General features: G+C 46.0%; 3 protein-coding genes across 3 annotated transcripts; all 3 read left to right on the top strand.

The window, feature by feature from the left end:
* The first annotated feature begins 11,864 nt into the window (after positions 1–11,864).
* Positions 11,865–14,132, top strand: LOC120924671 (E3 ubiquitin/ISG15 ligase TRIM25-like). The gene has a single exon (XM_040335666.1). It carries the CDS (start codon positions 11,965–11,967, stop codon positions 13,801–13,803), a length of 1,839 nt encoding a protein of 612 aa, XP_040191600.1. The 5' UTR covers positions 11,865–11,964; the 3' UTR covers positions 13,804–14,132.
* Positions 14,133–27,462: 13,330 nt separating this feature from the next.
* Positions 27,463–37,964, top strand: LOC120924670 (E3 ubiquitin/ISG15 ligase TRIM25-like). Its single transcript, XM_040335665.1, has 2 exons — positions 27,463–27,547; positions 35,551–37,964. The coding sequence occupies exon 2, from the start codon at positions 35,553–35,555 to the stop codon at positions 37,380–37,382; it is 1,830 nt and encodes a 609-aa protein (XP_040191599.1). The 5' UTR covers positions 27,463–27,547; positions 35,551–35,552; the 3' UTR covers positions 37,383–37,964.
* A 29,789-nt stretch (positions 37,965–67,753) lies between these two features.
* LOC120924669 (NACHT, LRR and PYD domains-containing protein 3-like) lies at positions 67,754–122,340 on the top strand. Its single transcript, XM_040335664.1, has 13 exons — positions 67,754–67,866; positions 73,556–73,634; positions 75,163–75,323; positions 78,012–78,189; positions 82,992–83,057; positions 90,288–91,998; positions 98,829–98,993; positions 104,023–104,184; positions 109,470–109,631; positions 110,053–110,214; positions 112,729–112,890; positions 119,506–119,670; positions 122,107–122,340. The coding sequence occupies exons 2-13, from the start codon at positions 73,601–73,603 to the stop codon at positions 122,189–122,191; spliced, it is 3,213 nt and encodes a 1,070-aa protein (XP_040191598.1). The 5' UTR covers positions 67,754–67,866; positions 73,556–73,600; the 3' UTR covers positions 122,192–122,340.
* Positions 122,341–122,732: the final 392 nt, after the last annotated feature.

Here is a 122,732-nt window from a genome sequence, read left to right as displayed (position 1 = left end):
CCAAATGGATACCTCAATTCCCAGGTCTTAAGTTTTAGCACCTTCCTATCAAGTTCCTTCCACTCCCGCAGAATATCCTTGAGGGTTTGATGAACCGGAAACACCTTAGACTGAGGTCTATCTAGCCCCCTGTACATTTTATCATGGGCTGGGACCTGTGCCGGAGGTTCCGGAATGTCCTTGGAGACATAAACTGCTCTTCAGAGTCCCTCCATGTCCTCTACAGTAAATAGGTGCCTGCCTCACTATCCTGGCTTCCCAGGTCTATATCCTCCCCATCCTCTAAGGAGCTTTGTCCTGAATCCCCTGCCTCTTTATCAGAATTCTGAGAAGAGGGGGATCTATGGGAACCCCACAGGGTGTTTGTTGACATTCCTCCCTGGGAAGAGGAGCCTTCCTTGGCAGAAAGAGTGTCTGCCACCTGTCTAGCCCCCAATGCCATTTTAAAAAACTGAAGGGTGGCCAACATTTCGGTCTGTACTGTCAAAAAATCTTTCATGACAGCCAAGGTTTCTTTGCCAGAAAGTTGTGGATGCATTTTAAACAACAAGGCCTAGTGTGGTCCTGCAGGATTTTATCATTACTGTACTGTTTAGAGCGGGAGGGGGTTTTGGACTTGGGCGGTCTACTGGCGCTCCCGCGAGTTGCTTCACTTTGTTTTGGGGATAAGCATTCAGAAAAAACAGTCCCAGTTAGATGGTCCCGCCTGGCCCCCTGTACCACTTGCAGGGGTGAGGCTTGGGACCCCCCCCCCGCCAGCTGAGTCAACTCGCAACCCTGTGGTCTCCTTCTGAACTGCAGCCACCACTGGCTCGTCCTCTTGTTTTGTCCTGCAAGGGTTCAGTATCGGGCCGAAGCTGGTCCATTTCCTGTGAGGAGAAAGGGACTTGGATCCAACGTGTCGGGCCGTATGTCCTTTCAGGCTGCCTCATGCAAATGCCCGCACCATCTTGCCGGAAGTTTTGCCTCTGTAAGTGACCTCGCTGAAGCGTGAAAACGAGGCTTAATTCGTTCTGCTTTTGGACCTGCGCAGAATCGCTTCCTGGTCCAGCCCCTCTGATGCAGCTGGCTTCCTACCTGGACAAACCACCGCCCTCTGGGCACATCCAACTCCATGTTCTAAAAAAAAAAAAACGGTAACTACTGTAATACAGTAAGTAAATATGGGGACGGTTCTACACAATATGTAGCTCACCACAGTGCAATTCACCATAACCTAAACTCATCAGATTCGACGTGAGATTAGCATACAAAAAAAAAAAAAACGGACGATTATTCGTCTGATAATCGGTTCGTGTGTACCGGGCATTAGTGGGCTGCAGCAACAACCGATTTTCGTGCAGCAATCAAAATTGAGGAATCCGACATGTTGGAAATTTTTTGAAAAACAAACGACTTTCTGATCAATGATGGGAGAATCGTGCGAGAAATGTAATAGAGAAAAAAATGTGCATGTGCAAGAAAAGAATTTTCCCGGAGAGAAAAGAATATTCCAGGAGAGAAACAAATCTTCCCGGCAACATGAAGGTTTGGTCGGCCGAATTTCGAAAATTAATAGTGGCATCATCGGATCACAAATAAAACAAACTTTCTGATTTTGAAAAGAAAATTTGTTTCGAAATTTGACCGTGTATGGCCTGCTTCACACTCTAAAATGCACAGACAAAGGGCCAGATCCAGAGAGAGAGTATGCCGGCGTATCTACTGATACGCCTGCTTACTTTCAAATTACCCGCGTCGTATCTTTAGTTTGAATCCTCAAACCAAGATACGACGGCATCTGGGTTCGATCCGACAGGCGTACGGCTTCGTACGCCTTCGGATCGTAGATGCAATACTTCGGCGTCCGCTGGGTGGAGTTTGCGTCGCTTTCCGCGTCGGTATGCAAATGAGCTTTTTCCGACGATCCACGGACGTACGCGCGGCCGTCGCATTCTCTTACGTCGTCTCTAGTCGGCTTTTTCTAGCGTATAGTTAAAGCTGGTATTTTGCGGCGTACAGATAGACTTGCCATGTTAAGTATGGTCGTCGTTCCCGCGTCGAAATTTGAATTTTTTTTTTGCGTAAGTTGTCCGTGAATAGGGATGTACACATATTCGCCAGCACACCAAGGATCATTGAAAAAACGTCCAAAAATTTAATGCATAATAGCGATCCAAAAAGCAACGTTTCGAGGTCACGCAGGACCTCTTCGTCAGGCAGAAGAGGTCCTGCGTGACCTCGAAACGTTGCTTTTTGGATCGCTATTATGCATTACATTTTTGGACGTTTTTTCAATGATCCTTGGTGTGCTGGCGAATATGTGTACATGATTTGCTTTCCGGTTCCCAGCTGGTGATCGTTTCAGCACCCTTTTACTTATTGGCCATTTTCCTGGAAGGTGTGCAGTTGGAATATTTTGTGACGTGAATAGGGATGGACGTAAGTCACGTCTAAGTTAAAAAAATGACGTCGTTGCGACATCATTTCGCGCAAAGCACGGCGGGAAATTTAGAAACGGAGCATGCGCAGTTTAATCGGCGCAGGGACGCGCTTCATTTAAATGAATCACGCCCCCTAATCGCCGATTTGAATTCCACCGCCAGAAATACACTACGCCGCCGTAACTTACGGCACAAAATCTTCCTGGATTCGACTTAAAGCCAGGTAAGATACTGCGGCGTAGCGTATCTGATACGCTGCGCCTATCCATTTCTATGTGGATCTGGCCCAAAATGTTATATTGTGCACGTAGCTTGATAATTTGATCAAGACTTATTTTTTAATTTAGAATGAATATATTTTTTAAACCCATATCATGATAAAGCCATTGCACAGATGTTGGCCGTAGCTTTTTAGAGACGGACAAAACTGTGTATGTCTCTTAATATTTGGAATATAATTATTTCATACTGCAGTTAAAAATAATACAACTTCAATTTGTGCTGCCATATATTTAAATGGTTTTAGTCATGTATATGCAAAAACAATTCAATTACCAAAAAGGTACACACGAAAAAATTGAATATAAAAGATTAATACTTTACCGATGGTCTATGAAACTTTTGGTTTTGAGAAGTATCAGGTTATGAGTCCCCACGGACTACCTCCAACCTCCTACAACTGAGTTATAAATAACAGAGAAAGGTCTACATTGGACCCCTAGTTATCTGATGCACTTTACAGTTTTAAAATAGAGAATAAGTGCAGCACAAAATTAGATGAGTCCAAAATGTAAATAAAATATCAAACAATATGGAGATATAATAAAAGTCCAGAGAGACGGTGAGCATCAAGTTCCTCAGAGAATTCCACCAGTGCTAAAACAGATCCCCAAATCGGTGACAATCCCTCGACCTCTGATGTGACTAAATACTCTCACCTCACAGCATGGACCCCTGAACGAACAGGAGGTCATGCAAGCAGAAAGACACCAGGTTAGCAAATAACTTCCTTCACTTCTCCTTATTTCTCAGCACGAGCACCGGATCATAAGTATAAATGAAAGAGAAGATCTAAGTGCTCACTGCTTAAAAAAGTTTATTAAAAGTATACACACAAACTATTCGCATTACAACGGTTTGGATATAGCATGTAACGTGGGTCAACTTCACTTCGGAAGGACAGCAGCGGGTGACGTCATACGCAGCTCCTCCCCCGTACGCGTTACGTTCATTAGAACTTCCTCAGCGATGTGGGGGAAGAGCTAATGAACGTAGCACGTACGGGGGAGGAGCTGCGTATGACGTCACCCGCTGCTGTCCTTCGGAAGTGATGTTGACCCATGTTACATACTATATCCAAACCGTTGTTATGCGAGTAGTTTGTGTGTGAACACACTAAACTTTTTAAGCAGTGAGCACTTAGATCTTCTCTTTCATTTATACTTATGATCTGGTGCTCGTGCTGAGAAAGTGAAGGAAGTTATTTGCTAACCTGGTGTCTTTCTGCTTGCATGACTTCCTGTTCTTTCAGGGGTCCATGCTGTGAGGCAAGAGTATTTAGTCACATCAGAGGTGGAGGGATTGTCACCGATTTGTGGATCTGTTTTAGCACTGGTGGAATTCTCTGTGGAACTTGATGCTCACCGTCTCTCAGAACTTTTATTCTATCTTCACATTGTTTGATATTTTATTTACATTTGGGACTGATCTAATTTTGCGCTGCACTTATTCTCTATTTTAAAACTTGACATTTGGATTTTTGTGAAAATTCTTCATAGGTAGATTCAGGTAGAGTTAGGCCGGCTTATCAGTAGATACGCCGACCTAACTCAGAATCTGCGCCGACCTATGTTTAAGTGTATTCTCAAACAGAGATACGCTTAAACATATCTAAGATACGACGGCTTGCGCCGTCCTATCTTGGGTTGCAATATTTCAGCTGGCCGCTAGGTGGCGCTTCCATTGCGGTCGGCGTAGAATATGTAAATCAGTAGATACGCCTATTCACGAACGTCCGCCCGTCCGCCGCAGTACATTTACGCCGTTTACGTAAGAGATAGGCCGCCTAAAGTTAAAGCTGCCCCCTAGGTGGCGTAGACATTGTTAAAGTATGGCCGCCGTTCCCGCTTCGAAATTCAAAAATTTTACGTCGTTTGCGTAAGTCGTCCGTGAATAGGGATTTACGTTGTTTACGTCCACGTCGAAATCAATAGGCCCGTGCGGCGGACATAGCCGCAATGCACACTGGGATATGTAGGCGCCCGGCGCATGCGCAGTTCATAAAAAACGTCAATCACGTCGGGTCAAGCCTCATTACCATAAAACACGCCCCCAGGATGGGGGCGTGGTCTAGCCGAGCTCAGGTATGGCAGCTTGAACGGAAAGCTCCCGCCGCCACGGACGAAGCTTTGAACATATAGGCGCCGGTAAGAGGACCGATCATCCCATATTGGCCACTTGACATCCCGTAACCCCAGGGAATCTTTTGATACCATTTTTACCCGAAACGGAGGACTCTTGGGGCAATTACCACTACTTGATCTGTTCAGCCCTATACCGCAATGGCGGAATCACAGAATCTCCCCCTTGGGAACAACGGAGCTCATTTACTGGGAATTAATCAAATTCCCACATACGGTGATCGAGTACCGGCAACCAAGAGCGAGGTACAACGAAATCTAAACCTGGATGATTTAAACTTGGTTGCGGCAGACATAAAAACCACGCTGACAGCTGTCATTACAAAACTGAGTGTGGAGATCCGCGCAGTTACAGCGCGAGTACAAGAGGTGGAATTACATACTGCGCAACAAGGAGCAGCGCTGCGTCATGTAAATTCTAAAGTTAATGCCAATACCCTACACCTTAGGGAATTGAATCGCCAAGTAGAGGAATTGGAAAATCGCAGCAGGAGGCATAATGTGAGAGTGAGGGGACTCCCAGAATCGGTGGAGGCAGATCAAATTACTCCAATAATAACTGGAATTTTTAACAACTTATTAGGACGTCCTCCGCAGACTACCATCAATATGGAGCGCATCCATAGAGCGCTTCGACCGAGAGGCAAACCATCTGATCCCCCCAGAGACATAATCTGTCACATAGACGATTTCTTACTTAAGGAAAACATACTCAGAAATGCTAGACTAAGAGCTAAATACGTGTATGAAGGAAACGTCATCTCCTTTTATCAAGACTTGTCTCATATTACCCTGCAGAATAGGAGGGATGTGAAACCACTCCTAGACAAATTGCGTGACAAGGGGATCATATACAAATGGAAGTTCCCATTCGGTCTACAAGCCAATAATCAGGGTCACATTGCGGTTCTGAGAGTACCGGAGGACCTACGGTCATTCTGCAAAACGATGGATATAGAGTATATGGATTTGCCAAATTGGTATGCAGACTTTAGAGCTAAGACTCCCGCAAAAGACGAAGCTAGAGATGATCTGATGGAAACATCCTCCTCCAGGGTCCGGAGACGACGTTCCCAATCATCGGACGACAGACAGCCACCCGGCGCAGATTCGGTGAACGATCCTCGAGCTACAACTACACCTAAGCCCAGGAGGGCGAGGAAAGAATATTAATAATTTGAATTGTTTTGTTTTACTTAAGCCTAGAACTGTTTTCCGTTCTCCCTTTTCTCCTAATTTTCACATTAATTCTAGGTATAATATCTGAAGGGTTATTGAAAAGTAACTTCGTTTATACTGGCAGGGCACTTTTCAAATAATATGTCTTATTTCTTGACGTATTAGGTTTAAAGCGCCCTTTTATATCCACATTTTCTAGACTACCAGTTATACCAGTCTTGTGCATTATTTTCCTTTAGTGAACCCAATTTGCATTATAGCAATGAATTCCCTGCATTGGCAATGTGTTTGTTTACACACAAGCTGATGGTCGGCATGACTACCAGTTATGTGATAATCAAACTGAGTGAGATGACCTGTACATGTACGCATCACTCGTGGTTCTTGTTCAATATATGTTTATCTATTTTTCAGTAGGGTGAATGGTTAACTTTTGTAATATATATGTCTTATTTCTTGACATATTAGGTTTAAAGCACCCTTTTAAATCCACACTTTCTGGACTACTAGTTATACCAGTCTTGTGCATTATTTTCCTTTAGTGAACCCAATTTGCATTATAGCAATGAATTCCCTGCATTGGCAATGTGTTTGTTTACACAGAAGCTGATGGTCGGCATGACTACCAGTTATGTGATAATCAAACTGAGTGAGATGACCTGTACATGTACGCATCACTCGTGTTTCTTGTTCAATATATGTTTATCTATTTTTCAGTAGGGTGAATGGTTAACTTTTGTAATATATATGTCTTATTTCTTGACATATTAGGTTTAAAGCACCCTTTTATATCCACACTTTCTGGACTACTAGTTATACCAGTCTTGTGCATTATTTTCCTTTAGTGAACCCAATTTGCATTATAGCAATGAATTCCCTGCATTGGCAATGTGTTTGTTTACACACAAGCTGATGGTCGGCATGACTACCAGTTATGTGATAATCAAACTGAGTGAGATGACCTGTACATGTACGCAACACTTGTGGTTCTTGTTCAATATATGTTTATCTATTTTTCAGTAGGGTGAATGGCTAACTTTTGTAATATATATGTGCCTCTTACGGTAAATATTTATTATATACACAGTTGTGGCGGCGGGTAGTGATTTAGTCCTGTTGTTGATTTTGGACTTAGTTAGATTTCAACCCCCAAGTAGCAACAATCTTTGCCTATCTCACCTTTTAGGTATAGGGCATAGAGACATTGTTACATATTATATTTTGGTTTCTATCCTCCTTCAGGAGGTTTCAAAGATACAGTAGATTATCTCTTTTTATTATTTCATTTTTGTTATTTTTCTTCCCCCCCTTTTTTTTTTTTTTTTTTCTTTCCCCTTCTTCCAGATCTGATCATTCAATTCTATTCTATTTACTGAAATGTCCTTTTCCGCTAATAATATGAATGCTGCGAAAAGGAGGATCAAATTATACTCCTTGAACACCAAAGGGCTCAATATACCAGAAAAAAGGTCAAAACTTCTGCTACTTCTAAAGAAATCGGGCTCTGACATAATTTTCCTGCAAGAAACACACTTTAAGACTGATAACTATACCATCTTTACCGATAAATACTTTCCCCACATCTTACATGCCACTAACTCCGATTCCAAGAGCAAAGGGGTTTCTATTTTGATATCTAAACACTGTCCCATACAAATTTTGGATACTAAGGTTGATAGGGAGGGTAGATTCTTGTTCATAAAAGGTACACTATACAACCAATCGGTAACCCTGGCTAACATATACGCCCCAAATAGACTTCACGCCCCGTTCTTTACAGACATAATAGAATCACTAGAACTCTTTGCTTCGGGTCTAGTGATACTAGGTGGAGACTTTAATTTAACAATGAACCCCCTTTTAGACACCTCATCGGGCTCCTCCAAGACCCCATACAGAACATTGAATTTAATTAAAAAATTGCTACACCGTCTATCGTTGCACGACTCCTGGCGCACCATGAACCCCTCTTCTAAAGACTATACCTTCTACTCCCCCCCACATAATTCCTACTCTAGGTTAGACTATTTTTATATTTCGCAAAACGGCCTGGAATTACTAGACAACACTTCTATTGATCCCATGATCCTATCCGATCATAATCCCATTACGATGTGTTTGTCCATTGAAGACAAACCCCTTTCCCGGAAACCTTGGAGACTGGATAATTCATTATTAAATGACAAAAACATAATCCGAAAATTAGATTCTGCAATTTCTTATTACTTCAAGGAAAACTCAACGTCTGACGTGCATCCTCCCACATTATGGCTAGCCCACAAATGTGTGTTAAGAGGCGAGCTGATTTCCTTGTTGGCAAAAAGGAATAAAGATAGGCGGGAACGTATAAAACTACTTACTGACCGAATAGAGATGTTAGAAAGAAGTCATAAACGCTCACTCGCATCAGATGTACTAGCTGAATTAACTACTGCCAGGAATGAATTACTTCAAATATTGGAGGAAAAAATTAAACGTAACAAAGTTTACTCGCAGAAATTCTTTTATGAATTTGGTAACAAAACGGGCAGACTTCTAGCTAACTCCCTGAATGCTTCAAACAAAAAATTTGACAACATCCACTCTATCAATGATCCAACAGGTAAAAAATTAACCTGTACTTCTGATATTACCAGACAGTTCCAAAAATTCTACTCTAATTTATATAATTTACGTGACACAACGCCGAAATTCGACTCAAGTTCAAGGAGATCCATGATCACTGATTTTCTAAGTTCATACTGTCCCAAACCGATTGACCCAAAGATAGCCAAAGACTTGGATAAGCCCTTGGAAACAGGTGAAGCTCTTGGAGCTCTCAAACAACTTAATGTCGGGAAAAGCCCGGGCCCTGACGGTTTCTCGGTTGATTATTTTAAAACCTTTAAAGAACTCCTAATCCCCCATTTTATAAAAGCATTTAATTCGGATCCAACCCAATGGACATCGACCAAAGATCTGCTTGAAGCACATATAGTGATGGTCCCAAAACCGAACAAAGACAAAAATCTAGTTTCCAACTACAGACCCATTTCACTGCTGAACGTGGATGTGAAGCTGTATGCGAAAATATTAGCGAACCGCCTATTACCCCTCCTGAATAACCTAATCTTTTTGGATCAAGTGGGATTCACTCCTGGGAGGGAGGCCAGGGATAATACCATCAAGGTCCTTAACATTCAAAATTGGTTACTGGTATCGAAGTTCCCGGGATTTGTACTTTCATTGGACGCAGAGAAGGCCTTCGATAGGATAGCTTGGGATTATATGCACGCAGCATTGGGATTTATGGGACTAAACGAACGTATGCTACAATATATCAACCTTCTCTACTCCTCCCCAACAGCAAGGATCAAAATAAATGGCAGCCTGTCGGAGGCTTTCTCTGTGTCCAATGGAACTCGACAGGGATGCCCATTATCACCGATCATTTTCGTTCTAATATTGGAACCCCTCCTATGTAGGCTCCGAGCCAATCAAGACATTGTGGGGATAACCATTGGAGATAAACAATATAAATTAGCTGCATTCGCTGACGATGTGCTATTATTTCTGACTAATCCTATCATTACACTCCCCAATCTGTTAAAAGACTTTTCCATCTTCCAAGACATGTCCAACCTGAAAATTAATTTAGCAAAATCCAGAGCCCTCAATATCTCCCTACCTCCAGACCAGGTTAATCTATGCAAAAAGAACTTCCCATTTGTTTGGGAAGATAGAGTATTGTCCTACTTAGGCGTTAATTTGTCCCCCCATTTAGATGACATATACTCTAATAATTTTGTTCCATTATTGAATGTGGTTAGATCCGATTTAACAAGATGGGATAAGGGACTATTCTCATGGTTTGGTCGTGCGAATATAATTAAGATGAACATCCTACCGAGATTTTTATACCTATTTCAGACACTGCCTATTTGTATCCCCAGCTCTTTTTTCACGTCCTTTCGTAAGATTTGTGTAAACTTTATATGGGGTGGGAAACAACCTCGAATTAAATGGGACAAATTGGTGGAACCCAAGCATCTGGGAGGTATCGGAGTTCCGGATTTGCGCAAGTACTATTGGGCCTGCCACCTATCCAAGATAATTGACTGGCAAGTGCATGCTCGATCCAAAGATTGGATAGCATTGGAGGAACTTTCCTGTTTTTCAAGTGCACCTATAAGACACCTACCATGGATCAACCCCAAAAAGATCCCTCGTATAACTAAAACACATCCCATGGTAGGAGCGTCCCTGAAGATATTCAGGAATTTATGTAAGACGAAGAAGGTGTCTTCCATGTATGGACCAGTTACCCCAATCACAATAAATCCTGAAATTTATCTTCCTGACAGTAACGCATCGACATCCGATACTCTTCCAGTAACGTTATACAGAGCTACAGATTTCTTTAAGAATACTATCCTTTTGTCTCTTGAATCCTTCCAAACTACTGACCCTAATTGTAAAATCTCCAATATCAATTATGTTAAAATCACTAGATTTCTTGAAAGGCTAGAACCAATGAGTGGATGGTATAGGCCAAAGACACCATTTGAAACAATTTGCCTTAGGGAATCCCCTCAGAGCCACCTCATTTCCTTCACTTATAACCTTCTAAATTCTGACGTAGACCCTCAATTGGACAACACAAACCTTCACTGGGAAAAGGACCTTCAAGTTTCTGTGACGAATGATCAATGGGCGAATGTATTTAAACGATTGCACAAAGGCACATTGAACATCTGTACACAAGAAAACGGATACAAAATCTATTCAAGATGGTACAAGACCCCGTTGGTCATTCACAAATTTAACCCCGACACATCGCCCCTTTGCTGGCGATGTATGGTCGCGCCGGGAAGTTTGATACACATTTGGTGGGAATGCAATGTATTGGCTGAATTTTGGACGGGAGTACATAAATTGATAGTACAAATAACTACTTACTCTCCCGATTTCACGGCGGGACAATACTTACTACACTTGTCTAGCCTCTCTCACTCCGTTTACAAAGACACCATTATAATACACCTCATCAACGCAGCGAGGCTTTGCATACCAGCAAAGTGGAAACAAAATCTCCCACCTACCATTCCGGAATGGATACGTAAGGTAAACCATATTTCCAAAATGGAAGAATTAATTCATCAATCTAGGGACTCTTCAAGATCGTATCTTGATAAATGGTCCTGTTGGACACACTTTGTGAATTCCGCTGAATGTCATGCCTTACTGGAGTCCTGATGGATTGTTCTAGATAAAATTGACCTTTATTCTGGACGTTTTTAGTCAACACATAACAAAATGAAATTATAGAATATGCCTATTGATACGTAATATTATTTACTCATTTCAGTAAACAGAAAAACCTTTCTCTCCTCTCTCTTATCATTTCCCCTCCCCATTTACTTAAGTCCTGCTTTAAATATATATACTTATTAAAGTTTATAATATGTCAGTTCATTTAAACTTATGTAAGACAAGAAGTTGGCGTTTCTCAACGCAAAAGTTTGATGTGTAATGCTTTATTGAAAATGCTTGTACACTAATATTTTGAAAAATTCAATAAACATAATTTAAAAAAAAAAAAAAAAAAAACACGCCCCCAAATTTGAATTAGGCGCCCTTACGCCCGCCCGCTTTAGGCTACGCCGCCGTAACTTAGCAGGCAAGTACTTTGAGAATCAAGTACTTGCCTCGCTAACTTACGGCGGCATAGCCTAAACACGCTAAGCTATGCCGCTGCAAAGTTGCGGCAATCTCTCTGAATCTACCTATCAGTGTTCAGCTTGCATACGGGGGGTTTTATTTATTAATTTAATTGTATTTTTTTGCGCTGATTGCACCTTTCTGCTTTTATACACTTTAAAAAGTGGCTGAATTCTTGCAGCTTAACTTTTTTAATAAATATCGTAGAATTTAAATATCTTTTCTCTCTTCTGCTTTCAGTCATGGCGTCTGGTGATCTGAGGAAGGAGCTGGAATGTTCCATCTGTCTGGACATTTATACAGATCCTGTAACCCTGAAATGTGGACACAACTTTTGCCGGGACTGTATTGGTCGTGTGTTGGATACACTGGAGGGGTCTGGAGGTTTTCCCTGTCCTGAATGTAGAGAAGAGTTCCAGGATCGGCCTGCACTGCGGAGGAACATAACACTGCGTAACATTGTGGAGAATTTCCTGTCTGCTCAACCAGATCAGAAATCTGAGTTCTTCTGTACTTACTGTATTCACACTCCTGTACCTGCTGTCATATCCTGTCTGCTGTGTGACGCTTCTCTGTGTGACGATCACCTGAGAGTCCACAGCAAGTCACCAGAACACGTCTTATGTGAGCTCACCTCTTCACCGGAGAACAGGAAATGCTCCGTCCATAACGAACTACTGAAGTATTACTGCACGGAGGACTCCACTTGTATCTGTGCATATTGCAGATTGGCCCTAGAACATCAGGGACACCAGGTGGAGACTCTGGATGTGGCCTCTGAGATGAAGAAGAAGAAACTGAGAAATGTTCTTCAGGAACTGGGGATAGGAAGAGAGGAGACGGAGAAAAGAGTCCAGAGTCTGCAGGAACACAGGAGGAAAGTACAAGGAAAAGCAGATGATGAAACAGAGAAAGCCACTGTCCTGTTCAGAGACCTCAGGAGACGTCTGGAAGACCTGGAGAAGAGAGTCCTGAATGAGATCTCCAGACAGGCAGAGCGGGTCTCTCTATCACTGTCTGATATGATCCAACAGCTGGAAATAAAGGAGGAGGAGCTGTCCAGGAAGATGGAGGACATTGAGGAGCTGTGTAACATGACGGATCCACTGACTTTTCTACAGGAATCAGACAGAGGTGACTTTTGTGATATGGAGGTTAGAGATAAGGAGAAAGAGAGACATGATAGACTCCTCCATGATGGAGGGGATCTGGATGTGGCGAGAATCTCGCACACATTACACACAGGTTTATCTGATATCATGTCTGGGGTAAATGTACAGAAATGTACAGACACAGAGGTTTATCCACATTCTTCTACAAAGGAAATGGTCCCCTCCGTTGCTAAACAACGTAGGAAACGTCCCCAACCCACTTACACCATACAACCCTCCTCCACCATACAACACTCACACCGCCAGGCTGGAGGACCAAATATTGGGGCTGTACAGCAAACATCGGTGTTTGCAGACATATTACTGGATGCGCAGACAGCTGGTAATCATCTACAAGTCTCAGGTGATAGGAAAACAGTGTCCAGGACCGCAAATCCGATGCCTCCAAATAGCCCGGGGAGCTTTCGGTGTTCTCAGGTGATGAGCAGTCAGAGGTTTTCCTCAGGGAGACATTACTGGGAAGTGGATTTTGGGGGGTCAGAGATCTGGAGAATTGGAATGTGTTACCCCAGTATAGCTAGGATCGGATATCATTCACAGATTGGCTATAATGAGAAGTCCTGGTGTTTGGAGCGGAGGAAGAATAATCAGTACTCAGTGATACATGACTTCAAGCCGGTCCCATTACCCGGCTATCTTTTCAGTTGCAGAGTCAGGATAGAGCTGGATTATGAGGCCGGGCAGATCTCATTTTATGATCTGTGTGACCCGATCCGACACCTCCACACCTTTATCACCACCTTCACTGAGCCCCTCCATGCTGTGTTACGTGTAGGGAATGGTTCCTGTTTAAATATATCTGGGGGGAAATTAGATGTGAGAAAGCTGCCTATATCTGGGGGGAAATCGGATGTGAGAAAGCCGCCTAGATACTGGGGGGGAGCAGCGGGCAAAAACCACTACTACTGATTTATCTATGAAGTTGTATGCTCGGGGGGCCGTCATCCTTATCCTAAACCTCACTTTACTACCTAGTGTGTTACTGACCAGGAACAAGCATGCAGGAGGTCACATTATTTTGGCTTCATTGGCTGCATGCTTGTTCTGGGTCAGTGAAACTCGAGGTAGTTTAGTGAGGATTGGGGTTAGTCCAAGATCTTTCACCTTTACAGTGTATCTAAAGCCAACTTGTGTTTTCAGTTTTAGGTGGAGTAGAGTTGTATTACAACCTTTTTTTTATTTTTAATATGTTCTACTCTCTGTAAATATATCCAATAAAAAAAAAAGTTCTTTATAAATTTAGGCCAAAATATATACTGCTACATGTTGGTAGAAGAAATATATTAGAAATATAAATATATATATATATATTTTTACGAACAGTCACCAGAGCAGTACATGTATCATCATATGACTGGTGTGGTGGTGATTAGAGACACTGACTTTTGCTTGCTTGAATTACTTTTTCAGTCTGATGTTATTAGAACTTCCGTAATTATCGGGGTATTGCGCGTACCGGCGTATAGCGCGCACCCCTAATTTTGACCTCTTTTTCCTGTAAAAAAAAATGTTATTACATTTTAATACTTACAGTTTTGGTGTCTTGCCCGGCGGCCTCGTCCGGTCCGGCGTCCGTCTGCGGCCTTGGCGGTGTCCTCCTGGCTTCTCCCGCTCTGTCTTCATGGCGAATCCCCGCTTCCCGCACTCAGTTTGAAGCCTCCGCCGACGTATACCGAGCGCAGTACACTCGCGTATATTCGGCCAGGCTCGGCTTCTCACGCATAAACGTCACAGAGTGTGACTACGAGTGAAGCCGAGCCTGGCCGAATGTACCCAAGTGTACTGCGCTCGGTATATTGCGGCGCAGGCATTCAAACTAGAAGCGGGTATCGGCGTATATCGCAATCCCACGATTTTGCCCTGATTTTCAGGGCAAAAAAGTGCGCGATATACGCCGATAAATACAGTAATTTTTTTTCTCCCGATCCTTGGAATGTCTTGTTGTGGAACATAGAGACAGTTGGTCTCCTTGTCCTACAATCTATTTGGAAGTCTGAACATAGTTTAGGCTAATGTGTTCAGAGATAACAGAAATTAATGTCTCTTGTAGTTAAAGTGGAGGTTCACCCGAAAACTTAATTTTTAACATTAGATTCATGCTCATTTTGTCAAGGGGAATCAGGTAGTTTTTTTTTAAATCGAAGCAGTACTTACCGTTTTAGAGAGCGATCTTCTCTGCCGCTTCCGGGTATGGGCTGCGGGACTGGGCGTTCCTATTTGATTGACAGGCTTCCGACGGTCGCATACATCGTGTCACAATTTTCCGAAAGTGGCCGAACGTCGGTGCGCAGGCGCCGTATAGAGCCGCACCGACGTTCGGCTTCTTTTGGCTACTCGTGACGCGATGTATGCGACCGTCGGAAGCCTGTCAATCAAATAGGAACGCCCAGTCCCGAAAACCATACCCAGAAGCAGCGGAGAAGATCGCTCTCTAAAACGGTAAGTATTGCTTTGATTAAAAAAAAACTACCCTATTCCCCTTGACAAAATGAGCATCAATCTAATGTTAAAAAAAAATTTGCGGGTGAACTCCCGCTTTAATGATATGCTCCTTAAAGTGGATGTAAACCCAAAAAATGATTTATTTATTTTTGATGTCACAATGTACAGTATAATATTTCCTATCAGTCTTGCCACACAGAGTTAATCCAGCTCTGAGCAATCCTCCTTTATTGTTCAGTGAAATACAACAGACTTCCAGATAAAAACCAAAGTCCTTGCTTCTGAAAAAAAGTGCACAATTCACATCCCCTCCCTTGTGTTTTGATTAAATGTTTTCAAAATATGGGGTGAGTCACAGTTCAGTGCCATGAGAAAATGCAACAGCCATCAGAATATACATAGAGCTGGAGGGAAGAGGGGAGAGGGGATGTGAATTGAGCACTTTACAGAAGCTGTGCATGTCTGCAAGCTAGTGCACGAGATATGTAAATAACCTGTCACTCAAGCAAGGACTTTGGTTTTTATCTGGAAGTCTGTTTTATTTCCCTGAACAATAAAAAGAGGATTGCTCAGAGCTGGATTAACTCTGTGTGGCAAGACTGGGCACCGATGATAGGAAATCTTATACTCTACATTGTGACATCAAAAAAATAAATAACATTTTTTGGGGTTTACATCCAATTTAAAGCAGAGGTTCACCCAAATAACATTTATATCAGACCAGCTTCTTTATACTTCTAACATGTATAGTCCGCATTTTTTTTTTTTTACGCTGTACATACCGTATAATCTATATTTGCAATCCGGCTTCCGGGTACTTCTCCCCGCGGGAGTAGGCGTTTCTATGCTGAGGAGGAATGTCATCTGGGAGGTCGCCCAGATGATTGACATCCTTTCAGAAAAAGTTCACCCGGCGAATAAGGCCCCGCCCCCTCGTGTTGCGTAGGCGCGTCACGAGTCACAGCGTTTCCAAAAAGAAGCCGAACATGCAGAGCTGCCAGTCGGCTCTATACGGCGCCTGCGCACCGACTAGGAGCCGTATAGAGCTTCTTCATGTTCGGCTTCTTTCGGAAACGCCGTGACTCGTGATGTGCCTACGCAATACGGGGGGCGGGGCCTTATCCGCCGGGGGAACTTTTTCTGAAAGGACGTCAATCATCTGGGCGACCTCCCGGAGGACATTCCTCCTCCACATAGAAACGCCTACTCCCGCGGGGAGAAGCATCCGGAAGCCGGATTGCAAATGTAGATTATACGATATGTACAGCGTAAAAAAAAAAAAAATGCGGACTGTACATGTTAGACGTATAAAGAAGTTGGTCTGATATAGAGAAGTTGGTCTGATATGGATGTTTTTTGGGTGAACCTCCGCTTTAAGTTTCTTAAGTGAATGATTTCATATGTAAAATGTTGATGCCTGGGGCAGTTTTATATGGAACTATCCAGGATTAGAGCTTAAAGTTGATTTTTTGATCAAATGGTCAGATCCTGCCATATCTAATGGTCTCCTCAGTCAACCTCTCTACTTTTCTAATCTTTACTTTAACTGTTTAAACTTTCTTTTAAATAAACTTTAAAAACCTTCAACTTGAGCAGAGGCTGGTGATTTCCTTATCAATAGAAATGAGCTTCGTGTTTGATCTGAGCATAAGTTCTATGGCCGGTGTGTGTGTGTGTGTGTTAATAGAGCTCTATGGGCCAGGCGGTGTGTGTGTGTGTGTATAGAGCTCTATGGGCCAGGAGGTGTGTGTGTTTATAGACCTCTATGGGCCAGGCGGTGTGTGTGTGTGTGTGTATAGAGCTCTATGGGCCAGGCGGTGTGTGTGTATAGAGCTCTATGGGCCAGGCGGTGTGTGTGTGTGTGTATAGAGCTCTATGGGCCAGGCGGTGTGTGTGTATAGAGCTCTATGGGCCAGGCGGTGTGTGTGTGTATAGAGCTCTATGGGCCAGGCGGTGTGTGTGTGTGTATAGAGCTCTATGGGCCAGGCGGTGTGTGTGTGTATAGAGCTCTATGGGCCAGGCTGTGTGTGTGTGTGTATAGAGCTCTATGGGCCAGGCTGTGTGTGTGTATAGAGCTCTATGGGCCAGGCTGTGTGTGTGTGTATAGAGCTCTATGGGCCAGGCTGTGTGTGTGTATAGAGCTCTATGGGCCAGGCGGTGTGTGTGTGTGTATAGAGCTCTATGGGCCAGGCGGTGTGTGTGTGTGTGTATAGAGCTCTATGGGCCAGGCGGTGTGTGTGTGTGCGTATAGAGCTCTATGGGCCAGGCGGTGTGTGTATAGAGCTCTATAGGCCAGGCAGTGTGTGTATAGAGCTCTATGGGCCAGGCAGTGTGTGTATAGAGATCTATGGGCCAGGCGGTGTGTGTGTGTGTATATAGAGCTCTATGGACCGGGCGGTGTGTGTATAGAGCTCTATGGGCCAGGCGGTGTGTGTGTGTGTGTGTATAGAGCTCTATGGGCCAGGCGGTGTGTGTATAGAGCTCTATGGGCCAGGCGGTGTGTGTATAGAGCTCTATGGGCCAGGCGGTGTGTGTATAGAGCTCTATGGGCCGGGCAGAGTCCTTGCTGGGTAAGGTTCTGGTCTCAAATGGAAGTCCATGAGGTTGGGAATAGAAGATTTTTCTTTTCCCCCCTCTCGTATTTTGGAATAAAAATGTAGCAATACCTTTTAGTATAAAATTACGCTCACATTTGGGTCAATATTTAATATATATTTTTTTTTAAATTAAGACATAATGGTGTCTGGTCTCTGAATCCCCTATGGCGATTGTTAGACTGACAACATCCAGCACCCCATAATGACCCCCTACGGAGATAGTCAATAATTCTCTATGGAGATTGTTAGACTGACAACATCCAGCACCCCATAATGACCCCCTACGGAGATAGTCAATAATCCTCTATGGAGATTGTTGTAGACTGACAACATCCAGCACCCCATAATGATCCACTATGGAGATTCTTGTAGACTGAGAACATCCAGCACCCCATAATCACCCCCTACGGAGATAGTCTATAACAATGTCCAGGGAGAGTAATTTATAACAATCTTCAACAGGGATTATTATGGGATGCTGGATGTTCTCCATCTATAACATTCTCCATAGGGGCCAAAATGGGGGTGCTAGATGTTCTTGGTCTATAACAATCTCCATGGGGGAGTCATTTATAACAAGGAACATCCAGAACCCCTATAATGGTCCCCTATGAAAATTGTTATAAATGACCCCCTATGGAGATTGTTATAGACTGACAACATCCAGAACCCCCCATAGAGATTGCTATAGACTGACAACATCCAGAACCCCCCATAGAGATTTTTATAGACTGACAACATCCAGCACCCCATAATACCCAAGGAGATTGTTGTAGATGGAGAACATCCAGCACCCCATAATGATCCCCTACGGAGATAGTCAATAATCCTCTATGGAGATTGTTGTAGACTGACAACATCCAGCACCCCATAATGATCCACTATGGAGATTCTTGTAGACTGAGAACATCCAGCACCCCATAATCACCCCCTACGGAGATAGTCTATAACAATGTCCAGGGAGAGTAATTTATAACAATCTTCAACAGGGATTATTATGGGATGCTGGATGTTCTCCATCTATAACATTCTCCATAGGGGCCAAAATGGGGGTGCTAGATGTTCTTGGTCTATAACAATCTCCATGGGGGAGTCATTTATAACAAGGAACATCCAGAACCCCTATAATGGTCCCCTATGAAAATTGTTATAAATGACCCCCTATGGAGATTGTTATAGACTGACAACATCCAGAACCCCCCATAGAGATTGCTATAGACTGACAACATCCAGAACCCCCCATAGAGATTTTTATAGACTGACAACATCCAGCACCCCATAATACCCAAGGAGATTGTTGTAGATGGAGAACATCCAGCACCCCATAATGATCCCCTATGGAGATTGTTATAGACTGACAACATCCAGAACACCTAGAATGACCCCATGTGGAGATTGTTATGGGGTGTTGGGTGTTCTCAGTCTATAATGATCCCCTATAGTGGGGATCAGAAACCTGTAGATGATGGCCAGGTGACCGGTAGATCGTAGTCTGGGCTTGCTCACCCCGCCATCCCAGAGCATCAGAGTACAATACAGAGGGACTAGTAAAGTTGGAGCAGTAGTAGGCAGGAGCCGCATAAGTCGACGCCGGCTCCTGTCCCATGCCGAGTGATACCAGCTGCACTCCACATCTTATCCCTGCCAGCGGTCTCCAGAGTGGTGCCAGCAGAAGGAAAGAAGAGATCATTAGGTCAGTGTAAAGCAATACACTGGGCATAATAGTATAAGGCTGCTTTCACAGTAATGTGCTACGATTTACCCACACGGCTGGTGCAACGCAGTGTACCTGCAGCTTTCCTGTGGGTTTGCTGTGCTTCGCTATAGACTTCTATTATATCCTGCAGGTTTGGTGCACTGTCTGAATTTATGAGTTTTGGTGTGCTTTCAGAAAGTGCACCACACCTGCAGGATATAATAGAAGTTTATGGAAAAGAAAGTCGCAGATGCGGTGCAGGGTAAACCGCAGCACACCAGTGTGAAAGCAGCTCAGAACAGAAATAGAAAACATAAGGGGAATACAAAGATGCTGAATTTCAAAAGAGCCAACTTCCCTAAACTATGATCCTTAAATAAGGGCATTAGCCAGTGCATCACAATGGAAAATAAATTAAAAAGACCTAATAAAAGTCCAGGGTGGCTTAAATCCAACGTAAATATGCATATAAGAGCAAAGGCGAAGGCCTTCAAAAAAGGCTAATGCCGCATACACACCATCACTTTATGTGATAAAAAAAAACGACACTTTCTGTGAAGTAAAAAATGACGTTTTTGAAACTTCAATTTTCAAAGACGAAGTTGCCTACACACCATCGTTTTCTCACAATGTTCTAGCAAAGTGAGGTTACGTTCCACCACGTTTTACCATTGAAGCTCGCTTCATAAGTAGCTTCTGGGCATGCGTGGATGAAAAAACGTCTTAGAAAACAAAGTTTTTTGCTACACACGGTCAATTTCTGTGAAGTAAAAAGTGCACTTTTGAAAAACGACACATAAAATTGAAGCATGCTTCAATTTTTTTTGGTCGTTTTTTACAAGACATAAAACAACGTTTTCCCCCACACACAGTCAATTAAAGTGACGTTTTTAAAAACGTCATTTTTTTTCATCACATAAAGTGATGGTGTGTACGCGGCATAAGGGATCATCATCAGCATTCCAACTTTACAAAGAATGCAACAAGAAATGTAAGGGTGCAGTCAGGGGAAGGCTAAGATAGAACATGAAAGGCACATAGCGGAGGAGAGTAAAAAAAAATCCCATGAAATTCTTTAAGGAAATAAACAGTAAGAAAGGGAGGTCAGATCATATTGGTCCCATAAAGAATGATGAAGGGAATCTGGCTACTAAGGATGGAGAGATGGCGAAGGTATTGAGTGTATTATTCTCCTCAATAGGGTTGTCCCGATACCACTTTTTTGAGACCGAGTACAAATACCGATACTTTTTTTCAAGTACTCGCCAATACCTAATATCGATACTTTTTTTTAATGTCATGTGACAGTGGCGGTATTTTTTTTATATTTTTTTACGATTTTTTTTTTACAGTGATTCTTTTTGTTGTTTTTTTTGGGGGGGGGGGGGGGTGAATAGTCAGTGTGTTTGTTTTTTTGTTTTTTTTTTTATTTACATTTTATTTTTATTTATTTTTTTAAATATTTATTGCAATTTTTTTTTTTTTTTATCAGCCCTGTTGGGGGTCTTTGGTGAGATATCAGGGGTCTTAAAATACCTCTGAAATCTCCCCTTTAAGACAGAGAAAGGGACTAAGGACACAGATTCCCAAGTCCCTTTCTCTGCAGCCTCAGCTGAAATGAATGGAGGGAAGCTGTCTATTCGGAAAAGGTAGGAGCCGGGTTTAGCGGCTCCTACCTCCGCTCTCCATCCTCACAAATTGAGGGGGGAGATCGGCACAGACGGGGGGGAGAGAAGAGCAGCACGGATTGGGGGGGGAGAATAGCAACACGGACGGGGGGGGAGAGAAGAGCGGCACGGACGGGGGGGGAGAAGAGGGGCACGGACGGGGAGAGAGAAGAGCGACACGGACGGGGGGAGAATAGGGGCACGGACAGGGAGAGAGAAGAGCGACACGGACGGGGGGAGAGAAGAGCGACACGGACGGGGGGAGAGAAGAGCGACACGGACGGGGGGAGAGAAGAGTGACACGGACGGGGGGGGAGAGAAGAGCGACACGGACAGGGGGGGGAGAGAAGAGCGACATGGACGGGGGGAGAGAAGAGCGACACGGACGGGGGGAGAGAAGAGCGACACGGACGGGGGGAGAGAAGAGCGACAGGGACGGGGGGAGAGAAGAGCGACAGGGACGGGGGGAGAGAAGAGCGACACGGACGGGGGGAGAGAAGAGCGACACGGACGGGGGGAGAGAAGAGCGACACGGACGGGGGGGGGGAGAAGAGCGACACGGACGGGGGGGGGAGAAGAGCGACACGGACGGGGGGAGAGAAGAGCGACACGGACGGGGGGGGGGGAGAAGAGCGGCACGGACGGGGGGAGAGAAGAGCGACACGGATGGGGGGGGGGAGAAGAGCGACACGGACGGGGGGAGAGAAGAGCGACACGGACGGGGGGGGGGGGGGAGAAGAGCGGCACGGACGGGGGGAGAGAAGAGCGACACGGACGGGGGGGGGGAGAAGAGCGACACGGACGGGGGGAGAGAAGAGCGGGGGGGGAGAGAAGAGCGGCACGGACGGGGGGGGGGGGAAGAGCGGCACGGACGGGGGGGGGAAGAGAAGAGCGTCACTGACAGGGGGAGGAGAGAAGAGCGGCACGGGGGGAGGAAAGACTGCACGGAGCAGAAGACTTGCAACTCCCCTGACTTCCCAGGTATCGGCTGAGGCATCGGAGCATTTCCCCCCGAGTACAAGTACTCGGGGAAATGCTCGGTATCGGTACCGATACTAGTATCGGTATCGGGACATCCCTACTCAGTCTTCACAAGGGAATCATGGGGGCTTCAGTAACCAAAACTGCAATGTTTATCCTCCTGACACATCACAGGAAGCACCTTCATGGCTAACCGAGGGCAGAATTAGAAATAGACTTGAAAAACGTCACAATAACCGCTTAAGGACTGGCGCACTAACTTATACGTCGACGGCATGGCTGGGCAAATGGGCGTATATATACGTCTATAACAAAGGAAAAAAAGTGCGCACTTTTTTTCCTTTGTTATATATGTTGTTTGGAGCCCAATATTAGGCTTCTTTTGTTTTGAGGTGCAGCACTGTCACATTTTAATTTTTCACCACGTATTTACGTATTCTTCATTATCACCCTCTAGGGGTATAGCGTGGATTGTCTTTTGCTTTCCGTATATATATATATATATATATATATATAATATATATGTCCCCTTTAATTTGCCGGCCGTGTGGTCAAGCACACGTGACCCTGTCGCAAGCTCCGTGACCGCACCCGTGGGACCCGCATACTCGATGTGGATGCAGGAGAAGAGACTATAAATGTTAGGGGTGCATCAATTCTTCATGGCTCAACCTGTTTTTGTTCTAATTCCTAAATATGATGGCAAAGCATCTTCTTGTTCTATGGGCATCCCGTATCCCTTCCCCCAACCAGGTTATATCCCCCAGTAAACAAAACAACGCAAATGACTGTTCATTGTCCCTGAGAGTGATCGATGGAGGTCTGGCAGCAGGGTGATATGGTGGATGTTAGTAACTAGTAGCAACCATCCGCTACAGGAACTTAAAAAGACACGCGGCCACTCAATAAAATTAGAAGAAAAGCGGTTTAACCTTAAACTACATAGAGGGTTCTTTACTGTAAGAGCGGCAAGGATGTGGAAATCCCTTCCACAGGCGGTGGGGGGGGGGGGCATCGATAGTATCAAAAAACTATTAGATTAGCAACTGAACGGCCACAACATACAGGGATATACAATGTAATACTGACATATAATCAAACATTGTTAGGACCTGGGACCTCTGGTGTCCACCTGGAATGCTGGACAGCTCCTTGGACAATTCCTTGAATGATCTTGTCTTGAATCTTGTTTGCCTTGAACCTTGAACCCTTTGCTCCTCCCATGAACTTCCTGATTTAAGCCATGTCCCTGCACTTCCTGGTTGCCAGAATATTGTGCCTTCACCAGCCAATATCTTGCTCCTGTCTCTCTTGCTGCTGACCGTATCTTTGCTACCATTCGCTACCGACATTTGGCTCGCCCCCCGACTACGCTTCTGCTGAATCCCAACCTGCAACTATTTGTTACCAACTTTTGGCTTGTTCCCCGACTACACTTCTGCTTGATCCCTACCTGTTATATCTGCTTCCAGACCACGGCTTGCTCACCTCCTGGTGGGGCTATCCTGAGGACCGCGACCTGGCCTTGACACGCAGCAAAGCCTATCTCCACCATCAGGAGCTCTGGTGAATACCGGTTAGTGCTTAGACCCCCGCACCTCAGGTGAACCCGTGTCATCAGCCAGGGTGACCTGTTTGAATATCTGCTCTGCTGCTATAGCTACTGGCCTCTGAGCCTGACTCCAGACCATGACACACATATAGGTTGGACTTGATGGATCCTGATGCAAACCTGACCTGATCCTGATGTAATCCTGACCTGATCCTGACTTGATCCTGACCTGATCCTGACTTGATCCTGACCTGATCCTGATGTAATCCTGACCTGATCCTGATGTAATCCTGACCTGATCCTGATGCAAACCTGACCTGATCCTGACTTGATCCTGATGTAATCCTGACCTGATCCTGATGTAATCCTGATCCTGATGCAAACCTGACCTGATCCTGACTTTATCCTGATGTAATCCTGACCTGATCCTGATGCAAACCTGACCTGATCCTGACTTGATCCTGACGTAATCCTGACCTGATCCTGATGTAATCCTGACTTGATCCTGATGTAATCCTGACTTGATCCTGATGTAATCCTGACTTGATCCTGATGTAATCCTGACCTGATCCTGATGTAATCCTGACCTGATCCTGATGTAATCCTGACCTGATCCTGATGTAATCCTGACCTGATCCTGATGTAATCCTGACCTAATCCTGATGCAAACCTGATCCTGATGTAATCCTGACCTGATCCTGATGCAAACCTGACCTGATCCTGATGTAATCCTGACCTGATCCTGACTTGATCTTGATGTAATCCTGACTTGATCCTGATGTAATCCTGACCTGATCCTGATGTAATCCTGACCTGATCCTGATATAATCCTGACCTGATCCTGATGTAATCCTGACCTAATCCTGATGCAAACCTGATCCTGATGTAATCCTGACCTGATCCTGATGCAAACCTGACCTGATCCTGATGTAATCCTGACCTGATCCTGACTTGATCTTGATGTAATCCTGACTTGATCCTGATGTAATCCTGACCTGATCCTGATGTAATCCTGACCTGATCCTGATGTAATCCTGACCTGATCCTGATGCAAACCTGACCTGATCCTGATGTAATCCTGACTTGATCCTGATCTAATCCTGACCTGATCCTGACTTGATCCTGATGTAATCCTGACCTGATCCTGATGTAATCCTGACCTCATCCTGATGCAAACGTGACCTGATCCTGTTCAAACACTGACCTGAAATGCTTAACAACTACTTTGTCAATTAGCTGTGAAAACAGAGCTTCACGCTGGGTTCCCACCTCCGACGGATGCGGCTCCCAGCTGGGGTCCGGTGCGTCCCTCTTCTTATCCCTTTCAGGGACGAATCAGGGTAAACTTTTTGCCTAAATTCAGCCCTGAAACGGAGCCAAAGACGCACCGGACTCTGGAGCCACAACGGAAATATATGAACCGGCTCCATAGAGAGCAGGTCACAATCTCCTGTTATGCGAATTGGATGTGGTGAAACCCCCTCATCCAATTCGCATAGGTGTGAAGCCAGACTTAATTCACACCACACATACTGTATGTCAACCCAGCCTCAGATTACATATTATTGTAAATTAATTGCGTTTAACAAAACTCCAGCCCAAAACAAATCTGATAAAAATGAATAGCCCATTACATATAAAATAACAAAACAGCTGCCGCATTCACCTTCAATCCAGAGATTTCTCCTCCATGTCCTCAGTTTCATCATCATTCAACCCACTTCCTCTGACCTGGGATTGGACAGTGACATGAGAAGCGGAACAGTGATGAGTTAATCTCTCTGGGCCAGATTATCTAAGAAACGGCGTAGGCGCGTAATTCAAAGGGGGCGGCTTGTATTCAAATTAAGTGCGCCCCCCCCGACGATCGAACTGCGCATGCGCCGGGCGGAAAAAGAGCCCAGTGCGCATGCTCCAGCTCACGACGAAAAACGTCAATGACGCCGACGTGAGCATAAAGTCGTATTCAAGAACGACTTAGGAAAACTACGTAACCGACGAAAAAAGACGACGTGGACCCGACGCCATATTTAACATGGCATACGGCGGACTGGCGTAAGGTTACCCCTCATATAGCAAGGGTAACCTTACGCTTACGTAAGCGACGCAAATTCGTTCGGGAATCGGCGTATCAGGCTCATTTGCATAGTCAAATGAGAACTGAACGTAAATGTCACCTAGCGGCCGGCGTCGCATTACATCTAAGATCCGACGGTGTAAGTGACTTACACCTGTCGGATCTTGGCCATATCTATGCGAAAATGATTCTAGGAATCACTCGCATAGATACCCGGGCTCAGAAACAGAGATATGACGGTGTTTCCTGAGATACTCCGTCGTAACTCTTCTGAGAATCTGTCACTCTTCTCTCTCCACCTATCAGCATGCTTCTTGTCAGCACATGAACTGATTGGCTCCTTGTTCTGCTTCTCCCTCTCACACTCCAGCTCTGCTGTACAGAGACTATGAGAGGCTGATACGGGGGTCACGCTTTGCTACTTACACGGCTTGTATTTAAAAAAAAATACATTTATTGATGTAATTATTAAGAGCTGCATTCATTTGTATCTTTATTATTTGCCATAGTCCGTTAATATTTATTCATTACCTTACATATACCAACAATACATTCATTTATTAAATATTCTATCATTTCCTAATTTTAGTACATAGTTCATTTCATTAAAGTGTTAATAATACTAATATTACTCTGAGGATCATATTCTATATACAACTAGCTGAATACCCGGCGTTGCCTGGTCTTCCTATCTTAACCTTTTGGGGAGGAAAATCATAGTAATATAAATATACCCATCTTTTATATAAGGGTGTAGGTAAGGGTTAATGTAACTGTCATATATTTTTATTTGGCATATAAGTAATATGTGTACCAGGTATTAGTGAAATATCTCCAGGCGTACAGACGTTATGTGGGAACATACATTTCCCATTGATTTGCATGGGACTTTAAACAAAAACCCCGACCCTCACAAATGGGGGTAGTTAAGGGATAAATTAACTATCCTATAGTTTAAGTGGACATATAAGTAACATGTGACCAAGTGTTATCGAAATATCTACAGCCGTTTGGAAGTTATGAAGTAACATGTATTTCCCATAGAGTTGAATGGGACTTTAAAGAAAAACCCCGACCATGGCAAATGGGGGTGGGTAAGGGTTAAACCACCTATCCTATGTTTGTTGCTGACATATAAGTAACATGTGTGCCAAGTTTCATGTTAATATCTTTAGCCGTTTGGACGTGATGCTGGAACATACATACACACGTTGAGTTTTATATATATATAGATTAACATTACATATACCAACAATACATTCATTTATTAAATATTCTATCATTTACTAATTTTAGTACATAGTTCATTTCATTAAAGTGTTAATAATACTAATATTACTCTGAGGATCATATTCTATATACAATGAGACGATTTTCATTGTACTACGCAAAAATGGCCGCCCCCCGGCTGGAGTCCTTTCACAGAGCAGTGCGGCCTCTAGTGTCTGCTGGAGGACTTCCTGTGTGTCCGATGCGGTGTATTCCAAGGGGGTGTGGCTGCAGACTGGAGCTCCACTCTGCACAGGAAACACGTGACCTCCACTCTGCACAGGAAACATGTGATCTCCACTCTGCCTTGGAGCCTCAGACAAACCTGGTTGGTCCTCTAGTGTTTGTGGAAGAGGCATTTTATATGGAGAGGTGAGAGGATGGGGGAGGGGGACACATGGAGAAAATGATGGATAATACCGATTATAGGTGATCAATAATTGTGAGAGGTGGGGGAGGGGCAGATATAGATTTATATCTCATTATAGAGAAATCATAGCATCTCTAATCCTTCTATAGAGCCCCCCCCACAGTCACATCAGTCTCTGTACAGAGGAGATTACACTCTAATGTCCCCTCCCCCCACAGTCACATCAGTCTCTGTACAGAGGAGATTACACTCTAATGTCCCCTCCCCCCCCCCACAGTCACATCAGTCTCTGTACAGAGGAGATTACACTCTAATGTCCCCTCCCCCCACAGTCACATCAGTCTCTGTACAGAGGAGCTTACACTCTAATGTCCCCCTCCCCCCACAGTCACATCAGTCTCTGTACAGAGGAGCTTACACTCTAATGTCCCCTCCCCCCCCCCCCCACAGTCACATCAGTCTCTGTACAGAGGAGCTTACACTCTAATATCCCCTCCCCCCACAGTCACACTCTATTATTATACATTTATATAGCTGTGACAAACACTATATTGCCAAAAGTATTGGGACACTCCATCCAAATCATTGGATTCAGGTGTTGCGATCACCACCATGGCCACAGACGTATAAAATCGCACACTTCGGCATGCAGACGTCTTCTACCAACCTTTGTGAAAGAACGGGTCGCTCTCGGGAGCTCTGCTTCATCCGCGGCTCGCCGCAGGGGTCTGGTGCGTCTCTGTACACCATTTCAAGTGTGAACAGGCTCCATTGAGAGCCACTCCAAGACCTTGAAATGCTTCTTACGAAGCCACTCCTTCGTTGCCCAGGCGGTGTGTGTTTGGGCAGTGGCGTCACTAGGGTTGGTGTCACCCGGTGCGGTAAAACATGGTGTCACCCCCCCTCTGTCTAGGCTGCCCAGCACCAAGCAGGCAGCGCAAGGGGCGCACCCCAAACCAGCCCCTGTAAATGATAGTATAGTGGCAGGTTAGGGTAGTATATAGTGGCAGGTTGGTGTAGTGGGGTGGTATAGGACAGGTTAAGGTGGTATAGGGCATGTTGGGATGATATAGGGTAGTTTGGGGTGGTATAGGGCAAGTTAGGGTTGCATAGGGCAGGTTGGGGTGGTATAGGGCACGTTAGGGTGGTACAGGGCAGGTTGGGGTGGTATAGTGCAAGTTAGGGTGGCATAGGGCAAGTTGGGATGTGAAAGGTTGGGGTGGTACAGGGCAAGTTAGGGTGGCATTGGGCAGGTTGGGGTGGTATAGGGCAAGTTATGGTGGCATGGGAAAGTTTGGGGTGGCACAGGGCAGGCTGTGGTGGCACAGGGCAGGCTGGGTGGTACAGGGCTGTTTAGGGGGATACAGGGCAGGCTGGGGTGGTATAGGGCTGTTTGGGGTGGTACAAGGCAGGCTGGGTGGTACAGGCAGGCTGGGGTGGGACAGGGCAGGCTGGGGTGGCACAGAGCAGGCTGGGGTGGTACAGGGCAGGCTGGGGTGGCACAGGGCAGGCTGGGGTGGTACAGGGCAGGCTGGGATTGCACAGGGCAGGCTGGGCATGTCAGCTTAAAAAAAAATGGGATGGTGTCACCCCTCTAGCGGGTGTCACCCGGTGCGGGCTGCACCCCCCGTACCCCCCTAGCAACGCCTTTGTGTTTGGGATCATTGTAATGCTGAAAGACCCAGCCACGTTTCATCTGCAATGCCCTTGCTGATGGAAGGAGGTTTGCACTCAATCTCACCATACATGGCCCCATTAATTCTTTCATGTACACGGATGAGTCGCCCTGTTCCCTTTGCAGAGAAACAGCCCCAAAGCATGATGTTGCCACCCCCATGCTTCACAGTAGGTATGGTGTTCTTTGGTTGCAACTAGGGTTGTCCTGATACCACTTTTTTAAGACCGAGTACAAGTACCGATACTTTTTTTTCAAGTACCGTATGTATCGGCGTATACCGCGCACTGACCGCTTATGGGGCACTAGTCCCTGCTTTTCCTTTCCTGGCCAAGTCACATCGCTAGTCCCCACCCACCCTCCCCCGGCCAAGTCACGCTGCTGTTTCATCACTACAGGCCTGCCTGGGGGTCTGTAGCTGGGGACGGTTTGTGTGCGGGAGCTGGGACTCGGCAGAGGGGTGCTTTTTTCGTGCAGAGATGCCGCCCCCGGCAAAGTGCACAGGGGGCGGTGCCTGTTGTATATTCGCACCATAAGACGCAGAGACATTTCCCCCCATATTTCTGGGGGGAAAAGTGTGTCTTATGGTGTGGAAAATACAATACTTTGTTTTGTGTTGTTGCTGGAAACCCCATTTATGGGCAACCCTTTGTGGTGTTGGTCTTTTTTTTCTTTTTAATAAAAGTGGGCACACAAGCCCTTAAACAGTATAACTGGCATGGACTCTACTCACTGGTGAGCATTACACTGATCTAAACAACCTCCAAACATTACAAATGGTAATAACACAATTTAGTATACAAAGTGATTAACAGTAAGGACTAAGAAGCACACAATTACATTTGGTATTCGAATCAGAATAAACAATAACAATGCCACCTTAGGGGCAGCAGTAGTAATAAGATCTGATCTACCAAACTACAGGAACTATACTACCTGGGTGCACTAATGGCAGCCATTCTAGGCCTAAACTGACTGTGTAGTCACTGTCCTTGTTTATAGTAAATAACAAAAAGGGATATTGATGGGATGGGTGCAGTCTTTAACCACTTAATCATGATCTGCGTTTTTTAGCAGGACTGCGACATTGTGGTGGACAGATCGGACACTTTTGACAATTTTTGGGACCATTGACATTTATACAGAGCTAAAAATAGCCACTGATTATTGTATAAATGTCACTGGCAGGAAAGGGGTTAACACTAGGGGGCAATCAAGGGGATAAGTGTTCCTTAGGGAGGTGTTTCTAACTCTGGGGGCAATGTACTGATAGGAGGAGGACGAGAGGGATCGCTGTTCCTGATCACTAGGAATAGCTGATCTCTCTCTCCTCACCTGTCAGAACAGGCATCTGTCTGTTTACATTGACAGATTTCCTTTCTGGCTCTCTGAAGAGCAATCGCGAGTGGCCGCCGGGCCATGCGCATCGGCTCCTATGTCGCGCCAAAGCACGCGCGCCCCCTACACCCCTTAAAATGACCGCCGTACAGCTACTGCAAATCGTGTAGGAGAGCCAACCTGCCGCTGTCTAACGACGGTGGCTGGTTTAGCAAGTAGTTTAAAGTTGCTCTTTTGCCGGCTAATGTTGGGGCCCTTTAAGCCACGTTTGTGCACTTGAAGATGCTCTTTTGAACCTGCATGAAGTAAAGTATTGCGGGGTGTTGCAAAGCATTAGCAAAAGGTGCCGTCGATGCAGTCCAGATGTGCTGACCGTAGTGTATGGTTGGTACGGGGGTATGGATTTGTTGCATTAGGCAGCACAGTGGTGTAGTGAGTAGCACTTTTGCCTAGCAGCAAAAGGGTCGCTGGTTCGAATCCCGACCACGACACCATCTGCCTGGAGTTTGCATGTTCTCCCTGTGCCTGTGTGGGTTTCCTCCGGGTACTCTGGTTTCCTCCCACACTCCAAAGACATGCTGGTAGGTAAATTGGATCTTGTCCAAATTGGCCCAGTGTATATATGTATATCTGTGTGTCCCAAGCGTGTCACGATCCTACGGGGTAAAATGACCGCACCAGCCAAGCATACACTGGCTGGAAAAAGCGCCCAGAGGCGATTCAGTTCGCATGAGTAGCGGTATACAAGTCATTCATTCATTCATTAGAGATCCTGTTCTCAGTGGCTCATTTTCTGCTAACAATGTAAAGGCAGGCCAGCGATCCTCTCACCAACTCCCAGGAGGTGACAAATGGGCCCCATCGGTCTCATACTGGTGATTTGGTCATTCAGCGATCTGAAGTGGAGAGTAAGATGAACTTTCTAGTCTCTTGGCGGCAACCACGCAAAGATAGCAGCACTGATGGGCTGTTGAATCTCTGGTGCTCCAAATCTTGAGCCTCAGGCTGACTTGGCCTCCTGCTGACAGATGAGTGCCTCACAGCTGTGTCTTTTATGGATTCCTCCTGTGCCAAGAGAGCAAACTTTCCCAGACAGTTTAATAAGAGCCTCTTTTCACTTCTCCTGCGCAATGCCTGTTGGGATTTGAAGTGTATAAGGTCAATTCGCTCCATTTTGTGGCTGCTGTCAACTCCCAAGATTCTCAGTTCTCTTCTGTAACGAGACCCTTGCTCGCTCGCTTCGGCTCTCCCGACACTCCTCTGCTACTAGTAAGTCAGCTTGCAGATCGCAACGTCTGATGGTTCAGTCATCCAAGGCTCCGGGATCCGAACTACAGCTATTTGCCATTCGGAATCCATTAGAACAAACACCAGGCAGGCTGTATGTAAGTTCAAACAGGAAGTACACAACACACTTTTAAACAGAATTTGGAACATCCCACCCCCAACAATCGCTTTCATATTGGTCAATTATAAAGTACATGTAGTTCTCCTTCAGGTCCTCCTTAGCCATGCAAATGAGGACTTGAAAATGAGTCAGCAGGGATTGGTCCGATAGCTTGAATGGAGGGACTGTTATGTGTAATGAGACAGAAGCCCTAGGGGGCAATCAATGTACACAATAGCCAGACACAGAACAATGCTTTTCCTCAAGACCATGGAGATGGGAGAGAAGAATAAAGACAATGGGGGTTATTTCCGAAAGGCAAATCCACTTTGCACTACAAGTGCACTTGAAATTGCACTGAAGGTACACTTGGAAGTGCAGTCGCTGTAAATCTGAGGGGAAGAGCTGAAATAAGGGGAATCTCTGCGGATTTTATCATCCAATCATGTGCAGGCTCAAAATGTTGTTTTTTATTTTCCTTGAATGCCCCCCTCGGATCTACAGTGACTGCACTTCCAAGTGTACTTTGCACTTGTAGTGCAAAGTGGATTTTAATTTCATAAATAACCCCCAATGTCTCATTCTCCATATTGCTGTAGCCCAGCACCTGGCTACACCACCAATTCTTCATGTAGTGATATAATATATAGTGGAGTCCGATCAGATAATTGATATTTAGGTGTTAGTATGATGACTATAAATTAGGTTGTTCCGCAGCAACACACTAGGCTCTCCAGAGAGTGCATTTATTTGATTTCCAATACAGAACAAAGTCCAAATTCCACAGATGATACAAATCCAACAGAGTAATTCAAAGTCTCATCTTTTCCTAGACCTGTGCCATATTCATACAGAGGATATATAGAGAATATACTCCGTGACAAGACTCACCTCCAGGATTATATTCCCTATTCACTGAATTGCTTAGCAATTTGATTGGCCGTCTTTGATCTACATCCTGTCTTTCAGAGTGACAGATAATGACCCCAGCCGGAGACGGCCTCAATCATCACCTATTCCTAATTTTCCATTCTTGCATACTAATAAGCTTCCTAATTAGATTACATGTGGCCCGAGTAATGGTTTGATGTGTAAAATAGACTCATCCTGTCTCTTTGCCTATTGACAAGCGTCTTTTGATGTGCAACATGTAATTGTCTTAACAGGTACCAAATGTCAACTGAAATCTGGCCTGGTCAATTTTTGACTTATAATATAATAATACAACATATGTGTGTATATATATATATATATATATATGTGTGTGTGTATATATATATGTGTGTGTGTGTATATATATATATATATATATATATATATATATATGTGTGTGTATGTATATATATATATATATATATATATATATATAAATATCCCACATAAATCGGCCAACTTATTACAACACTTCAGATCACTTTTTATTCCTTCAAATAAACCCATCTTCTCCTAGTAACTACGTTTATTAAATGTTCAAATGATAATACAAAGGAGGAATAAAATAATACAGCTTGTTAAATGTCCATTATGTTTCCCTATTATTTTTCAGATATCCTCCCATGTATTGTCGGTGTCTCTCTACATTACATGGATTCCTAAGGCTATGAATCTTAAGCCCCGTACACACGATCGGGATTCCCGACAGAAAAAGTCAGATGCGAGCGTTTGGTCGTGAATTCCGACCGTGTGTAGGCTCCATCTGACTTTTTCTGTCGGGAATTCCGATTGAGAACATGTTCTCAATTTTCCCGTCGGAATTTCCGAATGACTTTTCCCGATGGAAATCCTGATTGTGTGTACGGGGCTTTAGTCCTAGCCTCAGCTTGTGTAGGGATGTACAGAACTAGTCACACTGGATAAAGCTGAACTCCAGGAATTCAGCCACTTTGTAAAATGCGTCCAGAATGTTATAGGTTAAGTCCAATGAGGTGCATGGAAACTTGTGCATGTAACGGAACGTTTCCACACTCCGCTTGAGTGCTTCCGTCATATACTGCTTCCTTCAGTCTGAATATAGATATTATTGCCACATATTACAACCAAGAACTATGCAGGACTCATTTGGCTGCAAAGCTTTAACATGGAGTCTTTATTTAAACACGGTTATAGAGATATACACTCAGGGGACAATCCTCCCTTATTTGCATAATTTCACAAGATGGGGTAAACGTTTCCTTCGCCAGTAGCATGACACAGGTGTACTCAACTTTCCAATAGTAGACCATCTTTGGGAGGGGCTGCTGGAGAAATCCCCCCTCCCCTTTCACAGCTAATCCACATAGACCTATACGTCCCATAATAGTTTGCTCCCAAGGCAGACACAAACCATAAAACTATGAGATACAGGCACTCAAAGCGGTTGTATACCCCCAAAAAATTACCTGCAAGACAAAGGCATAATGAGCTAGTATGACTAGCATTCTAGCTCATTATGAATTACTTACCTTGGATCAAAGCTCCCAAATCCGTCCTCGTCTCCCCCTCCGGCTGCAGACATCTCTCCGGAAGGTCACTTCCGGGTATCAAGACGTCACTCTGCGCGCGGGAGCCGCCAAAGCTGGCATTGCCAGTTTTATAAATGGCTATGCTCAGTGCGCCTGCGCGGTTGTCTACGGCACACATGCATCGTAGACATCAGTGCATACTCTGTGGCAAATGTCTCCTAAACCATGTAGGTTAACCACTTGCCGACCGCGCACCGTCGATATACGTCCACAAGGTGGCTCTGCTGGGCGAGAGCACGTAATATGACGTCCTCTCTCCCAGCCGCCACTAGGGGCATCTAGCAATGGTCTATCTAGCAATGGTCTCTGACGAAAGGTGGACTTTATCTTCATATATTCTTGAGGGATATTGTTCAGAAATATTAATGTCCCAATTGAAAGAGCCCCTAAATTTCTTCAACACAAAACACACATATAAGACTCTGGGTAATGGGTAAAAGGAAATGCTGAGTCCGGTGTGGTTGTACGATGAGTCTGATTAGTGCAGATCAGACTGGGGTTCTTGGTCACCCTGTGCCCCTAATAGACACAGAATTACTTACACATATGAGGGGCCGGTGGAGCTGGACAAGGAGTTTCCAGAGCTCTCTAAGGTAAGCTGGGTTTCGCAAGCCCCCCACCCAAAGTGACTCCCGTCACAGTGCATTTATCTCTGCTACAGCTTATTTTTTTTTATGAACACTGGGGCATAGCTATCAGTGTACTTCTGACACTGGACCTTCTGTTCTCAGCTCCAGCAGATTCAGAGTTGCAGACAGCCGCTCCTCCCTTCCTCCTTCTCTATCACAGATTGCTTTGTATTGTGTGCATCTATTAACATAATGCAAAGTCTTCTGTGAATGTACAGCAGAGGGAAGAGGCAAGCAGAACAGTTGCTATAAGATAAGACAGCATCTCTCCTATCGGAGTACCGAGAGTGTAGTGATGGCCGTACTCTTGGCGCTCATTAAAACGGCTGTAAATAGCAGATAAAGCCAAAATATGGCATGTACCTCTTTGGACTTAACCCCTAGTAATCTGACGCTTTAGAAAGCAGCTGAATTCCTGGAGCTCAGGTTTGATGAGTGTCAGAGAATTTCACAGTCATTTCTGTTTTGCTTTCAGCCATGGCGTCTGCTGATCTGAGGAAGGAGCTGGAATGTTCCGTCTGTCTGAACATTTATACAGATCCTATAACCCTGAGATGTGGACACAACTTCTGCCGGGACTGTATTGGTCGTGTGTTGGATGCACAGGAGGGGTTTGGATGTTATTCCTGTCCTGAATGCAGAGAACAGTTCCAGGATTGTCCTGCACTGCACAGTAACATAACACTGCGTAACATCGTGGAGAATTTCCTGTCTTCTCAGCCACATCAGGAGGAGTCCGGGGCCTTCTGTACTTACTGTATTCACACTCCTGTACCTGCTGTGAAATCCTGTCTGCATTGTGAAGCTTCTCTGTGTGACAATCACCTGAGAGTCCACAGCAAGTCACCAGAACATGTCTTATGTGACCTCACCACTTCCCTGGAGAACAGGAAATGCTCCGTCCATAAGGAACTACTGAAGTATTACTGCACTGAGGACTCCACCTGTATCTGTGTGTCCTGCAGGCTGGATGGAGAACATCGGGGACACCAGGTGGAGACTCTGCATGAGGCCTCTGAGATTAAGAAGAAGAAACTAAAAAATATTCTGCAGAAACTGATGACAGATATAGAGGGGACGGAGAAAAGAGTCCAGAGTCTGCAGGAACAGAAGAGAAAAGTCCAGGGAAAAGCAGATGATGAAACGGAGAGAGTCACTGTCCTGTTCAGAGACCTCAGGGGACGTCTTGAAGACCTGGAGAAGAGAATCCTGAGTGAGATCTCCGGGCAGGCACAACGGGTCTTTCTATCACTGTCTGAAATGATCCAACAGCTAAAAAGAAAGGAGGAGAAGCTGTACTGTAAGATGGATTATCTCGAGGAGCTGTGTAACATGATGGATCCACTGACTGTCCTACAGGAATCAGACACAGGTGACTTGTGTGATACTGAGGATGGAGATGATGAGGACAGAGAGAGACACGATGAACTCCTCCATGATGGAGGGGACCTGGATGTGGCGGGGATCTCACACACATTACACACAGGTTTATCTGATATCATGTCTGGGGTAAATGTCGAGAAATGTACAGACACAGAGGTCTATCCACAGTACATATCTGTTGCAAAAGGCAAAAGTCACACCAATGCTGAACCATCCAGAAAACGCCTCAAATTCACCCCCACCAAACAACGCTCACACGAGGAGGCTGGAGGACCAAATATTGGGGCTGTACAGCAAACATGGGGGGTGTTGGGGGTTACAGACATATTACTGAAAGTGAGGACAGCTGGTAATTATCTCCACATATCAGATGACATGAAAACCGCATCCTCATCATCACATCAGAATCGCCCAGAAATACCAGAGAGATTTCAGTGTCCTCAGGTGATAAGTAGTCAGCGTTTCTCCTCAGGAAGACATTGCTGGGAAGTGGATGTTGGGGGTTCTGTCTACTGGAAAGTAGGAATGTGTTACCCCAGTATAGACAGGAGAGGAGTCCAGTCTTGGATTGGATGTAATAAGAAGTCCTGGGGTTTAGAGAGGTTGTGGGGTGATGAATACTTAGTGATGCATGACAGAAAGGAGACCCCATTACCTGGCCGTGTCTCCAGTGACAGAGTCAGGATAGATCTGGATTACGAGGCCGGGCAGATCTCCTTTTATGAATTGTGTGACCCGATCCGACACCTCCACACCTTCACCACCACATTCACTGAGCCCCTCCATGCCGGGATAGGTGTATGGAAAGGTTTTATAAAAATATGTGAGAAATCTTCCCAAAGACTGGTGACACCACAGGGTGGGGAATCTGATTGGTTCAATACTCAGCCAAGAAGAGAAAGCAGTGAACAAGAACCAACATAACTGATTTATTTTAAAGCTTCAGGCTCCGGGGGCCATCATCTTCATCCTAAACCTCACTTCACTACCTAGTGTGTCACTGACCGGGAGCAAGCTTGCAGGAGATCAGATTGTTCATGATTCACTGACTGCATGTTCTGCATCTGTGAAACATGAAGTAGTGCAACCAGAATTGAGATGACAGCCCCTGGAGCCTGCGCCTTTATGCCTCGTACACACTAAAAGTTTTTCCCAACGTAATTTCTCTCCAGCCTGCCTTGCATACAGACGTTCATGCCAAATCCCGCCCGACCAAAGCGCGGTGATGTACAACACATACGACGGGACTGTAACGGTCACCACCGTTTACGATATTCCCATCCCATCAGTCACAACAGCTTATCGGACACTCCACAATCTAGCAGACACGATCCATAATAATTCCCCAGAAATAACGAGACAAGCTCCGTTCTCTGAGTCAAAATGTATGAACACTTTTAATGGTAACTCTCTTATATTCAGTACAACATATTACAGTAATCAAAGGAACAAAGAACTCTCCACCCACACATCACTTCAATACACACTCTCTTAGACAATGACATCCCGTTGAGCTAATTATTCCCCAGACATTCCGTCTCCGACAATAAGTGATTTCACCTGCAGAATACACATTTCTATGTCAGACGTTTTGGGCACCGATCTAACCTGACCTAATTACTACAGCTGAGAAGTCACATTCCACACATAAAACTGTATTAGCATACTTAATGAAAGGTCTTTCAGGAGCCAGGCTGTCTACCAAGCTTAAATCCACCTCACCCCAGTACAGACTCAAATACCATCTCAACAGCCTGTGCTACACAGAGGAAGGAGTCATTATTGACCGGTAGAGTCAGGATATTAGTTCTTTGCAGACATTAAGGAATGTATTGTGGATTACTGTCCATGCTAAAACAATCCAACATATGTCCCTTATTTCCTAGCTCAATACATGAATTAACAGTAATGTCCCATCTCATGTAATTTATAATTAATATTTCTCAGTCACCCTATGCCCAAATGGGACACAGGGTGACCTTAGACCCAAGAGTTATTAGTGACACTGGCACAGGAGTACCCCTCATCTTTCAAAGGTCTCTGGGTGTCACGGGTCATTCTGTTATAGGGACTATAAAGGAGATTATTTTTTCAAATGGCACAACCCTTTGGGCTGCTTTTGCAGATCCTCGTGTTAGTAAAAGTTTGGTGAGAGACGATTTGTGCTTTTCATGCGCTGCATTAAACGATGCAATAATTTACAGCATGACGAATATGCTATCTCCATTACGAACGCTCCCGTCTCATACTTGATTCTGAGCATGCACATTTTTTTCCCCTCGGGAAAAGCATACACACGAGCGGTTTTCATGACAGGAAAAAGACCCCCGGGAATCTCGACGGGAAAAGAGAGCTGGTTCTAATTTTTTTGCGTGCAGTTTTCTCGTCGGGAAAACTGCTATGGGAGCATACACACGGCCGGTTTCCCCGACAAACATGGCAGTTTTCCCGGTAGGAAAAAACGGTCGCGTGTACGAGGCATTACAGTTAATCTGGAGTGGGGAAGGATCAGAACCTTTTTCAGGTTTTTATTGCTATCCTGGTCTCCATTGGAGAGATTTCCCCTCACTTCCTGCTCTGCTGACAATTTTTTATCAGACAGGAAGTTAGGGGAACTCGGTACCAGCAGCACAGATTTCAGTAGGGAAGGCAAGGCTGGAACCCCAGTCATTTTGTTCTTTCTGTCTGCATCCCTGTTGTAGATTTACCTTTTTATATGTGTCTAGCAAAATGTCACCAGAACAGGAAGTGAGAGGAATGTCTCCAATGAAGCCATAGATGGCAGTAAGAAAAAACCAAGGGGTTCTAATTCTCCCCTACTCCTTCCAAAATCAGAAATTTCGTTTTTGTTTAGACCAGGGGTCTCCAAACATTCTATACAAAGGGCCAGTTTACTTTCCTTCAAGCCTTTGGGGGCCACACTGTGGCCAGTAGGAGAAGCAAATGTCCTGGCATTGGTGGGAGGAATGGTGTCCCATCTTTGGTGCCAATAGGAGGAATAGTGCTCCATCTTTGGTGTCTATGGGAGGAATAATTCACCATCATTGGCGTTAGTGGAAGGAATAGTGCACCATCACTGGTGTGAATGGGGGAATAGTGCTGCATCATTAGTGTCAGTGGGAGGAATAGTGTCCCATTGTTGGTGTCAATGGGAGGAATAGTGTCCCATCATTGGTTTCAATGGGAGGAATAGTGTCCCATCATTGGTGTCAATGGGAGGAATGGTGTCCCATCATTGGTGTCAATGGGAGGAATGGTGTCCCATCATTGGTGTCAATGGGAGGAATGGTGTCCCATCATTGGTGTCAATGGGAGGAATGGTGTCCCATCATTGGTGTCAATGGGAGGAATGGTGTCCCATCATTGGTGTCAATGGGAGGAATAGTGTCCCATCATTGGTGTCAGTGGGAGGAATAGTGCCCCATCATTGGTGTCAGTGGGAGGAATAGTGTCCCATCATTGGTGTCAGTGGGAGGAATAGTGTCCCATCATTGGTGTCAATGGGAGGAATAGTGTCCCATCATTGGTGTCAGTGGGAGGAATAGTGTCCCATCATTGGTGTCAGTGGGAGGAATAGTGTCCCATCATTGGTGTCAATGGGAGGATTAGTGCTCCATTATTGGTGTTTGTGGGAGAAATAGTGCCCAATTCTTGTTGTCAGTGACAGAAAAGGCAACACAATAAAAATGTTTATCTGTTAAAAGTGTGTTATTGGGCTAGTGGTCTCAACTGTGGGCCTTTTTCTTGCTTTTATCCAGCCCTTGGGGCATTATCCCCCCGATAATGCCCCAAGGGCTGGATAAAAGCAAGAAAAGGGCCCACAGTTTTGAGACCACTAGCCCAATCACACACTGTAACGGTCAGGGGTTAACACTGTTTACGATATTCCATTCCACCAACCCAAGACAGCTTATCCGACACTCCACAATCCAGCAGACACGATCCATATGGATTTTCCCAGAATAACGAGACACAAGCTCTGTTCTCTGGTTCCAAACGAATAAATACTTTAATGGTAAACTCAGCTTTTCTTATACAGTTAGCAACTAAATATGGACAATGACTCCACTCCACCCACAACATGACACAAGGAACTTCAATACACATTCCTTTAGATGTAAGTCAGACTTTCTGGCACCGAATCTACATGACTCAATTACTATAGCTGACATGGCAGACATCATGACTTTTAGAGTGTGTTAACTCGCAACATATATTGGCATCAATAGAACTTTCACACAATACAGGGTTAGTTAGCATAGCACCATGAAATATCTTAGGAGCCAGGCTTAATTAACACAATAGAATGCAATTATAGCAAGCTTTCATCACTACAGCCAGGTAGCTGGAGGCGATTAACATCTCACCAGTCTATGTTCCACATTGAAGGAGACACTCTATTGACCTGTTGTGTTCAGAAGGAACAACTTGTAATATTTCAAGATATCCTGCAATACATGAATTATCATTACTGTCCCATCTCATGTAATCCGAGATATCAGTTCTCAGTCATCCTATGCCCCTAGTGGACATGGGATGACCCTAGACCCAAGAGTCATTGGTGAAGCTGACACAGGAGTACCCCACATCCTTCAAGAGCCTCTGGGTCCCACTGGCCATACCGTTGCACACACTTTTAACAGATAAACATTTTTATTGTGTATATTCATGTCCCCATAGGTCCTTTATGTAACAAATGCATTTATCTGTGATTGTTGTTAGAATTATCATTATTAATACAGCCAGTCATAGTCTTGTTCCTATTGGTTATGATGTATAGGGGGTAGGGATTGAATTGACATGGCCTTTCACTGTATTTTTTCATTTAAGTAGAAGAGAATTTTGCTTGCAATGTTGCAGTGTTTCAGTGTCCTTCACCTAAACTAGGTTTTAGTTTTGCCACTGTTGGACATGCCGATGACCTATGAAATGTGGTATTATTGTATTCGTTAGATTTTATTAACATCTCATACCTCTCCGTTTTTTATATTCTGTATAAAACATTTTGTGAGAACAAGTATTTTTAACATGGTGATTGCGTCCTGTGACTCTGTTCCTGCATATGCAGAGTTAACATTTATTATCAGTGGGCCGGATTCAAGAAGCAATTGCGCCTGTGTAACCATAGGTTACACAGCGCAATTGCTTACTTGCCCCGGCGTAACGAGTGCTCCTGATTCAGGAACCTCGTTACGCCGACTGCAGCCTAAGATCTGCGCGGCATAAGGCTCTTATGCCCGCATATCTTAGGCTGCATTCTTGCGGTGGATGCTAGGTGGCGTTCACGTTGTGCTCAGTGTATAGTATGCAAATTGCATACTAACACCGATTCACAACGTTGCGCGAGCCCTGCGTACTCAATTTACGTCGTTTACGTACGGCGGTTTTCGTGCAAGGCTGCTATTAGCAGGGGCAGCCCATGTTACGTATACCAGTCGTTCCCGCGTCGCAAAATTCGAATTTTACGTAATTTGCGTAAGTGATTCGTGAATGGCGCTGGACGCCATTCACGTTCACTTTGAAGCAAATGACGTCCTTGCGACGTCATTTGCCGCAATGCACGTCGGGAAAGTTTCCAGACGGAGCATGCGCGCTACGATCGGCGCGGGAACGCGCCTAATTTAAATGATTCCCGCCCCCTACGGGATCATTTAAATTGCGTGCTCTAGCGCCGGGCATTTTGCCGGCGCAATTCACGGAGCTTCTGCTCCGTGAATCAAGGGCAGCGGAGCAAATTTGCAGGGGCGCAGGGCAAAAACGTTGCCCTGCGCCTCCGTAAATAATGGGCAATTCTACCTGAATCCAGCCCAGTGTCTCAATCAGAAATATCCATACATTTCTTGGCGAGCCAGCCAGGAGTAGCAGAGTCTCCAGCAGAAGCTGAACTGGAATGCAGACCTCTAATTGCTGGCTAGGTAAGCTGTCCTTATGCTTGCTTTTATTAATTTGTCCTATCTGTTGGCTCTTAAAGCGGAGTTCCAACCCAAAATATGACTTTTAAAATAAAAATACCCCTAGAATACTCATGCCTTGTGCAGTGTAACAAAGGTATGGTGTAAACCAGGGGTCCTCAAACTACGGCCCGCGGGCCGGATACAGCCCACCAGGGTGATTTACCCGGCCCGCAGATTGCCGCTTCCATGAGATCTCAGCACTCCCCCTGCCCTCTGCTACCTTATTCACACAAGACGGGAAACATGACAGGCCCGGATAAAGGGCTGAACTTTTCATTTTAAGAATGGTTACTAGACAGCGGGGCGGTCCCAGCAATCAATCACCTGCCTTTCACTTGAAAAGTCCCGCCCTTTGTCTGGACCTGTCATGCTTCCCGTCTTGTGTGAATAAGGTAGCAGAGGGGAAAGGGGAGTGCTGCAATCTCATGGAAGGGGCGATAGTGTAATATTGGTGGGTGAGGGGGCATCTATGATGGGGGATCTGTTATGGGGGCATTATGATGGGGGATCTATGATGGGAGGATCTATGATGGAGGGGATCTGTGATGGGGGGAGTCTGTGATGGGGAGAGTCTGTGATGGGGGATCTGTAATGGGGGTTCTGTGATGGAGAGGAGTCTGTGATGGGAGGCTCTGTGATGGAGAGGAGTCTGTGATGGGGTGCTCTGTGATGGAGAGGAGTTTGTGATGGGGGCTCTGTGATAGATGGGGGGGGGGCTGTGATGAGGGGAGTCTGTGAAATACTAATAAGTTTAAGTTGATTAAAATTGTTCTTTATTTTAAATATTGTATTGTCTTCTCCTGCATTTTTGCACTATAAAGAAGTTATGTGCAGTGTGCATAGAAATGTGTTCATGTTTTTTCGAACTATAGTCCGGCCCCCCAACAGTCTGAGGGACAATGAACTGGCCCCCTGTTTAAAAAGTTTAAGAACCCCTGGTGTAAACTATGCCTAGTTTTCTATCTGTGCAGCATTTTTTTCTTACTTTTTGATGCTCCTGCACAGTGCGACTATCTCCAGTGTGGGCATCTGAAGCCACAGTGTCTTTTTCAGCAATCTTTCCCAAAATCATGTGGTTTTTCTGCTCTTTACCGCCACCCTTTGGTCAACTTTTGCTATTGTTGGTTGATTTTAACATTGGTTCTGAGCATACATGTTTGTACTTTGGACACACGATAGGACTTTGCACCGTAGGACTTTTGTTGCCGAAAAGTTTGTCCATTTGCAGAGCGAACATTTGTCCGATTAAAAACCGAAAAAGTTTGTCCGATGTAGCGTACACACGGTCGGATTGTTTTGAAAACCTGCTCATTTTGAAGTTAGTTGTCAAAAAGTCTGACTGTGTATGGGGTTTTAGAGAGTGTTTTGTCTTTTGTCATAAACCCCTTCTCTCCACATAGATAAGTGAAGACTACTCTTGTAAACCTGCAGGTTTTCTGTACTATTTAGAGGCAAAAATAGAGAACCGAGGACTGGCCAGTCATTATAGGCCTTACAATTAAGTAAGGGAATGAAAGGTAAGAGACCCTCAGAAAATGCTAAGCTCGAGGTGAGCTCTAGAGCAGTGGTCATCAACCCTGTCCTCAGGGCCCACTAACATGCCAGCCTTGCAAGATAACTGAAATACATCACGTGATATAATTTGCTGCTCAGTGATTACAGTATTCTAGTCTGCATCTCCCCAAGGTAATACATAAAATCTGGCCTGTTAGTGGGCCCTGAGGACTGGGTTGATGACCACTGTAGAGAATATACGAACCTGAGGATTTAAAAAACCTTCTGTGTGCAGCAGCCTCCCCACCCATATGGAAGAAAAATATATTTCCAATATATTTATTAAAAAAATATATATATTTTAAATATATTTACAATATATTGACCTACGCTAATATATTTTTACATCTATTCCAAAAATGTAAATTAAAATATATTTTCCAAAGGCATATATTTGAAAATATATTGTTTTAAATATATTTTCCAGATATTTTTGAAAATCTAAAAAAAATGCATTTAACCATATATTTTTAAATATACTTGTAAATGCATTCCAAAAATATAATTTAAATGTATTTTCCAAACACATATATTGGAAAATATATTTTTTAAATATATTCCTCAACATATATTTTTACATACATTTGTAAATGCATTCCAAAAATATAATTTAAATATATTTCCCAAAGGCATATATTTGGAAATATATGTTTGTAAATATATTTTCTAGATATTTTTCAACATATAAAAAATGCATTTAAACATATATTTTTAAATATACTTGTAAATGCATTCCAAAAATATAATTTAAATGTATTTTCCTAACACATATATTGGAAAATATATTCTTTTAATATATTCTTGAGACTTTTTTAACATATAAAACAACATATATTTCTACATATATTTGTAAATGCATTCCAAAAATATAATTTAAATGTATTTCCCAAAGATATATATTAGAAAATAAATTGTTTTAAATATATTTTTTCTGATATTTTTGTAATATTGAGTTGGAAAAAAATATATAACATTGATAACATTCTGAATACATTTATAAGAAACCCACTCCCATTTTAATTTGGTTACCATGTGCATAGCTAGGGATCGGCATTATCTCCTCGGGAGCGCTTTGGCATGGTGAAGAAAGAATTGGGCAGGCGAGAATTCCAGTGTCAGTGGTTATGCATGTGATGTGATTGTGGACCTCTGTCCAGTAAGGTTGGAGCTTGGGGCACGTCCACCAGATGTGGAGAAAGGAGCCCGTCTCCAGATGGCATCTCCAGCACACTTTGGGAAGTGCGGGGTTAATTCTGTGCAATTTGAGTGTGGTTTTGTACCATCTGGAGAGGAGTTTGTAAGCGTTCTCCTGCGTCTGGACGTTAATCGATCCCTTGTGGGAGAGCCTGTGTATGTGTTCCCATTCCGTGTCTGTTAGGTCTAGTGAAAGGTCACTTTCCCACTGTTGGTTGGCCCAGTGAAGTTTAGGTGATTGTGAGGAGAACAGTAACCCATAGATTATCGAAATCAGGTGTCGCAGTGGTGTTTTAGAGTTGCAGAGGTTTTCGAAGGGGGAGTAGGGCCTAGACCAGTGTTCACTAGAAGCTGTCTTGTCGAAGAAATGTCTAAGCTGGAGGTAGGTCCAGAATGGGAACTCATCTTTACCCAGCTCTGTTTGTAGCAAGAGGCGACCTGAGACGTAAAATTGACCCGCCAGTTCTGTGGGGCCAACCGTCAGACAAGAAGGCAGGGCTCATTCCCGGGGGGAAGTCTGGATTCATTCATAGGGAAGTCATGGGGCCGTTCCGGTCTGTCAGTTTGTGTTTGGCACATGCCATCTGAAAGGCCAGTAGAGAGGGGTGTATTAAGGGGTGGTCATTGCAAGCTCGCAGGGCGGTGCTCTGTGTAACCCACGGCAGATGGGTCAGGGGCAGAGGGGAGAACGACTGTTCTAGCTCCACCCAATTCTTTCTCTCCCTATTTGCTGCCCAGTCAACAATTCTGGTCAGGCCACAGGCCAGGTTGTATTTGTGTAAGTCTGGTAACCCCAGACCACCCTGTAGTTTGGGGACCGTGAGCCAGGAGTAACTCAGGCGCGGGCGGGCGTCATGCCACACAAACTTCGTGCATGCCGATTTGTAGGATGAGAAAAAAGCCGGGGAGAGCCTGATGGGGATCGCCTGCATGGTGTATAGAACCCGGGGGAGTATGTTCATTTTTACCACTGCGATCCTGCCGAACCACGATAGAGGTTTTCGGGGACCATCCTTTCAAGTCTTTCAGTATAGTCTGGAGCAGTGGGGCATAGTTAAGGGAATACAGGTCCGCTAGAGAGGCCGGGAGTTGGATCCCCAAATATGTGATGGCACGAGCATTCCACTTGAAAGGGAAATTCCACTGGCACAGATCGCACATAGCTTTGGGCAGAGAAACAATAAGGGCAGACGACTTGGAGAAGTTAATTTGGAAGTTGGATAATACCTTGAAGTCCTCAAAGTCCCTCATCAAGTTGGGGATAGTCGTAAGGGGGTCTCTGAGAAAGAGGAGGATGTCATCCGCGAATGCGGCAATTTTATATAGTCTTATTGTCGATGTGAACACCCTTAATCGTGGGGTTAGATCTAAGACGTTGCAGGAAGGGTTCTAGTGTGAGAATGAACAATAGGGGGGATAGGGGGCATCCTTGACGGGTCCCGTTCGCAATGCAGAAGGCGTCTGACAGGTGGTTGTTCACCCGAACTCTCGCTGTGGGGCCCGCGTACAGCGCAGAGATGTAGTGCAGCATGGTCGGCGGGAGGTTCGCGGCGTGCAGGGTCGCCTGCATAAAATCCCACGCCACCCTGTCAAACGCCTTCTCCGCGTCGAGGGATAAGAAAAACCCAGGGGATTTATTGGAGGTGAGCCAGTGCTTGCAGTTCCAGTGCGTTCCAGTTCCAGAAAAAAAAAAGTAGAACATGCTGCATTTTTCCTGCACTGGACTGTACTGGAACACTATAAAGCACATCAAAAACGCACTGGAACACACATGTCCTTATTTAAGGTTAAGAAAAAAGAGGGGGAAAAATGCACTGGAATGCATCAAAAACACGCATGCAGAAAAGCATCTGGAATGCATGCAGACTGCGGTTCTATGGTGTGAACTGGCCCTAAGGGAAACTGGCCTTGCAGCTTCACAGCCAGTTCCCTACTGCGCATGCCCGAAGTGTTCTGCACTTTCTGAATGGCCCAGCAGCAGGGGGGAGGAGGGGGCCGAACTTCTAAGTGATCTCGCTGCATCGAATAACAGGAACCTTCTCCCCTCCCCCAAAAGGTGCCAAATGTGACAATGGAGGGGAGAAGTGGCAGATAAGTGGAGCTTCCACTTTTGGGTGGAACTCCGCTTTAAGTGTCATATCCCTGCCCAAGCTGCACTGCTGCCGTGTGTCAATACTGGGCTGGAAGATAAATATGTAAGTGATGAGAGCTGCATTCTTGTGTGTGTGTGTACATATATACTATGGGCCAGATTCACAAAAGAGATACGACGGCGTATCTCCTGATACGCCGTCGTTTCTCTGTTTCTAACTATGCGACTGATTCATAGAATCAGTTACGCATAGATAGCCAGAAGATCCGACAGGTGTAATTGTTTTACACTGTTGGATCTTAGGATGCAGTACCGCGTGCCGCCGCTGGGGGGAGTTTGCGTCGTAAACCAGCGTCGGGTATGCAAATTAGGAGTTACTGCGATCCACGACGGATTTTCGCGTTCGCTACGTCGCCGCTAGTCTAGTTTCCCATCGCAAAGTTAGTCGTCGTTTTAGGTGCCCTAACTTTAGTCAGCAAACGTATTGCTGTCTAAAGTATGGCCGTCGTTCCCGCGTCGAAATTTAAAAATCAACGTCGTTTGCGTAAGCCATCCGGGAATACGGAATTACGATACGCGCGTCGCCGTTCGAAAAAATGACGTCACTGCGCGCAAAGCACGACGGGAATTACGAAACTGAGCATGTGCAGTAGGTCCGGCGTGGGAGCATGCCTAATTTAAATGGCACACGCCCATTTGAATTGGCCCGCCTTGTCCCGGAGGCTGCCGGCGTAGTTTTCATCGCAAGTGCTCTGTGAATCAGGCACTTGCGATGAAAACTTGCGGTGGTGTAACGTGTGCGTGTGTGTGTATATATATTTTTATATATATATATATATATATATATATATATATATATATATATATATATATACACACACATAGTATATATATCACACACACACATATATAGCAGAATGAAGGTGCAGTATATATCTCTAGAATGCATCTCCCATCACTTACATGTATAAATATTGTCCCCATTTATTTTTTTCTTGTTCCTTTTATTGGGATGGGGGATGATTTCTGTGCCAACAATCTCCTAATATGTAAATCCAGCTCTGGGGGAAAATTCATTTAACAGGATTATAGCAGAGACTGCAATGCACTCAGAATCAATACAGCCTCTGGGAGGAACCAGAGAAGTGAACTTTCACCTCTCACTTCCTGTTCCTGTTAAGGCCTAGTGTGTGGAAGGCTGGAAGCATGCTTGGGGAGAACTCTCTGTATCAGGTAAGTGTCTTTTATCAAATAACATTATAATTGTGAAAGTTTGGTGCATGAGTTAAGTTTTATTTGTCTATTCCCTGCTAAATAGTTCTCATTCTGTATCTTCCCAGTTACTATACAGCATGTGCACAGTGCTAAATGAAGTTATATATAGCTTCTCTTCCACAACATGTCACCATGCTGCACAGTGGAGAGCTGGCAGCCTTAGGCCTGGGGAGCAAGTCCAGTCAAGGTGCCCATGGATCAGGTAAAACAGTCTAAGGTTTTACATTATCACAAAGGTGGGGGAGGGGCAGGGAGGACAATGTGGCCCTCCATGGCCCCTGGGGGATTGTACCATCATGGCCTCCAGTAACTAAAGTGCAAACAAGTCCCTGTATGAATCCCTCAGAGCTGAGGACCTGACCCCCCCTCCCTCACAACTTGTGAAGGACTACAGGATGTGAACCCCCAATTAATGATGGAGTACAAGTCCCAGCATGAACCCCTGAGATCTAAGGATGTGACCCCTTTAGATCTCACGGATTAATGCTGTGACCTGTAGTTCTTCACTAGCGGGGAGGGGGTTTGTGACACATCCTGAACACTGAAGGGTTCATGCTGGGACCTGTTGTCCTTCGCTTGGGGGTTACATCCTCAAGTCCCAGCATGAACCACTGAGATCTAAGGATGTGGCCTCTTATATCCCACAGGTTCATGCTGTGACCTGTAGTCCTTCACTAGTTGGGGGTGCATACATCCTCAGCTGAGGGGTTCATGCTGTGACCTGTAGTCCTTCACTAGTTGGGGGTGCATACATCCTCAGCTGAGGGGTTCATGCTGTGACCTGTAGTCCTTCACTAGTTGGGGGTGCATACATCCTCAGCTGAGGGGTTCATGCTGTGACCTGTAGTCCTTCACTAGTTGGGGGTGCATACATCCTCAGCTGAGGGGTTCATGCTGTGACCTGTAGTCCTTCACTAGTTGGGGGTGCATACATCCTCAGCTGAGCGGTTCATGCTGTGACCTGTAGTCCTTCACTAGTTGGGGGTGCATACATCCTCAGATGAGGGGTTCATGCTGTGACCTGTAGTCCTTCACTAGTTGGGGGTGCGATACATCCTCAGCTGAGAAGTTAATGCTGTGACCTGTAGTCCTTCATTAGTTGGGGGTGCGATACATCCTCAGCTGAGGGGTTCATGCTGTGACCTGTAGTCCTTCATTAGTTGGGGGTGCGATACATCCTCAGCTGAGGGGTTCATGCTGTGACCTGTAGTCCTTCATTAGTTGGGGGTGCGATACATCCTCAGCTGAGGGGTTCATGCTGTGACCTGTAGTCCTTCATTAGTTGGGGGTGCGATACATCCTCAGCTGAGGGGTTCATGCTGTGACCTGTAGTCCATTAGTTGGGGGTGCATACAGTACATCCTCAGCTGAGGGGTTCATGCTGTGACCTGTAGTCCTTCATTAGTTGGGGGTGCGATACATCCTCAGCTGAGGGGTTCATGCTGTGACCTGTAGTCCTTCATTAGTTGGGGGTGCGATACATCCTCAGCTGAGGGGTTCATGCTGTGACCTGTAGTCCATTAGTTGGGGGTGCATACAGTACATCCTCAGCTGAGGGGTTCATGCTGTGACTTGTAGTCCTTCATTAGTTGGGGGTGCGATACATCCTCAGCTGAGGGGTTCATGCTGTGACCTGTAGTCCATTAGTTGGGGGTGCATACAGTACATCCTCAGCTGAGGGGTTCATGCTGTGACCTGTAGTCCTTCACTAGTTGAAGGGACGGGGACACGTCCTCAGCTCTGAGGGGTTTAAGCTGGGACAGTGGAACCTGTAGTCCCTCACTAGGGGAGGGGGCAGGGGTATGAGACACATTCTGAGTTTTGAGGGGTTCATGCTGGGACCTTTAGTCCTTCACTTTTGGGGTGTCACATCCCCAAAAGTAAAGGACTGCAATTCCCAGCATGACCCCTGGCTGGGATCTAAGGATGTGACCACCTCTGCTGCCAGCTCATGCTCCCATGACATACATGGTCCACTGCATTCACTGCTCCGACCTCACCTCAGGCAGGTTGACTCTGGAGAGGTGCTCCTGGCACAGTCAGTGACAGTTCCCTTCCATCAGGCAGGCTCCGAGGTGCATGCCGTTGCACAGGAGAAGATGGGTGGAGTCAAACAGTAGTAGGCGCCACGTGGAGGAGGCAGAAGATCCTCCTCTGCTCTGAATGCTGCGGCCTCAGCCTCTCTTTTCTCCTCGGGATCGCAACGTCATTGGTTGCTAGAAACCAGACAGCAGGTGATCCTAGCAACTAGTGCAGAAAAGAGGCCAGCAGTGGAACAGATGGGTCTCGGCCGGTTGGGTCACTCTGTAAGCAAAGCTATGTCACACAGAGAGAGACAACGCTCCACATTTCCCTACACAGAGCGAGACCCCGCTCCACATTGCCTGCACAGAAAGAGACCCTGCTTCACATTTTCCTGAAAAGAGAGAGAGAGAGACTGCTCCAAATTGTCCTCACAGGGAGACCACTCCTCAAGAAAATTGCTTGCCTCGTACACACCACTATTGTTTTTTTCTGCTCAACCCAGTGAGTTGAATGGGAAAAAAAAACAGACAGCTCCAGTTGGAGCTGTTGTACTAAGTATCTAATATTAGTACAGCAATCTCCCCTGCTGCTCTTTTGTGTTCTGACGGGGACTGCCCCCTGCTAGTTCACCCAGGTCAGTGCTCACAGCCAGCAATGATTGAAAAAAAAAGACAGGCTGGCTGTATTTAAGTCAATTGATAGATCAACTTCAGTGCAGCCAGCTTGTCCATACATGGATAGAAATTCAACTGGTTTAGCAGAAATGTTGATCTGTCTATGGTGGCTTATGTTCGTATGTCTCTGTGTTTAACCAAATCCTCAAATCGTCTGTAAAGTGCTCTACTTGGGTGTAGAAATTCACTCTGAACTCCACCCTATTTCCATAGCCACAGCTCACACCTCCCCCCACATGCGATCACCAGATTTACAACCCCCCCCAGCCAGCAGCGCGGGACTAACAACTCTATGTTGCTCCAAAGCACTAGGCATCCAATAGGATCGCCATATGCTTTGGCCAATCAGGAAACTGGTCTCACCACCTGCCTCCTGATTGGCGAGGAAGAACGTTAGTGTTAAAATAGCTAAAATTCACTCACTATGGTCACACAAATGGAGGGGGACAGTTTGCACTCTCTGCACCCCGAGTCTACCCTATTTTGAAGCCTAATAGAGCCTCTGTCTCTAGTCAGGTGCTAAAAAGAAGGAAAAAAAACACCCCCCATTGAAATCCATGCACCCGGCATCCTGAAAGGGGTCAGGCGCATGGATGGGTGGTGGCGGCAGGGATTTGGGGAGCGATACCCATTCGCCCACAATGCACGGGCTGCCACATTTGTATTGTTGCCCCGCACAGGAGATCAGGGGGTCTGCGACAAGTAACCTGTGGCCGACCGTGTTGCTGCTTCCAGGAAAGGGTCCCCAGCTGCAATGTCTTCCCAGCATCGAAAAGGGAAATAATTCTTCCCTCTCAGACTCCCTCCAACTCGTCCTTACCACTTCTTGATCCCCTCTCATTTCCCTTGATCTCCTTTGCAGCCTCCTGGTGTTCTCTACCTTCTCCCGGGCATGCTGCGGACTACAGTCCACTCTCAGGCAATCCCCATTTGGCCACTGGTACTCGAGACTACATGTCCCATGATCCTCTCCTGCTGACTCCTCCCTCTCATTGGCTCTGGCAACGACCAATGAGCAAAAAGCAGCCCGCCCCTGATGCTGCATATGAGGTACTGATATTCTGTTTACATCCAGCTGCCCCAGAAGTAGCCTGATATCAGTTGACACCTAGCCATTTTTTGTATTCTAACAGCCACTGGCCACTGTCAGAATACAGGAAAAAAGAGCAGATCGCAGGGAAATAAATAGCAATTTTACTATTGACCATTTTAATTTGCAGTAGCCAATAGCTAGTGGGCTATTGCACCCGCCCACTGCCTGTCAATCAGCAAAGGAGAGGATTTGAAGGAGAACATTCTTCTTCAGGTCTTCCTCTGCTGATTGACAGCAGGCATTGGGAAGGGGGCGCAGTAATCAGCCTAATTTTGGCTATTATAATTTGAAACGGCCAATGGCAGTCTGGCTATGGTTCTCCCACTACCTGCTGTTTACATTCAGCTGCCATCAAATGAATTGTGCAGAAGGAGGTTAGCGGTGTCTGTGTGTGTGGGGGGGATGTGTGTGTGTGTGTGTGTGTGTGTATGGGGAGGGTGTGTGTATGGGGGGGGGGGTGTGGAGGTGGAAAGCTGAATATTTTTTTTTGTGATTCTGACAGATGGGCCGCCAGCCGCTGTCAAAGCACCTGACAAAGACTGACAACTGGTGAATGGAAAACCGGAATAAGCACTTGGAAGAAGAAAACCAACAACTGAGACAACTAATTGTTACAGGCAAGTCATTATACCTACCTCTCAGCTAGGTAGTTACATTTCTGAAAGCCAGGCAGGTGGAAATAGACAAATTTGACCAATCATTTGCCCTTTCATAATACAGTGTTTTAAGGCAGAGTTGGGCAACCTTAGAGGTGGAGATCTACCTGAACAATATGGGAGAAGTCAAAGATCACATGGCACAGTGTCTTCCAATGTTGCCTCCTCACACCTGATTTAAACCTATAATTGCCGTACTACCGCGCTGCAATCACGTGCCTTTCACTGCAATTACTGGTGTAAACATTTTGCCTCCTCACCACCTTGCAGAATTTCTCAGAGGAGCATTGCATACCGCACTTGTGAATGAGCCCTTAGTTGCATTTGGCAATAGCACTTTTAAGGCTCATTCACATGTGAATTTGGGGGTGGTAAAACCCTGCCCCCAATCCCTACCCTCGTTAGCTGCTAAGGGGGAGGGGTGCAGGGTGCCATGGGAGGTGGATGCTTGAGAGTTACTATTAGCTCTCAAGCAACCAGAAACAACAGTACCAATGGGGATCGTTGGGTAACTGGGAGTTTACTGTACTACATTCATTATAGTATCAGTGAGTGCACTGAGGTAACTACATACTATATACACAAGTAGGATTTTCTGTTTTGTGGAACATCCTTACTTTTACCTTGGGTGAAACCCTCCTGGAATATTTTTGATCTGGTGGGGGGGTCAGCAGCAGACTGGAGGAAACCCTTGAATCATGTAAAAGTACATTTTTTCCACAAGTAATCAATTTCTAACCAATGAAATGTATGGATATAGTGAGAAATAGGCCATTATGTTTCTTAAAATGTTTTTATGCATTTCCATAGATTTTCCTGGCGTAATGGATACTTTGAAAACCACAAGAGCGCAGCTAATAGCACTGAAGGTGGCAGTTCATACTGTGTGGGACAGAAGGTGATGCACACGATACACCCATCTAAAGAGTTAAGCTCATCTGCTTGTCAAGTGTCATACTCAAGGCCTAAACAGGTAGGTTTTCTTTTGGTACCGAAACATTCAACGTTAAAACGTCTTTTTTTTTTTTAAATATCAAACATGTCCTATTTACCTGTCCTGTGTAAGGATTTTTGCACAGAGCAGCTCGAATCCTTCTCTTCTCAGGTCCATTGCCGGTGCTCCTGAACCACAGCTCTGTGTGTCCAATCACACACTGAGCCTTGCCCTGGCCCCATCTCCTAATTGGCTCACTGGCTGTGTTTGACAGCACCGGGAGCCAATAGCTCCCACCACTACAGAAAGCCAATCAGCAGTGCAAGTCCCTGGAGAGACAAGGCTCTCGTGGACATTGCTGGATCGAGAGGGGGCTCATGTAAGTATAGGGGGGCTGCTGCACACAGAAGTTTTTTTTTTACCTTTGTGCACTGGCACATGCAACCACTTCAATAAAAAGTAACCTTTAAGGCGGTGCCTCCAAGTGGCTGACAGATGGAGAGAAGCGGGTACAGTTAGACCCTATGAAAACATCAGCTTTGACATGTAGACTGTAAGCCAATTTGACTGTTGTGTCAAAATGAGATATCTTGCTCAGTCTGGTAGTAGTCTGAACAAATAAGGCAAGTTGTAGGCAAGATGTTGATTTTTATACAGATTTTTGAAAAGTCTACAATATTTGATGTTTTTATACATGCTTAATTTTGTTAGTTTTATTTACTCAGCTGCATCTGTTAGACCCCTTTCACACTGAGGCAGTTTTCAGGCGTTTTAGCGCTAGAAATCACCTCTAAAAAGCTCATAAAACTGCATCCCTTTCAGTGCAATGAGTCATTTCACACTGGGAGGTGCGCTTGCGCAACATTAGAAAAAGTCCTGCAAGCAGCATCTGGGGCGGGTTGGGAGCGCTATAAATAGCGCTCCTAAAACGCACCTGCCTATTGAAATTAATGGGCAGCGCTTCCAAAGCACCTTAAAAGTGCATTAAAAACTGAACTTTTTCCCTTTAAAAAAAAAAAACACCTAAAAAGTGCAACTAAAACACTGCAAAACCGCCGGAGCTTTAGCAGCGCTGCAGTGTGAAAGGGGTCTTATATGGCTTTTGATTCACAGGGAAAATCTAATAAATCTAATATTTTCCATTTACTTTTTAAAGCTGCTACTTTGACAATGTTTCCTAAGACTTCATAAGCTGTGATCAGTGACGCTGTTACGAGAAAAATTGCGGCGTTGAAATATCACCTGAAGGGAAACATCAGGAACCTCATCAGAATACCACAAATAAACTTTTATGTCATTAATGTCATTTACCACAGTTAACACCACTTTCTATTCCCTGTGTTGTAGTTTTTGTATATTTACATGATAATAAAGTTGTGTGTATTGTACTGTGTTATTGTTTTTTTTCCCAAATGTTTGCTGGTTTTATAGGCCTACAATATATAAATACACAGCATTTCAAAATGTAATAGGAATTGATTTTTTTTAAATTTTGCATTTAGAAGTACATTTACATTTAAAATATATTTTAAAAAACATTCTTAATATATTTTTCTCAAATATATTGCCATATATTTGAAATGCTACAATTTTGGCCAGATTCAATATATTGCAAAAATATATTTCAATATATTTGTGAATATATTTTGGAATGCATTGTGAAATATGTTGCAAATATATTCATAAATATATGTTAAATGTACTTCTGAATGCATTTAGCAATATATTTTTGCAGCCATAAATATATTGCAAAGTGCATTTTGGAATGCATTGTGAATATATTCATAAATATATGTGAAATGTACTTCTGAATGCATTTAGCAATATATTTCTGAATATATTCACAATGCATTCCAAAATGCACATTGCAATATATTTATGGTTGCATAAATATATTGCTAAATGCATTCAGAAGTACATTTCACATATATTTATGAATATATTTGCAACATATTTCACAATGCATTCCAAAATATATTCACAAATATATTGAAATATATTTTTGAAATATATTGAATCTGGCCAAAATTGTAGCATTTCAAATATATGGCAATATATTTGAGAAAAATATATTATGAATGTTTTTTTAAAATATATTTAAAATATATTTTTCTTCCACATGGGCAGAACCCCCCTAATACTTACCTGTCCCCATCTCGATCCAGCGATGTTGCAGGGACTCCCCCACCGCATTGGCTGAGATGCATTGTGGCACCATTGGCTCTGGTTGCTGTCAATCAAAGTAAGCGAGCCAATGAGGAGAGAGAGGGGTTGGGGCCAAAGCATGGTTTAGTGTTTGAATGGACACACAGAGTAGTGACTCGGCTTGGGTGCCCCCATAGCAAGCTGCTTGCTGTGGGGGCACTCAGCAGGAGGGAGGAACCTGAGAAGAGAAGGATCTTGGCTGCTCTGTGCAAAACCACTGCACAGCACCAGAACTATTGAACATCGGGAAAGTTCGGAACCGAATAACGAACCTCATTGAAGTCTATGGGACCCGAACGTGATAAATCAAAAGTGCCCATTTTGAAGGCTTATAGGCAAGTAATTGGGCATACAATGGTTATGGGGGTCCAGGTCCTGCACTGGGGGGCATGTATCAATGAAAAAAAGTTTGTAAAAAATGTACTTTTTAAATGAGCAGTGATTTATTGATGCTTAAAATGAAAGTATAAAAATGAAAAATTCCCTTCAATATAGTGCCTGGGGGGTAGCCTCAGTCCACCTGTAAAGTGGCACATTTGTACTGTGTATAGAAGCTGCTGCAGCAATTATTGCATTTATAAAGCCCAAAATATGCCATTTTCCCTGCAAGCTTTCTTTATTTTGGCTTGGAGAGCCAGTCTGTATGATGAGGCCACAATGTAGTGCACGGGGAACACAATTAGAGATTTTTTGGATAAATTCTGGTGTCTGTACCAGAGACTTTGGATTTCTACTTCTGTAATGGGTGCGGAAAGATTGTTCTTTGGGTGTCGGTGGCGCCTTCAGACCGTAACCCTTTAGAGGTACTGTTGATGAAAGCAAGACTTGGCTTTGCTGTCAAAAATTGTAATGATATGTGTAACGGTCACCACCGTTTACGATGATCCCATTCCATCAACCCAAGACCGCTTCCGACACTCCACAATCCAGCAGACACAATCCATAAGAATTCCCTCAGAGAGACGAGACATACGCTCTGTGTTCTGAGTCAAATGAATGAATACTTTTAATGGTATCTTAGCTTTCTTATATACAGTACAGGGACAAAGAACTCTCCACCCACACATCACACAATGGGGCTTCAATCACATTCTTTTAGACAATGACATCCAGTTGAGCTAATCATTAGTCACCCCCCAGACGTCCTGTCTCCGCAATTAGAGGAGGTAATTACTACAGCTTGACAAGTCACATTCCTTTACTAAACATAATTGACATGCTAATTCCCTACCCCTGAAAGGAGACATCTGACCCTTAGACTGCTAACTCACAACACATATCTATCATCAATAGCATCTTCACACAATGAAAGGTCTAAGGAGCAGATGTACTTAGTTAGCATCTCAACAGCATGTGTCCTCACATTGAAGGAGACACTCTTATTGACCGGTTGGGGGTCAGAATGAAATCACCTGTAATATGTCCAGATCTTCTGCAATACATGAATTATCAGTAATGTCCCATCTCATGTAATTTATAATTAATATTTCTCAGTCACCCTATGCCCAAAAGGGGCACAGGGTGACCCTAGACCCAAGAGTCATTAGTGACGCTGGCACAGAAGTACCCCCCATCCTTCAAAAGTCTCTGGATGCAATATGCACTTGGCAAACAGGTGCGTAAAAAAATGGTCTTTGGGTGTTAATTGTGCCTATGAAACCTACATCAAAAACATTGTTCCAGATTAAATCAACACCCACAACACTAGGCAGTCTAGAAGTCCCGCAGGGGTTTTACATCCCAAAAACACTTAATTGGCGACATTTGCATCAGGGGCTTCATAGAGAATGAGCTATTAGGAACTACCTAACCATCTACCTTATAGCTGTGGTACCAGTAGCGGAACTCCCAGGATCGCAAAGGTCGCACTTGGGCCCTGGCGTTCTGCCATTGTGGGGTGTTCCAGATGACAGGAAAATAACCCGCTGAATAACATGCCAGGGACAGACCCCCACCAAACCAGCAGTGATTGGGCAGGGTTGCAGGAAAGAAAGCCTGGGGGGCCCCAAGAAAATGTTTGCCCAGGGTCCAATCAGTATTGAAGACAACCCTGCCTGGCCTGTCAGTTTAGGTGGAATACCATGTCTTGGTAGGTCTGCAGTTGTGCCATACTCTTTCCATTTTCAGACGATTGATTGAACAGAAGCTCCGTGAGATGTTCAAAGCTTGGGATATTTTTTTTTAACCTAACCCTGCTTTATACTTCTCCACAACTTTATCCCTGACCTGTCTAGTGTCTTCCTTGGCCTTCATGATGCTGTTTTTTCACTAAGTTTCTCTAATGTCTTATGGTCGGACTTTTGACCATGCAAAAGTTTGCCGTGAGTCCGTCATTCTAAGGTCTGATGGACTTTCGACAAAAAAAGTCAGATGGAGGCTACACACGGCCGGACTTTCACAGAAAAACAGCCAGTCTGACTTTTTTTCTCGGAAAGTCCTGCCGTGTGTACGAGGCCTCACAAACCTCTGAGGGCTTCACAGAACAGCTGTATTTATACTGAGTTTAGATTATACACAGATGGACTCCATTGGGTGACTTCTGAAGGCAATTGGTTCCACTAGATTTTAGTTAGGGGTATCAGGTCTCGTACACATGACCGTTTTCCTCGACAGAATCCATCAAGAAACTTGGTGGCAGAGCTTTTTTGCCGAGGAAAACGGTCGTGAGTATGTTTTTCATCGGGGAAAACTGTCGAGGAACTCGATGAGAAAAAAAGAGAACAAGATCTCTTTTTCCTCATCCGGAGTCTCAGTTTCCTCGTCGCGTTACTCGTCGGGTTGGTCTTCGACGAGAAACACGTTCGTGTGTATGCTTAGAAACCCGCGCATGCTCAGAATAAAGTATGAGACGGGAGCGCACCTTCGGTAAAAGTAGCGTTTGTAATGGAGATGGCACATTCGTCACGCTGTAACAGTCTGAAAAGTGCAAATCGTCTCCTAACAAACTTTTATTTAAAGCGGAGGTTCCGCGGGTTATGCATTTTTTTTATAAAATCTGCAATGCTTTGCAATATAGCTAGCGCGGTACTACTCACTTGCTAGCCGCTCTTCCCTCTGTCGGTTCCGTTTTCGTGAAGAAGAATAAGTTATAAAAATTAGTCCAGGGCTTTTCCATCTTGCTTGTGGGCATTGTGAAGCCCACAAGCAAACTATTCCTGGATTCCTCGTCACATGACGCGCTTTGCGACCCGCTTCCCACGTCTAGTGACACTCGAGCTAGCGCGAGAATACACGCCTAGCTATTTCGGATGGTCTCCTGTGAGTGTTGAAACGTCACTCCCAGGAGACCTTGCGCACAGCTCCCATTACGCCTCGTCGGGGAAAAGGAACGACATGCCCACTCCCCGCAGGGAAGAAGACCCGGAAGTCATGCTGAATACAGGTAAGGGTACCGATCTTAAAAAAAATGAAAACGCTACAGGGATTTGTTAAGGCTGCAGATATGATAGACAGAAAGTTCAGTTTGAGGGTGAACTTCCGCTTTAACACGCAGTAACATGCAAAAGCAGCCCCAAGAGTTGTGCCGGTGGAATCGAACTTCCCCTGCCGTTGTATGTGTTGTAGGCAGTGCTTTAACTGGGCCGGAACGCGGCGGTACTCAGTACCGCCACTTCCAAAAATGGCCCTGGAGAGTACCAGCACCTCTGCGTGCGCCCAGTACGTGGGTTTACAGTACCGGAACTCAGCCGGTGGGCTTGTCGAGTTGCGGGCCGGTAATGTGTGTCAGACAGGCAGCGCAGTCACAATAGAAACTGTATGCCGCCCCGCCGGAGCTGACTCACTGCTGCCGAGTGCGCTCCTGGCTCTTTTTCCTCTGTCCTGTCACTCCTGTCCTGTGCGTTTCCTACACCCCCCCCACGGAGGAGAGTTGGTTCATTCCCCGGCGTGCGCCGCGTGACGTCACGCCGGAGTTGAGGTGAGAGGTGAGAGGAGGACTCGCGCAGGGAGCTGTGTCGGCGGCAAGGAAAGAAGCCCAAGTCACGAGGAGCCTCAGCTCAGCCTGCGTCTACAGTTCCTAGTGCTGCTACTGTCTGGATCCTGGACTCAGGACTGCAACAGAAGAAAGTAAGAAAATAATTGACTGTATTGGAGGGAGGGGGGGTTGGACTGAGGTGACCATCAGTTTTTTAATAAAAAAATGGCAGAAAAAAATATTTTTGAGTTATTTTGAGCTTGCCTTCTCTAACTAAAAAAAACCCCATTAATTGCAGCCTCACTGTGCCACCAAACGCAGCCACTGTGCCCATCAAACGCAGCCACTGTTCCCATTAAACGCAGCCACTGTGCCATCAATTGTCGCCACTCTGCCCATCACACGCAGCCACTGTGCCATTACATGCAGCCACTGTGCCATTACATGCAGCCACTGTGCGAACACACGCAGCCACAGTGCCATCAATTGTCGCCACTGTGCCATCACATGCAGCCACTGTGCCAACTCACACTGCCACTGTGCCATCAATTGTCGCCACTGTGCCATCACATGCAGCCACTGTGCCCATCAAACGCAGCCACTGTGCCATCACACGCAGCCACTGTTCCATCACATGCAGTCACTGTGCCATCACACGCAGCCACTGTGCCACCACACGTAGCCACTGTGCCATCTAATGCAGCCACTGTGCCCATCAAATGCAGCCACTGTGCCCATCAAATGCAGCCACTGTGCCCATCAAATGCAGCCACTGTGCCCATCACACGCAGCCAAGGGTATTTTCATGTTCAGTATTGGGGGGGGGGGGGGAGCACCGGCGCCTAATAGAGTACCGGCACCTCTTTTGGCCCACTTAAAGCACTGGTTGTAGGTCACCGCGTTTGAGAACGACGAGATTTGGTCTTGACAGTGTGTCAAGTTTCTCCACAAGCCTGACAAGGAACTCATCAAGGAAAACGAGGTTTCATTTACGACGAGTTCCTCGGTCGTGTGTACGAGGCCTCAGAGTAAAGAAGGGCGGAATACAAATGCCCTCCACACTTTTCACACATTTATTTGTAAAAAAAAAAATGAAAACCATTTATCGTTTTTCCTTCCACTTCACAATTATGTGACACTTTATTTTGGTCCATCACATAAAATCCCAATAAAATACATTTACGTTTTTGGTTGTAACGTGAGAAAGTGTGGGAAATTTCAAGGGGTATGATGAATACTGCTTAGAATGGTTGCCTTTTGGTGACTTCTTGTATGGCATAGCAACATGGTTACAGAAAACATGTTCTTACAATTGTAATGTTTCTCGTACTTTACTTCCTCATCAGTCTGTCCCTTTAAACAATCACGGGCTGTCGTAGGCGTGACCGGCAGTCAGCTGAACGTGACGCGATGAAGAATGGCGTTAAATAAACAAGGTGGCAATGACTAAGAATTTCACTCTTTGTTCAATCATGCAGAAGAGGCTCCATGATGCTTGTAATGTCCTTCTCATACACAGACTGAATCTCCTCTCTCCTTCCCTTCTCAGGGTTTTCATCTCACAACTTTTAGGCCAGGTTCACACCTATGCGAATTGAGTGCGGCTTAAACCGCATCTAATTCGCAGGACATTTCAAAATACATTGTTTTCAATGAGGCTGGTTCACATATGTGCGATGCATCCGCACTGCGTATTGCCTCCAAACCGTGTGCGGTTTTTATGTCTTGCGGTGCGGTTCAGGTGCGAATTCAGTCCCATTATCTTCTATGGGTACGCAGCTGAATTCGCAGATGTGTTCATTTCTCTTCAGTATTTGTCTCATTCAGTTCAATACACTTCCCCCCTCCCCCTCCCCTCTCCCAGGTCTCCAAATTCGCACCTGATCTGCAACTAAAATGCAGTTGATCTGCAGAACACCTTATAGAGAAATTCGCAAAGACAACAGAGCTCCAAAACGCAACGCACTAGTGTGAACCTGGCCTTAGAGATATCTTACAACATATTAAAAAAAAAAGAATAATGTTACATTTCATAACATCTCCCCCCCCCTATTTTTCCTTTCTTGGTTCTAAAATAAAATGTAACAAATAAACTTTAGAAGAGATGGCCGAATCTGATGTCCTGTCTGGTTTCTGTTTTATCTGCTCTCTGCATTTGCATATTTCGTTTCATTTTCAGTTTCTTAACCCCCGGACCATATTGCTGCCCAAAGACCAGAGCACTTTTTGCAATTCTACACTGTGTCGCTTTAACAGACAATTGCGCGGTCGTGCGACGCGGCTCCCAAACAAAGCTGGCGTCCTTTTTTCCCCACAAATAGAGCTTTCTTTTGGTGGTATTTGATCACCTCTGCGTTTTTTTAGTTTTTGCGCTATAAACAGGGATGGACTGGCCATTGGGACTACAGGGAGTTTCCCGGTGGGCCGATGGCTCAGTGGGCCGGCTTCAGTGACAGCGGACCGCCGCCCCCCTCCTCTGTCTCTCCCTTCCCGCAGTGCTCACCTCCTCTCCCTCCCCGCAGCGCTCACCTGGGGGGAACAAAGAAGCAGGGGGAGGACCAGAGGAGCAGGGACGACGACAGAGGAGCATGGGGGAGGGGACAGACAGCAGACTCAACAGCTATGGCCTGGGAGTTTCTCACTTCTGCCTAATCTTGTCCCATAAGGGGGGCACCAAACTGATTCTTTGCCCCGGGTGAAATAATGTCTAGCTTCCCCACTGGTACTGCCTATAAGAGTACCAGTACCAGCCGTTCTACTCTAATAAAGTAGAACAGCTAGTGGCTAGTGAAGGGGGAGAGGTGGCTGGGGGGGGGGGGGAGGTTGCAGGAGTTGTCCGGCCGCCATGGGAGAGACCTGTCAAAGTGGGCCAGTCTGGATGAAGTCCAGGGCCAAATTTTTGTCCCAGTCCAGCCCTGGCTATAAACAAAAATAGAGCGACAATTTTGAAAAAAATACAATATTTTTTACTATAATAAATATCCCCAAAAATATATAAAAAAATATTTTTTTCCTCAGTTTAGGCCGATACGTATTCTTCTACCTATTTTTGGTAAAAAAAATCGCAATAAGCGTTTATCGGTTGGTTTGCGCAAAATTTATAGCGTTTACAAAATAGGGGATAGTTTTATTGCATTTGTATTAATTTTTTTTTTTTACTACTAATGGCGGTGATCAGCGATTTTTTTCGTGACTGCGACATTATGGCGGACACTTCGGACAATTTTGACACATTTTTGAGAACATTGTCATTTTCACAGCAAAAAAATGCATTTAAAATGACAACTGCAGTTTGGGAGTTAACCACAAGGGGGCGCTGATGGGGTTATGTGTGACCTCATCTGTGTTTCTAACTGTAGGGGGGTGTGGCTGTAGGTGTGACGTCATTGATTGTGGTTCCCTATAAAAGGGAACACACGATTGATGACAGCGCCACAGTGAAGAACGGGGAAGCTTTGTTTACACACACCTCTCCTCGTTCTTCAGCTTCGGGGACCGATCGCGGGACTCCAGCGGCGATTGGGTCCCACGGTCACGGAGCTTCGGACCGGGTCGCGGGAGCGTGCCCACGACCCACGGCTTGGCTCAAGTCCCGGCCAGCCGTCTGCCTGCTTATCTCCTTGCCGTCCCTGGTGAAGGGATCTTCCTCCGCTCGCCACCCAGTAGTAGCTGGGGCCCGGAGAATAAAGCCCTGTACACACGATCAGTCTATCCAATGAGAACGGACTGAAGGACCGCTGTCATCGGTTCACTGATGAAGCTGACTGATGGTCTGATGTGCCTACACACCATAGGGTAAAAACCGATCGTGTCAGAACGCGGTGACGTAAAACACGGCGTGCTGAAAAAAATGAAGTTCAATGCTTCCAAGCATGCGTCGACTCGACTCCGAGCACGCGTGGACCTTTAACCAATGCTTTTGCATACTAACCAAGTTCTACATTTTTGGACTGAAGGATAACTGACCGATGGGGCCCACACACGATCAGTTTGGACCGATGAAAAGGTCCTTCAGTCCGTTTTCATCGGTTTTGACCGACCATGTGTACACAGACTTGACAGGCTGTGAGGCGGACGGTGGCGAGCAGAGAGACGCTGATTGTCGCCATTACTAGTAAAAAAAGTAAAATATGTCCCCGGATTTCATCTAAAAGTCTGGTCACCTTAGAGGGCTCGTCCCCTATAGGTATGATATCGCGAAACTATCAGCTCCTGGTCATGGATATGTCACCAACTGGACCCCGGCATGCCTATATGCGAAAGTGGGAGCAGGCCTTGGGTGAGGATATACCCTTGAACGCATAGCAGCCTATCTGGTCGCACGCTATGCCGATCGCCGCTGTTGGCGCTGTTGTAAAGATTTAGGGATGCTATATCATACCTATTCGACCTGCCCACTGATCGTCCCCTACTGGCAGACAGTGCGCTCTCTTCTCCATTCCATCTTTGGTTCCTGGGTGCCATTCGACCCTAAAATTGGCCTCCCACCTCATTCTTCTTTTTCCAAATCCTCTAAAAAAACTCTTGGCTCGGGTGCTAACGGCTGGGCGATATTTGTCAGCCCTGAAATGGAAAAGGAGGGAACTCCCCTCTCTGTTTGAATTGCACTCCAGGATCAGAGACGTCAAACGCATGGAATATCTGACAGCTTCCCTAAACAATACGCTCGATACACACAACCGGGTATGGGAGTTGTGGGATATGTTGGAAGCCCCCACAATCAGCTGAACTTGTTTTTTTTTTCCTCTGGGCGGTGGCATGTGGTTAATATCCCCCAGGCTGTAAGGAAGCCCGGGGGTGGGTGGTTGTCCTCTCCCAGTGGTGGTGCGTCTGTAGTGGGCGCAGGAGCGTCACCCCCTCTCTCCTGCACCCGTCACTCAACAATAGATTCATTCCTGCATTGCATGAATCCACTTATTGTTGCCGCGGCCGCCCACTATTCAGGTGTCCGGCCTACTGTTGAGCGCCGGCCATCTGAATTACAGCGGTGGGGGTGTTTTGGAAGTGCCTGATTAGAGCCTTGGGCTTCGGCTTCCAAATGGTTAACGCACAGCTTGTGCGCCCTCTGTTTAAACAATGCTGTGTTAGGGAATCGCTTCCCCAACATTGACCCGCCTCTCTGCCAATCGGGTGCACCGGGTCTAGTTACAGGGCATCTGATTGGCTGAATCGACAGGTGCTGTGATTGGATGCCCATCAGCAGAGATGACATCGAGGATGGGTGAAGATATCGAGGACTCGGAGGAGGACGGCACTGACCCGAGAAAGGTAAGTGCCGGGCGAGGGGGCAAACTGGCTGCATTTGAGGGGCAAACTGGCTGCATTTGAGGGGCAAACTGGCGGCATTTAATGGGCACAGTGGCTGCAGATGATGTTTTTTTTTTTTTCAATTTGTTTGCACCCCCCCAAAAATTTTGAGCACCAGCCGCCACTGTCCTCTCCTGTCCTTCCCCTCCCACTATTCTTTCTCCCTCTCATTCTTCCCACTCTCTCTAACCTCCTTGACTCTCTCCCTAACTTTCTTACTACGTCTTCTCTCCCCCCTTGTTATGGAAACGCACTTGAACAAGTCCAAACTTAGTTGGAATACAGAAACTCTAAATCACACTTAATTGCTTGGTTGCTGTTTTTGTCTATCTGTTTTACATGCCTCAACCAAGTTTTTCAGCCGGCAACAATGTATGTAGACAGTTCACCAGATATACGCTTTCTATAACAATGCATGTTTTTTTTTTTTTTGTTTTCTGTTAGATAATATTGAAATCCAATAAAAAAATTAAGTTTTCCAAAAGAAAAATTCTACAGGTTGCATGTTTTGAGTTACAGAGGAGGTCTAGGACTAGAATTATTGCTCTCGCTCTACCGATTGCGGAGATACCTCACATGTGTGGTTTCAACACCGTTTTCGTATGCGGGCGCTGCTCACGTATGTGTTCACTTCTGCGCGCGAGTTCGGGCGGGACGGGGCGCGTTTACATTTTTTTATTTTTCTTATTTATTTTAATTTTTGTATTTTAATTTTTTACACTGTTCTTTCAAAGTTGTGTCACTTTTATTCCAATTGCAAGGAATGTAAACATACCCTGTAATGGAAAAAACAGGTCCTCTTATATATGAGATCTGGGGGTCAAAAAGACGTCACATCTCATATTTACCCTAAAATGCAATAAAAAAAATGCCCCTTTTAGGAGCCATGGTGGAAGTGAGTAAAGGGAGTAAATCCGGGCCTGCCTATAGTGTCGTACAAGGCGAACGACGAGCCGAGAAATATGAAGTTCAATAGCCAGTGCGGCTCTTCTGCTGGATTCCGAGCATGTGTAGAATTTTGTGCGTTGAAATTGTGTACGCACGCTCGGAATTTCCGACGACAAGTTATGTTGTCGGAAAATTTGAGAACCAGCTCTCAAATTTTTGTTGTCGGAAATTCTGACGGCAAATGTCCGATGGAGCCTACACACGACAACAAGCTCCCATCGAACATTTGTTGTCGGAAATTTCCGAGCGTGTGTACGCAGCATAAGAGGCGCCTCTCTTCTCTTTTAAACTCAGTTGTGACGCTACTTGTATACCAAGGCATCGCTTGTATATCAAGTCAAAATGTATTTAAAAATTTTAGCTTGTCTTGCAAAACGCTCTCAAACCAAGGTTTAACCATAGCATAGAGCTGCACGATTAATCGCGAAGAATTGGAATCGCGATCTTTTTTCCTTCCCGATCTTCAAAACAGCATTTCACGATCTTTCTAACAAGTGCAGAGAGTTCTCATGCGCGTTTTTTTTTTTTCCATTGGAAAAGCATACAGACAAACGGTTTTCCCGCTAGAATTTTTCCTGACGGGGAAAAAAGAGATCCTGCTCTCTTTTTTTTTTTTTTTTTTTTTCGGCAGTTGTCCTGTGGGGAAAAAGTCAGATGGAGCATACACATGGTAAGGACTCCCGACGAAAAGCTCTCATCGCAGTTTTTTCTGACGGAAACGCACGACCGGTTTTCCCGGTTGCCAAATGGAGCAAAAAAAAAAAAAAACAATAGAACAAAAAAAATAAACACAATTGATGCCAATCGGTGCCCACAAATGGGCACTGACTGGCAACATGGGCACTGACTGTAATGATGCCCAGCAATGCCATCAGTGCCACCCCTCAGTGTTCATCAGTGCCACCTCTTAGTGCCCATCTATCAGTGCCCATCTGTGCCACCCATAAGTGCCACCCATGAGTGCCCATCAGTCCCGCCAAAGAGTGCCCAGTGCCGCCTATGAATGCACATCAGTGCAGCATACCAGCGCCGCCTATCAGTGCCGCCTATCGGTGCCCATCAGTGCCACCTCATCAGTGCCCATAATTGAAGAAGAAAACTTACTTATTTACAAAAAAAATAACAGTTGTTGCGCAAAAAATAAAAATCCCATAAGTGATCAAATACCACCAAAAGAAAGCTCTATTTGTGGGAACAAAATTATAAAAAATTCATTTGGGTACAGTGTAGCATGACCGCGCAATTGTCATTCAAAGTGCGACAGCGCTGAAAGCTGAATATTGGCTTGGGCAGGAAGGTGCGTAAGTGCCCCCCCGGTATGGAAGTGGTTAACTACCAACATTGTATTCTCCTGGTCCCTTGCTTTTAGAGAAGTATAAGTATTCTATAGGACAATAATAAGGAAGTGTATTTTAGTATACATGTAGAATGGAAAGAAAAAGTCTTTCAGGCTGGATAGGAGTTGTGTGGATTCAACGCTCTGATGATGAAATAGTTAAGAAATCAGTCCTCGGCCCTGGACTTGTTTTTCTAGTTGGGACTTTCCTGTTCCTTGTCAGTGTTGGCGGAGGACGGAGCAGTGAGGTGAGACGTATCTCCATTATTTTATATATGATACAAGGGGGAATGTGTTCTATATATAGGGGGTGGGGGGGGGGGGATCCTATAGACCAGTGGTTCTCAACCTTTCTAGTGCCGTGACCTAGGGTGACCACGTGTCCCGGATTGCCCGGGACAGTCCCGCATTCTGCAGGTCTGTCCCGGGCACCTTCACTCTGGGACAATACAGTGTCCCGGAATGAAACTGACACAGGTCCCAGCATCAACCCCTCAGAGCTTAAGATGTAACACCCCCCCAAACTAGTGAAGAACTACAGGTCCCAGCATAGATCTGTGAAATCTATGGGGTCACACCCTTAGATCTCATGGGTTCATGCTGGGAGATTCAAAATTGGGGGGGATGGGGGTCACATCTTTAGATATCATCGGTTCATGCTGGGATTTGTAGTCCTTTACTTTAGGGGGGTGTGACCTCCCCAAAGTTAAGGACTACAGGTCCTAGCATGACCCCCCCCCCCAGAGCTGAAGATATGAGACCCCCTGCCCCCCAAAGAGTGAAGAACTACAGGTCCCAGCATACACCTGTGAAATCTATGAGATCACACCCTTAGATCTCAGGGGTTTCATGCTGGGTGTTGTAGTCCTTCAAATTGGGGGGGGGGGGGGTCACATCTTTGTATTTTAGGAGTTCATGCTGGGACTCGTAGTCCTTCACTTTTGGGGGGAATGTGACCCCCAAAAGTGAAGGACTACAGGTCCCACCATGAACCCCTCAGAGCTGAAGATGCGACCCCCCCCCCCCCCCCCAACTAGTGAAGAACTACAGGTCCCAGGATGTACCGGTAAAAACCATGGGGGGGGCACAATTTTTTTTTATAAAAAGTTATCTTTTTTTAGGAAGGGGGGGGGGGGGGTGTCCCTGAATGGCAGTTTGGAAATGTGGTCACCCTACCGTGACCCCTTGATAAAATTTCCCAAGTTGTGGGGACCCCTAACAGTAAAATTATTTTCATAGCGTGGGTTGTCAGCAGGCAAGGCAAGACAAGTAATTTACGCCCCTAACCCACGGACATTTAGCGCTCCCTGAGTCCCCTCCACTCAGTATTAAAACCTCATATGGTACATTTTAGCATGTACCACTCTTTCTCTTCGTTCTCCCTTCTTTCCCTTTTATCTCTCTCTATCCTAATCTCTTGTTTTTTTCTCCCCATCCCTCTCTCTTGCCATCTTTCTTGTTCTCTCTCACCCTTTTTCTTTCTTCCTCCCCCTCTTTTCCTCTCCCTTCCATGTATTCTCTATTTTTTTCCTTCTCTTACTCCTTGGTGGGGGGAGTTGGGATCAGTGGCAGTGCTGGTGGGGAGTTGGGATCAGTGGCAGTGCTGGTGGGGAGTTGGGATCAGTGGCAGTGCTGGTGGGGAGTTGGGATCAGTGGCAGTGCTGGTGGGGAGTTGGGATCAGTGGCAGTGCTGGTGGGGAGTTGGGATCAGTGGCAGTGCTGGCGGGGAGTTGGGATCAGTGGCAGTGCTGGTGGGGAGTTGGGATCAGTGGCAGTGCTGGTGGGGAGTTGGGATCAGTGGCAGTGCTGGTGGGGAGTTGGGATCAGTGGCAGTGCTGGGGGGAGTTCTGATCAGCCAACTTAGGTGCTCTTGATGAAGGTCATCTGCTGATCTGAGAACTGTAGTGGGGACTTTTAATGGGAACTCTTACCACAGGTAGTGTTACTCACTGTGTCTCCGGGTCGGTGGTGTCTCGAAGCAGTGACACCTTTGCTGAAATCAGGAGATAGGGTCTCCTCCAGCCCCTCCCACCTCACATTCCTCACCAGTCATCTGACCTCTAGTCTCTACCCCCCCAGCCATGCCGTGATCTGAATGGGCGGCTGCGAAGAGGCCGTGTGGGCGGCCGCGGGCTCCGGGAACAGCCCAGCTGGGCGGCCACACACTGGGCAGCTGCAAAAAGGCTGGGAGAGTGGTGCGGGCTTCAGGAACAACCCAGGATTTGGTGACCCCTGAAAAATCATAATTTGACCCCCGAGGGGGTCCCGACCCCCAGGTTGAGAACCACTGCCATAGACTGATATTTCCCATCATGCACCAAAGTAACGTTTTTCCCCTATGAATTCCATCCAAATCTAATAGGAAGTTTTATGATTTCCGTCTGTTTCACACAAATGCATTGCAGTGTGAGCCGGGGGGGAACTGACAACTCATGGGGCCCCCGGGCAATAAGTGATTATGGGGCCCCCGGGCAATAGGTGATTATGGGGCCCCCCGGGCAATAGGTGATTATGGGGCCCCCTGGGCAATAGGAGATTATGGGGCCACCCGGGCAATAGGAGATTATAGGGCCCCCGGTAGGGTGCCCACGTGTCCTGGATTGCCCGGTACAGTCCCGCAATTAGCAGGTCTGTCCCGGGTTCCCGGGCACCTTCATTGCGGGACAATTGAGTGTCCCGGAATGGAATTGACAGAGCAAGCAAACCCTGCGGTAGTACTGCCACTCGCTCTGTCTCTAGCTCCACCTGAGACTCTGGTTGCTAGGGCCGCCTGGCATCTAACAACCAGTGACCTCACAGCCCGACTCTCCCCAGCATGCAAAGCAGAGGAGGAGTTTGTTTACTTTCCTCCTCCGCGCCTAACGCTCTCCAGACTCTGCCATGCCAGAAGAGGCTATCAGGACTCAGCAGGGGAAGCTCCTGTCACAGCTTCTTCTGCTCCCAGAACAGGGAATTCCATGCCCTGAGCCCTTCATCCAGATTACAATGATTTGCAATCTGTGCACTAAACTGCTGTATGAAGTTTTCCAGGTGAGTGTCTCTGTTATAGACTGTACACATCTGATATACAAGGTCCAGAGGATGGCAAGTCACTCAGTACACTTGTATTAGATTGCTGTGTGAGTGTCAGGATTTTTTACTTAGTAAAGTAGCCATGTGCCAAATAGTGTTGTTACTTGTTATCCACAGCAGCCAATCAAACTGTACCTTACAATGTCATCAGCTACATCTGATGGGCTTCTGTACTTGTGCATAATCATTGCTTATTACTGTATATTCTGCAATGCTGTTTATTAACCACTTGCCGCCTGCCAATGACAGATTGACGTTGGCAAAGTGGTTGTAGAATCCTGACTGGACGTCATATGACGTCCTCAGGATTCTGAGCCACTGCGCGCCCCCGCAACACCCCGCAACACCGATCTAGGTAAAGTGTCTCTCACGGAGACACTTTACCATGTGATCAGCCGTGTCCAATCACGGATGATCACGATGTAAACAGCAAAAGCCGGTAATCGGCTTTTCCTCACTCGCGTCTGTCAGACGCGAGTAGAGGAGAGCCGATTGGCTGCTCCTCTTACAGGGGGGTTTGTGCTGATCGATTATCAGCACAGCCCCCCCTGAGGATGCCCACTGGACCACCAGGGATGCCCATTGGACCACCAGGGATGCCCACTGGACCACCAGGGATTGCACTAGATCACCAGGGATTTAAATCAAAGGTATGCCACCCTAGACCACCAGGGATGACACATAATGGATGCCAATCAGTGCCACAATGGATGCCAATCAGTGCCCACAATGGGCATCACTGATTGGCAGGCATTGTTTGGCACTAATTGGCATCCATTAGTACAACACATTAGTGCCCATCTATGCCCATCCATGCCGCCTATCAGTGCCCACCCATGCCGCCTATCAGTGCCCACCCATGCCGCCTATCAGTGCCTATCCATGCCACCTATCAGTGCCCATACGTGCCGCCTATCCCTGCCCATTCGTGCCACCTATCCCTGCCCATCCGTGCCACCTATCCCTGCCCATCCGTGCCGCCTATCCCTATTATTTCTTCTGTCACTTGGTTGTACTTTCAAAGGAAAAAGACTGACTAACAGAGATGGTTTAAATAGAGTGGAGCAACCCTGCAAAACTATATACCTGTACACTGAGTTCAGCTTTAAATGCAGACTCTAAACCATCTTCTGAATCAATAATGTGTGCAGTCTCTGACCATCTCCTATAATATGGCTGCAGTCTCTGACCATCTCCTATAATATGGCTGCAGTCTCTGACCATCTCCTATAATATGGCTGCAGTCTCTGACCATCTCATGTAATATATATTTGCAATCTCTGTCCATCTCATGTAATATATATCTGCAGTCTCTGACCATCTGCTGTAATTTAAATCTGCAGTCTCTGACCATCTCCTGTAATATACTTTGTAAACAAAGAGAAACTTGTAAATAACTCATGAAAAAAAAGTTTTACATTAAAACCAAGCACACCATTGTTTTTCATGTGAAATTCCCAATAAGTTTGATGTGTCACATGACCCTCTTCCTATTGAAAAAAACAAAAGTTGGATTCAAAATGGCCGACTTCAAAATGGCCACCATGGTAACCACCCATCTTGAAAAGTTTCCCCCCTCACATATACTAATGTGCCACAAACAGGAAGTTACGACGGCGTACATGGCGCTGCGCCGTCGTAAGTCCTTTAGGAATCTGGGCCACAGTATACATACACATAGAATACACACACAATATACACACACAGTATACATACACATAGAATACACACACACAATATACACACACAGTATACATACACACAGGATACACATACACACAGAGCTTTTTTTTCCTCAGAAAATAGGTGCAGGAACTCAACCACGACCCCGTTCAGATTTCACAAACAGTAGAAGGGTCTTAAAGGGGCATTACATACCAGGATTGCATTACATACAGAGTGGAGAGTTCAGGGGGGGTTACACACAGAGTGCAGAGCTGTCACTTGTAAGCACAGAAACCAGACTTCTGTGTTTACAAGTGATTGTAGTGAGCAGAAACCAAAGGGTCTGAGCCAAAGGTGGTGGAACTGAGTTCCCCCAAGTTCCCCCTGAAAAAAAGCCCTGCACACACACACACACACACACACACACACACACACACACACAGTATACATACACAATATACACACACAGAATACACATACAGACACACACACAGTATACATACACACAAAATACACATACACACACACACACACACACACACACACACACACACACACACACAGAATACATGTACATACACAGTATATATACACACACAGAATACACCGTATACATACACACACAGAATACACAGTATACATACACACAGAATACACAGTATACATACACACAGAATACACACACAGTATATCGTACATACACAATATACACACACAGTATACATACAGACACACAGACAGTATACATGCACACAGAATACACATACACACACAGAAAAGGTACTGGAGAGGCTGGCAACCCTGATGGGGGCCCCCTAGTGGCATGGGGCCCTCGAGTGCCCGAATGGTCAGTCCGCCCCTAAATGTGAGTTCCCGGGTTGCATGTCACCTACATGGGCCAGTAGTACTCTAGAGGGGCATGCTGACTTCATGTCGAGGGGAGGTGACTCCAGCTGTGATCACTGATCTTCACTCGCAGAAGTGGTGCCGTAGAGGGTTATGTAGAAGTGTATTCATACGGGGTCAATTGTATCCAAACCCAAGAACAAAAAATATCATATTTAACTGCTACCCGTCTGGCCCATGTACATAAACGGTCCCTGTATGTCCCCCCGGCATCAGAGGCTCTGCGCGGCTAGTGACAGTATATATGCTGGGGAATAAAAGTTGAGTACATATAAAGTATTATGTTGTGTTTAGGTGTCTGTTGTGATGACCTGACATCGGCTGCACACAACCGGAGGGATGAAGCGGCACCAGAAAAGAGACGTCCACCATGGTAAATAAAAATGCATTTTGATTCCTGACACCGCCTCATCCAATCAGAGAATAGCGTGTTCTAATAATTTTTTAGCGGCACTTTACCGTCGGAATTGTGGCGGTATTCGGCCGCTAGCGGTGCGGTTTTATCCCCCGCTAGCGGCCGAAAAAGGGTTAATACCGCTGGCAATGTGCCTCTGCAGAGGCGCATGGCCAGCGGTATAGCCGCTCTTTCCCATTGCTTTCAATGGGAAGGAGAGGTGGAAGAGCGGTAAACACCCCTCTCCTCTCACCGCTCCAAAGATGCGGCTAGCAAAAAAAATAAAAATGCATGCACATTGTTTTCCATGTATTCCAAGCCGGCGTAGGTGGAAGTGGGCGTGAGCCATGCAAATGAGGCGTGACCCCATGCAAATGAGGTGCCGAGCGCCAGACAGATACGTATAACGAACGGCGCATGCGCCGTCCCGTGGACACATCCCAGTGCACATGCTCAGAATCACGTCGGAACTACTCCCTAAGATACGCCGGATCACTGCCTACAGCGTGAACGTAACCTACGCCCAGCCCTATTCACGTCCTACGTAAAATACGTTGGCTTGTGTTCCCTTTGCATGGATGCTGCTAAGTTACACCTCCTTTATGGGGCATAACTTTGCGCCGGACGTATGACTTTACGCGCACTGCGCCGGGAGCACGTACGTTCGTGAATCGGCGTATCTCCCTCATTTGCATATGTGAATAGAAAATCAATGGGAGCGCCAAATACGACCAGCGTAAATATGTGCCCACTCTACGCCGGCGTAGGCAAGTTACGTCGGTCGGATGAAGCCTATTTTCAGGTGTATCTTAGTTTCTGAATCCGGCGCATAGATACGACGGCGCATATTTGCACTCACGCGGCGTATCTCGAGATACGTCGGTGAAAGTGCTTTGTGAATCCGGGCTTGTGCATGCATTTTTAGTGCAGAAAAATGCACACGCAGAGGCGGCTCTAGGCTTTGTGAGGCCTTAGGCAAAACTTGACATGGGGCCCCTCTCACGCCCATGACGGGAAAAATAATTCAAGGACAAGAGCCTCTTCCCGACACCCCTGGCCGGTGGTTGTGGGGGTCTTCGGGCAGAGGGCTTAGCGGGATCTGGAAGCCCCCTTTAACATGGTGGCCCCCAGATCCTGCTTTTTAATAACTTTGGGGTGGGGGCCACTCGGTGATGTCACCTGGTGAACCCGCCCCCTTGTGACCTCATTGACTGAGGGCATGCTGGGTCATTGACATCACAAGGGGCGGTGTCACCGATATTCACTTGGTTGTCTGGTGGCCCCGCTCCTGAGTCAGGGCTCTCAACTCTGCTGAGCACAGCAGCGTTAAAGTCCCCTGTTCCTCAAAACTGGGGTAATGCATTGGGCAAGTTAGGCGGCCGCGAGGCCCCTGTGAGTTCGAGGCCTTAGGCGACCGCCTAATTAAAGAGCCGCCTCTGTGCACACGAAACTGCGTCTGGTGTGAACTGTGGCCCTAAAAGTATTTATTTTTTCTGTAAATTTCTAGAGGACATTAAGAGGTTGTGCCAGCAGATGCATGAATACCCGGATTCCTCAGTGAGGATGATATTTGATTACTATAAAGATGACCTGATGAATATTTTGGGAAACATAGACACGCATGCCGTCCTGAGCCAGCTGTCAGAGAAGAATGTGTTGAATGCAGAGGTAAGATAATGTAAAGCAGCGCTAAATTCTCTCATTTAACATTGACCATAATTAATCCTCATGCTGCTAACATTAGTAAATAGATAGGAAGGTATATTATATTTACTTAGATGGTTGCTACTAGTTACTATCATCCACACATATTCACCCTGCTGCCAGACCTCCGCTAAAATGCCTGAAATACTCCTCAGTGTGAAAGGGGCCTTAAAGCGGACTTCCGCTTAATCCACTCCTCACCCCCTTACATGCCACATTTGGCATGTCATTTTTTTGGGGGGGGGGGGATGTGGAGTGGGGGCTTCAGGAGGAGTGGGACATCCTGTCCCACTTCCTCCTTCTGCCCAGGGCCTGCTAAGGTGATACGTCATATCGCCTTTTGGCGGCCCCTCCCTGTAGGCGATCGCCTGGGACACGTGACAGGTCCCAGGCGATCGCCTGGTCAATCATGTTGCGCGGCGCCACTCGCGTAGTGAGTGCCCGGCCGTGAAGCCGAAAGCTGTCACGGCCGGGTGCCCACACTAACAATGAGGACGCCGGCCGGGGAGGGGTAGAGAGGAGCGGAGCTCCGGCCGGTGCGTCGCTGGACCGTGGAGCAGGTGAGTGCATGTTTATTAAAAGCCAGCAGCTACACTTTTTGTAGCTGCTGACTTTTAATAAACATTAAAAAACGCCTGGAACTCCCCTTTAAAGATTTTCTATGGATGTGTCTGAGCAGAGACAGGGTGCATGGAAGCTAAACAAACATAGACTCCGTCTCCGATCATGAAAACCCAAAAGCTCCTTTATTATCGCTGATAGGAATCCTTATTCTGTGCTGTTCCAGAGAACAATGCATACCTGGATTATACTACTGTTCCTGGGGATGGCAGGCTATCTGCAGGTGTATGCTGCGAACCCCGACCATGCTGATCAGACACAGCAGAGACAAGAGCATACATCCGCCTATAACCGATAATGTCCTTGCAGAGCGAACATATCCCCTCCAGACGATCGTCTGTGCAATGAACAGGGGCCCCTTCGCGGGCGGACATACCCCCACTCTGCAAACACCTCTCTCCAATCTCAAGACTTTTTCCACTACCAGACGGGACTCAACCAGCATCAGTCTGCCCCAGTCAGCCCCGGGAGTATTAACACGGGGCAACACTATGACAATACATATTAAATACATCTTCATAAAATTTCTACAACATATCCACACACTGGAGGTGGATCAGGTCAGTTATTTTCATGCCTGGCGGTATTTTGACTCGTGCATGGCCAGTCTAACACACATTGCTATCCCCCACAATACATAGGATGACGGCATACACCTGTGTACTAAGGCCCGGATTCACATACATCGGAGCATATTTATGCCGGCGTAGCGTATCTAATATACGCTACGCCGACGCAGCGCACAGAGGCAAGCACTGGATTCACAAAGCACTTGCTCCCACTCGCTCTTAAAGATATGCTGGGTTTCCTCGGCGTAAGCTGGGGTAGGTAGAAGTGGGCGTGAGCCATGCTATTTAGGCTAACCCCATACAAATGATGGGCCAAGCGTCATAGAAGTACTTAAAACGAACGGCGCTTGCGCCGTCCCGTGGACGCATCCCAGTGCGCATGCTCAGAATCGCGTCGGGACTACTCCCTAAGATACGACGGATCACTGACTACGACGTGTGCGTAACCTACGCCCAGCCCTATTCACGTACTACGTAAACGACGTAAAATACGACGGCTTGTGTTTCCTGGTCCATACCTTTAGCATGAGTTGCGCCTCCTATATGGGGAATAACTTAACGCCGGACGTATGACTTACGCAAACCGCGTATATTATGCGCCGGGCGCAAGTATGTTTGTGAATCGGCGTATCTCCCTCATTTGCATATGTGCATAGACAATCAATGGGAGCGGGAAATGCGCCCCGGCGTAAATATGCGCCCACGATACGACGGCGTAGGAAGCCTATTTTTAGGCGTATCTCAGATTGTGGGCACGGCGCACAGATACGACGGCGCATAGTTACACTGACGCGGCGTATCTCGAGATACGTTGGCGTAAGTGCTTTGTGAATCCGGGCCTACGTTTTTATATGGGCGGTTGGCAACCTGGGTCAGAGGAGGAGTGAGGAATTGTAGAGGAGGCTCAACACTAAGGCCCCATACACACGGGAGGATTTATCCGCGGATACGGTCCAGCGGATCCGAGGATTTCCGCGAATTTCTATGCGATGGCGTGTACACACCATCGCATTGAAATCCGCGCCGAAATCCTCTGGCGATGACGTGTCGCGCCGTCGCCGCGATTATGACGCGGCGACGTGCGCGACACTGTCATATAAGGAATTCCAGGCATGCGTCGAATCATTACGACGCATGCGGGGGATCCCTTTGGACGGATGGATCCGATGAGTCTATACAGACCAGCGGATCCATCCGTTGGGATGGATTCCAGCAGATGGATATGTTCTGCATGTCAGCAAATATCCGATCTGCTGGAATCCATCCCAGGGGAGATATATCCGCGGAAACAGATCCGCTGGCGTGTACACACCATAGGATCTATCCGCTGAAACCCATCTGCTGGGATTTTTCAGCGGATGGATTCTATGGTGTGTACGGGGCCTTATTGTTAGAATATTATTACTATTCTTATTCTATCGTAATAACTATAAGTGGTAACAATAAAATAACTCTGTTTCAGAATTACCTGTCATTTGCAAACCAATGTGAAGGTGATGTCTTACCAGCCAAATTATACCAAGATATTTTGAATGTAGGAAGAGAAGCTGTGATTGGATTCTGGGAATTTCTTTGTGCCTTACAGAAAGCCCACCCTAATCCTAATTTATTGGCGGTTTTGGATGAAATCAACCATACAGGTAATACTATTTTGTATTGACAAGTTTAACCACTTAAGACCCGGACCAAAATGCAGGTAAAGGACCAGGCCCCTTTTTTGCGATTCGGCACTGCGCCGCTTTAACTGACAATTGCGCAGTCGTGCGACGTGGCTCCCAAACAAAATTGGCGTCCTTTTTTCCCCACAAATAGAGCTTTCTTTTGGTGGTATTTGATCACCTCTGCGGTTTTTATTTTTTGCGCTATAAACAAAAATAGAGCGACGATTTTGAAAAAAAAATCAATATTATTTACTTTTTGCTATAATAAATATCCCCAAAAATATATAAAAAAAATTAACGTAAAACATGCCCCCTCATCCTCATTTGAATTAGGCGCGCTTACGCCGGCCCCATTTACGCTACGCCGCCGTAACTTAGGAGGCAAGTGCTTTGTGAATACAGCACTTGCCTCTCTGACTTACGGCGGCGTAGCGTAAATACAATACGCTACGCCGCCGTAAAAATGCGCGGAGCTACGTGAATCCCGGCCACAGGCTTCAGTTTCTGGCGCCTTGCCCTGTGGATGGTCTGTGTGCAACAGGACTGATGTGCACACCACTGCTCCCCTGCTGCAAAGAGGAAGATTCTAGCTGAGAAGTCTCAGAAAATCAGCCCCACTCCTCCTCCTTGCCCCAGTGTCTCATGGGATTTATAGCTCAAACGGTCCATAAGTTCCACAATATGGATTACTTCCTGGACTTCAAGTCCCATGATCCTCAGCATTCTGCATAGGACTTCATAGGCGTTTCTGGCTATAGCTCCCCCCCCACCCTGACAGGAGGCAAACAGTGCAACAGAATCCAGCAGAACAGTGGAAAGTGAAAGTAAAATTAACTGTAAAGAGGACAATGTTTCCTTCTCCATGTTTTCAGCGCTGTTGCACTTTGAATGACAATTGCGCGGTCGTGCAACGTGGCTCCCAAACAAAATTGGCGTCCTTTTTTTCCCACAAATAGAGCTTTCTTTTGGTGGTATTTGATCACCTCTGCAGTTTTTATTTTTTGCGCTATAAACAAAAATAGAGCGACAATTTTGAAAAAAAACCACAATGGGCCAGATCCACAAAGAAGTTACGTCGGCCACGTAAGTTCTACGATGCGCTGTCGTATTTTTGTTTTGTATCCACAAAACAAGATACGCCTGAATGTGGTCTAGATCCCACCGACGTACGTGTTAGTACGCCGTCGGATCTTAGGTGCATATTTACGCTGGCCGCTAGGTGGCGCTTCCATTGATTTCTGTGTAGAGTATGCAAATTAGCTAGATACGCCGATTCTCAAACGTACGTCCGGCCGGCGCAATTTTTTTAACGTCGTTTCCGTAAAGCTTTTTTCAGCGTAACGCTACCCCTGGCTCTATGGGGCGTACGCAATGTTAAGTATTGACGTCGGGACAGCGTCGAATTTTCCGTCGTTTGAGTAAAACGTACGCGAATAGGGCATGCGCCGTTCGTAAAAAGCGTCAATTACGTGGGGTCATACTAGATTAGCATACAACACGCCCACTCCAAGCCTACTTTGAATTACGCGGCCTTACGCCGGCAGATTTACGTTACGCCGGCTCACATATGGGAGCAAGTTCTTTGTGGATACCCTACGAGCCACTCTGATTTACGGCGGCGTAGCGCATATGAGATGCTCTATGCCCGCCTAAATATACACCAGTTTTTGTGGATCTGGCCCAATATCTTTTACTTTTTGATTTAATAAATATCATAATTTAAAAAAAAAAACGTTTTTTTTCCTCAGTTTAGACCGATACGTATTCTTCTACATATTTTTGGTAAAAAAAAACAAAAAACGCAATAAGCGTATTTGATTGGTTTGCGCAAAAGTTCTAGCGTCTACAAAATAGGAAATAGAATTATGGCATAACTAGTAATGGCGATCTGCGATTTTTTTTTTTTATTATTATTATTGTGACGGCGGACACATCGGACACTTTTGACAAATTTTCGGGGCCATTCACATTTACACAGCGATTAGTGCTATAAAACTGCACTGATTACTGTGTAAATGTGACTGGCAGAGAAGGGGTTAACACTAGGGGCGCTGAAGGGGTTAAATACTGTATGTTCCCTAAAGTGTGTTCTAACTGTTAGGGGGAGGGGGACTCGCAAGGGGAGGAGACCGATGTGTGTTCCTCTGTACTGGCAACACACATCAGTCTTTTTACTGCTGACAGGACATGGATCTGTGTGTTTACACCCCATCATTACACACACAGATCCATGGTCCTGCCGTGATTGCGGGTAATTGCGGGTGCCCGGCGGGCACGTACACCGGGTCCCGAGCAATGCGGCGGGGGCACGCGCCCCCTAGCGGCCGGAAAAGCCAGGACGTCATATGACGTCCAGTCTGAAGGACGAGAGGTCCCCACCGACGTCATTTTACTATGGCTAGGTGGGGAAGAGGTTAAACATGTTTCTTACAAAAAAAAAGCAAAAAAAGGTCCTTATGTGCACTGTGTCCGGGCGCCGGGCACAGTGCAGTATGAGTAGCGCCACGTCTGTGCAATCACAAGATTGCAGACGAGGCGCTACATTGGCAGGCAAAAAATACCTTTGTGGCGGATCCTATCGTGCCACAGCTTCCGGCGCGATGGACTGATTTGTGGCCGGGCGGGTGCACAGCACCCAGTATATTGCAGTGCTAGTGCCGAACCTCAGGAAGTGAGGTCGGCACTCTGCAGCTCAGAGGGATGCACCCCCGTGAGCCGTTCATCTACAGGTAAAGAAGTCTGCTCCCCAATCCCCCCCCCCCCCCGCTTAGTATACTTTTCTTTTTATGTCGGCGAACACAGCGGCCGCCCCCACTTATTATTAAAAAGTTCGGCGAAAATAGCGGCCATCCGTCCACCAAAGCACAAATCCACCACCCCCCCCCCCGCTTATTTTTTTTCTTATGTTTGGCATCAATGGCAGGGTTCCTCTGTTTCTCAACCGTAACACAGATGTAACACAGCAAGCAAGGAGAGACTAGAAGAGGAATCGGGTTTGCATTTGCTTCACTGAAGGATTGCTGTTTGTGTTTGGAGACAGGCTATTGTTTCTACTTGTACTAGCTCATTTTGGTTTCCAATTATATTTATGTTCAAATATTGAGTTTTTGGACACAGTGTTGGACTCCACAGATTTTACAACATTTTTTTGGGACACATTTAAAGGCACACACACGGCTTCACAGTGATTATTTGACACAACAGGTGCGCAAACATAATAGCGTCTACAAAATAGGGGATAGTTTTATGGCATTTTTATTAATATTTTTTTTTTTACTAGTAATAGCGGCGATCTGCGATTTTTATCGGTACTGCGACCTTATGGCGGACACATCGGACACTTTTGACACATTTTTGGGACCATTGGCATTTTTATAGCGATCAGTGATATATAAAATGCATTGATTACTTGCTCTGTCACTGGCAGGGAAGGGGTTAACGCTAGGGGGCGAGGAAGGGGTTAATTATGTTCCCTTATGTTCCCGATTTACGTTACGCCTCCGCAACTTAGACGGGCAAGTGCTGTATTCTTGCTCCGTAAGTTGCGGCGGCGTAGCGTAAATCGGCCGGCGTAAGCCCGCCTAATTCAAATGTGGGACAGGGGGGCGTGTTTTATGTTAATGTTGTGTGACCCGACGTGATTGACGTTTTTCCCGAGCAGCGCATGCGCCGTCCGTGGAATTTCCCAGTGGTCATTGCTCCTAATACGTTGCAAGGACGTATTGGTTTCGACGTGAACGTAAATGACGTCCAGCCCCATTCACGGACGACTTACGCAAACGACGTAACTTTTTTTAAATTTCGACGCGGGAACGACGGCCATACTTAACATTGGTACGCCGCTCTTACGCCACCATATAGCAGGGGTAACTATACGAATTAGGTGAATTTGCGAATATTGCTAATTTACATATTTAGACGCCCCTAGCGGTCAGCTTAAAAATACAGTTACGATCCGACGGCGTAAGAGACTTACGCCTGTCGGATCTAAGGGAAATCTATGCATAACTGATTCTAAGAATCAGGCGCATAGATACGATGGCGCGACTTAGAGATACGACGGTGTATCTGGAGATACGCCGTCGTATCTCTTTTGAGAATCTGGCCCACAGCTCCCGGTTCTCGCTCTGTAACGAGCGATCGTGGGTGATCGCGCCCGCCGGGCACGCGAGTCGGCACCAGGGGCGAGCAGGCGGCGCGTGCCCCTAGTAGCTGAAATGCAAAATCACATAATATTACGTGATTTTGCGTAGCTGAGCCGACCTGCCGCCGTAAAACTGGGTTGGGCGGTCGGCAAGCAGTTAAGTTGAAAATACATCCAATGCTTATAAGCCCCCCAGTTTACTTACCTGAGCCCTCAAAAGTCGTGAACGCGCTAGCTACTCACCCGTCTTCAGGCTGTTCTTGGCTCTTCATTGGAGATTGATAGCAGCGCAGCCATTGGCTTCTGCTGCTGTCAATCTAATCAATGACGCGGTGCGCCGGGGGGGGGGTGGCGTGGCCGGGTGATACACTTGGCGGCTATGGCCACTGACTGTATCATGGGAGCGCGGCCGCAAGCTAACCCCCTTTGGAGAGAGCTTCCCGGAACGGGGGTTAGCTGTTGCAGGGAGGAGCCGAGACAGCCACTGAGGGACCCCAGAAGACGAGGATCGGGGCCACTCTGTGCAAACAAGCTGCACAGTGGAGGTAAGTATGAAATGTATGTTTAAAAAAAAAAAAAAGAAGAACCTTTACAACCCCTTTTAATTATGATTTTTACAATTCTTTTTTCCCCAAAGGTGAGCATCTGGTGGATCAGATTCTGTTGGATGAACATGGACACTCACTGGGTCCTGATCTGGAAGGTAAAGATATACAATCTTTGATGGACCATATGACCAATTTTGTCAGGCATACACTTCACTTTATTTGGGTTTGTCCTTCCCTGAGAGCTTTTGGATTTAACCACTTGAGACCCGCGCTATTGACAAAAGACGTCAACAGCGTGGCTCTCAAGTGCCGGGTGGACGTCTTTTTAAAAGCATTACCCGCGCACGCCACTGGGGGGCGCGCAGCGGGTAAACACTGTCCCGGCGCATTGCTGGGGAGCCGATGCGTGTACCTGGCGGCCGCGATGTCCGCCGGGTACACGCGATCGTCGGGAACACAGCAGGGACGTGGATCTCTGTGTGTAATGATGGGGTGTAAACACAGAGCTCCACGTGCTGTCAGGGAGAGAGGAGACCGATCTGTGTCCCTTTACATAGGGACACAGCATCGGTCACCTCCCCCAGTCACCCCCCTCCCCCCACACAGTTAGAACACACCCAGGATACACATTTAACCCCTTCCTCACCCCCTAGTGTTAACCCCTTCCTCACCCCCTAGTGTTAACCCCTTCCCTGTCAGTCACATTTATGCAGTAATTAGTGCATTTCTATAGCACTGATCGCTGTATAAATGGGAATGGTCCCAAATTTGTGTCAAAAGTGTCCGATATGTCCGCCGCAATGTCGCAGTCCCAATAAAAATCGCAGATTGCCGCCATTACTAGTAAAAAAAAAAAAATTAAAAAAAACATAATTCTGTTCCCCATTTTGTAGGCGCTATAACTTTTGCGCAAACCGCTTATTGCTATTTTTTTTTTTTTTTTACAAAAATACGTCAAAAAATACGTATCGGCCTTAACTGAGAAAGAAAAATTTTTTTTTTTTTAAAAAAATGGGATATTTATTATAGCAACAAGTAAAAAATATATATATTTTTTTTAAATTGTCGCTCTTTTTTTGCTTATAGCGCAAAAAATAAAATCCGCAGAGGTGATCAAATACCACCAAAATAAAGCTCTATTTGTGGGGGAAAAAGGACGTCAATTTTGTTTGGGAGCCACGTCGCACGACCGCGCAAATGTCCGTTAAAGCGACGCAGTGCCGGAAGCTGAAATTTCGCCTGGGCACGAAGGGGGTTTATGTGCCCAGTAAGCAAGTGGTTAAGTAATTACATTTCCTGGTGCCTCCATGGCAGCATACCTGTGATAGAGCTCCGCCTCGACTCCTCCTTTAGGACTAGTGAATAGCATAAATTAAAGGCATAGTCCCTCCCCCAACATTCTCCTTTTTTTCCTCATACCTTCTTGTGCTGGTGAAGAGTAGCAGTATGTCCAGTGTTGCTCATCTTACTTTAATAAAGTAATTAGTTACAGTTACAAATTACTTCTCTGAAAAAGTAATTGCGTTAGTGACTCAGTTACTACATTGAAAAAGTAATTAATTAGTTACTCAGCAAAGTAACTGCAACTTTTTTTTAATGGAAAAAAAATATTCAAGCAAGTTATCAGTGGTGGATGAGACAATGGAGTCTGGGATGAGTCTGGGCTAGGACAGGAGTGTCACCACTACTGGGGAGGCTTGACAGGCAGGAGAAATAGTTTGGTGCCAACAGGGCAGCCATCAGGAATTAGTGGGCCCCTTACACTGCTTCAGGCATGGGCCCCCTGGAGCAGAGAACCGGGGGGGGGGGGGGGGAGCGCTGCCGCCTGAAATTGAGAAGCGGGGGTGGGCTGCCGTGACTTGAGAAGCGGGGGGGCCCTTTACAAAAAAAGAAGAAATAAAGAAAAATATATATAAGAAAAGGGGGGTAGCCATCCGGCCCTTTAAATAAATAAATAAATAAATAAATATATATATATATATATATATACAAATTATTATTATTATTATTACAAAGAAATTACAAAAAAGGGGGGTCGCCATCCGGGACCTTTGGGCCCTTTAATAATAATAAAAAAAAGAAACCTCTGGGCCCTTTAATAAAAATAAAAAAATATATAAAAAAAATAAACATTTATAAAAAAAAAAAAGGGGGGGGGTTGCCATCCAGGGCTCTGGGGACCTCTGGGCCCTTTAATAAAAAAATAAAAAATAAATATATATAAACAAAAATAAAAAAATAAACATTTATAAAAAATAAAAAAAAGGGGGTTTGCCACATGGGGCCCTGGGGACCTCTGAGCCCTTTAATATATATATATATATATATATATATACAGTGATACCTCGGTTCACAAACTTAATTCGTGAACTGACTCTGGTAGCGAACCGAATTGGTCGCGAACCGAGGCACATTTTCCCATAGGGTTCAATGTAAATCCAGTTAATCCGTGCTGACCTTTTTTTGGGGGTTTTTGAAGCACAAAAATATGAAACAAATTACAATACACATTAGTACAGTATAGTAATGTATATTTTCTTCACAACCTTGCTGTCACCTTTACTACTGCTCTGCACTTTCTTTTTGCCACCATGCTTGCGCTGCACATTCTTGTCACTTGCATTTCCACTTTGCACATTGTCACCTGCATTGCTGTTCTTGTCACCTTCATTGCTGCTCCGCACTTTCTTCTTTCCACTATGCTTCTTGGGAGCCATATTGGGTGTCCAGTGAACTGTACAATACAGCAAGGACAGTACTGTAGTACAGTACAGTACTGTATGTGCTAAAAAGCACACCAAAAATCCAAAAATCACTTAAAATGTTTGCAGAGTACTCACAGTACTTCTTTCTGTGCGTCTTCTTCTCTCCACGGTCTTCCTACAGGAAGTCACGACCATGTGACAGCCTGGAAATAGCATTAAAATGGCCGCGGCTCCTGTTCGTGAACCGAGGCAGAGTTCGTGAACCGGAGCATATTTTTATGAACTTTTCTGTTCGTGAACCGAGTTGTTCGTGAACAGAAGCGTTCGTGAACCGAGGTATCACTGTATATATATATATATATATATATATAAAAGGAGGGTTGCCATCCGGGGCCCTGGGGACCTCTGGGCCCTTTAAAAAATAAAAAATTATATATATATATATATATATATATATATATATATATATTTAATAAAAAAATAAAAAAAATTATAAAAAAGGGGGGTTGTCATCCGGGGCCCTGGGGATCTCCGGGCCCCCCGTACCCCTAAAAAAAATTGGCCCTTTAATAAAAAAATAAAATAAAAACATATTAGAATTTTTTTTTTTTTAATAAAAAAAAAAAAAAAAGGGGGAGTTGCCATCTGGGGCCCTGTAGGCCTCCGGGCCCCTGGGGACCTCCAGACCCCTTACAGGTGTACTGCCTGTACCCCCCTGATGGCGGCCCTGGGTGCCAATGACAGGATTTTAAAAGTTTTGAGGCAAGTCGGTGGTGGGCTACAAGAGTGTAGAAAGTTCTACCCGACAATGATCAGCAGCTGTAAGGTGAACACATCAGGAGTGATGTGATAAAACTAGTAAACAGATGAAAAAACCTTATTGAAGCACTGAAACAAAAGACATGTATGTCCAGGCAAACGTGTGTAAAAAAAAGTCAATTTATTGCCATGAAACACTTTAAGAAATTACTTAAAATAAGAACTCAACAATATCCCTTTAAGGTTTCCTTGAACATAAGGACAGTCCAGCAATGTTGGGACTGGAGACTGCAACATCTGCAGACACCTACCAGACAACCAAATGGGGGGGGGGGGGGGGGTTTGACTGGATTTTTTCCCTCAGTCATTTTTTATTTTAACTCCAAGCTTCACCTCACAAGCATGAAAAATGATCTGCAACAATGCCGCACGTTGTGTTCTTTTCCAGCAAGTAATGTCTTCTGTTTGTATCTGACAGCAAAAAGGGGAACAAATGCTATAACAAATGGCACTACACTGGTAATATTTAATAGTCTGTGTATCTAATAAAGTACAGCTCCAGTCAAAATATGATTTAGATTTGGAGAAAACAGACAATAGTTGAGTTCCTTACCCTTTGGGAGATTTACCCACATTTCCTATGATATCACTGGAGCAGGAAGTGAGGAATACTTCTACAAGGAGGACGCAGACAGCAAAAAAAGAACTGGGTAAGGAAGAGTTAGAACATGTTTACTGCTGCCTGTATACTCAACAACTAATGCCCCGTTAATGCCCCCCCCCGGGAAGGGGGGGGGGCGTGCTGCCCAAGATGAAAAACACGTTGGTGCTGTGTAAGCCTTACCTGGACCAGGGGGAGCGAAAATCCAGCAAGAGGAGATGGACGATCCGACCGGAGCTAACAATAGCTCAACGGGATCACCGCTGCACTGTAACAATCCACTCTCGGCGCCCTCACTGACATGCGCTCGTGACCAGCGGCAGCTAACTCAGCAATTACTCTGCTGCCATCTAGTGGCGGTAGATGTAATTGCGGTAACGCCGCCCAAGTAATGGGAACGGCGTTGCCGAGAGGGGAAGAGTAATCAGGTAGATTACTCGTTACCCTTAAAAGGGGCTGCGTTAGGTAACGGCGTTTATTTAAACGTCATTACTTACAACACTGAGTGTGTCCATACCTCTGCAGTCGGCAGCGTCCGCCGGGTTTAGCCTTTCCTGTGCGCAGTACCTGTTCTTGGGCCGCTCACAGCGCTGATAAGACTGGGAACCCCTCTGTGGATCTGTTGGGGTCTTTTTTCGCAGAGTTTCCTAACAGGAACGCAGTCTGCTATCGCATCCATGATGAATGCAGTGGAGTCGCAAAAGGATCAGCTCACATCTTTCCAGGCTGGTGGTTTCCATTTTATTTTTAGGCATATATTGTTTTTTGTCTCTCCTATCCCTTCCTTTCTTTAACTTGCATGTTTGGTCTCCTTTTTAACTGCTTGCCGACCATCCGCCGCAGTTTTACGGTGGCAGGTCGGCTCTGCTGGGCGAGATCACGTAGATCTACGTCATCTCTCCCAGCAGCCAATATGGTTATTGCTACAGACGATCAGATTTTCCGATAGGAATTTTTTCCGTCTGAAAATTTGAGAACCAGCTCTCAATCTTTTGTTGGCGAAATTTCCGATTGTGTGTACGGGGCATAAGGGATGGTTAAAGCCCCTGTTATTTTTTATTTTTTTGCCATCCTTTCATTTACCTTCATTTTCTGCCCCATAGCCAAACAGGAAGTGAGAGGAAATCTCTGCAGATTAAGGGACCCCCCCAGGCCTTTATAACTGGTGTCCCCACTGGAAAATGTCAGGGCAGGTCTTAAACAGGAAGGGGTGTGACCTTGACAGGAAGGGGTGGATTATATTTAAATTAGGGGTTGCACAAATTTAGTCAGGCCTAGGGCAGCACAAAACCTAAATACACCATTGGCTAGGTCAACTATCAAATGAACCATGGGCAGCTGCTGACATCAATGCACATTGTAAGATGTTAAATAGAAACACCCTGCACATTTCCAAAACAATTTTATATTTTCCAAATAGAAAAATAGAAAAGATTGAGATTTTGGTCCCTATGACCACACCTGGATATTAGATCTTAGTTGCTCCCATTCACTGATTTTTAGTTTGTGCTGTTGCCAGTTCAGAACTGCCTCCTGGGTCAGTCTGTGTGTCCAGGGGTGCCAAGGTTACCATCCCCAGGAACGGTAGTATAATCCGGGTATGCTTTGTTCTCTGGAACAATGCAGAAATAGTATTCATAACAAGCGGTAAATAAGGGAGTCTTTGAATTGAGTTCATGTTTGTTTAGCCATGTGGCTTCCTTTGTTTAGTTGAACAACATGGCTTCCATGTAAGGCATACACCCTGTCTCTGCTCAGACACGCCCATAGGACTCCTTTAGCCATTATTCATTGGTTGTTTGTATTAACTCATCCTGTTGGAAGGATTTCCTGTTAGGTCATTTCCTGTGTGAAGGTCATTTCCTGTGATGTCACTTCCCATGGAGGAAGCGATTGGCTGCTGGAGTCATCACTTCCTGTTTGTGATTTCTTTTGTGGTCTCTGAAGAAAAAGCCAAGCACACTGCTCGCTAGGGGCAGTCGTACGATGGAGCTGAGAACGTGAACTGTAGCTGTGGTGATGTCTGTTTACTTGGATATATGGGAAATAGAGTAATAGGTAAAAGATGCATTATATCATTAGATGAAATGTGTGCTTATTAGCACAGGAGATATGGTGTGCGCTCAGCGTAGAGCCTAATTTCCCTGACAACATGTAGCAGTGTTTGGACAAAATTTGTAAAGAAATTAGATTTTTCGATCTTTTAATTGGATATGTTTTATAACAGAAAGTAGAACATTTTGTTTTCTTTAGTGCTTAAAGGGGTTGTAAAGGTTTGTGTTTTTTCAGCTTAATGCATCCTATGCCTTAAGCTGAAAAAACACCTGGCATTGACGGCCCCCCCAGCCCCCCGTTTTTACTTACCTGAGCCCGTTCACCTGCTATGCGTGTGTCCGGCGTCCTCTTCTCCACGTAGTCTGGCCGTTGATTGGCTAGAGTGGATGGATCACGCTGCTGTCAATCACATCCAATCACTCGGTGCGCCAGGGGGCGGGGCCAAGTGATAGTCAGTGGCTATGGCCGCCGGCTGTATTACGGGAGTGCGGCCGCAAGATAACACCCTTGGAAGAGGGCTTCCCATGAAGGGAGTTACCGGATTTATCTCCCTATGATGCGATCCGGCGTATAGCACACACCCCTAATGTAGCCCTGAAATTCCTGGAAAAAAAATGTTTTATACTTTGGTGTCTTGCAAGGGCATCCATCGGCGGCCTTGTCCGGTCCGGCGTCCTTCTGCGGCCATCGTGGTGTCCTCCCGCGCTGTCTCTGAGTCGAATCCCCACTTCCCGCGCTGTGTTTGAACCACTCCGCCGACACATACCGAGCGCAGTACACTCAGGTATAGTCGGGCAGGCTCGTCTCCTCTCACGTAAAGGACGTACAGGACGCACAGGACGTGACCGCGAGCCTGCCCGACAATACCCGAGTGTACTGCGCTCGGTATATGTCGGTGCAGTGGTTAAAACACGGAGCGGGAAGCGGGTATCAGCGTATATCGCGCACCCACGATTTTGCCCTGATTTTAAGGGAAAAAAACTGCGCGGTATTCGCCGATAAATACGGTAGCTCTTGCAGGGAGAAGCTAAGACAGCCGCCGATCGACCCCAGAAGACGAGGATCAGGGCCACTCTGTGCAAAACAAACTGCACAGTGGAGGTAAGTATAATATGTTTTGTTATTCAAAAAAAAAAAACCCTTACAACCCCTTTAACGATTCCTATTGAAGATGTTTGTAAACATAAATTTTCATTGTCTTCCAGCTATTCGGAGGGAGCACAAACAACACCTGCTCCAGAAAACTCAGACTTTAGTGGAACATAGTCCACCAGGAACAACCTTGGAGCCACAAGAATTCTACATTAATGAGCGTTATGTTAGTCTTATTGTTGTCTCCACCGATGAGTTCAGGCAACGTCCCCAGAATGAGCTAATACAAACAGGAATAAAACACGAGAAATGCTTGAAGGAGGCAAAAACCAGACTGGAACACATTTTCCCCAACAAGCTGTTCCGATGGAGCCACCAGTCACAAGTTGTACCGCATGCAGTAATGGTGAGCGGAGTGCCAGGGATAGGGAAGACCACACTGGTGCAGAAGTTTGTCTATGACTGGGTGTACAAAAACCACTATCAGAGATTCGATTTTGTCTTCTTCTTTAGATTTCGGGACCTTAATAGGCTGGGAAAGGTCAGCTTGGAGGACATGATTATTCATCAATATCCATATCTGGAGCGTCAGATTGGAAATATTTTAGAAGACCCTGAGAGACTTCTGTTTATATTTGATGGCTTAGATGAAAGTGTTCACCAAATAGATTTCAGATCAAGTAAACTGTCCAACCATAAAGTGAAAGAATGTTTTGGTGAGATTGTGGCCAGCTTGGTGAGGCAGAGTCTACTGAAGGGTTGCTCTGTACTGATAACCAGCCGCCCAACCAGGCTGGCATCCATTGATACCGGGGTTTTCCAGAGAATAACGGAGATCATGGGATTTCTGCATGGAGACAGACTGATCTACTTTAAAAACTTCTTTGGAAATGAGGAACTGGCCGAAAAAGCTTTTCAGTATGTGCAAGAGAATGACACTCTGTACACTTTCTGTTATATCCCTTCATACTGCTGGATCATCTGTAAGGTGTTATCAATGTGCTTTAAATCCCAACCAACAATCACTGACCAGCTGATGGCATCATTGCCCAAAACAGTGACACAACTCTTTGTGACTTTTGTTGCCAACATTCTGGCCAATCACCATCAGAATAAAGATGGTGGTCACACTAGTGGTCAGACTGCCCAGGAACTGCTGACCTCTATTGGTTGGATGGCAGAACATGGAGTCATGAACCACACGATAGTATTTGATAAGCGTCACCTGGACTCATTCCATGTGAGAAATGAAAATTGCCTCTCTTCATGTTTCGTCCTAGAATCTGGTCGGCCTCCCTTGGTGGATTATACCTTCTTACATCTCACTCTTCAGGAGTTTTTTGCTGCGTTAGTTCATTTTATTGATTATTTTCCCGACAAGTTACAGAAATCTCTTAATAAGGCAGAATCTTCCAAAGACGGCCGTGCCGAAATATTTCTCCAGTTCCTCTGTGGTCTCTCCGACTCTTCTACTCGATCCATGTTAAAGTCCCATGTGGGAGAATTGTCTACCCAGGCCGCTAGAGATGTCATCACTTGGATTCGGGGGAAAATTGCCAAACCCCAAGAAGGAAAGAGGGCCCTTCTAAACATGTGCTACTGTCTCAAAGAGAGCAGGAACAAGCCTCTGGTCTTACAATGCATTGGGTCCAGAAAAACGTTTGAGTTGTACAATGTTCCTCTCAGTCCTATAGACTGCTCGGTGTTGTCTTTTATCCTGGAATCCTGTGAGAAAATAGAAAAATTGTCTCTGAGAAAATGCAGAATTCCAGCTGAAGGTGTAAGAAAACTTTTACCGGCTCTACGCAGCATCAAAATTTTGAGGTAAGAATATATGAGCGATTTAACTACTTAAAGCGGGGGTTCACCCTATTAATAAATTTTTATTTTTTCTTCTAGCATAAAATGAGGCATAGTAGCGCGAGCTACAGTATGCCTGTCTTTTATTTTTTAGTCCCGTACTCACAGTGTAATCGTAGAGACAAGATTCCGACCCCCCTCGGGGAATGGGCGTTCCTATGGAGAGGGAGCATGATTGACGGCCGGCTATGGCACGTCACGCTTCTCCGGAAATACCCGAAATAGGACTTGGCGCTTCACGGCGCCTGCACATAGTCTGTGCGCAGGCGCCATATAGCGCCGTGAAGAGCCAAGCCCTGTTCCGGCTGTCTTCGGGGAGCGTGACGTGCCAGAGCCGGCCGTCAATCACCTTCCCGCTCCATAGGAACGCCCATTCCCCGCGGGGAGTCGGAATCTTGTCTCTACGATTACACTGTGAGTACGGGACTAAAAAAATAAAGACAGGCATACTGTAGCTCGCGCTACTATGCCTCATTTTATGCTAAAAAGATGTTAATAAGGGTGAACCACCGCTTTAACCACATGCCGACCAGCGCACGACGATATACGCTGACACAATGGCTCAGCTAGGCATATGGACGTCCCCTTTAACCACTTAAGACCCGGACCAATATGCAGGTAAAGGACCAGGCCCCTTTTTTGCGATTCGGCACTGCGTCGTTTTAACTAACAATTGCGCGGTCGTGCGAGGTGACTCCCAAACAAAATTGACGTCCTTTTTTCCTCCACAAATAGAGATTTCTTTTGGTGGTATTTGATCACCTCTGCGGTTTTAATTTTTTGCTCTATAAACAAAAATAGAGCGACAATTTTGAAAAAAAACAACTTTTTTTGGAAGCTAACTTTCATCAGTCTTGCCCACACACCATAGGTTAAAAATCCGATCGTGTCCAACGTGGTGCCGTAAAACATGCTTCCGAGCATGCGTCGACTTGATTCTGAGCATGCATGGATTTTTGACCGATGGATTTCCCCACAGACGATCGTTTTTTTTTTCTATCGTTTTTTTAACCCTAAGAAAAATTTAAAACAGGTTCTATTTTTTTTCATCGATGGTCCGTTTTCATCAGACGAACCGATCGTGTGTACAGGGCTTAAGGGGAAGGGATGCTTCTGTCGGCTGATCATAGAGGTAAGCAGAGACCAAAATGGCTCTAATCACCTCTATGGTATTGGAAACCAGAAGCAATGAGCGTCCATCACTTCCAGTTTCCCCCGGATGTAAACGGTGCCATTTTTAAATAGGAAAAGTATCTCATCACATTGATCTTGGAGTGATCAGATGATTTGAAGGGCAGAGGAGACATCTGGGGGTCTAAAAAAAAACGCGCACGCAAAAGAAAAAAGCGATCCGCCCACGTGAAGCATCACTGCGAACGTCAGATCGAGGTCAGTAGTTCTAGCACCGGACCTCCTACTCTGTAACTCCAAAGTGGTAACCTGTAAAAGCTTGTAGAGTGTCGCCTATGAATAGTAACATATACATTGTTTGTGGCCAGTGCACGAGCGTGCGCAATTTTAAAACGTGACATGTTTGTATCTATTTACTCAGGTTAGTGAATGAGTGAGAAACTTATATAGCGCAACACATGCAAACTGAATCGCCTCTGGGCGCTTAACATAATTGTTTCCATTTTTCCAAATAATTGGGTATTATATTGTGTTTTTGTGCATTAACCACTTAAGGACCGCCTCCTGCAGATCTATGTCGGCAGAATGGCACGGCTGGGCACAAGCACGTACCTGTACGTCCTTTTTAAGTGCCCAGCCGTGGGTCGCAGGCGCGCGCCCGCGACCTGGTCCAAAGCTCCGTGACCGCGGGACCTGCGGACCCGATCGCCGCTGGAGTCCCGCGATCGGTCCCCGGAGCTGAAGAACGGGGAGAGCTGTGTGTAAACACACCTTCCCCGTTCTTCACTGTGGCGCCGTCATTGATCATCTGTTCCCTGATATATCAATGATGTCACACGTCCAGCCCCGCCCCCCTACAGTTAGAAACACAGATGAGGTCACGCTTAACCCCTTCAGCGCCCCCTAGTGGTTAACTCCCAAACGGCAACTGTCATTTTCACAGTAAACAATGTGTCAAAATTGTCCGATGTGTCCGCCATAATGTCGCAGTCATGAAAAAAATCGCTGATCGCCGCCATTAGTAGTAAAAAAAAATAAAAAAATAATAAAAATGCAATAAAACTATCCCCTATTTTGTACACGCTATAAATGTTACGCAAACCAATCAATAAAACTATCCCCTATTTTGTACACGCTATAAATGTTACGCAAACCAATCAATAAACGCTTATTGCGATTTTTTTTTTTACCAAAAATATGTAGAAGAATACGTATCGGCCTAAACTGAGGGAAAAACATTTTTTTTATATATTTTGGGGGATATTTATTATAGCAAAAAGTAAAAAATATTGATTTTTTTTTCAAAATTGTCACTCTATTTTTGTTTATAGCGCAAAAAAGAAAAACCGCAGAGGTGATCAAATACCACCAAAAGAAAGCTCCATTTGTGGGAAAAAAAGGACGCCGATTTTGTTTGGGAGCCACGTCGCACGACCGCGCAATTGTCAGTTAAAGCGACGCAGTGCCGAATCGCAAAAACTGGCCAGGTCCTTTACCTGCCTAAAGGTCCAAAAGTGGTTAAAGTAGAAAAAAAAGTGTATTTATTAAAAAAAAAATTGTGTTTGAATATGAAACGCCCACCAATTTATTCTCTAGGGCTTCTATTTTTTAAAAGTATATATATATATATATATAATGTTTGGGGGTTCTAAGAAATTTAATAGCAAAAAAATACAGATTTTTTTATAGGTAAACAATAAATGCTGTTAAAACGTTCTGTTTTTACAACCACTTCATCTTAATGCATTAAGATGAAAATCTTCTGTGTGCAGCAGCCCCCCCCCCCCCTCAGTCCCCCTAATACTTCCCTGGGTCCCATCTCGATCCAGCGATGTTGCACAAGAGACTCGGGCTGTCCGGGACCCTCCCTCCTGATTGGCTGAGACACACAGCGGGCACCATTGGATCCCACTGCTGTCAATCAAAATCAGCGAGCCATTGAGGAGATAGAGGGGGTGGGGCCGAGCCAAAGCTTGTGTCTAGTTTTAATTCACAGCACCTTACTCCTGAAGAAGCACTAAGTGAAACGCGTAGTCTGGCCATATCCATAACTTGTAATACTACATGAGGATGCTAAAATCTATTAGAAGCGCTGGGTGCCGCCCTGCCACCCATGTGTCTGGCCCCCTGATCTACATGCAGGGCGTCAGACACATTGATTTCAATGTGGGGGGGGGGGGGGGGTTTAAGCACGTGATCAGGAAGCGGGTCGCGAGACCTGATTGGCCAAAACTTCAGGCGATCCTATTGGACGAGAAGAAGAGAAGAAAAAAAATGTGCTATAAAGGGTCAAAACAAACATAAGAAAAACAAAGCAACAAGTTGAGCAGCGACTCTCCTGTATGACATAAACTACAGTGTAGCAATAGAGTAAAATAATAGAATTGCGCTAATGTCCATAATAATTGAATCAGCTGATTATAAAAAAAAGCATAAAGTCCATCATGCAGGTCCACCAGTGGTTCAAGCAGTGAGTCTCAGCTATTCCTGATGGTAAATCCACCATCAATCACCTCATGTGAACAGTGCCGTCCACCAATAATGAGATTAGCTGCTTACCAGCTCAAATTGATCCCCCATTACAGGGGATCCAACAGCGCCTTTGGCTTAGACCCAGCTTGGGCCTTTCTCCTACTGACACTCTTCTCCTAGACCCGGGGCGTCACTCGCTCATACGGATGGATGGAGTACCAAAAACAACAAAGGTAGATAAAAGTAGATCAAGGCCGTATAGACCTTCATAGGAAAACCGTGAGGCTGCAGAGCTCAGCTGGAACGTGGCTGGTTGAAGTAGAGTTCTTGAAGTAAGTGCAGCTATCAGGCTTCAGGCATCAGCAGCTTCCAGAAGTGACAAGATGGTTGCGGCTCCAAAACGGCACTTCTTCTGGTTGGGTGAAGACAGGAAGTGGAGGGGACGTGGCTACATGTTTCAGGGCAGAAAGGAGGGCCCCTTTATCAAACCATAGGTGATCCTATGAAGGTCTCTATGGGTCTATGACAAGACTTGATCTACTTTTGTCTATCTTTGTTGTTTTTGGTACACCATACATCCATATGAGCGAGTGACGCCCTGGGTCTAGGGGAACGATATCTCTATACTGTGTGAGGAGCTCTATATGGTAGGAGGAGCTCTGTACTGTAGACAGGGCTGGACTGGGACAAAAATGTGGCCCTGGACTTTATCCAGACTGGCCCATTTTGACAGGTTTTTCCCATGGCGGCCGGACAACTCCCGCAACCCCCCCCCCCCCGGCCACTCAAGCCCTCTCTTCCCCTTCACTAGCCACTTGCCGTTCTACTTTATTAGAGTAGAACGGCTGGTACTCTTATAGGCAGTACCAGTGGGGAAGCTAGACATTATTTCACTTGGGGAAAATAATCAGTTTGGTGCCCCCCCCCCCCTTATGGGACAAGATTAGGCAGAAGTGAGAAACTCCCAGGCCATAGCTGTTGAGTCAGCTGTCTGTCCCCTCCCCCATGCTCCTCTGTCGTCGTCCCTGCTCCTCTGGTCCTCCCCTTCTTCTCTGTTCCCCCCAGGTGAGCGCTGCGGGAAGGGAGAGACAGAGGAGCGGAGGGGGGCGGCGGTCTGCTGTCACTGAAGCCGGCCCACTGAGCCATCGGCCCACCGGGAAACTCCCTGTAGTCCCAATGGCCAGTCCATCCCTGACTGTAGAGGGAGCTGTGTACTGTGTATGTGGAGGTCTATATATACTGTGTGTGGGTTGGACTCTGTACTGTTTGGGGGGGTTTTGTACTGTGGGGTAGATGTGTACTGTGTGAGCAAACTGTTCTGTGTGGAGTGACTCTGTATTCAGGGCTGTTTTAATGAGAGGGCACACCTGGGCACTGCCCAGGGGCTCCAACTGCATGTGGGGCCCCTGCACTTTCCCCAAAGCAGCTGGTCCTTGAGCCCACACTGCCCAGAAAATAGCATGCTAGCTCATTATGGATTACTTACCTATGATCGAACCCCCTCTCCTGGGGTTACTTCCAGGTATCGCGGCTCCGGCGATGTGATTATCTGGCGCCCCGATGACGCATGCACGTGGGAGCCGCTGGTAATGGCACACAGTTTGCCCCAGTTCTCTGTACTGTGTGGAGGGGGCTCTTTGGTGTTGGGAGGTCTCTGTACTGTGTGGTGCTCTGTACTGTGTGGAGGGGGCTCTTTGGTGTTGGGAGGTCTCTGTACTGTGGGGTGCTCTGTACTGTGTGGAGGGGGCTCTTTGGTGTTGGGAGGTCTCTGTACTGTGGGGTGCGCTGTACTGTGTGGAGGGGGCTCTTTGGTGTTGGGAGGTCTCTGTACTGTGGGGTGCTCTGTACTGTGTGGAGGGGGCTCTTTGGTGTTGGGAGGTCTCTGTACTGTGGGGTGCTCTGTACTGTGTGGAGGGGGCTCTTTGGTGTTGGGAGGTCTCTGTACTGTGGGGTGCGCTGTACTGTGTGGAGGGGGCTCTTTGGTGTTGGGAGGTCTCTGTACTGTGGGGTGCGCTGTACTGTGTGGAGGGGGCTCTTTGGTGTTGGGAGGTCTCTGTACTGTGGGGTGCTCTGTACTGTGTGGAGGGGGCTCTTTGGTGTTGGGAGGTCTCTGTACTGTGGGGTGCGCTGTACTGTGTGGAGGGGGCTCTTTGGTGTTGGGAGGTCTCTGTACTGTGGGGTGCTCTGTACTGTGTGGAGGGGGCTCTTTGGTGTTGGGAGGTCTCTGTACTGTGGGGTGCTCTGTACTGTGTGGAGGGGGCTCTTTGGTGTTGGGAGGTCTCTGTACTGTGGGGTGCGCTGTACTGTGTGGAGGGGGCTCTTTGGTGTTGGGAGGTCTCTGTACTGTGGGGTGCGCTGTATTGTTTGGGGTGGACTCTTTTCTGTGTGTAGTGCTCTGTAATTTGTGGAGTAGGCTCTGTACAGTGGGGGGAGGGTTTAACTGTTGGGGGGCTCTGTGTATTTGTGTGGTGGACTCTGTACTGTTGAGGGAGCTCCGTATTGTATGGGGGACTCAGTACAGAGCCCCTCCCCATGGTACAATGTGGGGGAGCTCTGTACTGGGGTAGAGGGTTGAGGTAGTATATATCCTGACATTCTCTTTATTTACAAATATGCACTAATGATAAGGTGACCAGACATCCCCAGTTTCAGGGGACAGTCCCCTGATTGAGGACACTGTCCCCGGACCAAGTCTGTCCCTGGTTTTGTCCCCAGATTGGATTTAATAGGGGGCAGGGGCAATTTCAAAGACAATCAATGCAGAATTAAAATAAAAATAAATTGAATTACACGCCCCCGCTCCGCCGTGTCTACTAGCATAGGGGGGTTGTATTTTTCCCATTATCTGGGCCCCTTTCTGATGATCATGTGTTGGTTGGTGTGGAGGGAATATTTCTTCAGTTTCGGGCGCATGCCCATTCAGCTTCGCTTGCATGTTCTTCTGCCTTGGCGCAAATCCTGGCCAGCCACCTGCCTTCTTATCTCCTTGCCTTCCCTGGCGGAGTGATCTTCCTCCACTTCCCATCCAGTAGTAGCCGGGGCCCGAAGAGTAAGACTTGAGAGGCTGTGAGGCGGGCGGCGACGGGCAGAGTGTAACTGATTGCGGCTACTACTAGTAAAGAAAAAATATGTCCCCGGATTTCATTTAAAAAATCTGGTCACCTTACTAATGATCACCTCTTCTTTTATAGTTTGGTCAATGATGATCTGGCAGACAGTTCCTGCACCCACCTGGCATCTGCAATAAGAAATAACCAGGTTCTGGAGAAGCTTATTCTGTCTCATAACAAACTGGAGGGTCCTCACTTCAAGGAGCTGATGGAAGCTCTGCCAACAAGCCAGATAGATGAATTAAAGTGAGTATAACAGGATTAAGAGCCCTCCACAGTCCACTCTATTGGCTCTGCACCCATCTCAGCCTGTAACCTCCCAGTCCTCTCATGCATGCCTCCCCAGTTCTCTCCTGACTGTGCGTCACTGACCAGCCCTCCCGGCTGCGACCAGTTGTTCCTCCCTGGCAGTGCTCTCCTGCTGTCCTCTCCTTGCTCCCGTGCCTCCTGTCTAGGACACCTCCACGTGTTCTTAGAAGGTCCTGTCCCCACCGAGCCCAGGTGCAAGGTCACCCCCCCAGGCTGGGGAGCTCTCTAAGGCCACGACAGCCTATCACTTCATCTCCAACTTCCTCCCGAACAACTCCTCCCTAGCTTGGCTGACCCGGGGTATTTAAGGAGGCCTGCCCCCTGCAAATCCAAGTTGGGGATTGATCAGGGCACCTCAGAAAACCCCAGACAGCTCCTCATATCTGGGAGGTCTTGGTGATGCTGCCTGTGAGCAGCTCTGCTCTGAGTTACTCCCAACCCAGATCAAAAAACACCCAGGATTGGATGCCAGCCAAGCATGGAAATTTACCTACTCTATCAAAAATCCTAGCCATACTACTTCTAGCACACTAGAGGGTGCTACAGGAAAGTCTCAAACTCTTGAAATAAATTGTGGACCATTGTTGGTAAAGATTTCCAGCCCCCACCTTAAGAACCATCCCTTCAAGGCAGTAAACAAAGCTTTGGTGGTCATGACTTCTGCTTTATCCACCTTTGGCCATTTTGGTTACAAATCATAAGCTTCCAAACAGTATCTTTGATGTTTAATTTCTCCACATACAATCCATTGGATTGTATTCCATGGGCCTTTCAAGAAATGTCTGTGTGTTGCGATTTTAAGAAAATGTTAGGCCATTCCTGCTTTAACCACTTGCCGCCCGCCAATGACAGATTGACATTGGCAAAGTGGTTGTAATATCCTGAGTGGACGTCATATGACGTCCTCAGGATATTGAGGCGCACATCGCGGCGATCTTTGTTGCAGGGTGTCAGTCTGACACCCCGCAACACCGATCTAGGTAAAGAGTCTCTCACGGAGACTCTTTACCACGTGATCAGCCGTGTCCAATCACGGCTGATCACGATGTAAACAGGAAAAGCCGGTAATCGTCTTTTCCTCACTCGCGAGTGTCAGATGCGAGTAGAGGAGAGACGATCGGCTGCTCCTCTGACAGGGGGGTTTGTGCTGATTGATTCTCAGCACAGCCCCCCCGAGGATGCCCACTGGACCACCAGGGATGCCCATTGGACCACCAGGGATGCCCACTGGACCACCAGGGATGCAAAACCAAAACACAGGTATGCCACCCTAGACCACCAGGGATGACAATGACACAAATAATGGATGCCAATCAGTGCCCGCAATGGATGCCAATCAGTGCCCACAATGGGCATCACTGATTGGCAGGCATTGTTTGGCACTGATTGGCATCCATTAGTACAACACATAATAGTGCCACCTATCAGTGCCCATATATGCCCCTCCATGCCGCCTATCAGTGCCCATCCATGCCGCCTATCAGTGCCCATCCATGCCGCCTATCAGTGCCCATCCGTGCCGCCTATCAGTGCCCATCCGTGCCGCCTATCCGTGCCCATCCGTGCCGCCTATCTGTGCCCATCTGTGCTGCCTATCCATGCCCATCCGTGCCGCCTATCCATGCCCATCCATGCCGCCTAGCCGTGCCGACTATCAGTGCCCATCAATGCCACCACATCAGTGCCACCTCATCGGTTCCCATCAATGCCGCCTTAACAGTGCCTATCAGTGAAGGAGAAAACATGCTTATTTACAATGTTTTATAACAAAAACAAAAAAAACTTTTTTTTTCTAAATTTTCTGTCATTTTTTTTATTTTTTTTGCAGAAAATAAAAATTTCAGAGGTGATCAAATACCACCAAAAGAAAGCTCTATTTGTGGGGACAAAATGATACAAATGTAGTTTGGGTACAGTGTAGCATGACCGCGCAATTGTAATTTAAAGTGCAACAGCGCTGAAAATTGGTCTGGGTGGGAAGGTGTACAAGTGCCCTGTATGGAAGGGGTTAAGAAATACAGTGTAACCTCGGATCGTGAGTAACGCGATTAAAGAGCGTTTCGCAACATAGTTTTTTTTTTTTTCTAAATCCTGACTCGGTTTGCAAGTGTTGTCTTGCAAGATTCAATCCTCTGTGGTGTGCAGTACCGCATTTGGCCAGAGGTGTGGGGGCGCCGGTGACACTTGGAGGAAATACTCCGTTCCCAAGTGTTTCCGAGGGTTTCTGACTGCGAGTTTCTCTGGGTCTCTCTGGCGCCTCCCACTTCTGGCCACATGCGGTATTGCATGCAATAGAAGTCAATGCGGAAAACAAATTATCTTTGTTTCCATTGACTTCTAGGGGGAAACCCGCTTTGATATGCGAGTGCTTTGGATTACAAGCATTCTCCTGGAACGGATTATACTCCTTAATCCCTGCAGGTTCTCCCATTTAGATGTAGAAGTGATCAGATGGTTGTACATCTGCCCAGATCACCTCTAAATAAGACACAATGTTTGAGAATGATCAAAATAAAACTTTGCTGTGGATGTGTTTCCATCATTTCACTTTTAGCTTTGTTGTGGCGAAACAGTGGAAGTGTTACCCATGCCTGTGATTTGATTGGTAACCATCTGTAGTGGTCAACAATCAACTTTTCCAGGCACCCAGTCCACAAAAGTCTACAGCTCCCTTCGAGTGATCTCCAACTCAAACTTTAGCACCCTAAGACCCCTTTCACACTGGGTCGGTTTGCAGGCGTTTTAACGCCAAAAATAGCGTCTGCGAACCGACCCGAAAAAAAAACCCTGCTAGCAGCTTCTTTGGAGCGGTGAAGGAGCGGTGTGTATACCGCGCCTCCACCGCTCCTGCCCATTGAAATCTGCAGAGGCGCTTTGTGGTGGTTTTTAACCCTTTCTCGGCCGCTAGCGGGGAGTAAAACCACCCTGCTAGTGGGTGAATAGCGCCACAAATCGGACGGTAAAGCGGTGCTAAAAATAGCGGTGCTTTACCGTCTACTCCGCCCCCCCCCGCCCGAGTGTGAAAGGGGCCTAAGAGCACAGTGACCAGGAATAGGGATGGAAAGGTTGCAAGCATTTAATTGTAGCGCCTATGGCCCAGATTCACAAAGCACTTACGCCGATGTATAACAAGATACGCCGACGTAAGTGCAAATATGCGCCGTCGTATCTGTGCACCGGACCCACAAACTAAGATGCGCCTAAAAACAGGCTTCATCCCGCCGATGTAACTTGCCTACGCCGGCGTAGGGTGGGCGCACATTTAGGCTGGACGCATGGTGGCGCTCCCATTGATTAGCCATTCAAATATGCAAATGAGTGAAATACGGCGATTCACGAACATACGTGCGCCCGACGCAGTGCACGTAAGTTGTACGTCCGGCTTAAAGTTATTCCCCATAAAGGAGGTCTGCACCAGGGAACAAAAGGTGGCGTATTTTACGTTGGACATGTGTCTGGCTGGGCGTAGGTTACGTTCACGCCGTATGCAGTGATCCGGCATAGTTTAGGCAGTTGTTCCGACGTGGTTGTGAGCATGCGCAGGGGGATGCGTCCACGTCTCGGTGCATGCGCAGTTCGTGATACGCATCTGTCAGGCGCACGGCCCATAATTTGCATGGGGTCACGCCTCATTTGCATGGCTCACACCCACTTCCACCTACACCCGTGTACGCCTTCGAAACCCAGCGCAGTGTTGGGAGCACTGGCTTGGTGAATTCCATGCTTGCCTTTCTGCACTGCGTTGGCGTAGCGTACATTGTTTGCGATACGGCGGCGTAATGTGCGCCCGCTCTCTATGAATCTGGGCCTATGTACTATACAGTACTGGTGCTAGTGAAATTTAAGGGTAGATCAGAGTGTAGTTAAACTCTGATCCAGATTGTTAGTAGCAAATTGCGGTCTCTGTCTCGGCTTGGCTGTGCTGTGAGCCCATTCTGCTGTACTGGGGTGTTCTTCCAACCCCAGTACTGCAGGTGGCAGCAGTGGAGTCGAGGTTTGGGTGCTCTTCCCAGCAGCCAATCACAGGGGGTTGTCCTGGCTGTGTATGCTGGGAAAGGGTATTTATGGGGCAGACGCCATTGGTTCTGGGTCTTCTTCGTCCAGTGTGGCACCCACCTTTAAGGTGGCCACCTCATGGCCCCCCGGCGTTATGCACTACCTGGCTGGGGCGTGCGTGCCACACGGTGTTCCTGGTTCAGGGGCCATGCTGACCAGGAGCATCTGAATAGTGACGGGGACCCAGTGAGTGACTGGGTTCCCAATCTGAAGATCCCAAGCTGTACTGCTGTTCGGTGGGGAGTCAGTCTGAGGAGCGCCATTGAGAGGCTGGCGGTCCAAAAGGGCCTCGACAGACCACCGGGGATCAAGGTAGCCGGACACAGAGGGATTGATCACCTGTTGGTCGGTACCTGGGCGACAAGTTGAAGGAGATCCAGACGTAAGGAGGCATATCTCCAATAATCCAACCCAGAGGGGACCTGTGGCAGAGGTATCTTCTGAGGCTCATTGAGAGGGGTCTGTGGCAGAGACTTTCTCCCAAATTCAAGTTCACCAAGGAGGGTCTGTGGCAGCGACTTATTCCTAAAATTGTCCGAGTGATACTCCGGCTGCCAGGTCAGTGAGAGAGGCCTGTCCGGGTACACTAAACCCACTCCGGCAGGAGTGGCGCAGAGAAGTGTTACGCTTGGGAGCAGGACTGTTTCCTATCATTACGCCTGAATCTGCTGTTCTCCTTTCTTCTTCAACTTTACTTTCCTCACCACAAGTTTACTGTTTTTACCCCGGCTGGGTAATAAAGATCACAGCAAAGAGCACCTGTCTGGATATTCCTTTACTTCTACTACATGCAATACGCATCATTCACCCCTAGGAATTTCGGAGGAGTCACAAGGTAACACGCCGCCCAAAAATCCAGCAGCTCCTCCGGGGGTAATGCTACGTAATAAAATGTTTTCTTCTTTTATAGCTTGACACACAATAACTTGCACCATTCCTGCACCGACCTGGCATCTGGAATAAGAAATAACCAGACTGTAAAGAGACTTGACCTGTCTTATAACAAACTGGAGGGTCCCGACTTCAGTGAGTTGATGGTAGCTCTGCCAACAAGCCGGATTACAGACTTACGGTGAGTATAACAATAGTGATAGAAACAAGAGACATCTTTACAACCAGAACACAGAATCCCAAAAGCACACAGTCACCAGGGATCGGGGTCAGTACTCACAAGTCCCCAGGACGGCTATGCACCTTCCAGCTTTCTCCTGACGCTTTCCAGTGAGGGAGACAATCCTTCTCCAGACCAGATCCCTTATGGTGAAGTTGTACAGCCAGCTCCTCAGAAAGACCACTTCAGGTCCTCAGCTCTGCCACAGCTAAGACTTCAGAGAATAGCTGCACTGTCCACAGGCTGCCTCAGCAATCTCTTCAGGGCTTTGGATTATTTATCATCTCCCCAGCCGCCTGCTGGACGCTTCTGTATAGGGATTGGTCAGGCCTTGATAAACATTCAGGCTGGTCATTTGAATCTCCCTCCCTATGCCCTGGAAGATTCTTCCAGGTGCAAGGGGAAGTAATCAAACTCCCAGCCTGTGAAACCCTGGACAAACAATTTCTGCTTCCTTGAGTACAAAAAGAGCCAAAAGCTAAATTAGCCTAGCATCCTACAGTAAGGGGGGGGGGTGCTAAATTCACCCCCCCCTCCAAAAAAATAAATAACTAGGCCCTGTCCTCCAACATGACATAAATGCTCTTTTTCCCAAGAGTGAAGTATCCCACAATACATAAAGGATGGGGAGAGGGTAAGGAAACAGCATAACAGTAAATATGTGGCATACCCAGGGCAGGACTTAGGGTGGTGGGGGCCCCTGGGCTTGAGTGTTGAAGGGGCCCCCTGGAGCCGAGAATTGGGGGGGATCGAAGTTGTTGAGCGGGGGGGCGAATTGAAGTTGTTGAGCGGGGGGAGCGCATTAAAGTTGTTGAGCGGGGGGGGATTTTGCAGTTGTTGAGGGGGGGAGTGCCTCCCTCTCACCTGTGCCAACAGCCGGGGCCACAGACTGTCATTAGCCCGGCTCTCGGCTATCTTCCCTTCAGCAGCCACAGTCCTCCACACACCGCTCCGGTTCCTCCTGCTTCCGTGCTGCCTCCTCCTCTTGCAGTGCGGGAAAATTAACCCTTTTGCGGGACTGCGGGAAGAAGCTGTCTGTGCGGGAAAGTCCCACAGAATCCGTGCGTGTTGGGAGGTATGCGCAGGGCCGCCATCAGGAATTTTGGGGCCCCTTGCACAGCTTAAGGCATGGGCCCCCTGAAGCAGAGAACCTAGGGGGGGTGGGGGTGCTGCCGCCTGAAATTGAGAAGCGTGGGGGCTGCCGCAAATTGAGAAGCGGGGGGGCCTTTACAAAAAAAAGAAGAAATAAAGAAGAAAACAAATATATATAAATATATGTAGCCATCCGGGGCCCTGGGGACCTCTGGGCCTTTTAATAAAAAGAAAAAATAAACCTCTGGGCCCTTTAATAATAAAAAAAAAAAACATTTATAAAAAATACATAAAAAAAGGGAGGTTGCCAAACCCGGGGGCCCTGGGGACCTCTGGGCCCCTGGGAACCTCTGGGCCTTTTAATAAAAAATAAAAAAATAAACAAAAATAAAAAAATAAACATTTATAAAAAAATAAACATTTATAAAAAAAATAAAAAAGGGGGGGTTGCCACATGGGGCCCTGGGGACCTCTGAGCCCTTTAATAAAAAAATATATATATATATATATATATATATATATATATATATATATATATAAAAAAAATGTAATTTTTTTTATAAAAAAATAAAAAAGGTGGGTTGCCATCCGGGGGCCCTGGAGACCCCTGGGCCCTTTAATAATAATAATAAAATATATATATATATATATATATATATATATATATATATATATACATATATATATATTATATATATAAAAATAAAAAATATATTAAAAAAACATTTTTTTACAAAAAATAAATAAAAAAAAGGGGGGTTGCCATCCTCCGGGGCCCTGGAGACCCCTGGGCCCTTTAATAATAATAATAATAATATATATATATATATATATATATATATATATATATATATATATTATATAAAAATAAAAAAATATATAAAAAAAAACATTTTTTTACAAAAAATAAATAAAAAAAAGGGGGGTTGCCGACCGGGGCCCTGGGGGCCTCCGGGCCCCTGGGGACCTCCGGACCCCTAAAAAAAAAAAAAAAAAAAAAAAAAAAAATTTTTTTTTTTTTTTTTTAAAGGGGGCCCCCTATTGGGTGGGGCCCCTGGGCTTGAGCCCAGTCAAGGCCAATGGTAAGTCCGGCCCTGGGCATACCACATAGTAAGTGTTCAGTTGGTTGAAGTTCAATAAACTTTGTACATTACATTCCGTAGACTGTCAACAGGCCAACAAAAAAAAATTAGGTGACAGAACTCTTAAAGCATACACGTACATATACTGTATATACAGTCTATGTGGGTAGAGCCCTACCACTGGCTAGGTAACAGTAGTAACGCTTAAAAATACAGTTTAGTGCAAAAAACATTGTCCTGTAGTCCTGCCAACAAAGTGTCTCCTAAAAAAGTAAAAATAAACAGCAAATGCACTATTCTAAGATGAAGCATCATCTCCAGGGAGATGACCCTCCACTGCATTATCAGCAATAGTTAGCAGCAACTATCCTAATGTACTTAACTTAGAGTCCATGACCTGAGTTCAAATTTTACTGCCATACCCATAAACGAGCGGGCATACATGTCAACAGATAACCTGACTTAAAATAATCCAAATATTCAGACTAGATGGAATCATTTTTACATGCCATCAGAGCCCTGGAATAAAACAGAAAGATATAGCCTATCAGTGGCGGCCTGTCCATGGGGGGCACACGGGGTAGCGCCCCATCCATGCATCCGGCACCCTGATCTACATGCAGGGCGCTGGAAACATGGATTCCAATGGGTGATTTTTTTTTAAACACGTGACTAGAGCCAAAGGCTGTAATAGGCTTCAAAAAAAGCGGGTCCCGTTTCCCTATTGGCCAAAAGGAGAAGCTACCCTATTGGTCAAGGAGCGAGGACACTACCGTGATGCCGAGGAGGAGACACACAACGAGGACACTGCCGTGATGCCGAGCAGGAGACACACGGCGAGGACACTACCGTGATGCCGAGGAGGAGACACACGAGGACACTGCTGTGATGCCGAGCAGGAGACACACGGCGAGGACACTACCGTGATGCGAGGAGGAGACTGTCATGGATATGTAATAAAGCCTGGCAGCCTACCTGTCTTCATGTGTTCATTAGAGGCCTGACCCTCTTTCTGGCTGTCTTTTATCACCTTCCTCCCTGTATGGCTCCACCTTAGGCCATCCCAGGAAGCCTATATTAACCACTGCACTGCTAGTCTGCTTTGCTGTTCAACCTTTGTTTGTAGCGTGTTCCTGTCTGCAGTGTGCTACGTTTACCTTCCTGTGTACCGACCTTGGCTCATCTCTGACTTCTCCTGTTTGCCTGTTTCCCTGACCCTTGGCCTGTTCCTTGATTACCCTTGTCAGCCTGTTGCCCCGACCTCGGCTCACCCATCACTATTGCTTGTTCTGGTTGCTGCTTCCCCTCTCTCTCTGCGGAGCGTGACCTTGGGGACCCCAGGGGTTGCGACCTGGATCCAGCTGCGGCGAAGGCCATCCTCGCCACCAGAGGCTCAGGTGAACACAAAGCTGGGTCTTAGACTCCACGCCCTGGGGAATCCTAGGCTCACGCTTCTTCTCTGATCGCAGCAGTCGGCCATAGGGTTCACTACCCTGTGGTGCATCCCTGACCCCAACGGGGTGCACTTGTCACCTGGCCACAGGTGACCTGACAGAGACACACGACGAGGACACTGCCGTGATGCCGAGGAGGAGACACACGACAAGGACACTACCGTGATGCAGAGGAGGAGACACATGGCGAAGACACTACCGTGATGCCGAGGAGGAGACACACGATGAGGGCACTGCCATGATGCTGAGGAGGAGCCACATGGCGAGGACACTACCGTGATGCCGAGGAGGAGACACATGGCGAGGACACTGCCCTGATGCCGAGGAGGAGACACGCGGCGAAGACACTACCGTGATGCCGAGAAAGAGACACACGAGGAGGGCACTGCCGTGATGCTGAGGAGGAGCCACACGGCGAGGACACTACCGTGATGCAGAGGAGCACACTCGCGGCGAGGAGGACACTGCCATGATCCCGAGGAGGACACTCGCGGCGAGGACACTACCGTGATGCCGAGGAGGACACTCGCGGCGAGGACACTACCGTGATGCCGAGGAGGAGACGCAAGGCAAGGACACAGCCGTAATGCTGAGAAGGAGAGGAAGGGCTGCCCAGGTTAAGTGTTGTGGGTAACTGACCGGGGGGGGTGGGTGGCTGTGCACTGTTTGCTGCCCCCCCGAATAAAAATATACCACCGGCTGTCACTTAATCCTATCTAACCTGTATCCTAAACACAGCAGCTGTGCATATTTTTCTACATAGCGGCAAAATACCCTGAACAAGGACAAACAGGCCTTGGGGAAAAAAAACACAACAATGACGAAAAAAAAAAAAAAAACAATCGCAGATCCTCTCTGAAAAATTTAGTAGAAGCAACAATGAATGTCCAGGTATAAGTTGCCCCCTGCTGTGAGCATCAGTTCAGTTCTCAATGTGACCTTCTGCCGGCTAGCAAACTGTAACTTTATCCTTAAAGTTGCAACAGGAAATGATAACAATGTGCAGCTCATCTGTAAGTATCTGAGATCTATACCATTTTGCCTTTAATGACTACTCTATCTTTACAGATAGATTGTCCCAAACTCCAGTCATTTCTAATGTCCAGAATTTTGTTTCCACAATTCAAGGAATTGTGGACTTTTGCAGGGCTTTGGGACATATACTTAACACTAAATTCTCAAAAGTATTGGGACACCTGCCTTTACACGCAATTAAACTTTAGTGGCATCCCAGTCTTAGTCTGTAGGGTTCAATATTGAGTTGGCCCCACCCTTGCACAGGGACAAGGAAATGGGGCACTTTCTGCTGAGGTATGCATCATTTCCCCCTTGTGGTCCACCGCCATCTTTTCAGAGACCGCTACTAGAGGTCAAAGCTCCCTTTGCTCAAAAAGGGAAGCAGAACCTGTAAAAAAGTGGCTGCGGCCTGACACCCCACCCCAATGTGGGGCAGCCAGGGCGGGCCACCTCGTTTTGGCAAAGTCGGGCCACAGTTTGGAGATCACTGGTTTATTTGATCTTCAAGTAGAGCTTTCTGCAAGGAAGTTAAGTTACTGTGGGGATGAGAAGGCTGTGTATAATTTTTTTAAAAACAATTACATTCTTTCTTCTTTTATAGTTTGACACACAATAACTTTCACCATTCCTGCACTGACCTGGCATGTGCAATAAGAAATAACCAGACTCTGAAAATACTTGACTTGTCTCATAACAAACTGGAGGCTCCTGACTTCAGGGAGTTGATGGCGGCTCTGCCAACAAGCCAGATTGAGGACTTACGGTGAGTATAACAGGAATTATAGAGACATCTTTACAACCAGAACATAGATTTTTTATTTGTTAAATAATATGATATTGTACGAAATCAGTGTCACTTTAGGACAAGAAAAAAAAAACTTGTGGAAAAAAATGACATGTTCAAAAGACTCATTATGCCTCAATGATTAGAATAGTGCCGTCGTAGTGTTGTACGTCACCGCGTTCTTGATGTTCGGAATCTCCGACAACATTTGTGTGACCGTGTGTAGACAAGATACGTTTTTGCCAACATCCATCGGAAAAAAATCCATGGTTTTGTTGTCGGAATGTCCGATCGTCTGTACGCGGCATAAGAGCGAAGCAAATTGGCTTACTTTGGATATGGAAAAGTTGTGTTAATTTTTATTATTAAACAATTTCTATCAACATTCTTTCCTTTATAGTTTGACACACAATAACTTGCACCGTTCCTGCACTGACCTGGCATCTGGGATAAGAAATAACCAGACTCTGAAGAAACTTGACTTGTCTCATAACAAACTGGAGGCTCCTGACTTCAGGGAGTTGATGGCGGCTCTGCCAACAAGCCAGATAGAGGACTTACGGTGAGTATACCAGGAATGATAGAAACTGGACCTCAGATCTCTTTACAACCCTTCAAAAACATGATATTGTATGAAATCTGTTTCTTACTTTTTTTATTTTTAATCTTTACTTTTTTAGCACCATCAGAGCAGAATAATTGGTACACAATACGATAACATTGCAGCGCACAAGTCAAATGTCAACACTGCCAACAAAAATTCACATACCATGCAATCTGAGTAAGGGTCAAGTTGTGGAAAAAAACAGAGGAGAAAAGGATGGGGGGGGGGGGAGCTTCCACGGCCCATCACTCAGAGACCATGGTGGGTGGTGCTCACAATTTTTTGGGGGGCGCAAACAAACAAAAAAATTCTGAAAAAAACGCCCATCAATTGTAGCCTCACTGTGCCCATCAAATGCAGCCTCACTGTGTTTATCAAACACAGCCCACTGTGCCCATCAAACGCAGTCACTGTGCCCATCAAACGTGGCCCACTGTGCCCATCAAACGCAGCCACTGTGTCCATCAAATGCAGCCACTGTGCCCATTAAACGCAGCCACTGTGCCCATCAAATGCAGTCATGCAATGCATGAATCAATCTATGGGGATTAGAGTGGTGCAGGAGAGGGGCGGGGCGGCGCTCCTGCGCCCTTTATGTACGCACTGCCACTTCTCAGAGGTTTAATTCTATATGGTTGGCTCACCCATCACCGTAACCGCACAATGCACTCCCAGCACAGAGACCAGGGTGTCACTTGAGCTCTGGGTCCCATGCTAACAATCGGGATCCAGAACTCCCAGTTTTGGATCACCTGACTCCTGTTGCAATCTCTGATTGGCTATCACAGTGATCAGGCAAAAAGATGGCCTAGACTATAAGAAGATTGGCAAGACCCTGAAACTGATCTGCAGCATGGTGGTCAAGACCATACAGTGGTACAACAGGACGGGTTCCACTCAGAACAGGCCTCGCCATGATCAACCAAAGAAGTTGAGGTCACGTGCTCAGCGTCATATCCAGAGGTTGTCTTTGGGAAATAGACGTATGAGTGCTGCAGAGGTTGAAGGGGTGGGGGGGTCAGCCTGTCAGTGCTCAGACCATACGCCACACACTGCATCAAATTGGTCTGCATGGCTGTCATCCCAGAAGGAAGCTTCTTCTATAGATGATGCCCAAGAAAGACTGCAAACAGTTTGCTGAAGACAAGCAGACTAAGGACATTAATTACTGGAACCATGTCCCGTGGTCTGATGAGACCAAGATAAACTTATTTGGTTCAGATGGTGTCAGGCATGTGTGGCGGCAACCAGATGAGGAGTACAAAGACAAGTGTGTCTTGTCTACAGTCAGGCATGGTGGTGGGAGTGCCATGGTCTGGGGCTGCCAGCACTGGGGAGCTACAGATCATTAAGAGAACCATGAATGCCAACATGTACTGTGATATACTGAAGCAGAGCATGATCCCTCCCTTCAGAGACTGGACCGCAGGGCAGTATTCCAACAGGATAACGACCCCCAACACCTCCAAGACGACCCACTGCCTTGCTAAAGAAGCTGAGGATAAAGGTGATGGACTGGCCAAGCATGTCTCCAGACCTAAACCCTATTGAGCATCTGTGGGACATCCTCAAACGGAAGGTGGAGGAGCGCAAGGTCTCCAACATCCACCAGCTCCGTGATGTCATCATGGAGGAGGGGAAGAGAACTCCAGTGGAAACCTGTGAAGCTCTGGTGAATTCCATACCCAAGAGGGTTAAGGCAGCTCTGGAAAATAATGGTGGCCACACAAAATATTGACATTTTGGGCCCAATTTGAAAATTTTCACTTAGGGGTGCGAATTTGCATGGAAAGTGAGTTGTTTACGGTTGTGTTTACTGGTATAATGGAATGGAAAAAGCTTTTCATTTCTTTTTACACTTGGTATTATCTAAATAAAAACCTTTTTGATAAAATGGGTTATACAGCGGAACCTCGGATTGTGAGTAACGCGGTTAACGATAGTTTCGCAATACGAGCACTGTATTAAAAAAAATTGTGACTCAGTTTGCGAGTGTTGTCTCACAATACGAGCATGACTCAGGCCAAAGCGGTGAACAGTACCACTTTTGGCCTAAGGTGGGGGGGCGTCGGAGACGAGCCGAACATCGCCAATCACAGCGATTGCCGCTGTTCGGGAAATGCACGGAAAGGCCAGAGGACAGCTTGGCTGACCTTGGCAAATCTCGGGTAGGAAGTCTTTCAGTGTCCTCAGGCCTTTTCGGCTATTTCCAGGCTCTCCGGCGCCCCCCCGCCTCTGGCCGCATGCGGTATAGCATCCCATTGTAGTCAATACGGAACTAATTATTTTTTTACTTCAATGGGGAAACTCGCTTTGATATGCGAGTACTTTGGATTACGACCATTCTCCTGGAACGGATTATACTCGTAATCCGAGGTTTCACTGTAATGCACTATTTTGATACTGTGGGGATGGGAAGGTTACATTTGTTGTTTTAAACAATTTCTAATATCATTCGTTCTTCTCTTATAGTCTGTCATTCAATAACTTGCACCGTTCCTGCACTGACCTGGCATCTGGCATAAGGAATAACCAGACTCTGAAGAAACTTGACCTCTCTCATAACAAACTGGAGGCTCCTGACTTCAGGGTGTTGATGGCGGCTCTGCCAACAAGCCAGATAAAGGAATTAGAGTGAGTATAACAGGAGTACGGATGAGCCGAACACCCCCCTTGTTCGGTTTGCATCAGAACTTGCGAACACACCAAATGTTCGTGTGAACTTTAGAACCCCGTTAAAGTCTATGGGACTCAAACGTTTGAAATCTAAAGTGTTAATTTTAAAGGCTAATATGCAATTTATTGTCCTAAAAAGGGTTTGGGGACCAGGGTCCTGTCCCATAAATAAAAGTGTAATATTACTTTAAATTTCGTACCTAGGGGGGGGGGGGTGTAAAGTTAGCATGTGAAATAGCGCATGTTTCCCGTACATACCGTGTTTCCCCGAAAATAAGCCCGGGTCTTATATTAATTATGCCAACAAAAGACACAGTAGGGCTTATTTTCGGGGTAGGTCTTACTATGTAATGTGATGTCTTCTCTCCCCCTCTCCCTCCCTGCCTGTCAGAAATCCCCAGTGTGAACTGAGTTAAAATGCTTGTAAAATTCTCTAATCCACTCTATTACAGTATTATATAATGTACGTGTGTGTTTCTGTAATATAATTGTGCAAAATACCTTTGTTATAGAGCCGCTCTGTGCTTCTGTTAACCGCCGGAGCTCTCTTCCCCCGCAATTATATTACAGAAACACACACATTGTACATTATATACTACTATAATAGAATGTATTATAGGATTTTACAAGCATTTTTAACTAGGCCTTATTTTCAGGGTAGGGCTTATATTGCAGCCCTCCTGGAAAATAACGCTAGGTCTTATTTTCAGGGTAGGTCTTATTTTTGGGGAAACAGGGTAGAACGGTCTCTGCACACAGTGACATTTCTGAAAGAAAAAAAGGCATTTAAAACCGGCTTTGCGGCTCTAATGAATTGTCGGCTCTGGCAATTACAGAGATGGTTCATTCAACTCCACCCCAAATTTTAAAAAAAAATGGCGTGGAGTCCCCCTAAAAATCCACACCAGACCCTTATCCGAGCACGTTAACCTGGCCGGCCGCAGAAAAGAGGGGGGGACAGAGTGCGACCCCCCCCCTCTCCTGATCCGCACCAGGCCACATTCCCTCACATGCCCCCTTATCAGAATCTGGAGGACCCCTTTAACAAAGGGGACCCCCAGATCCTGCCCCCCCTATGTGAATTGGTAATGGGGTACACTGTACCCCTACCATTTCACGAAGGAAGTGTAAAGAGTTAAAAAAAAACACACTGACACCGTAGAAAAAATCCTTTATTAATAAAAAAAAAAAAAAAAATCCAGCGATGTGAATCCACTCTCGGCCCGGCCCGCTCCAACGTTGTCTTCTTCTATCCTGCGATGGATGATCTCTCCAGCGTCGGATGATCAGCGGTCCGGTCCAGCGATGCAGAAGATCCATCCGTCCAGAGCGCAGCAGGGGAGCTCCACTCTCCGCTGGACACAGCCCAGCGGAATGACGCGCTGGAGCTGTGACAGTTCTTATATAGGGGAAGCGGCCACCCGTCACGTGACCCCGCCCCCTCTGACGCACCCGCGTACGTCACTGGGAACGCCCGGACTTTCAGGGTCTTTCCCAGTGACGTACGAGGGTGCGTCAGAGGGGGCGGGGTCACGTGACGGGTGGCCGCTTCCCCTATATAAGAACTGTCACAGCTCCAGCGCGTCATTCCGCTGGGCTATGTCCAGCGGAGAGTGGAGCTCCCCTGCTGCGCTCTGGACGGATGGATCTTCTGCATCGCTGGACCGGACCGCTGATCATCCATCGCTGGAGAGAGATCATCCATCGCAGGATAGAAGAAGACAACGTTGGAGCGGGCGGGCCGGGCCGAGAGTGGATTCACATCGCTGTTTTTTTTATTTTTTATTAATAAAGGATTTTTACACTTCCTTCGTGAAATGGTAGGGGTACAGTGTACCCCATTACCAATTCACATAGGGGGGGGCCAGGATCTGGGGGTCCCCTTTGTTAAAGGGGTCTTCCAGATTCTGATAAGTCCCCCGCCCGCAGACCCCCACAACCACCGGGCAAGGGTTGTGGGGATGAGGCCCTTGTCCCCATCAACATGGGGACATCCTCCCCATGTTGAGGGCATGTGGCCTGGTGCGGTTCAGGAGAGGGGGGGCCGCACTCTGTCCCCCCCTCTTTTCTGCGGCCGGCCAGGTTAACGTGCTCGGATAAGGGTCTGGTGTGGATTTTTAGGGGATATTTGCGGGGAACCCATGACATTTTTTTTTTTTACGGCGGGGTTCCCCTTAATATCCATTCCAGACCTGAAGGGCCTGGTAATTTAATTTGGGGGAACCCCACACATTTTTTTTTCTTTATGAATGAACCATCTCTGTAATTCCCAGAGCCGACAATTCATTAGAGCCGCAAAGCCGGTTTTAAATGCCTTTTTTTCTTTCAGAAATGACACTTTGTGCAGGGACAGTTCTATGTACGGGAAACATGCGCTATTTCACATGCTGACTTTAAATTTCGTACCTAGGGGGGGGTTTAAAGTAATATTACACTTTTATTGTTTCACTTTTAGCATTATTAAATTCACTGCTCCCGAAAAAACAGCCGTTTTTAAAACTTTTTTTTGCATTGATACATGATTCCTGGGACAGGACCCAGGTCCCCAAACACTTTTTAGGACAATAAATTGCATTCTAGCCTTTAAAATTAACACTTTAGATTTCTCCCATAGACTTTAACAGGGTGTTCCGCGACTTTTCGAATTTTCCGCGAACACCCCTAATTGTTCGTTGTTCGCCGAACAGGCAATGTTCGAGTCGAACATGAGTTCGACTCAAACTCGAAGCTCATCCCTAAACAGGAGTGATAATTGAGTTCTTTCCGAGATTCTTTATTTGCAATGACATCCAAATTTTCAGGACAAGCTTTCAAGGTCTGTCCCCTTCTTCTTGTTCAAACATTTTATTGAAAGGTATAATGTAAAACACAATTAACCACTTGGCGCCTGCCATATAGCAAAACGACGACGGCAAAGTGGTTGCGATATCCTGACTGGACGTCATATGACGTTGGTAGGATATCAAGCCGCTTCGTGCCCCGGGGGCACGCATCACTACGTTCGGTGTTGCGGTGTGTCGGTCTGACACCCCGCAACTCCGTTCTAGGTAAAGAGTCTCCGAAGGAGACTCTTTACCACGTGATCAGCCGTGTCCAATCACAGCTGATCACGATATAACCAGGAAGAGCCGTTGATCGGCTTTGCCTCACTTGTGTCTGACAGACGCGAATAGAGGAGAGCCGATTGGCTGCTCTCCTGACAGGGGGGTCTGTGCTGATCGTTTATCAGCACAGCCCCCCCCCCTCAGTTCCCGCCTAGGACCACCAGGTATGTCCCCCCTAGACCACCAGGGAATGCCAATCTGTGCCTAGGCCAATCAGTGCCCACCCACAATGCCTACCACTGCCAGTGCCACCAGGGATGCCTACCAGTGCCATCTACCAGTGCCGCATATCAGTGCCGCCTATCAGTGCCACCCATAAGTACCCATCATTGCAGCCTTTGAGTGCCCATCAGTGTCGCCTATCAGTGCCCATCAGTGCTGCATATCAGTGCCGTCTATCAGTACCTATAAGTGCCCATTTTCAGTGCCATTGGTGCCACCTCATCGGTGTCACCTTTCAGTGCCACCTTATCAGTGCTTATCAGTGAAGGAGAAAACATACTTATTTACAAAATTTTATAACCGAAACAAACAAAAAACTTATTTTTCAAAAATTTTGCTGGGTGTAAAAACCTTTAACGGGTGTTGTGTACAACATTTTACAGACGTGTTTGGTTTAAAAAAAAAGTTGTGATGTGAAAATCTTTACGGTATTCTGTTTACTATGTTGAATAAAATATCACAATAAAGAAAAGTGGACTAATGCCGGCCATACACAGTTCGAATTTAGTGGGCCCATTAGTGGGCTGCAGCAACAGTCGATTTTCTTGCGACAATCAAATTTGAGGACATGTTGGACATTTTTTTTAAAACAAATGATTTTCTAATCCATGATGGGAGAATCGTGCGAGAAATGCAATAGAAAGAAAATGCGCAAACAGGAGTGGGGACAGGGGACATCCCTGCCTAGTACTGTTTTTCATTATCAGATCTTGAGATAAACTACCATTTATTTTTATTTTTGCCCTCGGTTCCTGATAAAGAGTTGTTATCCACTCCCTCATCCTTTGTCCAAACCCCATTTCCTCCAGGGTGCGTAACATGAATCCCCAGTCTACCCTGGAGCCACTATTGGCCAGGATACGCAAGTGCCCTGATATAAGAGGAATTAAAATAGGAGAGGACGAACACAAACTCTCTGCATTTGCAGATGACGTCCTCTTCTATTTGTTGGACCCTAAAACTTCAATTCCAAATTTATTAGACCTATGCACGCTATACGGAGAAATATCAAATTTTAAAATCAACGTGGCCAAAACCGAGATCTTAAGTATTAATGTTGACGGACGAGAGGAAAGGGACTTAAAACAGAAATACCGATTTTCCTGGGTGAAAGCACTCAGGTACCTCGGTATTTTTCTAGTAAAATCAACCAAAAAAATGTATGTGAAAAATTTCATTCCCTTGCTAAATGAAATCAGGGAAGAAATTGGGAGCATAAAAAATAGACCATTATCCTGGATAGGACGAATAAACTTCTGTAAAATGGTAATTTTACCAAAGATTACCTATAAGTTCCAGATGATACCTATAAGTTTGCCTGGAATACTATTCTCAGCTCTTAAAAAACAGATTATGAATTTCATTTGGAGAAACAAAAAACACAGAATATCCTTCCAGACCCTAAGACAACCTAAAATAAAGGGGGGACTAGCAGTACCAGACATTAAAACATACTACGAGGCAGTGATCTTGTCAAGGGTGGTGGAGTGGGCTAGGGGCAGCAAGGAAAAGAGGTGGGTTAACATTGAAAATGAAATGTCAAAGGCAAGCCTGAATAAGATTATATGGAACCCACCTCAATATAGGACACTTGATAAGAATACACATGAGATTACTAAAAATGCACTAAAAATTTGGGATACTATGTATAAAAAAACAGAAAAGGAATTTAATTCACCATTATTGGCACTAAAAAACAATGATTATTTTGCACCGGGCAAATCACAGATTCGAGGAAACTGGATAAAAAAAGACACAACCCAATTAAGGGACGTAATAAAAGATGGGCACATTGCAACACTACAAGAATTAAAAGAAAACATTTTTTTTTTAGAAATTGACGAATGGAGACACCATCAGCTGGCCCACTTTATACAAAGATTGCCGCACCCACTGAGATCAGGGGAGCAGCTATCCGATTTGGAAAAACTATGTACATCAGAGAAGGTCAAGGGAACCATCTCAAAAGTATATAAGATTCTGCTAAAGGTGGACGAGCGGATGGTCCCCCCTTTCGTCAAAAAATGGGAGAGGGAACTAGGATCAAAACGGGATAGGATCACAATAGAAAAAATGCTGACACTAGCTCATTCCTCGGCAGTAGATAGCCGTACAGCCGAGATGAGCTATAAATGCCTGACTGGATGGTACATGACCCCGGACAAACTCCAAATTTAACGACGAACAAACTGGAGAGTGTTGGAGGGGATGCAGGACCCCGGGAACCATGGCTCATCTGTGGTGGAAATGTCCTAAAGTAGAGGAATTCTGGAAAAAAATTCTGGGATGCATAGAAGAGATTACAAAAGGAAAAATTAAGCTGGATCCTTGGGTAGTACTGTTCCATGGGGGAGAGGAAAAAATCAAAAATTATAAGAAAACCCTAGTCCCACATCTATTAAATGCTGCTAAAAGGATAATACCGAGAAAATGGCAGGAGGTAGAATGTCTCTCAATCTGGGAATGGATAGACTCCGTGGAAGAGACCTATAGAATGGAAGAAGTGAGAGAAGGAGTAGAAGGCAATAACATAGCTCAAGATAAGAAGTGGGATAACTGGAGGGAATTTAAGAGATCCTGGAGTTATGTAGAAAAACTTAGGGCTGAGACCTAAAGACAAATTAAAAATAGATGAAGGCATCAGTAGGCATTTTGGATTGTCTATGGTGAGATAGGGGGGGGGGGGGGGGGGGGGGGAGGGGGGGGAGGGAGGAACTGGGATAAGGCGAAGGAACTGCAAAAAATTTTTTTTCTGAGACCATATATCTAAAAAAAAAAAAAAATATATAATATACACATTTTTGTAAGAGAAAAGCAACTCAAGAAAAATGACCACACTAATGATGCGAAACCTGATTAGAGACGCTAAGGGCTGGCAAACGGAACATGAGCGTATAAACGCACACTCTATAAGGTTGAAGTCTGAAGTGAACAAAAAAAAAAAAAAGAAAGAAAATGCGCATGTGCAAGAAAAGAAAATTTCCCGGAGAGGAAAGAAGATTCCCGACCACCAAAATTATTTTCTGTAGCAACATGAGGTTAAATTAAAGGTTTGGTCGGCCGAATTTCGAAAATCGATGGTGGCATCATCGGATCACAAAAAAAAATATTATTTTTCTGATTTTGAAAATATTTTTTTTTTTCGAAATTCGACCGTGTATGGCTTGCTTTGCTTTAGTGTGAAACTATTGAAAATAGTCACCACCTGGGATTTATTATTCATTTTTTAATTTCCTCCCTTCTACAGTCTGAGTCATAATAAACTTACAGAGGCATCGTGCAGCGACCTGGCATCTGGAATCAGAAATAACCAAACTCTAAGGAAACTTTCTCTGGCACATAACAATCTGGAGGGTCCTCATTTCAGGAACCTGATGACAGCTCTGAGAACAAGCCAGATATTGACATTAGAGTAAGTAAAAACAGAACCCTATTACAATAATTGTTTTAAGAACTTGGAAATTGGTGAGAATATGTGATGTCTGTTCTAAGAACATAGGCCCAGATTCACAGAGAGCAAGGCGCACATTACGCCGCTGTAGAGCAAACACTGTACGCAACGCCAACGTAGCGCGGAGAGGCAAGCATTGCATTCAGCAAGCCAGTGCTCCCAACGCTGCGCCAGCGTGGCGTGGGTTTCGAAGGCGCACGCCGGCGTAGGTGGAAGTGGGCGTGACCCCATGCAAATGAGGCGTGACCCCATGCAAATGATGGGCCGAGCGCCAGACAGGTACGTATCACGAACTGCGCATGCGCCGTGACGTGGACGCAGCCGCTGTAGCGTGGCCGAGCTTCTCTTCCTCCTGTCAGTCCGATGTTCTATCATTATGGGTCCCCAGTCCTATATCAGATAGTGCCCGAGCCGGGTACCGCGCGGTACAGGAGATTCAGTTTCCTGTGTTCCCGGCCAGACTGAAAGGAAGTGAGCACACAGTGTGCACTTCCTGTCAGACCGGCCGGGAACAGGAAACTGAATCTCCTGTACCACGGGCGGTACCTGGCTGGACTGACAGGACTCCAAAAGGAAGGAAGAGGAGCTCGGCCACGCTACAGCCTGGGAAGGGGAAGTTGGGGGCCCCAGGCCAGCTCTGGGGCCCCAAGCAATTGTTTGTTTTGCCTGTCCTGTAGAGACGGGCCTGCATGTGAACAACCTCCCAGCTGGTCTTAACAATCCTGGGAAAGCTGCTAGTAATTTTTACCTATTTGTTAAAGGGTTTGTAAAGGATTTTTTTTATTTTTTATCTTAATAGCTTCCTTTACCTTAATGCAGTGCTGTTTTCATGTCCTCATTGTTCGTTTTTGCTCTCAAGTTGCTGTAATTCTTCTCTGATCTCCACACTTCCTGGTTGTCTGTTTCCCATGTGCTCCCTTGCTCCCCCTTCCCCCCTATTGTTTCAGAATGGAGAGCAGGGAAGAGGCCGGTAAATATGTCAATATGTGTTGGAGGTTTGGGGTGCACACCCTAATGCAATAGGTTGCGCACACCTATGCTTACTACTGTGTGATATTTGTGATTGATCACAGTGATCACATGGTACCAGGTCCACTGCGTTATGTGATAGCTGTGACAAATTACAGCATAACGGTAGTAAGCAAAGTTTCATGAATGAATATTTGGGGCCTCAAATCAGGAATGACTGTAGATTATAATGTAATCGGCTCAAGACACCTGTCTGGGGTCACCTGCTTTAATGTGTTTATTGTAAGTAGGTCTAGTGTGCCTCCTAAGTGTCTTTTATCCATCATTAATTGTGCCAATTAACACACTTATTATCTGCCAGAAAACTACTGTGGGGGATGTGTTTATACTTGTTATAATGTGTATTGTACTTTGTGAACTCGAAGTCGGCAAGTCTGACCTGGAATGAGACCTCTGGAGTGTCCAGGTGGCTATTTGTTTAATCAATGTAATATTTATAGTATATGTTGGTCGTTGTAATTATATTCCTGTGTACAGTTTGTATTGTTAGGGTAATATTAACAGGAGTGGGATGTCCTCCTGTGGGGTATATATTCTGTGTGAGTTTGTTCAATAAAGAGTTCCAGTTTTGCAGCCTAACGAGTGCTGTCTAGTTCTTGGTTGCAATAGGTGTCTATAATATCTGATATTTATGTTCAGACTGGAGGAAGCGCTATACTGAGGGAAGCACTCAAGCTAAGTGTGGGACGGGTTCTGTCACAAGTGCCGCATATTAGTGCCACCTATCAGTGCCCATCAGTGCTGCATGTTAGTGCCAGTTATCAGTGCCACCAAATCAACTCCCATAAGTGCCGCCTCATCAGTGTCCATTAGTGAAGGAGTAAAATTACTTACCGTATTTATCGGCGTATACGCGCACTTTTTTCCCCTTAAAATCAGGGGAAAATTGTGGGTGCGCGATATACGCCGATCCCCGCTGTCTCCGACATTGCCCGAGCTGAGTGTACTGCACACTTGGCCAGGCTCGGCTCCGCCCGCAGCCATGCGAGAGGAGCCGAGAGAAGCCGAGTGCGCAGAAAATCCGGCTCTGCACAGCACGCCAAATTCAAACACAAAACGCTGCAACCCTGGGCAAGGTGCGGATGGACACCTCCAAGGCTCGACGGAGGAAGTACTCCGTAATTTGCACGGCGCTCGTCCCACCTCCTCCAAGGCAGCCAGCATGTATTTCTTTTGTGACCCGGTGATTTGTTGGGGGCCACAAAAGACATACATGTCAAAATTTTGACCAGGCGGGCCGTCCAAAACCATAACGCGGTCCGCAATTGGTCCACGGGCCGGACTTTGGACACGCCTGGTATAGAGGAAGCACATTAATAGTTTAGGTTTTTGCTATTTTCTGCTCACAATGTATATCCTCTCTTTCAGCATTACTACCAAAGACATATCGGAAGAAGCCATCATAGAACTACGAAACATCCGGCCTGGACTTACCATCAACACTTCTAGATGATAAAGCCAGAAGAAAAGACATCACTACGGCTCTAAGTGGAGGATACTTAGCTTGCTCTGTGTATCATATTTGACTTCTTCTTCAAGCACTTAAAGTGGAGTTCCACCCATTTTTTTATGTTTGTCTGTGCTGCATGCTCTAATCTCATAGTGTTCAGAATGGACAATTTTTATTTAATTTGTTGCTTGTAAATACCTTTATTTTGTAGTCCTTCATTACTTCCTCCTCCTTATTTGCCTAGGCTATTTGCAAGGGTTTCTGGGATAGGCATCATGTTTCCCAGTAGTCCTTGCAAACCTGACTGAAACCTATTACACTGCTTGTGCACTGAGCATGTGCGAGATATGCAAAGCTGAAATCCAGGAAGTCATACAGTCTGGCTTCATGATGCCCACACTTAAGATGGCCACGGTCTATTTCTAGATTATAAACTATTTAAATGCTGTAACAACCTAACAAAACGGACCTTAGTTTACAGACTAACTTTACTAGAATACATTAAGCTTGTGTATTACAGGGGTATTTATATTTAAAAAGTGAA

Source organism: Rana temporaria, chromosome 1 (assembly GCF_905171775.1).
Source record: "Rana temporaria chromosome 1, aRanTem1.1, whole genome shotgun sequence".
Lineage (NCBI taxonomy): Eukaryota > Metazoa > Chordata > Amphibia > Anura > Ranidae > Rana > Rana temporaria.
The sequence above is the reverse complement of the archived record's forward strand: the minus strand, read 5'-3'. Positions and strand labels throughout refer to the sequence as shown.

What these genes read in the sequence shown, in the direction of transcription:
- LOC120924669 (XM_040335664.1), top strand. Translation starts at nt 73,601, where the DNA reads ATGAAGCGGCACCAGAAAAGAGACGTCCACCATG. An exon ending in GAAAAGAGACGTCCACCATG is followed by an intron (nt 73,635 to 75,162) that starts GTAAATAAAAAT and finishes GTAAATTTCTAG; the next exon opens with AGGACATTAAGAGGTTGTGC. An exon ending in AGCCAGATAGATGAATTAAA is followed by an intron (nt 98,994 to 104,022) that starts GTGAGTATAACA and finishes CTTCTTTTATAG; the next exon opens with CTTGACACACAATAACTTGC.
- LOC120924670 (XM_040335665.1), top strand. Translation starts at nt 35,553, where the DNA reads ATGGCGTCTGCTGATCTGAGGAAGGAGCTGGAATGTTCCGTCTGTCTG.
- LOC120924671 (XM_040335666.1), top strand. Translation starts at nt 11,965, where the DNA reads ATGGCGTCTGGTGATCTGAGGAAGGAGCTGGAATGTTCCATCTGTCTG.